The sequence below is a fragment of the Acanthopagrus latus genome, chromosome 23 (assembly GCF_904848185.1).
Source record: "Acanthopagrus latus isolate v.2019 chromosome 23, fAcaLat1.1, whole genome shotgun sequence".
In the NCBI taxonomy this organism is placed as follows: Eukaryota; Metazoa; Chordata; class Actinopteri; order Spariformes; family Sparidae; genus Acanthopagrus; species Acanthopagrus latus.
Genome location: NC_051061.1, coordinates 5,848,683 through 5,965,079, shown reverse-complemented (window position 1 = coordinate 5,965,079; position 116,397 = coordinate 5,848,683). Strand labels below are relative to the sequence as shown.

General features: G+C 42.4%; 7 protein-coding genes and 2 long non-coding RNA genes across 16 annotated transcripts; 8 read left to right on the top strand and 1 right to left on the bottom strand.

Annotated features, from left to right (window-relative positions):
• The first annotated feature begins 21,122 nt into the window (after positions 1 to 21,122).
• Positions 21,123 to 24,004, top strand: LOC119013264 (matrix Gla protein). The gene is made up of 5 exons (XM_037087601.1): positions 21,123 to 21,240; positions 22,597 to 22,664; positions 22,780 to 22,809; positions 23,023 to 23,128; positions 23,433 to 24,004. The coding sequence occupies exons 2-5, from the start codon at positions 22,604 to 22,606 to the stop codon at positions 23,587 to 23,589; spliced, it is 354 nt and encodes a 117-aa protein (XP_036943496.1). The 5' UTR covers positions 21,123 to 21,240; positions 22,597 to 22,603; the 3' UTR covers positions 23,590 to 24,004.
• Positions 24,005 to 27,207: 3,203 nt separating this feature from the next.
• Positions 27,208 to 29,731, top strand: LOC119014307 (bone gamma-carboxyglutamate (gla) protein). Its single transcript, XM_037089344.1, has 4 exons — positions 27,208 to 27,825; positions 28,032 to 28,079; positions 29,031 to 29,115; positions 29,354 to 29,731. The coding sequence occupies exons 1-4, from the start codon at positions 27,768 to 27,770 to the stop codon at positions 29,454 to 29,456; spliced, it is 294 nt and encodes a 97-aa protein (XP_036945239.1). The 5' UTR covers positions 27,208 to 27,767; the 3' UTR covers positions 29,457 to 29,731.
• A 2,326-nt stretch (positions 29,732 to 32,057) lies between these two features.
• LOC119014188 (pleckstrin homology domain-containing family F member 2-like) lies at positions 32,058 to 34,195 on the top strand. The gene is made up of 2 exons (XM_037089145.1): positions 32,058 to 33,027; positions 33,199 to 34,195. Exons 1-2 carry the CDS (start codon positions 32,784 to 32,786, stop codon positions 33,789 to 33,791), a joined length of 837 nt encoding a protein of 278 aa, XP_036945040.1. The 5' UTR covers positions 32,058 to 32,783; the 3' UTR covers positions 33,792 to 34,195.
• Positions 34,196 to 37,565: 3,370 nt separating this feature from the next.
• LOC119014126 lies at positions 37,566 to 41,909 on the bottom strand. The gene is made up of 2 exons (XR_005072886.1): positions 41,763 to 41,909; positions 37,566 to 38,000 (listed from the first exon to the last, which is right to left on the bottom strand). It is a non-coding gene; the product is annotated as an uncharacterized LOC119014126 (long non-coding RNA).
• LOC119014127 lies at positions 39,129 to 44,152 on the top strand. Its single transcript, XR_005072887.1, has 2 exons — positions 39,129 to 39,458; positions 43,431 to 44,152. It is a non-coding gene; the product is annotated as an uncharacterized LOC119014127 (long non-coding RNA).
• A 714-nt stretch (positions 44,153 to 44,866) lies between these two features.
• LOC119014543 (WW domain-binding protein 11) lies at positions 44,867 to 50,579 on the top strand. Its single transcript, XM_037089832.1, has 12 exons — positions 44,867 to 45,055; positions 45,534 to 45,620; positions 45,748 to 45,779; positions 45,876 to 45,969; positions 46,235 to 46,431; positions 46,586 to 46,719; positions 46,823 to 46,989; positions 47,111 to 47,347; positions 47,668 to 47,793; positions 47,893 to 48,174; positions 48,309 to 48,494; positions 49,380 to 50,579. Exons 2-12 carry the CDS (start codon positions 45,557 to 45,559, stop codon positions 50,072 to 50,074), a joined length of 2,214 nt encoding a protein of 737 aa, XP_036945727.1. The 5' UTR covers positions 44,867 to 45,055; positions 45,534 to 45,556; the 3' UTR covers positions 50,075 to 50,579.
• A 1,395-nt stretch (positions 50,580 to 51,974) lies between these two features.
• On the top strand, positions 51,975 to 57,522 carry ddx47 (DEAD (Asp-Glu-Ala-Asp) box polypeptide 47). Its single transcript, XM_037090290.1, has 12 exons — positions 51,975 to 52,153; positions 52,375 to 52,468; positions 53,307 to 53,495; positions 53,580 to 53,651; positions 54,447 to 54,565; positions 54,744 to 54,815; positions 54,915 to 55,031; positions 55,153 to 55,299; positions 56,038 to 56,175; positions 56,265 to 56,335; positions 56,515 to 56,644; positions 57,145 to 57,522. The coding sequence occupies exons 1-12, from the start codon at positions 52,025 to 52,027 to the stop codon at positions 57,328 to 57,330; spliced, it is 1,464 nt and encodes a 487-aa protein (XP_036946185.1). The 5' UTR covers positions 51,975 to 52,024; the 3' UTR covers positions 57,331 to 57,522.
• Positions 57,523 to 58,148: 626 nt separating this feature from the next.
• Positions 58,149 to 110,692, top strand: LOC119014808 (myosin-10-like). Of its 4 annotated transcripts, XM_037090284.1 has the most exons (43): positions 58,149 to 58,358; positions 59,958 to 60,336; positions 67,062 to 67,218; positions 84,888 to 84,915; positions 87,136 to 87,238; positions 88,124 to 88,153; positions 90,506 to 90,598; positions 92,059 to 92,122; positions 92,701 to 92,799; positions 93,259 to 93,402; positions 93,557 to 93,652; positions 94,302 to 94,420; positions 94,738 to 94,890; positions 95,009 to 95,182; positions 95,263 to 95,436; positions 97,117 to 97,231; positions 97,797 to 97,859; positions 99,636 to 99,829; positions 100,184 to 100,305; positions 100,470 to 100,539; positions 100,708 to 100,868; positions 101,010 to 101,118; positions 101,241 to 101,372; positions 101,456 to 101,662; positions 101,758 to 101,895; positions 102,103 to 102,226; positions 102,368 to 102,539; positions 103,950 to 104,162; positions 104,244 to 104,388; positions 104,493 to 104,699; positions 105,074 to 105,178; positions 105,262 to 105,414; positions 105,505 to 105,753; positions 105,964 to 106,176; positions 106,262 to 106,474; positions 106,564 to 106,725; positions 106,808 to 106,936; positions 107,075 to 107,163; positions 107,714 to 107,837; positions 108,031 to 108,239; positions 108,387 to 108,495; positions 108,717 to 108,889; positions 109,195 to 110,692. In XM_037090284.1, the coding sequence occupies exons 2-43, from the start codon at positions 59,992 to 59,994 to the stop codon at positions 109,349 to 109,351; spliced, it is 6,036 nt and encodes a 2,011-aa protein (XP_036946179.1). In that variant the 5' UTR covers positions 58,149 to 58,358; positions 59,958 to 59,991; the 3' UTR covers positions 109,352 to 110,692. The 4 variants fall into 4 exon arrangements, with proteins under 4 accessions (XP_036946179.1, XP_036946180.1, XP_036946182.1 ...); XM_037090285.1 differs by lacking the exon at positions 88,124 to 88,153; XM_037090287.1 differs by lacking the exons at positions 58,149 to 58,358; positions 97,797 to 97,859 and having other exon boundaries at positions 59,992 to 60,336; positions 109,195 to 109,351.
• Positions 110,693 to 112,199: 1,507 nt separating this feature from the next.
• LOC119014811 (serotonin N-acetyltransferase-like) lies at positions 112,200 to 115,052 on the top strand. 5 transcript variants are annotated; one of them, XM_037090296.1, is made up of 4 exons: positions 112,200 to 112,299; positions 113,159 to 113,409; positions 113,776 to 113,930; positions 114,035 to 115,052. In XM_037090296.1, exons 2-4 carry the CDS (start codon positions 113,253 to 113,255, stop codon positions 114,395 to 114,397), a joined length of 675 nt encoding a protein of 224 aa, XP_036946191.1. In that variant the 5' UTR covers positions 112,200 to 112,299; positions 113,159 to 113,252; the 3' UTR covers positions 114,398 to 115,052. The 5 variants fall into 5 exon arrangements, with proteins under 5 accessions (XP_036946191.1, XP_036946187.1, XP_036946189.1 ...); XM_037090292.1 differs by lacking the exon at positions 112,200 to 112,299 and adding an exon at positions 112,352 to 112,451; XM_037090294.1 differs by lacking the exon at positions 112,200 to 112,299 and adding an exon at positions 112,503 to 112,585.
• Positions 115,053 to 116,397: the final 1,345 nt, after the last annotated feature.

Below are 116,397 nucleotides of genomic sequence, written 5' to 3'. Positions count from 1 at the left end.
GGACACATTCTTGTCTAAATACTTAAAGTTATCTTTTGAAATTTGACATTTAAAGACTTAAATACCTACTCACACAGACACAGGGAAAACGTAAACTCCACTCAGGCCTCAGTCGTCTCTCCTCTCATCACTTGTCTGGTTCTTTGCTTACCTTGCATTATATCCTGTAAAGGAGGGAAGTCCATTCCCTTCCCATGTGCCCCATTGACCTTATTTCTAAAATAATTTGCAGAGTAGTCAATAGTGAGAGACAATTTCACTTTTTGATGTCATGTAGGTGCCATGAATTACACCATGATGTCAAACACCAATTTAAAAGATCATTTTGCCAGTCAAGAAAGTCTAATGATGTAAAGAAAGTGTAATACCACAGTGAACTACATCATCTTGCTCCCATCATAGACATCCAAGTGTGTGAAAGGAGAGTAAGTCAGTCCTGTGAGCTGACCATGCAGTCGAATGTTAAACAAGATGACGTTTTGTTGTGTGTGTAGTCTTTCTTAAACTTCAACATCATATGTGTCAGTCATAGCACAATTCAAAAAGGATAAAAACAATTATTCCTAGTTGCTCTGTGATGCTGCACATCAGCTAAATGCTAATGTTAACATGAGAGCATTGTTCAGCGCCACCATATGTCCATCAACATTTGCTGATTAGGTAAAATGGCTGAAAAACTGTAGCAAAATTAGCAACTTGTTCAGCAAAATCTTGCATAATGTGGAAGCATAATGCTCATAATCACATCTCTATTTGCTGTAATTATAAAAGTTTTTAAATATCTATCCAGTCTATAGCGTTGGCAGTCATGTATTCTGTTCAACTGATTGATTGAAGTGAAAATGGAATCAGGGGTTAAGACTTAATTATTTACGGTTTCATGTAATGGTTTAGAATGTGGGTCAATGAGGGCTGCGCTTTGACCCGCTGAGGTTTTAAGGGCAGCCTGTTCGGGCAACATGGGCACCTGATCATATAAAGGAGGACAGGACGATGGCTTAACCTGTTTAACAGTTTGTAGGCTGGAGATAGGAAGGAGCTGGCCTCTTTTAATAAAGCAGTAAACTGGTATGGCTCAGCACAGGCTGGCAAACACCGTGAGCGTCAGACCTGTGTGATTAAGGTCATCACATCATAGATCTACTAACACTGAGCTGCGTTGAAACAGATCAGACCTCTGATTTGTTTTTTCACACATTTGGAGGAGCTGTGAAAGACAATGCAGACTGACACTGGGTCAAATCAGTCAGGGCGGTGTGTGTACATACTGTATGTGTGCTCATTCATGGGGAAATGTTGGGTCTCTGTGAATAAATGAATTGAAGACTATGGTGTCGACTTGCTCCACTAGAGTGGGATGAGATGACTTTCATTGTGAACTGGCGCCACACAGACAGAGGTTGATTGATATGTATGTTGTACTACTGTAATACGATGAACTACACTGAACTGTACAGCATTACCGTGCATTACTGCTGAAATCTCAGGGCTGTAGGTCAATATGTTAATCCCAAGTTGTCAACACCGCAACCTTCCACTCTCTGCTCACAACATGTTAATACCCAGGCTGATTAGATTAACAGTGGGCCTGGAAAAATAGCAGTGGGGCAGCGATTTGACGCAAGCAGTATATGTATATATTTACAGTGTACATTTTCAACTACGCAGGCAGGCATTTTACAGCCTGTCAGATTTCTGTAAACACTCGGCATGACTTCAACTGACAGATCTTCATTCATGCAGCTCATGAATTCCTGCGTGTTGTGTGTTCAGACGAAACCAGACTCTTTTTACATCCGAGCCCCTTCCCCCCCCAGCTAGAGGACCGCCACATACAGTGCAGGCATACATTACACATGACGCGTGGGATGTATGGAGGTTTGCTCCCCACCCTGCAAAAAGCTCAAAGAGACCATGATCGACTATTCTCAGCGCGTCGTGAACGGACCTCCTTTTTTTTTTTTCAATCAAAAAGGGTCTAGACAGGTCCGGACCACAGCCTCTGGTGTCATTTTGGACTCCAAATGTCCAAGATATATTTATATGTTTAAGTTCCAAGTCTTCTAGCTAAATATAGGAAAACGTGACCATGAGGACAAACAGTTTGACGCATTTATTTAAAGGTTGCATTAGGGCGCACCAAATGCATGAACACTCACTCATCACTCAGCCTTGAATCCACTCAGGGTGAAATATAAGCTTTGTATGGCTAAGTAATGCCACATCTACAGTGTGGTCTAAGCCTGTGGTTGCATTAGGATACAGGAAATGGTCTTAATAAAGATATTTCTACTAAATTATGGGTGGAAAGAGAACGTTCCACGGCAGAAATACAGCTACAGACACAGTTTGAGCTTTGAGAAGGAGCCCAACACAGATGAAAGATGGCATTGTCATAAGACACCAAGTAAGTGTATTATACTGTAGGAGTGATACAGGACCTTTTATTGGATGTTTTGATACTTCTAACATGAGGCTTTATTGGAATAATACAAACTCAAAAAATGTATCAGTTCAGTGACTGAGTGAACAAGCTGTCAATGTAAGATATCGATGTGTCTTATCTGTCTCCTATGTAGAACTCCCAACATGTCTGCCTCTTATGAACAGGGTCACAGAGCTCAGACTGTCTGGTGAGCTGCTGAATATGAGGTCAGGGCGACCAGTATTGGTCTTGACAGTTGTAGAGCGCGTTCAGAGATCAATGCACAGCAGATCACGTCCAGCCTACTCAAACACTCCTAATCCCATCCGAGCACTTGCTGACGCTGGGCACTGACGGCAGTATCGATGTCTGCGATCTGCTGCACACTCAGGCACCAAGTCAGTGGTACATTAGCCTACTTTGAGGCAACTATTTCCAGATGTTATCCATTAGCCTACCTTAAGCTAACGTTTTCGCAATTTTTCCACAAGGTTTTGAGCCATTTATCCATAGCCTACTTTTAGCTACACATGCTATCTATCTCTTAATATTTTAATAATTCGTCCTTTAAGCTAACTCTGCACTTTATACATTAGCCTTCTTTAAGCATGGCTGCTATTTTTATCCATGACTTACAGTTCACCATTAATCCATTTGTTTTTTAGCTAATATTTAAATCATTAATCCTTTACTTTTAGCTAACTATTTAAACTTTATACATTATTTTTTAGCTATTTATTTAAACTCCATTATGTTTAGCTAATATTTGAATCATTTATTTATTATCCTAGCCTATTTGAATTTTTTCAACCATTTAGTCATTTATCCATAGCCTACCATTAGTTACGTATTTCCATCAGTTATCCATTACTTTAAAGTCATTATTTCATTCTTTCATTACTTCTGGCTAACCATTTATCCATTAGCATATCTTTGGCTTACATGTGAATCATTTAGTCTATCCATTACTTTTAAGTAGAGTCCATTTTATGTATATCCACTTCTTTTAGCTAAAGTATTTCTCCCATTCATCCATTACTTTTCACTTACTGTTTGAGCTTCTCTGCCAGTCTTACAATAATGTGGGAAACTAGATGTGGACCCAGATGGACACACACGATTGGGAGGATTTCCAAGGAGGACACAAAAGCGAGCTTTATTTTAACCAGCAATGGGGGAGACACAGGAGGAGAGACCGGAGGGAACACGAGAGAACATCACCGAGAGACGAGCAGAGGCTGACGGATGATGGAACGAACTGACAGGGAGCGCAGGGAGAACAAAGACTACGTGCACACACACACACTAACGAGGGGATCAGGAACAGGTGAGGTGAGCGAGGAGGGAGAAGGACTGATGAGGTAACGAAGGGAAACACACAGAGAGGGAGAAACACACAGGAGAGACTGAAAGGCAAGGAGAGACACACAAGGGCGTGATATCAAAATAAATCAGGACACAACAAAACGCTGGATCATGACAGCCACCTTATTCATTTTCACATTCTTTTCAAATTGGTTGAACTACTTAAACAATTTTTCCATGTGCCTCCTGGTCACAGCACAGGTAGGCCCTGGGGTACAAGTAGCCCTGGTTGGGCACTGAGCTCAGTGACATGCTTGAGAAAACTTCAGACCAGTATGTCTGTGCACACTTCACAAACAGCTACATCATATATAGATCATACTCTTTCCTCTTGTGTCTTTTATGGTCAGTGTCTGCAACTTGTTGCTCCTTGTTTGCCAAAACCTCTGCTCTTTTGTCTCAAACAGTTTTTCACGGGTTCATTTGCACCCCCAAAAACATTTTTTGCTAAACAAGTTTAGGAGGATCCCTTAAGGATCTTCTATGAAACCCTGCAAGTACATCTGCATCATTATTATTCCTCCCTGTGTTGCCATTGTCCCTTATTCTGTTCTATATTTCATTTGTTATGGCCTTGACGTTGTGATCTTCCATTATTCTTCTTTATGCCGCTGTATCGTCGTTCTCCGGATATCTGACATCTCTTTTATGTCTCTTGGTTAAGAGCTCATTTGTAGCTGCTTTCCGATGTGCCACGCAAATATATTATTCATAAAGATATCAGTGTTGTTTTTGTTGTGAGTCAGATATTAAAAACCAAACATCTCTGCTTTGTATTTCACATCAGTCGTATAAGTACAAACTCAGCGAGCACTCACTGGCCTCTCCTCTCCCCCTCCGATTGAAATTCCCTGGCACGGCTTACAGAAATTCACTTCAAATGCAACTAATGATTTTCCTCATTCATGCAAACACATTATGCATTTCCATTTCCTATCTGCTCCGCTTCTTTGAGCTTTGAAGTGCAAAATCCCCTCAGTTTTAGCCTAAAACATTTACTTTCATGGCAGCTGGCAAATTTCTTTCATATATGGATTAGCCTGTAGTAAATATATTCCCTTTCATTCTATTTGATTAACAGGGCTTTTTTTCCCCATGAATGTTATATTTCCATTTAAAAGCATTCCGATTTCTTTGTATTGCTCTGCTGTTAATTAAGAATGTGCCACTTCTGCTGTTTACATAAGTCATCGCATCACACTGGTGACTTGTTGGCATGTTGACTTCATGTTCACTGACTTGTGACTACTTCTTCTAGCTTGTCTAACAAGATGATGAACATGATCAGCGTCACCTTCGTCAGAGGCCATTCTCAGGAAAGAGTTAATCCACTTAAATGTTTTCCTTCTGTTTTTTTTTTCTTTCTAGTTCACACTTCCTCATTTTTATTACAGCAATAAATGGGCAATTTGTCCTTTGCATTGTTGTTTGCAAAAACCTATTTCTGTGTTTGGTGTCTTTCCAGGGGTGCTGGGAATTTGCCTTGGTGTGCCAGTGTTATGTAAGACTTTTAAGAAGCCAGCGTACTGAACTAATTGGACACCAGGAAGGATTCTCTAAAGGGCAAATCGACCTAAATCTCATTGCGCAGGCGTTTGACGCCATGAGGCGTTTCTCGAAAACATTTTCAAGAACTCTTTAGGTCTTGTGTTCCTCCGTAGTAGAGGACAGACGCTTAAGGGAGACGCATTTTTTTGTATTCCTTGTATGGATCGTTTCTTTCAGCATATTATTTATCTGGTTATTTCCTTAAATCAGCAGTCGCTAAGATTTTTGATTTACCAGATTAAAAAAAAGAGACAAAATCATACATATAAAAAGAGCTAAAAGGAAATTGTTCTGTAAAAATCCACAGCAGAGGATTTCAGGGATTTCTGCTCTGAAGGGTCACATCAGAACACCACTGCCTCATCCATCCACCTATTGAAACATGTCATTTAAGATTTCTCACACTTCCATCCACATGTGGGAAAAAAAACAACAAAAAAAAAAACAATTTCCCCTTCTGACTCTCACTATGGGCCAGTGCACTGTAGGTGTGTGGTAGAGTGTTATTCTCTGATTGGCACTCCCCCGTGTCCTCTGATACTCCTCAGTGAGTCTTTAAAAAGAAAAAAAATAGGGATTGCAGTGCATGGATGCAGAACTTTTCACAGAAGAGTCCCAGCCATTAAATCCTGTTATTTTTTGCCTCGCAGACTGAGGCGAGCTGTGAGCTACATGCGCAGCAGCAAGTATGTGGGTGTGCAATTATTAATATGCCGTATTTCATCCAAGGCAGGAATGAAAACATTGTGCGAATGGAAAGGGAAGGAGGCAGTGGACAAGTCCTGCAGCCATTACAGCAGTGTCCGAATATAAAACAGGAGAATAAACATTTGGATTCGTGCCGCACGGTGTATGCCCAATGCTATTTGTTGAAAGCCGACCGCAGCTTTGAAGCTGTATGAATCGGAAATTGGAAGCAAGGACAAAATGAGAAATGGTTGATTCCACTGTTATTTTCTAAATGGGAAAACTTGTGTTTGTCCGGTTGTACAATGTTGCATCAAAATCCATCCACACAATGACTGTTTGTCACACAAACACTGTGTGTGTGGGCCTGACAGGAAGGATGATTGGTTTCAATATGAAGGGAAAGAAAAGGAGAGAATATCATTGGCTGAAACTGAACACAGGAATATCACATAACCTTGAAGAAACATGGAGACGGGATGGAGAAAAGAGAAAATGAGTGCAGATGTGACTCTCTGGCTTTGATGTTAGATGAGTTAGATGAGTCAGTGATGGAGAAAAGGAAGGATGTGGTAAGTTTCCACTTTTAACAGGGAGAAGATTTTGCATTTAATCATGTGTTTCAAAATAAACAATAGAGAAAGTATAAGATAAGATTTTTATATGCCTTTTATTCATTATCGGGTTTATTATTATCATTAGTTAGTGGAACTACAATAAATTTATATGTAAATATGTAAACTAAGGTATTAGACTTAAAGGTCTTAAAGCAATAGTTCAACATTTTGGGAGCGGGGAGTTAGATACTATACCTTCCATTAAATATAAACAGTTAGCTTAGTTTAGCATAAATTCTGGAAACTTAAGCCTCACCAATACCTTGAGAGGTGCTATATGTAGGAATTAGCCACCTGTTTAATTCATTCCTTAATTCATACCAGAGTAATCACTTACTGCCAACAACTGTAGTTGCCATTAGCTAGTTATCTCAGTTAGCGTTAATGAAATGATGGCATTTACAATGCTTCCACAAGAGCTTTGGACCGGACTGAGGCTAGCTGATTAGCATACTTACTTCAGTAGGTCTCTGCAAAACTAGCAAACTAGTGATAAACAGCTTATATCTTATTTGTTAAATCAAAAACGTTTTTATTTAGCTGGGCATGCAGACTACAAGGTGTTTATGTTGATCCATGTAATGCAAATCTAACATTCACAAATGCGCGGCAGTGCCATCATACCCCTATCTGGTGTTTAATAAATGGGCTGTAGAGGTGCTGGAGGGTGGCCACTGGTCAATGCTTTTACGAGCTTCTTGTCTGACTTCAGTCCAGTAGAAAGAATAAACCAAACACTGAGGAGAAAAAGATTTGCTGGTGCACAGGGGGCAGAAAAACAAACCTTTTCATAGTTTTTTTGGCCACATCAACTTTCAAACACACGATCTGAAACACAGTTTACAACAGCATGACATTGAGGAGTGAGGAGTCTCTCTGAGGAGACAATCAGGCCGGCTGGGGGGATATAAACAGAAAGTCTCGGAAAGTTCCGGGAAAGACAGACTAACGTAGAGGACAGAAAGAGGCTTACCCTCCTCTTAATTTGGAGATGAAATAATACACAGAGCAGAGAGGAAGGGCTGATTGTTGGAGGTGTGGACTGATTATCACGCAGGCTTGATAAATATAATTACATGGATGTTCCCGTTGTCTTCCTCCTACTTCCCAGCCTACTGCATATTTTGCATGAATTTAACGCACCTGCCCTCACTCATGACTTGAATTTGAATTGATTAGTCCCTGAGCAGACTGTAACTTCGCTGCAGTGAGACACATAAAGATCCAGTTAATGCTTGTGGTGTGGGAACCAAACGGAGACACATTTTCTCGCTCAGAAATGAGAGCGATAATCACACAGACTCAGGAATAAACTTGACCTGACAGGGGAAGCGTTTGGTGTTTCATCCTCCTGAAAAGAGAAAAACTCTCCCTTCACACTTTGGGATGCCCACGTAGTGATAGTAGTTGAGCCAAGAGCTCGGAGTGGGTGTAGAAAGACCGAGAGCACAGGAGACCGAAACAGTGAAAGTGATGTACAGTGGATCTGAAAAGAGAGACGCTGCTGGATTGGGTGAGACTGAGAGAGGAACCGGAGCTGTAATCTGGGCTTTAAGGCTTTCACTGGCATTAAGGGTGGACGGTTATTAGATTGGAGCGGTGAGCGTTTTCTCCTCAGAGGGGAGAGACTAATTGGATATCACCAAATCAGAGAGGCTGACGTTGTCATGACACAGGACGAGATGGCGGAGGTGGATGATGCTCACACGGGCTCTGATGCAGTGGAAACAGCGTTAATGGCAATTAACTGATGATGCTGAGGCAAGCCGGAGACAGAAATACACACTAACAGACACGCAAACACACGTAAATCACAAGTGCGTTACACATTCAGCATGCTTGCATGTTAACATATACCTAAGAAAGGAAGGAAGGAAGGAAGAAAGGAAGGAAGGAATAAATAGCAGGAACATTTCAGGGTTTCATGTATATCTTTGTGTTGGCACACGTCAAAAGAATGACTCCATTTCCCGTAATTATCACTGGCTCTGTATCACACAGATCTCAGGCAGAAGAGCCTCGCCGCCTGCAGCTCAGTGCTGCAAACAAGTATGAGGCAACCAAAGGTGGGAGCAAAAGTGCAAAACAGGTAGAGGATGTATAATGAGTGTCGGGCTGCAGAAAAGAGCAATAAAAGATTAGAGAAAGAGGGTTGAATGGAGGAGAAATGAGGAAGCAAAAGGTTATTCAGTGTAGCAAGTGCTCGGAGGCATCCCTGAGAGGCTTCGCACATGATAAAACACGGTCCCGCTGAGGGGAAATTAGTCCTTTGAGTTGATGCGATGTGATTCTACACTCTGCAGTGTCACGCGGTCGTGTCTTGGTCTTATATCGCTCGCACTGTGACTGGAGCTTTCCTGCATCTCCGCTCGCTTTAATTTTACATTGTGCTCAGGTTTCCTGTGATTTTTCTCTTCGCCCGCAGACCTGATAAATGCTGCATTCATTTCCTGGATGGAAATGAAAGGGAGTGAGACATGAAAGAGGGAAAGAGCTTCTTTTTGACTCTTCTTTCATATTTCAACAAGGACATATTTACTGTATAAATAAGAAGACTGGGGGGGATGAATGGCCTGTTTGATTACTGACCTTTCAATGTCATATTAACAATAAATGTACTAATAAGGTACTCGTGCTTTATTGCTATACACATCACGCTGCTTTTAACAGGAACATCTGTTTTACAGAAATAGCATTTTGTTCAAGGACACACATATTTCATTGCACGGAGTCTCTCCTCTCTCTGTGTCTGTCTCACACACAAATACACTGCAACAAACACATGTTTGGATGGCTTACAGTGCCTGTTTATGCAACATAACATGATATATGACTAATGAACAAGATGAATGCTTATTTATTTGTTTATGTCTTCCGTCGTAGCCCCCCATAAATTCACAATCTGCCCAGCTTCATTATTTAGCACCATGTGTTTACCAGGCAGGAGACGCCCTTGGCTAGCTTAACATCCCATTTCCAGCCCACAGTGTAGTAATGTACTCATTAATACTTAACAAAGTCTATAACAATGTGATGCTGCCATCGCCGCTTACAGGCAGTCATTAAACAGCAGGAGGCTGAGGAGCTCACATTATAGATCTTATATGTTATGAGTTTTGAGCTAGGAGATAATAAAACCGACAACACGCTGAGCATTTTAAATTACAAAACAAACCCTGTGACCTTGACTCAACAAAAAGTAGTTGCGTCTGCCAACCAAATTCACCCCAATATTTGTTTTTGTTGAGTTTCTCCCTTCATATTCCAGTTGCACAGCATCCAAAGGATATGATAATATATTAAAATAAAATAGGAATAGTGAATCAGCTTGCTGAGAAAATAGAACTTGCATCCCCGTCCCGCTTTGTTTTGTTTATCAGGATCCCCATTAGCCAACACCATTACAGCTGGGCTCCCTGGGGTCCAGCACACAAATCACATTTTTCTGTAATTGTGTGCATAGTGTGTTATAGCATTTAGTCTAATATCTGTATAGGCAAGTTTAAATGTGGATCAGAAAGACAGAAAATAACTACAACACGAACAACTATAGAGCCACAAAACAACAACAAAAAGAGGCCACCGACTATAGAGAGACACAAAATAACTGCAAAGAGACACAAAACAACTATACAGCAACAAAAAGAAGAAAAATTACTACAAAGACACTCAAACAACTATAGAGCCACAAAACAACAACAAAAAGAGGCAAAATAACTGTAAAGAGATACGAAATACCTACAAAGAGACGCATACTTGCTGCAAAGCCACAAAATGAAAACTTTAAAGAGACACAAAATATCTACAGTGACACAGAGAATCATCACAGACAACAGAACGGAAAACTGGCTGCAAAGAAAGGCAAAATGACAATGAAGAGAAACGGAACAGCTACTCCCCAAATAGACGACAGACGTTGTTCGTTTTTTGTGTCTATTTCAGTCGTGCTGCTTTATGACCGAGCAGCAGTTTAATATCTGTGCTCGGGGGCCCATTGTCTCATGATCTGTCCATGGTTTCGCTAAAAACGTTGTCGAATCTGCTCCTGCACACTCCCCACAGAGTCCTGTTGGCTTGTCACACTTACAAACACAGCTCCGGAAACTTGATATTGAAACTGTTTAATATGCCCTCAGTTGTATGATTGTATAGTTCGTTGAATGGCTCAGAAACAGCTCTGCTACAGTGAAACTCTACACTGGACACCGCGGTGAACTGCGGCATCCTCCTCTGCACCTGAATCCCAGCTGTAGGCGCGCACAGCCAAGGTGGAAGCTTCACTTTAGTAACCTCACCCACTCACACTGTTTCACTGTGCAGACACACGGCAGCAAAGAGAGGTGGTGTCAGGACCAGGTCTTGGACCAGGGAGGACGAAGAGGAGGAAGAGGCAAAGAGAGAAAAAACAGCGAGGAGGAGGAGGACGACGACGGACGAAGGGGAATGAAGAAGAGGTGCTACAGTGAATGTTCAGACGGTGCTGGGAGAGAGGAGAGATTAGGGAATAGCACGTTCCACCCTTCCCCAGCTACCACTGTCAGGGCTAATATCTCATTACCAGTCTTAGCTGGCAGCTCTCAGGCAGTCAGGGAGAGGTCAGGAAAGCTCCAGAGAGACAGACGAACAGTGAGGCTCTCATTGAGCTTAATAGCATAACAGTGCTGAGACATGGAAAGACTCTGGGGAACGGTCTCAAAAGAGGATCCAGGAGGAGACGCTTTCATGTTGCTAATTGCGGGTACGAAGGTAGATGTAACACTCGCACGAGGACTACATATTCATACGTTGTTTGGAAACGAGCAGAGAAGCCAAGAGTTAGTCAAAAAGGAAGAGTCCTCGTGCTCGTTTGTGTTTTGTCTGTTTTATTTTAGAGGGAATGCTTGGTATTTCATTTGCTTTGGCTGGAGAGGAGAACAGATATGGGGGCGGGGGGGGGGGGGGGTTTACTGGAAATGAAGCTTCCAGTGAAGAATTACACTGTTGGCAACAGATTTCAGACCACAAGCAGGAAAAAGAGACAAACAGATACACAGAGAAAACCAGAAAATGAAAATAAATGAGCAGTCCTCATCAAGAATGAACTCACTCCTCCTGGTTAACAGCTACAACCTCCAAATATGTCACATTTATTCTTATTTCTGAACATTATATGAGTACACGTGTTCCAAAAAAAGGTACCATTGCCACATGGTAATAGCCCTTTTCCACCTGCAGGGGGCAGATGAGTCTCACTCAGCAGGCTCAGCGCTGCAGCCATCTGCAGGAGAAAAGTTTGAGTTTTGGTTTGTAGGCAGCCTCTGTCTCTGAGAGGGTGAGAGAGGACAGATAACTGTGGTTTCACACAACTGTATATGTGACCACAGCTCAGCATCACACACACTTTGTGCATACCATGGTCACCTATGAATAAAAAAAGTGGGTTTTGTGGGTGGTGTTGTTAGTGTGGAACTCCCAGTCCTTCGCACAGTATCATGTGGGCTGTAGATGCTGTGGACGGGGGCTGTTCTGCTAATGATAACATTTATCTATAAATGCATACAGCACCTTTCATAACAGGGTTACAATGTGCTCAAAAAATAAACTAATAAAATCGATCACTATGCAGATGAATTCAAATGAAAACCCACAAAAAATGAAATACACACAGAGTGAAGTTAAAGGTGGACTTCGTAGTTTTCGGGAAGAAATTTTAATCAGGTGAAAAAGATCATCATCTGTGTTTATTTATGTTTTTAACTTTATCGGCTCACTCAAGACAGAAATATCAGTCTTTCTGCTTGCTGCTGCAGATGTTCCAAACTGAACACTGGATAAACTTACCAGCTGGTCTAAAGATATTCTATGAACCATTTGTGCTTTAAAATCTCTAAAAACTACCTGACTAAATGTAATGTGAATACAACTTCCAACCGCTAGTTTGGTCACAAACATTTCTGGTTGAGTCACATTATTAGCGGTGGCCGTTGTTTAACACATAAGACAACAACTCCTGCATTTGGCTTTCCAAAACGAAGAGCGCACAGCCATGTAGCAGCTTCATGAGGCTAAACTTGAGCTATACCCTTAAATTAGCATGCTCATGTGCTCTTAATGACATGGCTAGCTTGCTCATGTTGTGTACTATAAATATGCTACGTAGCATATTCCCGATCATGTTTATAACATGATCATGAACATGATAATAATCATTCTGGTTAGTTTTCATTACTATCCGAAGAAACAACCACGAGTTAGCTTAAAATGTATTAAAGGTGCAATTGTTGATTTGCATTCCAAGGTAATCAAATACCAATCTGTACCTTTTTATCGTCAATTACCACCGACCCAAAACATCTGTATTTGACGACCTCGGAATGAGACTCACCGATCAACCATCTTGACTGTGTTGTTGCACTTTTGAAGTTTTCTTGAAACCACAGACAAAGAAGGTTCTCTGGATAGTTAACTCTGAAAAAGTGTGTTTGATTAGAAGCCTAATTTTAAGGGTCTGGTGAGCAGACAAGTTCTGAAATGAAAACTTGGAATTTAAGGTTTGATCTTTAAACTGATAAAGTTTTTCATCTCATCTCCAAATTACAGGGAAGAAACTCAGGCTACTCAACTGTGGAAATCTTTCATAGCTCGTCCTGCCTCGGTCATTCAGGGATACGGCTCCTCCACAGTGGTCCTACCTTTTTTCTAGGAATGTGCTTCCCTAAAATAAAATGACAGCTGAGGGAATATGAGTCTGAATGGAGCTGAAGGGGTTGCTGGGTGCAGTCGCCCGGGCCCCGTGGCTCCCCGTCACTGAACCACTGGCTGCCTGCGTGTCACTAGTCGGTTGCAGACGATGTGTTGGGTCACTGCTTGGCCTGTTGTGTTTGTGGCTGCGTACATGTGATTACGCTGACCGCTTTTGACAACCACAAAGGCCGAGAAAAGATAAACGGCCGGGGAAGGGAAAGCCGGAGAAAATTTTTTTAAAAACCCCAGCAGATAACGAGATGGCCACAAACAAAAAGTGATGAGACGTTTTACTGTCAAGTCGATGGTGAGGGAGAAGGAGGGGGAGGAGGAAATGAACAAAAGTAAAGGTCAGCAATTGTGGGTGAAGTTTCAGACACAGGAAAGAAAAGGACTGAAAAAGAAAAGTTGGAGAGGTGCCACTTCACCTCCTAGGCACTGCCGAGGCACGAACTGCTTGGAGTGCTGTCTATGTGGCAGCCTTACTGCTCTGACGTCTCTCCACGACTGATACATATCTGTAGGGTATATGTGTGCATGTGTGTGTATTGTGGTTCCATATGTACAACAACATAATCAGAAGACTGACGCTCCCCAAGTCCGTCTTCTTCAGGTTCTCTGCTACAAACATCTGTCGCGAGGGGGCCCACTCTCAAAAACAGAACAAAAGATGGTGGGGGGGGGTTGTAAGAGTCACTGTTCATCTGTTTAGAGCCAGCTAGAGATTCTGGATTAGAGCAGGACCCTGGAAAATAAATGCCTGGAGACACTTTGGATTCTGCTCTGGCACGGAACTGTTTACTGACGGGAGGAGAGCTCGGAGATGACTTTTAACTTTAGGGATTTCAAAGTGTATTTATCTTCACTCCTGTTTATCAACCTGACTGCAGCAGCGATCCAGGGAGCTGAACTCTGTTTCAGTTATTAATCTTTTAGTGACTGCCGAATGGCGCTGAAGGGGAAATGTACTTTACTTTGTGAGCGTGACGTTACAGAGAGGAGAGAACGCATGAAACGCATCGTAACCTTGGGTGAACTTGTCGATTGCTCTTGGCTTGAACATTGCTGAAAACATCTGGGATGATGTAATTCTGATCTACTTTGTTGTCTAATATCCAGTAAATCCATCAAATTGGATGCAACAGTACTGCAACAGTTTCTGTTGCTTTTCATCGTACATAAGAAGACGTTTTTTGATCTAAAGTAGAAAAACGTCACATGAAGTCGGGTTAGTGCAAGTCAGCTACAGCAGCTCTTCAAGCTACTCTCTATTTGTTTAGTCTGAGAGGGACATTCACCAGGCACTTCTGCACCAATACACACCATTTAATTTTAAAACACATATTGTAGAGGAAAATAATGAGGGAAATCGACTCTTGTTAGCATGTGTGCTTAGCTCAGTCGCTAATAGGGTAAGAAGTTCACAGTTTATTGTAAAGGGACATTTGCACCTTTGATTTTGGTTAGGGGAACTGTCTGCAACCTATTCCTCTTTTATGGAGCCATTAATAAGGCAACAGAAGAGGTTAAATAAAAGTGTGTGAGTGAAACACAGCTAATAAGATATGATAGCCCTCTCCATTATCTCTGAATCTCCATTTCATCAAAGGTCAGCATTGGTATGTTCAATGGCACAGATATGCCAAGTTCACTCGAGCTGAACTAGAAAACTGTCAGCAAATCCACTAATTGCGGCAATTTCATTGGAATAGTTTGCAAAATGTCACTGTTTAAAATGCCGGTGTGTGCTGGCCTTTAAACTAAAGCTCCTGGAATAGCCATATCCATATATACAATACATCCATACAGTTCGCAGCCATATGTACCAGTTTAAATACTTCGGCTGTGCTAGTTCAGCTGTAAAGTTTAAGTTTAGAATCCCCAAAAAGAGACGATATCAAGTCCAAGACTCTGGGCTTTGTATAATTAGCAGGAGCACATGGCCAACAGGAGAGGACACAGAACAACAGTGGAGAGTGGCACAGCTTGGTTTTAACAAATGTAGTGATGCAGGTGGGTGATAAGGGAGATAGAAAAGGGAAAAGGAATAAGAGATTTCTTGCTAAAAAAAAAGGAAATTAGAAGGCAAAGAGCAACCTTGCATAACTCATTCTTATTCATAGATGAGCAGATTGTTGCAGTTACCGTATTTGCGGTCATGCATAACAATCATCGCGGGGATCTTGGTCGAGGAAATTCCTCCACAGCAGATTGCACGGAGCAGAGCAATCTGCCGTGCTTTAATACGTCGCCCTGCCTTTCATAAAGCCAGCCGCTGCCTGCGATCGCTTGTTTGTGCTGTCGCAGTGCATTTATGTGTGTATACGTGTGTGTTTGTGTGTGTGTGAGATTCCTGACAGGGGTGGGTGGGTGCTGGTCGCATGCCCTGAAGGTCAGTTTGTTAGAGTTGGCACCACAGACGAGCGGTGGGGGCACCAAGGTAAACGGCACATAAAACAAAAAAAAAATTGGATAGTGCTCTGATGAGAAATACAAGCAATAAACAATAAAGCAAGAAACACATGTACACACACACACACACACACACACACACACACACTTACTCTCTCACATGTGCAGCATCTCCTGAATGAACCCCAATTATCAACACACTGCTGACGTACTTAAATCATTTAATGTGTGTTTCAAATTTAACAGCTCACGCTGCGGCTTTGGTCAAGCACATCTTTCCTCACACACAAACCAAAAAAAACAACCAACTCTCCACTGAAGTTTGCATGTCTGCCAGCGTCTAGTGAGACCCATCACTGAAGATTAAACCCAGAATTATGCAGGACTCAACCTGATGCGATTCTCTTGTACCGAGGCGACGCTTTCCTAATTGGACTTCGATGTACTTATGCGATCTCTGTGTAATAACAGGTTGGCTGCAGCAGCGAGAGATTACAGGAGATGGAGGGAAGGAGGCGAGACACAATGCAGCTGTTTGTCTTCGACGGCGTTCAGCCAGCTGTCTCTCTTCCCTGCATCACCGCTCAGTTTGACAGTTTGAAGCTCTGTTTGTGTGAATGTGATGGGTTATTTGAACAGGATCGGGCTTGGAACCGTGAGTGGAGCATGATCCTCGCAGAGCTTTGAGGGAAGGCTAGTCTCGACGATAAGACCGAATAAATATTATGAATCGGTTGATTCCGCCAACTATATTTCTCCTCAGTCATGCAACGCCAGATATTACATTACATAAAATGATCACTAGCAGCTGGTCTTTATCACCAGCAGTGGTTAGCATCCAAACCTGCACTGCTTCACACTGCATGTACTATGGAAAAAAATATGGACTGTGGGCTGGTGAAGAGAAAGAGTTTTATTGAATACATCCAACATTTTGGGAAATGTGCCCAATGTGAGTTAAATATGAAGCTCTAGCTGGTTAGCTTAGCTCAGTTTATTATTCTGAACCCACAAAAGTCATAAAAATGACCCACTGGACCAACACAGTCCATTATTCCACAAAAAATGAAAATAAAAAGTCAGTTGCTCTGTTGTTACTAAAATACACACTCTGGTAACAGCAACTTTAATACGCAACTTAACTGTAAGCCCCATTTAAAACCGGCTGCGTAAATAAACAAGTGGACGGAGGGGCTGGTGATGCTACAGCGCCGACTCGGTACATAAAGCGGTGTCACGTTGTCCATTTAACGTGGTTACTGAAAGAAGCAGGTGGAGATAAGGATGAAAAACAATGAAGGCTGAAGATGTTCTCTAAATTAACTGATTCATGACTCATTTTAACCTGAACCTAACCAAATTAAACTGTTTCACAATGTGCTTATCATTGTTACCAATGATGTTGAAGGTCGCTGAAGTGACTTTGTCCTTTCCTGCACATCCAAACAGGGAAAGAAACTCAAGAGAAAGTGTGTATTTTTGGAGCGATGGGCTTTTGTTTTCAAGATAACAGGCTTTCAGGTCGATGGGACACAATAAAAGGGCTGTCGGGAAAATGGTAAGTCCCCAACATAGCAATCCTGGCTCTGTTCAAAGGTCCCATATCCATTCACCAGAGGGGATAGTCTTTTTTTTTTTATTTATTTTTTAAAGTAAAATATAAGATACCGCTTCCCTCACCACCTCAACAATGTTTGTACAATCCCTAACCAGCTGTCGGCTCCAGCTTTGTATTTACCTATAAACATGAAAAAGATATTGATCTTCGAAACTCCAGGACAGAAAGCACGAAGCAAAACGTCAAATCTACTCCCACAATGCATTAGTGTTCTGGGTTTCCTTTACAAAGCCGACTGCCTGAAACAAAGTTCAAATCGAAACCAAATCAAAATGCTTTGGTGACGACCTCTCCTGGCCTCCGTATTTTTTCAGCGGCGTGAGCGTGGAGGGTGGGTTGAGGGATGGTGGAGAGGTGATGGTCGGACTACTAATGGCTACATGATCCTCATTCAGCACATGCTCAGTCTGCCTGTGTTCCCCCAGATTATCAGATGACGAGGCCAAGGAGGGAAGCCGAGGCAAATAAGAACTGTCGAGAACAACTCCTCCTCGGCCTTTCATCTCATCTGACTTCCCGAAAATGAAAGATAACAAAAAAAAAAAGAAGGTAATCTTTTGAAATCGCGCATATGTAGATTTCAATCGACAACAAACACACAGGCATGAAGCTGCATGTGTCCTGCAGGTTGACGCTATTATACAACACCCATACAACACCAAATCTGTGTGAAGCTTCGGTTGGCGCGCACACGGCAGAATTCACAGCCGCAGGACAACAGGAGCATCAGAGGCTGAGAGGAGGAGGAGGACAGTCCTGAGTAATGTCTGTCCTTCATCCAGTCTGGCCGGAAAACACCCTCCGGCCCACAGATGGAGCGGCGAGGGGAGCAGCTTTTAGCATCACATGATGTTTTCTATCTGAGTCACTCACTCCCTCATGTGTCTGCTGTTTTGCACATAGAAATGTTTTAAAAAAGGTGAATCACAGCAATGGCCATTAAGAAAATAAGACCGAAATAGCGTGACTACTGTCTGAGCTTTTTTTCGGGGAGTTGTTGTTGGATCTGTGTTTGTCTGCGCTCTGTCCACCCTGACCGACAGCCGCAGAGCAGCCCGAGGTACACCTACTCAACCACTGGGGGGGAATACGAGCCTGCCCAGACAGGTTAAAGAATCTGTTTTTGCAGACATTATTGGGATAGTTTACACACCTGTGGCCATGCCCTATCCAAGCCTCAATTCATGCACTTTGCTTCATTTGTATTTTTCTTCTTATTAATTCTGTTTGCCAGATGCTCATTCTTTCCATGCATGTTTCTTGCAATCAGCCCGAACAGAGTCAGCCCGAACAGAGTCCGATCCAGGGAACTTTCCACTCAGCGTTCGTATCACGTCCATCTCTTCCTCCTACCTGCCTCCCTTGAATTGGCCCTTTATCGCCTCCTGCTCCTGTCGTGACCTTTCTCTTCAGTTTGAGCCCAGATGTACCCTGCAGGTGCGCTGTGGTTAGTCCACCACGCTCAGCTCCGCCAGGCGTTTCACATCCTGTTTTTCACCTCCCTCTGTTTTTCATTTCTCATTTATCTGGGCCTCTGGCACACTCCACTGCTCGCAAAAAAAAGATGTTTCTGGCCCACTTACGTGCATTCATTGCATTTCTCAAGAGAGAGATATTTTGTTACACCGCGAAAAGACATGGAGAGGCTGAGGGGGTGGCTGGTCAGAACAGGACATTAACTGCATAAGAAGAGGGAGTGAGAAGCACGGAGGTGAAGAGACGGGGAAGCCCATGAGGAGAACAGAAGAAATATAACTTAAAGGATGGGCAGAGAGAGGGCATAAATAAGAGAGAACTTTGGGAGGGGAAGGGTGAAAAAACAAAACAGCGTTTGACGGTTTGTTTCCATGCAATCACCCTCTCCATCATTCACCCACTCCCCTCGCCAGTCTCTAAGTTTAGATCCCAGCTGCTTAACTTAAGTGAAAAATCCCCGCCACCAGTGTAAACATCAGTAAAATCTAAAGGGAAAACAGCCCCCTTGTGTTGGTATCTGCCAGTGGAACTTGTGCATCGAATATCTGCGTTATAGAACCGAACCGCTGCTTAGTGGTCCCACAGTTAACAGCCTAATATGACCACATCACTGAATAAGTCTGCGGCTCCAGCGCCAAAAACATTAAGACGCCAACAACATGTGCTTTCTCTCTCTCTCTCTCTGACTCCAGCTGACTTCATCTCTCTGACTTCCCCTGTATCTGATCTGTCACCGGGTTTATCTCGATCGTTATGTCTGACTTTATGTTTATCTGTCTGTCTGAGTCCTGCTGATTTCTGGCAAAGCCTGTCTACCTATTCCGGTTTGTTTGCTGTTGGTGAGAGTCTGCTTTCACACAGCTATTCACAGAGTGTTTCGACGGAGCCAAATGTGATGCGGTGTTACGTAACTCAGATATACACCAGGGGGCTGCTGTTCTGAGCTACTACAGCATTGACTTTAATATACAGTTGGGGTTCTAAATGCTTTGTTTCAAGGTAGAATAACTTGCACCTCAGAAACTTTCACAAATGTAGGAGCTCTTAAAGGGATAGTTACTCCAAAACACAAAAATACAGATTTTCCCTTGTATCCATATTTTTTTATTCATTCAGATAGAGAGCTAGAACTAGATGGCACCCGAAAAAGTATTTCTTTTAAATTTATGTTTTATAATGAAATCATGACCCACTTACTTAATAATAATTATGATAATAATAATAAGATAATCCACACCAACACCCTCTAACCACATTGCCAATAAGAAGTTAGCATGCATCTACTCATGGAGGAGAGGCTTGATCTTGTGACCAATAACAACTGCCTCCGTTTGCTACCTTGCTTAGTTAGTTAGCTAGTTAGCTAGTTAGCTTAGTTAGTTAGAAAAATAAGACGCTAACATCAACGTTAACGAAGCCACTGCTAAGCTTCCGACACCACTATACAATAATCAATATGCAAGTTGTATAGTAAGTGTGACTTTGTGAGTCTCTGTTTTCAGCATCATGACGTTAAATGTCCCCGAAAACCTCTGTAGTCTCATTTAGCCACTTGTTAGCAACTGCCTTTATAAAGCTACGTAAACACGTTGGACTATAATGCATACGTGGGGCATCAACTGATGTGTTTCTTGACGTAGAGCAAAACATCAAAATCTTTTAAACCTGTGTTAACTGCAAACCTTACTTCAGAATATATCTGAAAACCCATTGAGTAATTCCTTTGACAGACCAGGGGACCGGAAGTGCAAAAACACCATTTATGGTCTGTGCAGTATGAGATCACCGCTTCCATTCATGAAAGTTAAAGGGATAGTCCCCCCTTTAAACAATGATCCGTGGAGTCTGTTCTCTGTAACAACAAACAAAATACCTAACCATGTATCTGCACATTTTTTTCCAAAACACATGAGGGCCAAAAGGTGGAGTCACTCCATGTTTTGTCTGTTTGCTGGATGGTCTTTTCATATTGCAAACAGCAGCGAATATTATCATGTACCTGCCACGAAGCAGGTTTGTCGTCCCCGTGCCAGCCTCCCCTCACCTCCCCTCTCTGTCTCTCTGTTTACCTCCCGCTTGTTTTTCGTCCGTTCCCTCTGTTATGCCTCGGTGAGGGCGTGGGAGTCGGGGGAGAGAGTGAGCTAATACCCTGGTCCGATTAAATGGTGGAAAAGAGGACTGATAGTATGAGGAGGGAGGAGATGAGGGCGAGGGCTGAGGGGAGGTGGTGGGTAGAAATGAAGGGGTGGGGGGAAGAGAGGTGAGTATATAAAAGCTTTGCTGTGAGGAATTAGGAAATATTCCTCGGGAGAGAATACAGACAGAGAGATACTTTTTCAAGACTTCTCACTCCATAATTTTCTTTTACGGTGAGTACATTAAAGCAGATAATCTCTTTAAACTAACAGCAGCTGAAATGTAGACGTAGTTTGCATCTTATGAACAAGCCAAACGAGTGGAAAACTGCTGATTTGATGCATTAGCTGATGCTCCAGAGATGAATTTTTGTCATTTTTTTAGTATAATGCTGCAGTGTTTAATCCTTACAGCACAATAGGCCTACAGTACTCGTCTGTGTGTTTAAAGAGTACTTCATATGTAACCTTGTCGAGCATCACGCCTGTGGCTTTTTCCAATGAGGTGGGCACTTTCTGCCTGCAAGGAACATGAGCCCACCAGGACCCCTGCTGAGAGTCAGACAGGCATAAACTTCATAGACACTTTTGTCAGCACCTCTCTCTCTCTCACACACACACACACACACGCACACACACACACACATCTAAAAGTCGTCGCCAGCCTTTGGAAGTTGCTTTTCTGAACCTCAGGCCTGAGGGCTTGCTGTTTCTGTGCCCAAGTCTGGGTTCCACTGAAGCCAAGATATGCCCGAGGGGATGATATTATGAGCTGTGTGTGTGTGTGTGTGTTTGTATTTAAGCATAGGCCAGTAAGATGTATGTGTATGTGCGTGTGTGTTTATGTATAATGAAAGCTGCTATTGATGGGGAAGCAGAGGGCTGCCGAAACAGAATCTCGTCCAAATCCCACAAACAGAACGCGGGAATGAAAGCTGTTCTGCAGTGCAGCCATGAAAACACAGCATGCACGTGTGTGTGTGTGTGTGTGTGTGTGCGTGTGTGTGGCGGGGCTCTAAACACATCTGGGACTGCTGTTTGTACAGGTGTCACACACCTTACTGTGGGCCACGTGCGTGTGATTGAGAGCAGATGTGCGTGTGCAGAGCCACCTTTACAGAATGCCTGTATCTTTATAATTACCACTTATCAACCTGCGTAAGTCTATGAGTTAGGCAGATATCCTCCTGTGCTACAAACTGAGCCTCCAGCTATTGAAAGGTGTTTGTGGACCGGCTCTGACTTTCATCCAGTGCACTGAAAATACCTTTAGACATTTAAATCAATACGTACATATATATGTTTATGAATATATATAACTTTGGCTTGTGTTTGTGCTCCCATCCTGCCAGAATGTACAGATGTATGTATACAGGACAGCTCATTATAGAGCAGTTCTGGCCTTCAGGCACAAAACCACAGGAAACATATTTAGAAAGTTTGCCACTTACAGCTTGTGGTTCTCTCCTGTTTGCCCATGGTTTCACAATCTCAGCCACTTTCCCTCTCTGTCTTCTTCTCTCATTTTTCTTCCTCTCTTAACTGCGTGCCGACATGACTCACTAAAGCACCTTTCTCCTGTTTTTCCAGCCCCAGGATGAGGAGCCTTCTTCAGTTTCTGGCACTCTTTGCTGCGGTCTCGGTCTGCATCTGCTATGGTATGGATCCTCCCCGACATCCTCACTCTTAGATCACCGCCATTATCCATTCATCACATGTAATATATCCGATTCGCACATTTATGATTAACCCGGTTCCATGTTTTTCCCGTAGAATCTCATGAAAGCACAGAATCCATTGAAGGTGATTAAAAGTTGTCTCTCGTTCATGGAAAAACATGCATGCACTCCTAACAAATATGACTCAGCTTCGGTCGATCATGCGTTTAATCCCTGTTTTACCCTCCGCTAACGTACCCCCACCCCTTGTTTCACCTGACTCGGATCAGTTGCATGATGAGCATGCCTGACGTGATTCAAATAAGGGCTCCTGTCTAGTAAAGTTTTGTGGTTCCAGATTTGTTTGTGCTCCCGAACCAAGCCAACTCATTCATCACGCCGCAGAGGGGCAACGTATACAGCCCACCCAGAGGGAATGGCCTCGACAATTACAACCTCATGAGGTGAAAGACACAGCCGCAGACGTGCACACACAGCACATTCCTTTATCTTGTCCTTATGTAAGACCACAGAAACAGGCAAGGAAGTGCACACTCAGGACGGAAGATAATTAAGACGAGACGTAATTAGACTATTAAACATCTGCATATGCTTCGAACACTCGCAGTGCCCGAAGCTGAGGGGAAATGCAGCGAAACAAAGACAAAAAGTCTGCGTTTGATTACATTTCTCTTCCTTGTCCTCACCATCCTCTAACTATCCCTGTCTGCCTGAATATCCGCCCTCCCCTCCACTCTCCTTCCCCAGGACGGTGAAGTCTCCAGCGGAGAGGCGTGCAGAGACCTGTGAGGACTACTCGCCCTGCCGCTTCTACGCCTATCACCACGGCTTCCAGAAGGCCTACCAGAGATACTTTGGCGCCCGAAATACACCTCAGAGACCAGCCGCGACTCGCCGATACTAGCCTCCAAGTATCCGTCGGTCGAATGCAGAGTTATCTGCAAATGAATGTGCCCACCTTCATTCCACATATTGCAACTTTTGTGTAATTTATGTAGTTGTTTCTGTGGCTTCTCCTGGATGTGAAAGCCCATGTTATAATCAAAGCAGCATCCAACGTGGCTCATATGTGGCTCATATGTTACAGCAGCCCGTCATTATAAACACGTATAACTTCTTGGCTCATCTCTTGTGTAATCTCAGGATAACCTTTATCCACTATTATCACACCTGCCCGGCATTTATCAGCTTGATGGGATGTTTTCCCCTCTATCCACTAGCGTTTTTTCACACTATCAGCCCGTTTATCCAGGCCAACAGCGCTGTCAGTGATTATTTCCATTGCTTTGATTTGAAAAAATAAATTTTCCTTAATTGGGTTTTGTCTTAATCCTGTTTATGCCATCTGTTTACCACATGGGTGTGTGAGAACATGTGGTATTCAGCGCCACTGCCAATTTCACACTTAAAGGCTAGACTGACGTGGTGTACCAGCTAGACAAATATGTAGTCCTTATTTGTTTTCGGGGGATTTAGACAAAGGCTTGTGAGTTTATATTGACGCATCAAAGCATAAGCAGCATTTTTCTACTTTATATAGCATTAGTCAGTGGTGAAATGCATCAAAGCACATACACACCATTTCTGTACTTAAGGAAAAAAAACAAACAGAGTTTCTAAAGAGGTGACTTTTTAGAAATACATGGTTCTCACTGGACAGCGATGCTACAAACATATGATGTTCTCACAGAAGAGAATGTATTACTGTCCATTAAACTACCCAGCAGTATGTTAAGTAGTTAAAATTAACCAGTGTTGTAAAAGAGTCATTCTTGAGTAAATGTACAGATATAGTTTTCAAACATTACTTTGGTAAAAGTGAAAGTCATCCATATGAAATGCACTTGAGTGCACATCTGATAGTAAATGTACACAAGTATCAAAAGTACACGTACAATTATACACATGTTTTCATATATTATTATCAATATCTGATTAGATATTCAGCATTGTATAAATTCTGAATCAGATTTCATTTTTTAAATAAATTCCTCTAAAAATGTTCTACTTTGATGCAGCGGACAATCTGCAGAGTAACTAGTAACGTTCAAATAAATATAATGGAGTAAAACGTATAATATTTGCCCTCAGATTCAAGTAGAATTCAAGTACAAAGTAGCTGCAGAAATTAGAAATACTTAAGTATTCAAAATTGGACTTACATACAACACTTACAGTGAATGTATTTAGTTACATTCTATAACTGAAATTGGCTCAACTTCAAACATTTACAACAGCAAAATGTAAAATACACATTCGTGCAGCAGTTATACAAATCCTAAAACAGGGAACCCTTTATTGCCCAGTGAGTACTTTTACTTTTGTTACTGATTACTGATACTGATTTTATATACACACTTTTACTTTAGAAAGGTGTAAAATGCAGGACTTTTACTTGGAGTGGAGTATTTAATAGACTTTAAAAAGGGACACAATACTAGTGTACTAAGTTACTAGGGGACAAACTAGTTACCAATGAGGAACTACCTGCTTGTAAACTGTTCGCCAATGATATACTCCAAAATCTGATTTTTATAGAGTTACTTGTGACTTGTTAAAAACGAGCGAGGAAAGATTTAGAAATGAAACCAAAAAGGAGACTTGTTCTCTCATGTGCACGTACTCATGAAGTAATCATTCAGACCTCAATAACCACTCAAGACTTTACTTGAAGGGAAACAGGTAATAGTATGATAATGTTGAGGTAATGAGGGACGACTTAGTATTTACTCAGTATTATGCATGACCACTTGGGATGCACACAAACCGTAACTAATATTTAAGTAATTAATAATGAATAAGTTGTTACTGGTTTTGTGCTGTTCACCAGCTGGTCAGAGTCACATCACATCACAGACCACTGATGAGGAAAGTGGACAGTGTGATCAATTCTCTGATATTCATGACTTAATTATGAACTAATGATTCATTAATATAGGATCTACAGGTCTGCTCTCCAGTTATTAATTATCATCTATGATAAAATCATCAATAGGAATGATCAGGGAAGTACTCGTTACTATTCACTAATTATCAGGTTGTTCTTGTTTTGTTTCCCACTCAGTTATTAATAACTTATCATTAACTAATCGTTATCTACTCGTCAAATAATGCTAACCAGCAGTTATTTCATTCCTCAAATATAAAGTAAGATATCTGTATACATCTTCCACCACTGCCGTTGGCTATGGTAACATAGTCCAGTGGTTGTCAGTGGATGATAAATGGTTTGGGAAAGTTTTTTGTTTTGTTTTGTTTTGTTTTGTTTTTATGTGTGATACTTTTTGAGACCCAGAGAGACTGAGGAGGAGATGTCTCTAAGGTGGAGCTGCTGACAACATTGGAAACAGCCTGAGGTAAACACACCTGTAAGCCAGACACACTGGTTTCAGAATGTCTTTTACTTTATAACTCTATCATCTGTGTTACATTTGAAATCTATATCTGCAAAACAACTAGGAATAATATTCGTCAAAAACATAGAGTAAAAAGTACAATATCTAATTCTGAAAAGTAATATGAAAATACCTCATCTCTGCACTTAAGTAGAATACTGAAGTGAGTGAATTGAGCTCTTATCCACCCCTGTCCTGTTGAGGGGTTAAACAAGAGCACTGATTACTGAAAGCACACAACTGCTGCTGATTTCAATATGTAGTCAAGAGCTGGTTTCCTCCAATGTGTGAAGGAATCTGAGCGATGCACCACACATCTGTGTGTCAGTGACCTTGCTGCTGCAGACAGTCACACAGAAAAGGACATGTCAGCACATTGTCGATGTCAGCATGGGCGGCACAGTGCTCATGTTGGATGCTTGTTTTCCTATGCAGCCACAAGGCCGCAAATGTGCACAATTAAAGTTGTCCTGAGGTTGAATCCTTGAAGTCTGTCCTTGAAATAAGACAAGGCACCAGCATTGACCCAGACGGTGAAATTACATACCATATAATACCATCAGGACCCGTCCAGAACCTAAATGTCCAGTCGGAAAAAGCAACATGAAGAGCAGGAGACATTTTCATGTCATAAATTAAACAAGACTAAAGGATGGGTTTAGGATATTTAACAGTACAGTTAAACTGTAATTTTGTATCAACATCTACCCCTTACTAATAAACCAAGCAAATAGGAAATGATTACGCAAACGCAGTTTTTAGTGGTGGGTTGTGTTTTAATTAAAATAAAATGACATGTTCCACTCTGCTCTGGTTGCTCTCCGCCACTTTATTGGCAAACCACCCACATGTTTTGGTAAAAATATCGTCCCACATTTCAAATTACCCTCCTACTAATCCTCAAACACTCTGGGTTTGTTTCTAAATGTTCCTTCCTTTATGAAGGAAATCACTGCGGCCTGCAATAAAGGAGAGAGGCCTCAGATTAGAATCATGTCACATGCTGTGGGGCGGCGGTTTTTCCCTTTCAGTTTGCACTACACGTTTTTCTCCCCCTCATATTCTTATTGACCTACAAGTAAAAAGTCTGCGGTTACGCTGTAAAACTCTGACCTCTCCAGGCTGCCAGCCGGCATTGCATTCCTCAGATTTTCGTCTCACTTTTTATTTGTATCACTTAAATCTCACAGGAAGTATTCTGGTGGTGTTTTGGGGTTGCACGCTCGTCTTTACACAAGATGTAGAGGACGGAACATGCAAGCAGTGACTCACAATCTGGTGTAAAATATTTTTCATTGAAACACATTCCAGTCTCTGATATTTGTGGCTGCGAGTCGCCCACATTTGTTGTCTCACCACCTGTGCTTTAAAACAAATGCCCTCCTTTTGGAAGCGCTCTGTGTTTGTGTGTGTTTGTGTGTGCCCACTGATGCAAACACACATATAAAATCAGTAGTTGCATACATGATGATGGAGGTGTGTATCTCTGCATCCATGTGGGAGTGTGATACATGATTCCTTAACCAATCAAATGCCCATGTCACAGTGAGGGCCACATCTATAAAGCGACTGTGTATTTATGTATATATATGTGTAAGAGAAAGAGAAAGAGAGGAGTGACAGAGCTGGAAGTCTCCGGTCCGACTTGTTGCTTGGTATAATACAGACGGTGAAGAAACGCTGAAAGATGAGGACTCTGGCCATCCTGGTTCTCTGCTCCCTGGCAGCCATCTGTCTGACTTCAGGTAGGAGCTGCAGGGTGTATACGGAAAGCTCTTTATTGAAATAGTCGTACACTTTTGTATGATTTGTTGCTTTGCATGCAAAGTTCAAAAGCTGCAACTACTACCTAAGATCCAGCGAAATGATTTTGATTTGTACCGACGTAAATAAAGTCAATAAGTTGCATCAAAAGGAAAAAAGAAATCATTATTCACATGTTTTCCCTCAGATGCCTCCACTGGCTCCCAGCCTGCCAGTGACAACCCTGCTGATGAGGGTAAGACCATGACCTTTGACTTTATCATCAGTGTTACATTAAAGGGGCACTGTGTAGTTTGTTAATTTTAATATTTACAATAATAATAAGTAATAATACAAACTCAGAAATATTTATTTTCTCCATAACTGAATAAACAAGCTGCTCTCCGGGGAAGAAAAGGCCCCCAGAACACTGTCTGAAGCTAGAAAGGTGGCAGGGTCCGCCACATGTAAATCAAGTAAAACAGTATGAAACCGTTTGTCCTTTAAAGTCAGATTGATCATCTAGTTTATTCAGTCACAAAAACTGTGGGTTTAAGTTTCGAATGAATCGAGGGCTCTCACAGTCGTCTGGTAGTACAGCACTAAAACAAAGTTCACTATCGTATTCTTTTGTCCAAAGATGTTGCCAAAGCCAAAAAAGGAAAGTTCGTGATCTTTAGATTCTACACACTTACCCAATATTTTTGTTCAAGACCAATTTGATTTGTTATAAATAATAAAGACTCTTATGCACACTGCAACATCTTGATTTCAGCTGATTTCCTTTTCATTACTGTAATTATTGACTTTACCTGAGTATCAGTATTTTTCTGATAGCTTTTTACTTGTATTCCCTTCATCTTAACACAAATAGCTGTACTCAGTTGTACATTTTCAAAACAGGCTCATTACTTTAGTTTTTTCATTGATCATCTTTATTTTGAGTCATTGCAGGCCGCCTTCCCAACAACACGCGACTGATTTTTAACAGTGCAGATGACGCACGGCAGATGTTACCAGATGAAACAACGCAAAGATTAAGTTAGTTTTGTACAGAAAATGGCCAATAGAAATGTCTGCCAGTTAGTTTTTGTGCCTCAGTGTGTACTTTTCCACCTCTGCTCATTAAAAGTGGAATTTTGTCAGACAGACATCTTGTGTGTTTCCACGATGAGGCAAAGTTGTGTTAAATGTGTATGATGTGCAGGTATGTTCGTGGAGAGGGACCAGGCCTCCGCAGTGGTGAGACAGAAGAGGGCGGCGGGACAGTTGTCCCTCACTCAGCTGGAGAGGTATTTTCAAATCCCCTTTGTATTCACATCGCTTACAAGAAGGAACACACAAGCACACACACACATATCTGATCAGACAGCGTGTACAGTGGAGTCCCCTGATGTCCTCATACTGTTGCTGGGTGATCTCTTGAGACAAACATTTGATTACACGCGACTTAAAGCGGTACCAAGTGGAATAACATGATTAACGCCTACCTCTCTGTGATCAACCCTCTCCCTCTCTCCGTCCACTCAGCCTGAGAGAAGTGTGTGAGCTCAACCTGGCTTGCGAGCACATGATGGACACTGAGGGAATCATCGCTGCCTACACGGCCTACTACGGACCAATCCCCTACTAGAAGCCAAACTACGACAGCTGATGGCTCATCGGCTATCTTTTTATTATCACTGTTATTAGAATTATTTCCTTCGAGCTCTTCTTTTTTCCTTTATAGCTAAGCCCAAAGCACATACAAATTAAGAAGTGAGTGATGTGGAGGTAGAGATGGAAGCAGACGTGTGCGTGGGGGAATAATATCTTCATGTGAATTTACTTTTCCACCCACTGTGATTCGATCATTTCTCCTGACCCGTAGAGTAGCGTGATGAAACTGAATAAAGACAAATGAACCTGTGCTGTGTGTTTGCTCATTCTGATCCCGAGTGACTGAGAGCAATATTTACTCTCTAACTTACTGCTTCGACGACTTGTGGCCACCAGGTGTCTCTGTTGTGACATCCAGCGATGTGATGTGAGGAGTCCTTCTGCAGCTGCAGTGAGTGTGTCATGCACACAGCTACGGGCTGACAAGACACCACAGTTCATACAGTTAATAGCCAATCCATAGAGCATTGAATACATTTTCAAACAATGCAGTTTTACAGTTAGTGCACAGTTTTCACTCTCCACAGCTCACGTAATCTGTTTCCCCCTCTGATTATTATACCACTTCTCAACCGTGAAGTTTACTGTAGAATCTTTGGCTTCCAGATGAAAATGATGTGTGATTCAGGGCGCACGTGTCTTTAATTTCCGTGTTTTCCAAAAGCTCATGTTTTTAACAGTCACATTTCTCTGCACCACTCACCAGTGGAGTCACGGTGCGGATTCAGAACGACTTGGGAATGTCAGTCTAGCTGATGTTCAAAGAAGTGATAGATTAGTCATAGCTGGATGTGTGTCACAGACATAGCTGGAGAGGGCCTTGTGAATAGCTGTGTGTAAAAATGAAATGAATGAAATATGGACCGAGCTTACTGGTCTGAAAAAAATGAAGCCAGCGCTGAAGTGTAGGGTAGTGCATCTCTTCCTTGCATGACGATTCGATATGCATCCAGACACAAGGGCTCCGATACCATTCGGGGATGATAGATTCTTAATGGGGGCCGATTCGGTGCGATTCAGTCTAATACAGCTCTTAGCATGGATGAAGAATAGAGAGACGTGTGGAAAAAAACATCTGTTCTGTTCCTCCTTTAATCAGAACTCCTGCCTGACAGAGTGTTCCTGGTTCATCAGTTACCGCATTTGTGTGGCATGTGGTAAATGTGGAGATGAGTTGTGCAGTGGCAGAAACTGTGGGGAAGAACCCAAGTGTTATCAAAGTGTTAACTGTGCATAGAGAAAGACAGGGTGAGAGAAGGCTGGGGAATGATGAAGCAGCGACAAAGGAAAAGAGTGCATATGTTTTTTGTACGGTGTAAGGGTTGGATTTTTCTTTCCTGACACTGTTTACTGACAAGTGTGTGACAGCAATCTTTACTGACAAGTGTGTGACAGCAAGGGTCTGCGCCCACTTGGCCCTGATGTTTACAGTGCTGTAAAGTATCCAGTCAAACAAGTCTATTACAAACTCAGATGAAGCTACTTCCTTGTCCCATGCCACTTTATCTTCGGTCTCTTTACCAGTGCTGACAGTACTGACAGATAACGGAGAAAAAGAAAAAAGAGATAAGATTAACATACTATAACAACTGTTAACAAAACACAAACTGATGAGACTAGTTACAGCTTGCAGCCTGTTGGCTTAGCTTAGCACACACAAATGCTGGACACAGGCGGAAACAGCAGGCGTAACTTTGCTGTTTCACTTGTAACCCCCAGTAAAACGGTGAATCGTAGTTCATGCCAGGTGAAAGTCAACAACATGGAGCCTCCACTGGTTTGCACATTTTAGTTTGCCACACATGTTAAATTAGTCCACTTTAGATGGGCTGGTTGGTTAATTTTTTCACGGAGCCGGGCTAGCAGTTCGCACCTGTTTCCAGTCCTTAAACCACTTCATCAGTTTCCGTAACTTAGACCAGATGAAACCCTAGACTGTGAACCATCACTTGTGTTCAGCCCACATTCCCCCTTTGGAGTTCCCCTTATATTTTGCCATGGGCATGTTTGCCAGACATTGTATAATACTCCCACTGGTGACCGGGAAATGATGATGACAAAAGGTATGCGGCTGTTTTCAGGCTGGTTTCACACTGTGCTTCTGCTCTGGTTAGGTTGACAAGAAAAAAAACACCAAAAACAAACAAACTGGTACTTTGGACCAAGCCATGATGTTTTTCTGACCCTAACCGTGTCAGAAAAACATCATGGCTTGGTCCAAAGTACCAGTTTTGGTTGCCATGAAAATGGCTGCAAATTTCTGCATTTCTCCTTGTATCCTTAAATAGCCTTTGATTTGGCCATTCGAAAAGTTAACTGCTTTGGATCCTGGCAATTGGCCATTATAACCCCACTGGTCCAGATGGAAGTTTGCTATTTCAAATACTTCCGGACTTGAACTTTGGTACTGACAGTCATGTCCCCTTCAGGATGGTTTGTTATAGCTTTGGCAATCGTCTGACTTTTCATGTTGACATGATCTTCCCATAAGCCTCAGCTGTAATTTAACGTTGTGTGCTAATTGCTAAGCCCTACCTGTAAGCATGATAAACATTCTCCCTGCTAAATATGAACATGTCATGTCTAGGTAGCATTGAGTTCAATGCCCTGCTATTAGTGGCTATTAGTACAGGTTCACAGCTGCTAGTCTAGATTTAGACTCTCATAGGAGTTTTTCATGAAAAGCAGTGTGCAAGACTCAAGTGAACTTCAAGCATCAAAAAGTTCTCATGAAGAGTAGCCTATTAGCGTTGTGCTGTTATATTTCTGGATAATTATTCATGAAAGTCATCATTTTAATATTATTTTTGATTGAGGTGATGCTTTATACACTGTTGGTTGTTTAATCTACAACCGTGTACTGTATAATACAAGTTGATCACATGCTTTGTAAGCAAATACATTTTCCAAAAATGCTCCTAGCAACTGTGTCTGTTAACAGAGACAAAAATGCAGGGTTTGCCTCTGAAATGTAGCACAGTAGTAGCATAAAGTAGTTGGCTATAAAAATGCAGATACTCAAGTTAAGCCCAAGTGTTTCAAAAAAGTACACAAGTAAGCTTTGCATAATTAGCTTCTCTGAATTTCCGAGAGGAACCTTGTATTTTGAAAACAAACCACAAAAAAATCTGAATGTGCTTCCCCATGCCTCTCCCTCTCTGCGACTTCTTGTATAACGTGTTTGTCATCAGTCTATATTTGGAAAGTTCCACTCTGCGTCATCGGACAAAAGGCCTTATAAAAATCCACTCCGCCTGCTGCAGATGGCACTTTGTTCAGGTATCAGTATCAGGTCACCGTCATGGACCTGTCAGCATTTAGCAAGGAGAACTATGAGCGGATCAAGGCAGTGGAGAGTTCGTTTGGCGCATCGGGGAGTCCTCTGTCCAAACCAGGTCGGATTTTGATAGGACGGGGCCGTCTGATGAAGCGGGGCCGTCGGAAGCCACAGCCGAAGGCTTTCTTCCTCTTCAACGATTTGCTGGTGTACGGCAGCATCATTGTGAACGGCCGCTGGCACAAAAAAATGAAGATCATCCCTTTAGGTGAGCAAGTCATATACCTAATTTCATACTTTCCTAAAATATGAGCCAACGTTATTGGAAAAGTTGCTTAAAGTTGCTGTTGTAGAAAAACACAGAAATGTGACTCATTGGACATGCCAGTGGAAGGGTTTTTGCATTGTTTTCATTATGCCATCCTTTCTGTCTTTTCAGAGGACATCCAGATGGAGGACATGGAGGACGGTATGGAAATGAAGAACCAATGGCTGATCCGTACACCATGCAAGTCCTTCTTCGTGTCTGCCGCCACAGTGGAGGAGAAGCAGGCCTGGATTGAGCACATCAAAGACAGCCGGTTGAGCCTGCTGCAGGGCGGCAGCCTCCGACCTAGCTCCAGCTTTGCTGTGACCTGGATCCCAGACCAAGCCGCCCATAAGTGCATGCGCTGCTTCAAAAACTTCACGCCCACCAAACGTCGACACCACTGCCGAAAATGTGGCTTTTTGGTGTGCCGTTCATGCTCCAAACACAGAGCGGTGATTGAGCACATCCATCCAACTAAGAAACTGAGGGTCTGCCGAATCTGCAACACTAACAACAAGATGGATGAAACGTCTCGTCTGAGGGGAGACAGCACTGGACTGGAAAGCTTAGAGGATGAACGTGTGGCAGCGTCGAGCGAAGAGGAGGAAGCAGAGGGGATAATTGAAGATTTCCACCGAAGCAACTGGCTGGACTCTCGCACAGGCACATGGGGAAACGAGCACATCTATGATTACCCAAGACCAATGCACCTGCAACCATAGAGAAACATGATCACATCAAGACTGCTGTACAGTACAACCGCTCCTCCACATGTGACCTTTCTCCCCTTTTTTATCTCCACCAGCGTATTATATGGACATAGATCTGGTGTTTTTTTTTTGTTGTTGTTGTAGTTTACTTAATGTTAACTATGAGTCATTAAACCACAGTTGATTGCTATTATGTTGTTAACAAAGAGTGTTGGAAATCACAACACAAAGCTGATCCAGTTAAATGCAATGAGCATGTTGGTAGTCTAGCGTGAACTGCTGTCATAACTGTTCTTTGTACACTGTGCACTTGGCAACAGAGTGAGTGTGTGTTGTTTTCACATGAGAAATATTTGTACTTTATATCTGTTATGTACATTTTGCTTGGAAATGATAAATGAACAGTAAAGCATTTGCAAAACATGTAAAGATTTTCTGCTGCAATAATTTGAGTCATGTTGGATAATAATCTTAATCATAATCATAAGCTTTATTCATGTAGCACCTTAAGGCACTGAGTTTTACAAAGTGATTCGACAAACTTAGGAGGACAATATTACTGACTAAACACTCAACAGTCAAGCCAAACACAAGGAAATCAGGGAAAATTAAAGAGGATCACAAGCAAGTAAAAAGTTTAAACAGGGTGAAGTCATAGGCTCAGATAAAACTTCCTTCATACATAAATAACATTTCTATTTTAAAATGTCCTTATTCAAAATTCAGCTGGTACCTTATATTGGCAATGCTTCCCAAAAACACTTGCATTATTATTATTATTATTAGTAGTAGTAGTAGTAGTAGTAGTAGTAGTAGTAGTAGTATTATATGACACTTTTCATTACAGTGGTGAATCAGGCCCCTTAGCAAGTAGCTAACAACTGAGCTCAAGATAAGCTTTACAACTGCAACCACATTTTCCCAGTTAGCTCTTGTTAGCTACAGAAACAACATTAAATTAATTAATTATCAACTTTAACTGCTGCTTTGATTAATGCAGTGTAAGGACTAACAAGGCTGTGGCCTGGATAACTAGCTAGCCTTGTTTGCTTGGTTTCTTAGCTAGCCTACTCAGCACCAAAGTGAAGAGACAGCGTTAACGACAGCAACTATCGGGTTAATTCAGAGGTGCCTTGGCAGAAATGTGATTCTAAACAGGTTCCTCAGACGAAGAAACAAAACTCTGTGAAGAGCAAAAACACAGAACACGGTTGCTGAAGCTAAAAGGAGGTTAACCAGCTAAATTGGGAATTAAATTGTTGAGCATGCTAGCTTAGTTAGCTGAAACGTGAGAGGGTGACAACTGTTGGTGACATTTTGAAATAAACGGTGTCAGTACGAACAATGACTTTGTGAAATTAAACTTGAAGTGTGATGTGTTCTCTTAAAAATGCCATAATGACATACATTTTTGGGAAGGGATGTTTTGAAATGAAACACTGAACAGTTTGGTGGTGAGGATGTAATTACAAGACTATGATGAGATGAGCACCGCAACACTGATGAGGTTCAACAATATAAATGAGTGAGGCACAGTGTGGACTGGTTTTAATGTGGTGTGTTGAGCGCGGCCTAAAACACCGCCTCACCTGAGTCCGTTGATGTAGTAAAAGACCAGCCAGAGAATTGAGGAAAAGAATAAGCATTTATTACACAGTCTGCAGAGAGTGGAGATCAGCTCAGTACAACAAAAGCATCAGAACAGATCTAACTCGTGTCTAGGGGTTTCAGTGTTATAAGCCTGTGTTTCGCTACGCCTACTGATGGGTATGTGTTGCTCGTATCTGTCACTAATTGGCTAATGATATGTGTGGTGGCCGCATGCACAGCGTGTGATCAACGCGAGGATTGGCTCTCCGTCCGAATGCATAGCCTGTGATGACTCCCATGTCTTGACGGGAACATCCTTGAGCATCTCCCCTATCTTATGTGTTTGCACAAATAGAGTTATTTTGTCACAGTATGTAGTTATGGCTGGCTCCCGTTATCTATCTGTGTCTGCCTGTGTGTGTGTGTGTAAAGTGTGACTATCTGTATGAGTCAGCCCGCACATGATCACATAGTTAAGCAAGTATAATAGTGTCCTGGCCCGTACGCACATCAGTAGTACCGTCTGTATATTCACAGGTGTGAAAATTATCCATTTAATACTACATTTGATTAATACAATATAATAAGTAAATAAATGCTTGTAAATAAATACAATCAAAATCATTCTGATGCACTCGGTGTATTCATATGTTGAAGGGAGGCCAGTATTTGACAGTATTATGTGATTCTCACACAGGGTTGAAAGGTCCCCTCTTTAAACAGTGACTGCCGGTATGCATTTTGGAGTGTGAGATGGAGCTGGCAGGTGTTTAGGTGACTTCTGTTGTCGGTGGCTTTGCCGGTAAAAAGAGCGAGGTGTGGACGTTTACCAGAGGAATGCTCCAGAGTTTCTGACAATTATGTCAGCATACCAAACTGGGGTTGCTCTGTCTTCCTTGATGCCTTTGTTAGGTCCTAATAATCCATAATGTCAAACATCATTCAACCAGCCTCAGTCACTGTTTCTACATTGGATTTCCAATCTGAATTTAAACATTTCATCAGAGGTTTAGCAAGCTTTTATAGAACATGGTTGAAACTGGACCGATGCCAGAACCTCTCCAGTGACACTTTTATATGACAGTAATGTCAAACCTGTTTGTCTGTTCTCACAAGGAACAAGGAAATGTGGCCTATTTTTCTGTTTTCCGTCTTTGTCTGGCTGATAATCCCACTTCTGTACAATGCATTATCACAAAGCTGCAGACTGGGCTGTTTTTCTAAGGTCATGAAAAGACGCCTTGCTGTAGATGAAACCACCCATCAGAGAAAGTAGTTAAAATTTGCTTAACCTTAAACATCTACAGCAGTAAAATGAATCATACGCACTGATGTAACAGTGATATTAATCCAAAAACCTGATCTATTGCAGCAAACACTGACAGGGACCAGTTTTCTACCTTACGAGTTCTTTTAGCTTTTGATATTTTGAGCAGTTTCTCTGTTGATGATCATATGCTTTACATACTTTTTTTTGAGTAAAGGATCTGAATGCGTATGAACTACATTATTTATTACTTATCAATCTAGGTGTTCAAGTGCTGGTTATTGGTGGGTTTCTTTAAGACATTCGTGCGTTTGGACAACTGGAGCACTCTCATTGATTCTGCAGACAGACAATATGAAAGCATTTGAGAGATGCAACTTTAGCTGCCACTGAAAATTCGATGCCGACATTCACTTCTCCACTCATTCTCACCTTGGACCGGAGGTACTTACAAGAGGTCACAGAGGGTGAACAACATGCTCTCAAATGACTTTAGTGCTGTGGAAAACAAGTCAATATAGTGACATCTGCTGACTTAAAAATGGTATGAGACACCACCAGCCAAGGTGTTGAAACGCTGCTTTGGGAATAGAAACTATAGTGTCCTGAAACAATTAACTAATGCTGGAGCTCATCACTAAATTCAATTTTTAAAAAAAAAAAAAACAACTTTATTTATCCCCGGGGGACAATTTGAACGCAGGTGAAGTAGTTCTACACGGAATGTAAAACAACTTCACCCATAGGCTGAAAGAGGCTCTGTGTAACCATTTTACATGTATCAGTCAAAACAGGGCGTTCACAAGAAACATACATTTGTCTTAACTGCATCGTTTCTTTCTGTATGAACAGACGCGTTGCTTACAGTGCCGTCTGCAATGATTTCTAATCATTTGATGAAAGATGCACACAAGTACACACACAAAATGTCACCTAAAGACGTCACACATTATTGCTTTATTTGTCAGAAGGAATTTTTTTCCAGTCAACAGAGTCCAGTCCAGAGATTCATTCATTTGATCACCTGACTTGCCATGTCTGAGGGTGAATCGCCAGTGTGCCCCAGCTCATGAAGCACAGACTTGCAAGCTGTCACATGTCAGAAATGGTGGCATGATGTCTGTAAACCGCTTTCGGCAGTTTATCCAGCCTGCAAGGAGTGTCGGCCAACCAGATCCTCTTTTGCACATCCTGCAGCAAAGGCGTGAGGCAAAGATGTCATATTGTCCACTGGCGCCAACAGGGAGACGCATCGAGGAGAGGGCATGTCCTGGCTGGATCTTGCCGTGGAACCCAGGCTACAGTCCTAGAGACCGGAGCTCTGTCCTCATCCCCACTTTCTACTGATGTTGGTGGAACAAAGACTGAATGAAAGGATAAAAAAGGGAAAAAGGAAAAGTTAGTGAGGTATTATTCTAATTGACATGTGTAAATATTCTTATCACAGACAGTGCTGAAAACAGGCTGTTTTTCTGAGCTCAGGAAACGTGTACTTTTCAGAGATACATGGTTCTCACAGCCTGACAGCAACAGTACAAACATTTGATGATCTTATAGGATACGATGCATTGCTGCAGCTTAAACTAGCCAACAGAGTGTCACAGAGTTCAAATGAGCTCAAATTAAATCATCTAAAGCAGTAAAACTGCAATGTACACATTTATACAACACTGACAGTCATCTTAAAACATCAGATACAACAAGGGAAAATCACTGACATGGAAAATGACCCATACAGAAAATGTTCCATACAGTCCATACGCACTTTATCTGTTTTTTCTGTTTTTCTTTCCTGCTACATGCCATCAAACTGTACAATAATAGTTATATAATCTGGTCATCTAATACAGTACATGCACACTTTATCTGTTTTTCTTATACCCACCGGTCCACTGCTGATTATTTATCTGTTTCACTACACCTTATATTTTATTTTATTTTTTGCACTATAATAACTACCTCTTTTTATACATTATCTATACTGTGTATATTTGTACATTGCTTCCTCTTCAGACTGCGGGAAAACCTGCAGTCTGGCACCCGCCTGTGGCGGAGAAGAGGCGGCTTGCTTCCTCTTCAGACTGCGGGAAAACCTGTAGTCTGGCACCCGCCTGTGGCGGAGAGGGGCGACATGTAGCCTCTTCAGACTGCAGAGGAGAGGGTCTAACACAGCACAGCCACAGCCTGGAGCGGCCTCTCAGAGCTTCTAGCTCCACGCTTGCAGGGCTAACTCGACCCCACCCGTTTCCGGTGGCTCGCACAGGCAAACTCTGCCTGAAGCCGAGGCCCTGCTTCATGTGACTTTTTTTTTTCATTTATTTTAATGGCAGTGATAAGATGGAGACGTGTGTGAAAACTGCACTTTTCTGAGAACCTTTCCTTCGTGAAAATTAAACATCAACACAGAACGTTCACAACATTAAGATTCTTTTTTTTTTCTTTCTTTCTTTCTTTTTTTTTTTTTTTTACATTTATTTGGGATTTTGGGTCATTTTACTGTAAAGGGTATATTCATGGTAAACATTACAGGTTCTGGAAATTGGATAATTTCTGTCTCAGATGAAGTTTTCAACAGCAGAAAGGCAACAACAATACAGGTTACAGCGAGATACTGACCCTGTAAGGAAGACAGAATATTTGCAAAAAAACAAAAACACAAAAACAGAAATAGATGCCACAGTGGCTGACCAGGATGAAAGGGAGAAAAGGTACAGGCAAAAGTATTGGAGAGAGGGCTAGCAGAGGTGCAGCGCGAGAAGGAAGAGACAAGCTGAGACACCACCACAAAGTCCTGAACCAGACCCTGAACCACAGACATCCAGGTTAGATTGGTGCATAGGTCCATGAGTTTATAAATTTTAACTATACAGTTAGTCTTAGGGAGATTGAGAAAAGTGTAGTTCTTTGATTGTTGTTTCTTAAATGTATACTCCATATTGTATGCATGTTTTTTTTTTTTAATACACATTTTAAACATTTTTTATAGTAACAATTTGGTCATATAGTCCTGTGATCTTGAACAGGCAATGTTCTCTTTTTGATCTAACCCCACTGTAACCCAAAATAAAAGCCTGTTTAGCTGTAAAGTTTTCAAATACAGAAGGAAACATGACTTAAAGTGAATCTGAAACTCATGTTGGCTCTTGCAATACCGTTTCAAGAACTCTGTCTTTGTTTGTAAAAAAATAAATAAATAAAAATGCATAGTTCACCTTTAATTATAGATACCCATTTCGTGAAAAAATATAACTTACTGTTAAGAACTGAGGAGTGTTCCTTTAAGTTAGGTGCCCACGCTCCAAGTAAGCTTAAAGATATGAATTGCAACAGGCTGCTGTAAATAGATGATGGAGATGTCAGCTGTCTCTGCCCAGCGAGGCAGACTCTTGAGTGTTCATGTCTCAACACACAAAGGTTTGAATTTGATTTTGAGCCCATACATTCTGACACCTAAGTGCTCTATATGCAGACCACAAATGAAATCAAGTGGGTAAGCAAGGATGTCATTGGACAGTGGCGTGTCATCAAACATGATGATGACATTTATCCCGGGACTATTGTCGAGGTCAATGAAACCCATTGAAAAGTCACACAGTGCACAGAGCGGAGAGAAATGGCTTCTTCTGGCCAATCCATGAGGACATGTTGCGGTACCTCCTTGATGGTCCTCAGAGTTAGAAAATATGGGCAGAAATTGCTAATGACTGAGTTGACATACCCAGGGTGTGAGGGAGTTAGTATGGTGAGGTTGTCAGTGGCTGTTTGACTGGTTAGTGGGTTAGGGTTACACTGATGAAATATGAATAATTCATTTAAATGTTGACCATGTGACATTTTTCTCATGTATTTTAATGGCAGTGATGAGATGGAGACCTGTGTCTGAAAACTGCAAACTTCTCTGAGGACTTTTCCTTGCTGAAAATTAAACATTCAACACAGGGCGTTCACAAGAAACATACATTTGTCTTATCTGCATCGTTTATTCCGTGCCGCCTATAAATGCACGATGAGCAGGCAGAACCAGGCTGCAAACACCGCTGTGGTGCTGTGAATGATTTGAATCATACAGACGTGGATTCAGATCTTGTTCAGCATGTTCACCAATCCAGCCAAGAGGCAAAAAACTCTTTTTTTCCCCAAACAAACTGTGTAAGTTGAGTAATGCTGTTGCATGTAGAAAGGGGCGCCGCCAGGGATTTTGGGCCCCATGAAAAGAAATCTATTTTTTGATGCTGTTTTATATAAAACTATGCATTTTAATAATATTTTTGACTATCATTCCCATATTTGTGAAACAACATGACAGTTACTTAGTGACTGCTCACTGTCTCCCTTGTAGTCCCGTATGCAGGTCTAATTTATCTCCACAACTGAAGACTCACAGGTGGTAGCTTTGGATTTGGGGTGTGAAAATACATATATGAGGCTATACGGTCATTGCTATTTAATCTTCTGATTTCCAGAAAATATAAACATTTCTTTGATTGTACTGAGATTTGTACTGAGTCCCACAGTCTGCATGTACCAGAAATGTTCTCCTCTGTTCCTACTGCAGAGCAGGAAAGTGAGAGTCCCAAACTACAGACCAAACATTCTATTGTAGTGATAGCTGAATTTGAATTATATTATATACACACATACATATTCTCTTTTTATTTCAGAACTGTTTTTAATACATGAAAATCATTCTAAAATAAAAATGGATTATAGGCTATTTTTGTTTTACAACTCTCTTTTAACCCTCTGAAAATGACATTACTGTCTTCTGAAGGCCGTCATGGGCTCAGTTTTTAAGATTTATTTAAGCCATAAGCATCATAGAAATCTTGAAATTGGAATGAATCCGCTGACACCAAACATGCCCTGCTAGCCTACTGGGAAAAGAGCTAAATATCACTCCAAATTTGAACTCTTTTTTTATGGCGAGGTCCACGACCTCAATGTGAAATGATGACTTTTAATAATAACTTTCAGTCAGCACTTACTGAGGGATGAGATGAGGATGAGGAACCTGCTGCTGTTGATACTGAGCTGGACTCATGGCTGTCTGACTGCCTTCAATCTTTACAACTGCTGACATTACCTTTAACTGTTCTTAAACTGTGCTAGCTGTGAACTGTGCTCACCTTTCTTCTGAAAGAAGTTGTCTTCCCGCTCCTTGGTTCCTGTCCCTTTCTGCCTTTTCCTTTCGTTTAGGGGTCCCTGATTTTGCTTTCTTGGGTAAAGACATGTTTTGATGAGCAGCAGCCGATCTGCTTGTTAAGTCTGTTTGGAGACACATCTTCTGCACCTGCAGCTGCAGGGGTGGACTAAACCACTATGTATTGTTAAGGGTTGAGACGGGCCTCAGACAGCCTCCACTATTTTTTCTATACAGAGTAAAGTTTCTCATCCGATTTCTTCTGCCAATTTTAAGTTAGTTATGACACTAATTACTTAGAAATAAAAAAAAAACAATTAAAACAACATTTTTTTTCAGGCCTTTCAAGGGCCCCCTCCTCCATTGGGGCCCTGGTAATCAGTCCCACTCTTCCCCCCAGTTAAACGCCCCTGATCCAGACTTTTTCCACAACAGATAAGTACTGTGATTTTCAGGCTGGTATCATTCAATTTGACCATTTAAAACAGGGGGAACGCATCCTGACAGCTTAGAATACTACTGTCAGATACTGTTCCCCCTCTCAACAGATAAGTACTGTGATTGAAAAAACTGACGCAAAGTAATGATGTCATTAACCCTCCTGCTGTCAGTGACCCTGTGCCATAATCATATGAGGTTTGTGGCAAAACTGTGTATCGCCACAAGATGGCACTTCGCCGCTTAGTTAGCAGATCTGCCACTGTCCTGCAGGGTCACTGTGACCCGGGGTGTGGGTGAAATAGGGTGAGGGTCACTGTGACCCTGGCAGTGACCCATTTCAATGGAATGTAAGAACGACAAAGAGGGTTAAAGACTAATGGACATATATCATATACATGTGGGCCATTCTAGAATTGAGGATACATTACAAGTATAGAAGAAAACTAAAAATAGGATTGATTTTTTTCATGGAACTTTTTGTAATCTTATAGAACACACTTCAAAGTTAACATGAAAAGAAGAAAAAAAAAATCCTTAAATGTGCCGTTCAATTCTGATGTTTTAAGATGACTGTCAGTGTTGTATAAATGTGTACATTGCAGTTTTACTGCTTTAGATGATTTAATTTGAGCTCATTTGAACTCTGTGACACTCTGTTGGCTAGTTTAAGCTGCAGCAATGCATCGTATCCTATAAGATCATCAATGTTTGTACTGTTGCTGTCAGGCTGTGAGAACCATGTATCTCTGAAAAGTACACGTTTCCTGAGCTCAGAAAAACAGCCTGTTTTCAGCATTGTGACTGTGCATGTTCCACATTTTAAATAGTCTTTTTAGCTTGACAAATAGGAGAGTTAGAACACTTCATCCTTGGCTTTATCATAAACCTTCACAAAAACACTTCTATAGCGATGTTTGTTTGACAAAGCAAGCAAGTTTGTCTGCACTGGAATCATGTACATCCATTGAGCCGTCTCCTGCAGTTACAATTCAGTCATCGAATGAATGCTTTATTTTGTCCGGTCGTCTTTCCATCCTTGTAGCCCTCGCCTCGCCTGCGGTGAACAGACCTCTGCTCCCTCTGGTTGAGCTGCAGTTTTTGGTGAAAGAGCTTGCTAGTCTCCAGCAAACTGAGAGGACTGTCTCAGCACCAGCACATGTCAATTAGAATAATACCTCACTAATCTTTCCCTTTTTCATCCTTTCATTCTCAGCTGGACTGTCTGCCATTGTTCCTTTACCAGCTCTCAGGCCAGTCTTTGTTCCACCAACATCAGTAGAAAGTGGGGATGAGGACAGAGCTCCGGTCTCTAGGACTGTAGCCTGGGTTCCACGGCAAGATCCAGCCAGGACATGCCCTCTCCTCGATGCGTCTCCCTGTTGGCGCCAGTGGACAATATGACATCTTTGCCTCACGCCTTTGCTGCAGGATGTGCAAAAGAGGATCTGGTTGGCCGACACTCCTCGCAGGCTGGATAAACTGCCGAAAGCGGTTTACAGACATTATTCCACCATTTCTGACATGTGACAGCTTGCAAGTCTGTGCTTCATGAGCTGGGGCACACTGGCGATTCACCCTCAGACATGGCAAATCAGGTGATCAAATGAATGAATCTCAAATATGAGTGAGCACATCTGGCAGACCTTTCCAGTGCACAAAACATCTGGGATGCTGAAGCTGGGGTTTACGGGAGGAAGACTTTAAGTGACCTTGTGAGGCAGGATGACACACCAGAGTCCTTTGGCGTCTCTGCCTCTGCTCACTACCTGACTGACTGTCTCACTGATGAGTACTGGCACCAAGAGCCGGCCATCACAATAGTATCTACGCCTGCAGCACGTTTGAACAGAGTACTTTGGTTGGTGATGTTGACTGGAAAAAAATGTGCCCCTTGCCACAATAATTCCTTCTAACAAATAAAGCAATAACGTGTGATGTTTTTAGGTGACATTTTGTGTGTGCACTCTTGCATCTTTCATCAAATGATTAGAAATCATTGCAGACGGCTGTGTTGAATGTTTAATTTTCACCACGGAAAGGTCCTCAGAGAAGTTTGCAGTTTTCAGACACAGATCTCCATATCATCACTGCCATTAAAATACATGAAAGAAAATGTCACATTTGTCCAATTCAAATTTCCTTCAGTGGTAAAGCTAACTTAAAATCTTTGCACCTGATGTCACACAATTGTTTTACAAGTTGTAGCAAGTTTCATTTAAAAAAGTGAGTAATAAATCTAAAATGTTTACATGGAGCCTCTTTTAGTTTAAGGGTGAAGTTGTTTTCAAAGTTTTGTAAATGTCATTTTATATGATTCTTGAAATGAGGATTGTCGTCCTGCTGTGGTCAGCCCTATTTCACCACTGTCCAGGCTGGAACTGGACTGGTAAGTTCTGTTCACAGTTCAAACTTTACCGTGTTGAGGGTCGTGAAGTGCGATGGTAGTTTCCCAATTTGACCACTAGAGGAAGAAGCACCTCGCGAGTATCAAGTTGGAAAAATAATTATAATATTAATTATAACATATAACACATTAAACGGTCCTAAACGCACAATCGGTGGAGATCTGTTATACCAATATTGTTTTATTCGTGCTATGGAAAAAAAGAAAGTAAAAATCCACTCGCTAGTCGCCTGACTTCTTTTGATGACGTCAAATGAGCCTCATCCGTTTTGGTCACTCGCGGCAGTAAACATGGCGACAGGCTAATGCAATCGTTCATTCAGACTGGATTGATATCTTTCTCAGAGTTGAAACAACACGTTTTCCTTTCGTTTTGGTGCCCACAGGTTCGACTGTAGGGCGTTCCGCTCTGCAACTTTTTCTTGAATAAAAAGGTACATTCGAGTTTTACCTCCTGCGCTTGTAACGCGGCCCTAGCTACTAGTGCAAGCTAACTAACCTGCTAGCTAATTTTCAAGTAAAATGCTGCATGAGTACATGAGATTTAGACACGTATGTCGTGGAATTTGGTCGTCTTTATTGTTTTGTATCTATCACAAAGCGACGTTTCGTGGTATACGTTGTTATTTTAGTTTGCGTTTATTGTGAACTTTATGCTAACGTGTTAGCTAACGGTACGTTAGCCGTCATCTTCAAAACGAGGCGTGCAGCATTTGTTCATCTAAATCAGCTGTCGTCTATTTTATCTCTCAACCATTAAAGACTGTTGTTGTCACTAGTGTATTTGAATGAGTCCTTTCAAGCTACCAGGGACACCGTGGAATTGATTATGATTTGCAAATATATGCTGAAGCTGTGTATGGATGATTTAATTTCATTTGTCATCATTTGTGGGATTTTAATAATTTCTAGGGTGAAGGAGACGAACCAGCACAATGGGGCGACGTTCAACCTCCTCCACCAAGAGTGGGAAGTTCATGAACCCCACCGACCAGGCCAGTAAGTATCGACCACAACCAAGCTGCTGGGTCCTGTGACACCCACCTGCTGGACAGCACTTTGTAGTAGCATTCTCCTGTTATCACAATAATAACTTATGTGTTACTGTTTTCTTCCTTCCCCGCAGGAAAGGAGGCCAGGAAGAGGGAGTTAAAAAAGGTACTCATGGTCTTATAACACTGTGCGTCATCTTCTTCAATACAACAGTAATTTTATTTTGTTAATCACACTTTCCTTTGTCAATACTTCTGCTAGAACAAGAAGCAGAGAATGATGGTGAGGGCGGCGGTGCTGAAGATGAAGGACCCCAGACAGATCATCAGAGACATGGAGAAGCTGGATGAGATGGGTGAGGGGGCTGAGTGTCTGTAACATTGTTGAAATGGCTTTGGTGCAGGTTAAAATGGGTCTGTGGCTGTCCAGTGTCTTTACTGTTCTGTATTTATGCTACTGCTAAATTAGGAAAAGTCCTTATGTTTGAAAAAGGTTAATATTTTCACAACATCAATGCATATTAACCTATTTTAATCATCACTTGCAGTTTTTTTTAAAAATCACTTTCTAACCCTAACCCTTTTCTAGAAACTAAAGCTTTTCTGTAACACCTTCGACAGAGTTTAACCCAGTCCAGCAGCCCCTGCTGAATGAGAAAGTGTTGAGGGACAAGAGGAAGAAGCTACGCGAGACGTTTGAGCGCATAGTCCGCCTGTACGAGAGAGAGAACCCCGACACTTACAAGGAGCTACGTAAACTGGAATTGGACTATGAGACCAAACGAGGGCAACTGGCTCTGTATTTTGATTCAGTCAAGGTGTGTCTGTGTGTATAATGATTAAGATGCATATCTATGTCTTTACATTTCTTCTACAGATTATATATATTATAGGTATATTTTAGTCAGAGGATGTTATTACTTTGTGGTAACTCTTGATTTACTTTCATGTCTGTAATGTCTACTTTTTCAGAATGCAGAGTCAGTGGAGGTTGACAGTATCCCTTTGCCAGATATGCCACATGCCCCCTCCAACATCCACATCCAGGACATCCCTCTACCAGGGGCGCAGCCTCCCTCCATACTAAAGAAGAGCACCGCATTTGGGTAGGTGTTTACCTGTTAAATGTATCAGCAGTTTAACTTGATGAATGATGCGACTTAGAATGACTTTGCCTTGGAAGTAATTCTGTTCTTGTGTATCACTCAGTAAAGGACCCCTGTCAGCATCCTCTGGACCGGTTTTGGCAACAGTGCCAGGTGTGCCGCGTTTACCTCCAGGGAAGAAGCCTCCTGGGCCCCCACCTGGACCCCCACCTCCACAGGTCCTGGCATTATACGGCATTCCTTCTCGACGAGCTTATGGCACAGATGCAGGTGATGCACAGACTGTTCCCTGTATGCTGATTTTCCATATAATGATAGTAGGACCTTGATTTTAGGATTATATTGCTGCTTACATTTTGTTTGTTGCCCTGACTCGTTCTTCCCTGAACAGAGCCCACCATTCCTGGTCTGGAAAAGGAGACCGCCATGGACTTGGGAAGAGATCGTGACAGTGGCAGTGACAGTGACAGAGATCGGGATGATGTGGATGATGACGAAAGCGACTCTGAAGAGGACAGTGAAGAAGAGAGAGATGAGGGCATGGATGGTGATCAGAGAATGAGTGTTGACAGGCAGGATGACGAGAGGGACAGAGATGAGGAGAGAGACAGAAGTGACAGGCATGCAGGTGAGTGTTTCAGAAGTGCTTCAGCAAATTTCTTTTAAATGTTTTTTTAAATGTATGTGCTCTTGGTTTCTGATCTTCTTGATTTTGTTTTCATAAATGTTAAATGTTTAGGTACATTAAAATTTTGGGGGGGATTATTACAGAAAATTGTGCTTTTTCGGAAAAAGCATCAAAGTTGGTTTATGCATGCAAAGTTGAGTTTTTCTGGTTTATAAGGAGGCACCCTCAGATGCAAAATGCAAATGTATACACATTAGTATATATGTTCTTACACCAATATGTTCTTCTGATGACAGTTTCATAATGTGTAACGTCTTCAGGTCGCAGCGTACGTTTCGCCGACATGACTCCAGAGGCACCGCGTGAAGGAAAGCGCAAGAAAAAGAGGCTGGTCAAGAGGACCAAGGCCATCACCCCTCTGCAGGCCATGATGTTAAGGATGGCAGGTACTGTAGTACACCAGTGTCTTTGCTACATACTTACTAAGCTGGTACAGCTTCATTTCTATTTCTGATGACATGATCTGTGTTTTTTTTTATTTACAGGTCAGTCTGTTCCTGAAGAGGAGGAAGAAGAAGAGGTAGAGGAGGAATACACAGATGAATCAGACAGCTCAGACGTCGAGGACAGGGGGCCACCAGGGGACAGCCAGCCCCACCTTATACCGAATCAGCGTCTGCCGCCACCTGCTGGGCCAGTGGGACAGCAAGGGCCGCCACACTTGCAAGGCCCACCGATGACTGGGCCTCCACCTCTGGGTCCACCCCCAGCTCCTCCAATGAGGCCACCTGGTCCACCCTCGGGCCCACCTCCCGGCCCACCACCAGGTTAGTTAATAGAATGTATTGTATGCTCCAAATCTTGACACTGCAATAAATCCCCGGTAAGTATTTTTTAAAGGTGTGTTTGTCATCCATATGACACTGTGCATTACTTAGATGTTATATCCATACATGTTCAGGTGCTCCTCCATTCTTGAGGCCTCCTGGTATGCCTGGAGGCATGAGGGGTCCAATGCCTCGACTTCTGCCTCCTGGACCTCCACCGGGTAGACCCCCAGGTCCTCCACCAGGCCCTCCTCCAGGCCTCCCACCAGGCCCACCACCACGAGGACCCCCTCCCAGATTACCGCCCCCAGCACCACCAGGTAGGCATGTGTGTGCATCCACATGTATGTAGCACATAAAATCAGAACTTAAACTGTATTTCGGTGAAACCAAACTAAAGCAGTAAATAAAGACTTTGAGGCCAGGTTCACACATACACAGGTAATTTTGAAAACAAGGTTTAAAAATAGAGAAACAATCTCTGTCTAGATGTGTGTTTTCGCACCATATTAGCAATAATCTATACTAATAAATCTATACTAACACACCTGAAAACACATATCACATGACTTATTCATGTACACAGGGCACGCACCTGCAGGTGTAAATGGGAAGCAGCAGATTGTTTGCTTGGTGGGTGATTGCTTAATTGCAGAAAATACCACAATTCTTTCCTTTACCTAGTCTTTACTTACTTGTTTACTTTTACCAGTAGTATATATTAATGGTACCAGGACTTGCACCTAGGCAATAGGTCATTTTTCCTCAAAACGGGACAAAATGAGATAGTGAACCATGACTTCCTTTCACAGAATCCTCCTCAATAATGCTGTTTTTTAATGACCAACACTATTTCACATATACCGGTGATGCTACATGACATGATAAGAAGAAGTCTGCAGGCATCATCATTTCCAAAAGTGTTTTTCACCATCCAGATGTAAACTGCTGAAAATTGCTTTTTTTATTGTCTTTACCCTGGGATGAATGCCCATTTTCAGCGACTAAAAAACCTTGCTAAGATGTCTATAAGAAGGATGTGATGCACAGAACAAATTACGTTTTTAAAATGTGCTAACAAGGCCGTACACATCATTAAATATAAATGTGTGTATAAACCTTCATTATATTTCAAATCTATTGAGCTCAAAGATGAATGTCTCACAAATTTCTCATCAAAATGCGTCTCTCGTGTCTTTTCTCAGGTATACCACCTCCCCCCCCAAGAGCCGGAGGGCCCCCGCGTCCACTCGCCCCACCACTGTCCCTCTTTCCTCCACCTCTCAACTCCAATGTGCTCAGTGCTCCTCCCAACATTGTCCAGCGCCAAAAAGGCGCAGGATCCAACCAGGATGGTCCACAGAGCAACATGCCTCCTCCAGCCATGCCCATGCCCATGCGACCTGGTGTCATGCAGATGCCTCCGCCCCCAGGGACAGCTGCCGCTGCCACAGGCCCAAATGCAGGCAACAACCCACCAGGCCACCACCACACAGCCACCATCGAAAAGCGAGCAAACATCACCTCTGTTGCAGCAGCTGGAGGCGGCCTGGCAGCAGGTGCCGGCTCTGGTGGTGCCACCATCTCTGCCAAACCTCAGATTATCAATCCAAAGGCGGAGGTCACCCGCTTCGTGCCCACAGCACTGAGGGTGCGCAGAGACAAGAGCGGAGCAATGCCCGGGGCAGCACCTGGGCCTCTGGAGAAAGCAGTGGGGGGAGCTGGAGGAAGGAGGGGTGATGAAGGTATGGGAGCTGGACAGGGGCAGAAACAGCAGGCGGCAGCTGCTCAGATGGGATTGGTCAACCCAGTCCAGATGGGTGCTGTGTCTCAGTCTAACATGAAGACTAAGGACCAGGTTTATGAAGCCTTTATGAGGGAGATGGAGGGACTCCTCTGAGACTCGAGAGGGAGCTGGGGGACGATAGGAGTGTATTTGTTTTGTGGGTTTTTTTTGTGCAGAGTTATAGAGGTAGCTTTCTTCAAGGCTGTCAGCAAGATGTCCTCAGTAACAAAGGAAAAACTGCTACACTCTCATCAAACTCATCTTCATCTGATCTGGACTTTTATTTGTCGTATCAAAGAGAATGTGAATTTGATGTACGTGAGAAATCAGATTCTATATAATTGGAAAAAAATGTTAGGTTCCTAAAGAACACTATTCTCTGCACTGGAAAAAAAAAAAAACGTGCTCTTTGTCTCCATTTTGTTCCGTCTTTTTTCTCCAGCCAGCTATTTGTGAATTTTCTTTTTTTGTATGATTTTATGACTGACTATTTTATCGGTTACCTGCTAAACCTGTATGACATAAAAATTTGAAGTGGTTAGTGTTTGTTAACCACTGACAAAATACATGTCTGAAAGTGTTTTCTGCAGCATAATAAACGCGTCATAAACTGTTTTCACCTCGTGTTTCAGTGTCATGTGATTAAGGAGATAATATAGGCGGGATTATTAATGTAGTATCATTCAGTCTCACGGCTGTTCAAAGTTCTGTTACAGAGAAAGACATTAAAATTGCATTTAAAATATAGGGAAAAACAACCAAAAAAGCAATTAAAAGTTAGAAATTTTCAATTCATTTTGGAGATTTTTTTTTTAACTTTTACTATACTACATTTATTTATAACTAGTTAGCAGTTACTTTGCAGATTGCAGGCTGCATCAAAGCTAATGTAGCTAATTAAATGTAAAAAAGAAAAAAAAAAAAAAAGATTCTGATAATCAGAAAAATGCTGAAAATAAACAGATCAGGTCAATAATCAGCTGATCAGTGTATATGTAAATAAATGTCTTGTACGTGACTTTCACTTTTAATTGTTAACACGATATCCTCTTTGAATGAGCTAACAGACTTAAGTTATTCAGAAATCTCATTCTACTTGTGAGAGGCATAGAAACAATAGGCTGCCTCACATTGCTCTGGGAACACCAAGTGAACTTGTCCAAGATGACCTGAGGTGTCTGGAATGCTTGTCATGGTGAAGTAAATCAGAGATGTATTTAGGACCAAGTTGACAGCCACCCTTTGCTTTGATTACTGTTTTGCACACTCTTGGCATTCTCTCATTGAGCTTCATGAGGTCGTCACCTGAAGTGCTTTTCCAGTAGTTTTTAAGGAGTTCCCAGAGATGCTGAGCACTTGTTGGCCCTTTTGCCTTCACTCTGCGGTCCATCTCATCCCAAACCATCTCCATTGGGTTTAGGTCAGGTGACTGTGGAGGCCAGGTCATCTGGTGCTGTACTCCATCACCCTCCTTCTTGGTCAAATAGCCCTTACACAGCCTGGAGGTGTGTTTGGGATCAGCAGAGGTGACTCTTGGTCCTCCTTTCCTGGGGCGTCCTCATGTGAGCCACTTTTGTCGTAGCACTTGATGGTTTTTGCAACTGCACTTGGGGACACGTTCAAAATTTTTGCAATTTTCCAGACTGACTGACCTTCAGTTGTTAAAGTAATGATGGATTGTCATTTCTCTTTACTTAGCTGATTGGTTCTTGCCATAATATGATTTCTAACAGTTGTCAAATAGGGCTGTCAGCTGTGTACCAACCTGACTTCTGCACAACACAACTGATGGTCTCAACCCCATTAAGAAGGCAAGAAATTCCACAAATGAACCCTGACACATCTGTGAAGTGAAAAACATTTCAGGTGACTAGATCATGAAGCTCACTGAGAGAAGGCCAAGGATTTGCAGCATTGTCAACAAAGCAAAGGCTATATACAAAAAAGTATGCGAGCGGGCAAACAGGGACACACTTAAAACATCAATTCCCGCCATCCATTGCGGCGCGAACCTCTTTCCGCATTTGCGCAGTGGGGCCCTGACGACACGTTGGGGCGAAAAGCATGGCGGACGTTGAGGAAAACGTGAAGCCAAACACAGATGAAACACTCGGCGGTTCGAGTAGCGATGATGATAACAGTCGGTCTGATGGCGGTGAAGTCGATGAGACAGTGAAGAGCTTCAAGGACCTGGTAGGTTCATCTCACAGTGAAGAGGAGACGCCATTTTAGCAACGTCAACAAGCAGCAGCATAGCAGTTTGAGCTAGCTGACCTAAGCTAGTTACGCCCGTGTGTTTATACCATGAAACATACCTCCAGTATGGCTGTGGTGAAATAACTGTTGTAATTTCGTTTTTAAGACATGATCAGCAGCTGACAGAGGTCTTTACCCGCTGTCTTTGTCGTTCACAGGGTGTCACTGAGGTCCTCTGTGAGGCTTGTGACCAGCTGGGATGGAAGAGTCCAACAAAAATTCAGATGGAAGCCATACCTGTAGCTCTGCAAGGTGAGTGATGTGGCCACAGTGGAGCAGCATGTCTCTGTCAGCTGAGTCCACCAGAGAAGGCTGCTGCTGCTACTTATGATGATGATGATGTCACTGTGTTTTTTTCTGTGCAGCCCATCAAATGTAACACAGGTACTCGATGAGTCCTGCATGCAAAACGTTACAGGAGTAAACACAGCTGAAGTGTCAGCCTTGTCCGCACTGCATCAGTACATTACATTATTATACTGTTATCACCAAGGCATTAAACATTTAAGCTGTACTGCAATGTTGTAGCTGGTTGCAGTGGACATAGTTCTACGTGTTATACGTGCATTATTTTTTTGGAACCGGCCCTCAAGGTCTACATCATTTGTGATCACAAATGTACTTGATACAGCGCACTATATATATATATATATATATATATATATATATATATATATATATATATATATATATATATATATATATATATATATATATATATATATCTCAGGTACATTTGTGATTATTTGATTAGCTTTTAGGTCTGCAAAATGTCAGAGAAGGAAAAAAAACAAAAACAATGTCGATCAGTAAATAAGTAGAGAAACGAGAAAATAGTAACCTTTTGCAATTGGCAATTGGAAAAACATGATTCAAACGGATTAATCAAATATTAATGTCATAGTCAGTTCAGCTCTACTGTATATCTGTATGAAACTTTTTGAAGTATGGAATTGGTACGTTAAAAATAATGGAAATACTCAAGTTGAGTGAGCTGATTACTTCAAATGATAATACAGCTAATTTTCCTCCTCAGCTCTGTACACATGACTTCGTTAACTTCTCTTTGTGCCTTCTTCTTGAACTACAGGCAAGGATGTTATCGGCCTGGCAGAGACTGGTTCAGGAAAGACGGGCGCCTTTGCTCTGCCCATCCTCCAGTCACTGCTGTCCTCACCCCAGAGGCTTCACACCCTCGTCCTCACCCCCACCAGGGAGTTGGCATTTCAGATCTCTGAGCAGTTTGAGGCCCTGGGCTCCAGCATTGGTGTTAAGTGCGGTACGTGTCCAATCAGATGGTTTACATAGATCAAGACGGCATTCTTTGGTTCTGCACCTGAAACTTGTGTCATTTCTGTTGCAGCTGTCATCGTCGGAGGAATCGATATGATGTCACAGTCTTTGGTGTTGGCTAAAAAACCACACATTGTTATTGGTAAGGCAATAATTGAAACTGTAGTGGGGATTTCATTTGATTTACATCAATGCTCAATTCATGGTCTTCTGCATGTGATGTATTTCAAATAATGACCAATATTCAAGTTACTCATGCTAAAATTGAAAGTCCCTATTTAATCTTACTAGCACCCAAAGCAAGCCAGAGTATTCATTTTGTATGTAAATAAACAGTGTTTGGTTATTTCTGGGAGAAGAAATACTTACATTTCCCTTTACAGCAAAAGTTAATAGACAAGTTTCTGGCCGATCATAAATTGTGCAGTGATGTGTGAAACTACAGCCATAATACCTCCCTTTACTTTGTTATAGGAAACATTAATGGTCCAATATTATTTTGATTGTCCAGTTCATATTTGTATATTGGGTGCCAACTAGGAGGTGTTTACATTCTTTAATCTAATTAAATTTAATCTGTTCTTCCTCTGTCTGATCGCTCCCTTTTAGTGCATGTGTCCTCCAGGCCCCAAATCACAGTCTGTTCCCATTGGTCAGCTCCCACAGGCCTGAGCAGGCATTTCCCACACTGACTACTTGTTTGAAGGCTCAGTTTTTGTATACAGGCTGTTTCTCTCTCAGTGGATCGAGCCTTTTAATACACAGTATTTATGTAGCACCTAGACCTGCGTTATAATCTAAGAGTACATGGAAATCTCATTTACAAGATGGGACATTTTAACGTCAATGAAGACTTCCGGTCATTTCAGTGTGCAGCAGTTTGAAAAGATAATCATTTTGGCATCAGTGTGATAAAGTGAATGTAATGTGTTTACAGCCACACCCGGTCGGTTGATAGACCACATGGAGAACACAAAGGGTTTCTCCCTCCGAGCTCTGAAGTACCTGGTCATGGATGAAGCAGACAGAATCCTCAACATGGACTTTGAGACTGAGGTAGGTAGTTAGAAACTCTTGTTTTCATTGCTTTCATTCAGTGCAACCTGTTCCCACTATATTTAGCTTAATTTTGTTCAATTATCTGTATTGAATAGAAGGAAACACTCCTTATTGAGTGGAAACATTCCTTATTTTTTACATTTGATCAAAAAGAAACTGAAATTTGTCTTTCCAGGTGGATAAAATCTTGAAGGTGATTCCCAGAGATAGGCGCACATTCTTGTTCTCGGCCACCATGACGAAAAAGGTAGACAGTAGTCCTGCTTTGTTCTGTGTCACTGGCTGCTGGTGCTGCAGGTACACCAGGTGGCAGAAGAGTACCAACAGTCTCTGATTTGTTCTACAGGTCCAGAAACTCCAGAGGGCAGCTCTGAAAGATCCTGTGAAGTGTGCGGTATCCACCAAATACTCTACAGTAGACAAACTGCAGCAATACTACATCTTTATACCATCAAAGTACAAGGTAGATCACACTGAAATGAGCATTCTCCTATCATGTTTTAATGTCTGGAAACAAATCCTCTAGATAAATAACGCTGATATTTCCGTAAAGCATATTTAAGGTTTTTGCCTGTTTCCTTCAGGACTGTTACCTGGTCTCCATCCTGAACGAGCTGGCAGGCAACTCATTTATAATTTTCTGCAGCACATGTAACAACGCCCAGCGGGTGGCGCTGTTGTTAAGGAACCTTGGCATCACTGCTATCCCTCTTCATGGCCAGATGACTCAGGTAGAGAACCTCTGAGGAACACATCCACACATACCCACACTCCCTGGAATCACTTGGCTCTAAGAGTCTCTTAGCTCAGTTTTGTTTTTCTCTGTTTACACATTTTTGATAAAACAGATTCTGGTTTTCTCTGCTGAACCACGCCATCATTTATAAGGCCTGTTAATAATTATGCAGAGCTGTCCACTGCATTTTCTGCAGCTTACAGTAAAAATCACACGTTCCAGAGTTGATGAAAAGACTAATGAAATGACAGAAAGTTAAGATATTTTGATATTTTTTAAAGAAAATGGCAAAATGTGCTGGTTTCAGTTACTAAGTTCTACTTATTGTCTTGTAAACAGAATATCTTTGGTTCTTGGATTGTTGATCACACCTTTTAGGATATTTTAAGATTTTACTGTGCACTTCGGGAAATACTGACAAGATTTTTTCCATCTTCAGTTTTCACTGTTTTCATGTCTTTTATTTCTCTCTTTTATAGTAAATATAAGATACTAAATAAAGTGCTATGGACACACTAGTGCAGCTAAACTACTCTGCATTGTTTTTCTTAATTTACTGTTATTATCATCACTACGTAATTCATGTGATGTTATTACGTACTTTAAATACATACACTCACATACTGAATGATGCTTTTTAGGAATAATTCCCATTAGTGCCCATTAACTTCTCTGCAGTGTCTGTTTTGCTGTCTTGTTATTCACTGTGGCTTCTCCTCCCTGCGTCGGTCAGAACAAACGTCTTGGAGCGCTGAACAAATTCAAGTCCAAGTCTCGTTCTGTGCTGCTGGCGACCGACGTGGCCTCCAGAGGACTGGACATTCCTCACGTCGACTGCGTCATCAACTACGACATCCCCACACACTCCAAGGTACGCCAGTGCTGGCGTTCACATTCCCGGTTATTTGATGATTGTTTGATTTGACTTTGATGCATCTTTGGATCTGTCTGCCCTCATAGGACTACATCCACAGAGTCGGACGAACAGCCAGAGCAGGACGGTCGGGGAAATCCATCACTTTTGTCACTCAGTAAGAACGTCCTCTCTGATGTCTTGAAACTTGATTGGATCCATTTTTTGGGGAATTATTCTGACTAATGTTAAACTTGGTGAGCTTGTCTGCCACCTTTATATGACGGGTTCTGTTTATGCTCTAAGTAAATAGGTGAAAATGAGTTGACTTTCACTTTTCACATTCTGTTTTCTCAGATATGACGTGGAGCTTTTCCAGCGAATCGAAACTCTGATTGGAAAGAAACTTCCCGCGTTCCCAACCCAGGAAGAGGAAGTGATGATGTTGGTGGAGAGGGTGAGCGAGGCCCAGAGATATGCCCGGCTGGTAAGTCATCTTTTCCGTCCAAATAACTGGACTATCCTCTCAGACAGACAAATCGAATCTTCTTCATTGTTAGAAATAGACTGATAGGACATATTGACAGATGAATACACACATAAATAAAACATGTTGTGGTTGAGAGTGATGAAAACCTAGTTGGCAAGTGAGCAGAAACATTTACAGCTGCTCTGTAGTCTAGTGGTGTGGCAGCTCTATACTTTTGTACAACTGGCTTATAACGTAATATTTAACGTTGGCCTTGCTACCAAGCAATATTTTGCTGCTGGCCTGTTATTATGAAGACACTACATCATGTCTTTTTATTATACTTAACAAAATTACTGTTATCGAAGAGGCTTCCTTGTGTCCTTCCTGTAAGTTCCTTGTAGCTGCTTTCCAGTGTTAGGAGAAAGAATGGATGTCATATCTGAATAGTTTACTTAAAAAAAAAAGCGACCCAGTTAACTCTGAATTGTTCAAACAAAATGTCTCGTCTTCCTCAGGAAATGAAGGAGCAGGGTGAGAAGAGGAAACGGCCCAGAGGAGGAGACGGAGACGAGGATGACACAGAACAAGCAAGCGGAGTGAGGAAGAAAGTGAAGGGTGGACCAGGAGGAGGAGGAAGAGGAGATGGAGGTCGAGGAGGGATGAAGAAGCGGGGTGGAGCAGCAAGGAGGGGAAGACGCTGAAGCCTCTGACACAAACAGACTGTACATACCCACAACATCATGATGCCTCTCTTGTTTATTCAGTGTCCAACTTGAGCATGTTTTCCTGTATTCAGTATGGAAGAAAACTAATTAATTATAGAAAACATACTTTTCCCCGCCCTTGTATGAGAGTTTTCCATTTGTAATAAAAAACACCCCAGTAAAACCCAAGGACTGTTTGTGTGTTGAGGGTAAAACGGTGCCGTTGTTGCTTTCAGACACGAGGGGGCGGTGTGTCCCGTCAACAGCATTTATAAGGAAAAAAACTACACATCCACATTTTTTTTTTATGTGTTAGTGTTTTTTTTATATTTACGCAATTCTATTAGAAAAAGAATGCGAGAAACCAAATGAATGTTTAGCAGTGATAATGCGAGTTGTTTTAGAAGTCATGTAGGCAAGCAACAATTGCAATGTGTTTGTTATTTTTCATGCATGTTATTGATTGGCAGCTAATTGGGGGGGTTGGTTCATTCCAGCCAATCACGGCGAGGGAAAGAGAGAGACCGCAAAGTGAGAGCCCAATTGTCTGTGGGCTGCATCCAGTGGGTGTGTGCACTGCATAGATATTTGGGGGATAGATTTTAAACGTGGATAATCACACCATAATGTCCTGTGAAAAGTGACGATGAATGTGTTTGTCCATGAGATAAAGCACATTACGACTGGCCTGAGCGCACTCAGCCCACATTACCGCCCAGGTGAATCCTCCCACGCGGTGTCACAGTGGGTGTATTGATGATCTGCATGGTCACTCTCTATGTGAGCGCACAGTCCATCGTAGGCGGGGAGCCGCAGCAGCAGCAGCAGCGGTCAAGTGTGCTCGGGTTTAGGAGGGGCTCCAGTGTAGAGGCAGCGCTCACTGTGCCTGTGCTGCATACCAAAGCCCAAATACATGCCTGCATTTCAATTGTGTGTGGTAGCTAGTCGCACACAGGGTCTCATCAGGGGGATATCGGAGCGCTCGGTGAACAGGATCTGACCGCTGCTTCGCTTACTGACACCAGGTGAGTTATTATCGTTGTTGTTGTTGTTGTTATTATTCACAACGAGGACACGGAGGAGAGGGACAGCATGGCGGGGAGGGGGGGAGCTGGACCACCGGTGTTGAGGATGGAGGATGGACGGTGCCTTGGAAACTTAGTTGGGCTGTTTGGTTATCGAGTTCAGAGACCACATTTTTTTTAAAAATTCTCAGGTAGGTCAACGTTTGCCTGACTTGCTGACCTGTTATTGAGGTGACGATGAAACAACATGAAACAAAGTGCTAAAGCTAGCCTCACGAGAACTATTTAATTCCAGCTAAACTAAACTTGATACCTTCCCTGAAGCAAGTTGTTTGGGGTTTTTTTTTTTGCTCATTCTCCTGGTAACATACATACTTTTGGCTGACATTAGCGGCCTTATTTATCATATCCTCTTATCGAAATGAGCTTAATTGGTTAGCATTTTACAGTTGCGCAGGTAAGTTAGCGCAGATATTAGCCTAATAATAGTAAACAGGACCCCCCACCTCCCTCCCCGGACTGTTTGTTGACTCTGTGCTTTCTGGGGACTTGCCAATGCACAGTCACCCTATCTGTTGTATAAGCGCCATCTGTACAGACAAGTGCGGGCTGTAGATATTATCAGGGCGCCCTGGTGCTGTGTTAACAGCGGGGTATTCCCTGACACGCCAGTAACGGGCCATTCACGACGTCCAGTCCGGTCCGTCGTGAGCGCGGAGCAGCCTACGCAGGATGCGCATCAGTGTCGTGCGGCTCCATTCAGCGGGAAGAAGAAGCGCACACCGTCAGACCCGCACCAGAACCTGGCTTTAAAATGTGGCCCGACTTTAAATTCGTGCGTCATGCTCCGAGCTGGTGTCATATGGTGTTCCCTGTGTATCACTCTGTTATACCACATATCAGGGGCAGAGCGATTATCAGCCGATTTTTCCAGTTATTGGTGATTTTTCCATCAGATTGCTGATAAGATAAACTACTACTTTGGCTCAAATGCAGCACCATCTCACAAAATGTCATGGCCAGGACAATATCTGATGTGTGACACGTGTCACAGATATAAACATTGAATAATCTGAACCACCAAAGCAATGAGTGGCTAGCTGTATCAAATAAATGTGGAGAGGAGATATAAAGTATAAAGGAGTAAATGAAAATTGTGCTTGAGAACCATACTTGAGTAAATTGTACTTTTTTCCCCCATCACTTGATGAGTATCGGTCCCAAATATCAGTTTTCACTGTCCTTGATTTCTAATCATTGGCATCGGCCCTGAAAAAGTCATATCAGTGGACCCCTACCACATAAGACTGCAGGAGATTTATTTTGTCCCTGTCTCCTATCATATGGAATGATCTGATATATTACGATTTGTCATATATGTATTACATATTTACAATTTCAAAAAAATGTAATAGCAAAAAATACAAATAATTATAAAGAGAAAGTACAGTATTCCTTTGTTGAGTTTGTACTGTACTGATCACAGACGGAGTGGTGGGCTGTTAAAGAGTTTTAGAAGACACATGACATGTTTGTGCTGTTCCTGATATTTTGTATCCCATATAAAATGTCTAAAGTACCACTCTCCATCTGTTCTAGGTGGCCACGTTGCTCTGGTAAACCTGCAGCTAAGATGTCTCATCGGAGTGGGCAAGAGGACCCAGAGCGGTACCTGTTCGTGGATCGGGCTGTGGTTTACAACCCAGCCACGCAGGCCGACTGGACGGCCAAAAAGCTAGTGTGGGTACCCTCAGAGCGCCATGGCTTTGAGGCGGCCAGCATCCGGGAGGAGCGCGGCGAGGAGGTGCTGGTGGAGCTGGCCGAGAACGGCAAGAAGGTTGTGATCAACAAGGACGACATCCAGAAGATGAACCCGCCCAAGTTCAGCAAGGTGGAAGACATGGCTGAGCTCACCTGCCTGAATGAGGCATCTGTGCTGCACAACCTGAAGGACCGCTACTACTCGGGACTCATATATGTGAGTGACTTCAACTAAGACCCTTCAAAGATTGTCTGTTTTTCTTACTGTGTATACTTTCCACAGTGGGGAATGATTAACCTTGAATCTCCAAGATCCCCTGGGTCTCGCAGCTGTAGATTGAATTTCACCCCAAGCTTTTATAATTGTGAAATTGTCTGCAGTGTTGTTGCTTGGTGCACACCAGTCTTAACTTTGAGCTGTCTTTTGCATTCTGATGTTGAAGTAAGATCAGATTCGTCAGCGTTTGTTTGGGAACAGAGAGGGGCACTGAGCTCTTTGCTGCTCTGAATGAATCCTGACCACACAGACACACAAATATTTGCACACAGTATGAGTGACAGGCCTCGCTGGTCTTTAAACATTGCCAGACTTTAACCGCCACTGAATCATCTCGCCTTGGTGCCTCTAGGTTATAGATTATTACCTCCCATCGTGGTTTCCCTCTCACCTCAGCTTCGAGGCAGGCCTCCTCCATAAACACGACTGGTTTCAGTTTGTTTGTCCTGCCCGGTGCTCCTACTGGCAGGCCCTTTTTGATCACAGAGATGGCTTGACCTCTCTCTCTCTCTCCTGCGGCAGACCTGCTGTGCTAAAATCAACAAATTTGGCCCAACATATAGGGTGCAGAGAAGGATTCTGTGACCTGAGGTTCATTCCGATTCATAAGACCAACATATTTGAAAGTAATAATACATTTGATTTATTAGAGTTATTTGTAAAAACTCCCTGAAAACAGCAATTGTTGCGTTGCCACTGTCCCCATAATCCAATTTGTCTACAGATGGAGCTGCTCTGTGATGTTCTACTTGTGATCTTGACCCATTTAGTGACATGTTTTCCAGGAATAGAATGTGGGTTGGTTATCACCTGAGAGACTGGCTCAGAGATTGCAGGGGCAGTTGTTGCACTGACAATTCATTCTCCCCATCACACATCATGATAAAACATCATCACTGGCTCTTGATGCTTCAGCAAAGGTGTTATTATCAATTTCCCATATGCTTCGAATTGACAAGTCTCCCTGTTCTCTCTTTTTTTCTCTCTCTCTCATACCATGGTGTCATGGTTTCTACTTCTTTGTGGTTGGCTTTGGAGCTTGTTAATTTGCCCCATGGCCAAGAGAAATTGAAAACATGTGTCTGGCTGTTTTGGTTTTCTATCAGGAAGAGAATTTTCCCGTTCAGTTCGCTCTTAGAAGAAGAAACCCCCAACATTTTCCAGTGTGTTTGACTTACCCCCCAAAGTTCAGCTACATCCACTGCAGACATAATATAATGCTCCCCCAGGCTGTGTCCTTGGTTGGGGTGGATGGAGGGGAGGACTTCCCTATCTGAGTCATAGATCTGCTAAAGTCTGCTGCTCAGTTATTTTTATGTAAATCGTTACCTTTTAACTGGTATGGTTTTACTGGGTATGCATACTGCAGTCTGTAGTTTACTTCACTTTCAGATATTCAAGTGGCTCCTCTGCCCTCAGTTACTTTGCGATTAGGCACATTTTTAAAATACACATGGGTAAACTGGATATTTTGAACCAAGAGCCAACAAAAAAATTATAACAAAAAGATATAACGCATTTCACAATACAATAATAATGCAGGTTCATTTTTATTTTTGACACAGTAGCCCCTTTGGCACCCAAAGTACATGGAAGTTTCAGCCAAGGAACTACTTTTTTAAGAAAATCAAAGGTTCCTTCATCTAGTTGTTTTCTGCTTCTCCACTGAGGTCTAAACACCCTCAAGGTTAGGGAAATTAGTCTATAATGTATGAAGAACAATGGCTGTTTTTACACACCATTTTTGCACTCTGCCATAAAACAGTGACTACAAACTGGACTTTGCTTCCGTCTGTAACTGGTGTGCAGCTTCAGATTTGAAAAAAATGGTAGCTGAAAGTAAATGCTGGGAGTGCTTGAACTATCAGAAATGTTTAGCGCCGCAAGCCAAACCCTCGAAGTTCTTGTATTTATGGAAAGTCAAGCATCGGAGCAGGGACTTTTTGGGGTATCATGTAATGTCCCAGGAACTTTAATTTAGATCTTGGTCCCTGTGGTGGAAAAGCACAAAGTTTCTTCATCAAAGGTTCCTCTGAAGGTTCCTCGTCCCTGGCTAACACTCACTAATTACCTCATCAACCACCTATAAACATACAGTAAAGTCATTACCAACAGAAATCCTTATTTTGCAGCTGAAATATCCATCCACGTCTTAGTAATATTGGCAAAAGTGTGATCATGTTCTCTCTCTTAGCCTGTTGTTTTTTCTGTGAATTGCGATGGCACACCTTTTGAAGCTATTTCTGCAGTTTTGGGCCTTTGTGTGGTAGCTATGATTGATTCCTCTCTCCCATGCCGGCTCCCTCTGTGGCCCTCTGCCCATCTGACGGCTCCATCCGTGCGAAGTCAGTCAGCGTGTTTAGCCAACTCATTTATTGTAGCAGCTTGCTATCTGTGAGTCAGAGGCTAGCCGCAGCACTACACACAAGGCTACACCACACTAGCGGGGCTACAAGCAGGCCTTTGTGTCGTTAGATAAGCCTCAGCTGTCAGAAAGCCTCAGCATTCTTCCATGGCAAAGAGATCGTCCGTCTGTCTGTCTCCCGCCGCCCACTTCAGCTCTGCTGCTGCCGCTCAGTGTCCGTCCTGTCTTCACCAACTCTTTCCCACACTCTCTCTCTCTCTCTCTCTCTGTGCCTCACTGCCCCTGGACAACAGTGACATGGACTCTGTCTGTGTTTCATCTCGATCTCACCTTATTCACTTTATGACATCTCGATTATTTCTGTTATAAGTGTTATTTGTGTGCAAACTGAACTTGCCCCATTTTCCTACTCAAATGTAGTTCTATTTTTTAATGCTGGGTCTGCTGCAGCGTAACAGGTAAAGCAGCACAAATGCAAATACGAGTGCACCGTCATGCTCCTTCTCATATCCCTCTGGCTTAAAGTCACGCGCAACCTTTGATGTCCGTTTGCTTTTTTCGTGTCACCATGATTTTGAAAAATGTAACCATGAATTTGTGAGTATGAGTTAAAAATAGACTACCACTGATTCATGCTGCATTGTTAACATACTGCGGTATAATGGCCACCCTGCTCTAGAATTCAGCAAGCAAGACTTTCCAACTTATTAAAGCTGCAGAAAAGCAGGTGTGCCATCGACGTTATTGGATACCAGGCATGTCAGTGTATTGATCATATTTCAAAAGCCCCGTCGGAAGTATTCACAAGCTTTGTTATGAAATCACTAGAGCGAAGCACTGTCAAGGGAATGGTCAAGGTCTCCTGTACTCCACACAGATCAATGGCACCAAGGCTGCCTCTGCACCCAGAGTGCCCTCTCCAGCCTCTACAGTGGAGAAGGGGCCTATCAAAGTACTGTAGGCACGCTGCCTCAGTGATCAGAGATGGCAGATGGGGTCGGCTGTTGTGTCTGCTGTTGGCTGTGTGTTGCTCAGCTGTTACTAGGCCACGGCATCCCCTCCCCTGGATCTGATTACACAGTGGAAATATCACCTTCTCTTTCCTGGACGGGGCCAGGCATGTCGGTTTGGCAGGCGGTGTTGAGTTAGCCGTATGTTCTGGGAGCTGGCAACAGCAGTAGTAAATGTTCTATATTCTGCGATGATCCTGCAGGATTTTTTTTACTGAGTGCAACAGCATGCATGCAAAAAGTGTGGCTTGCTTTTTGATTTTTTTTTTGTTTAATTGAACACAGAGATTGGTGGATAAAGAAAAGGACCACTGACTTTAACTGTGTATAAGTGCCAGACTCAAATTCAACGACAACGCATTTATTTTTAGAGATCAGATTGACTGACGCACCATTTCAGCTCTGTTCAAAGGAAGACACTGTCCAGTTTTAACCAAATAAAATATGCATATGAAGACATGACGCAGCAAATTCCAATGCCCACTTTAACCCTTCAGCTCCCTGGGTCTGTCCACCTACAGTCTGGGCATCTCTGTGCAGCCTCGCCAGCTGCCTCAGTGCAGAACCCTGTCGCAGAACTGAAGAGAACAGAACAGACCCCCTATTTATAGCAGCACCAGTTTTGAGATACGGGTGAATTAATTTTTCATTAGCCTCGAAAATGGAGAGTGGAGAGTTCAAATTTCAGCAGGCCCCTGTCTTTCTCCATCTCTGAGCTCTCTCCTCCCCTCAGGTTGGGACCAATTTACTGCAAGGCTGAGAACACGGTTCACTGTTTGTTACACCTCAGCTTCTCAGCTGGATTGGACCTAAGGGAGCCCCGTCAGCTGGATCAGTGCACCACTCTTCATTTCTGTCAGCCTCCCTTCTCTTTCCAACCCCTTTCTGCTTCTTATTTATTTTATATCAGCAGTACAGAGCATCAGTTGCTCAATGCTGCTGACTGTGGGTCCAAACTGAACAGTTACATAACGGCAGCAGTCTTCTGTCTGGGATCTGCTTTGTGAACCTATGGCTGCTGAGTCACTCACAGCATGGTGCCTCATTTGGCCTTGGTTGTAGTTTTAATTAAGTGACTTCACAATGATTGATACCTTGATATGAAAGACACATACATACATATGCACATAGATGCTATTTATTGACAGAAGGAGTAACAGAGGAGAAAAGCAGAATGAACAGTTCTTGAAACAATTACAGCTCTTTAAAACAGAGGCTTAGTCCTTTCTTACAGCCTCTGTAGAGAACTCAGGCTTTTTAATGATCTCCAGCTCCTGAACGTCATCTCGAAACATTAAGTTAAGGCAATTTTTTCTCTCCTATGCTCCTAGATTTTTTAAATTTTGTAATGCAACTACTGCCACACTGACGTTGAAGCCAGCAGGGAGCCAGCTGCCTCTGATCCCCAGGGCCTCCCTCTGACCAGATAGGCTTGAGTACTTTGTAGCATCCATTAAGCAGGTGTCTCATGTGACTGTCTTAGAACCCCACAATTCAATTGGATTCCAAATCAGAGGGCTACTAGTAGATTATATAATCATTTAGGATGCATCTCGATGCATTAAAACTTTTGATGTCTACACACTCTATTTTTTAAATACACCGTTTAAAATGTGTCATATTTGTAATGATCCATAAATAGAATAAACAGAATAATTGATTTCCATTATCCTCACTCACGCTCTGCCATCCTCACCAGAACTCTTAAGTAGCCTAATTGAAACCGAAATACAATGCACATGTTTACGTCCATTACAGGGATGCAATTTTATGCATTTTCTATGCAATATATAATAATATAATAATAATAATATATGCAATATGTTGGACTTTTTCCATCAGAGAAACTCTTTTAACCACTGACATGATATATGCTCAATATAAAATCAGAGTAAGCTTCATTAGAAGTTCAAAGAACAAATACATTTCAATTCAGTACATTCAATAACTGACCCAACAAAATCCTATATTGATGCTGCTAAATGGCTGAAATGTGATTAAAACATTTTGTATAGAATGTATTTTTAAATCAGATACATTTTGGTGTATTTGTGCCCATCTCTGATTGTCCATTAATACTTCTTCATCAGTTACATTCTTGACTTTGATTAATCGATTCATCATTAACATACCTAGTCTATTACGTTTCACCATCCAGTCGGTTCAGCCCGAATGAACGAACAGTCCAATTTTACAAAATTGTTTCAGGAGATCAGAATGTCAAGAATCGGGTTAAAGTCTTTTGATTATTGACTTTTCTGAATCAGTGTTATACAGGACCACAATGAGTTCAAGAAAGTATTTTTTTCCTCAATCTCTAACTACTATTTTAACTGTCTCACTGATGTCCAGTTTTAACTCTACGTTCTGTCATATTGTTATGACTCTCTTCCACTCTTAATGATTTAAGGTCCAGATATATATGTATATATTTGCATGTAACTGTTTATAAGTTATGTTCATGTTGTTACAAGTATGAACTGTATGTGGGTAGATAGTGAATGTAAGTAGAATTGGGCATTATCATGCCAGTGAAGTCATACTACTGGTTAGCTGTTTTGTCTCTATGTAGTCTACAGCAACATCTGCAGAATGAGAGACGACCATTGCCCCACCAGGGCCTCTCACTCACTCCTGGCTGCCTCGCTGGCTGGTCCTTTCAGCCTGCAGCATAGCTGAGAAGTGTTCATACCACACACACTCCTTGGGGAGAAATCTTCGGGCTAATTACACAGCCAAATGCAACACCATAACTTGGAAAGTAGGCTAAACGTTTGCAGCACAAGCTCCTTGCTGCAACATGAGCCTTAACAATGTTCATACACTCTTTTGTGTAGCGCTGTGTTTGATTTAAAGACATAGTAGCGCTCTCAGGGCATTTTGATGCTTCAGATGACACAACAGTCTGTTTAGTGTTTCATTTGCTCAGTCTACCCTGTGTCTATCACTGTGTTGCCTGCCAGCCACAATGATGTAAGCTCCTAAAAAGTGGGTAATGACAGCTCCTGCTACACTGACAGAACGCAGACCTGATGATTTAAAGCACTAGGACTTGACTGTTCCATTTTAATGTGAAGGACACTGATGTTTTAGATTTTCTCTCTTCAAATTCTGGCCAGTGAGAGTTTATCATGCCTGTTTCCTGCAGGATTTGAAAAAAACATCCATGGCTTTGTTAATATGTTTTAACATTTCTTGAAAATAAAGTGATCCTGATGTTGAGCCGAAGCTTCTCTTTGTTCCTTACTGTGTAATCATTTCCTGTGTTCATCTGTTTTGTATCTTTACAGACATACTCTGGCCTTTTCTGTGTGGTAATCAACCCCTACAAGAACCTGCCTATCTATTCAGAGAACATCATTGAGATGTACAGAGGGAAGAAGAGGCATGAGATGCCTCCGCACATCTATGCCATCTCTGAGTCAGCATACCGCTGCATGCTTCAAGGTATGACAGGCACTTGTTTTCCTTGAATCAACCTTTTAATTTTGTTGCTATTAAGCTCTTCATTGACAGTGTGTTGTGATGATTGTCCATTGTGTGATTTTTAATTTTTCAAGATGGCATTTACTTGAGTTGTTTCGTCATCTCCAGGGAGATACAAACATATTTTTTGTTTCTGTTGGAAAAATTGTGGATTCTGGCAGCATCCTATGCAGTAACGCCGGAAACTGTTGTTTTTTTATGCAAGTCTGTGCACATTTGGCAGGGAGTTTAGCTCACTTGGAGGCAGCCTGGGGTTTGGCTGCATAGCCCAGGAGATTAGTGTGTGAAGAAAGTGTGTGAAGTGTGTGAAAGGCCATAAGGTCAGAAGGAATGTGACGTCACTGATTATGTCTTAGAGGTTTGCTATCATAAGGGAGGGTCAAGTAGAAGACTAACTGCCTGGCAGATTTGTTACTGTGTCATGTCACTGAGTAGTTATTGCATGGCAATAAGAGGCTGTTCAGCGCCATCGTCAACACTGTAAACACCAGGCAAAGCATGCAGGAATGGACTGGTTTCTTTTTTAACTACTACAGCTTTTGTTCCATGCATGCAAGTTCAAATTCAGACACAATTTCAGTTCATAGTGATGATATTATTTTGGAATGAATTTGTGCTGCATCTAAACCATGTGTTTGCTTCCCAAAGGAAAAATATAATGCGGAGACACTTTTAAAAAGTTTTGTTTTTATTTTGAAATTCTGTGTTTGAGTGTTTCTGAATTACTCAACAGCCCAACTCAAAAGTTGATTCTTCCTCGTGGATTTCTGATGATATATTGTGTCGCTGTCTGTTTGGTTTCTATAGTGTCTCAGCACTCTCTCTGTTTAGAGGAAGCAAGTAGCGAGGGGCAGACAATTCTGAGCTCCTAATAGTGTTGGTGTTGAGAGGCTTGCCTGCTAGAACTGATGCCCTTTGACAAAGAGATATGTAGAGAGAGAGAGAGAGAGAGAGAGAGAGAGAGAGAGAGAGCAGGTTCAGCCAGCGTCAGTCTTCAGGTTGTCATTAACAGATCCTGTAGAGTTGTTTTCATCCTGCAAAGCTGCTTCATGCCGTGAGCTGCAGCTGTTGCATGCTCAAAATGTTAGCTTGTTTACAGTTTATATTTTAGGTGCATGTCAAAGATAGTCCAAATTGTTTGAATGGATAAAGTCTGTGTGTGTGTGCATTATCAAGATCTGAACATCTGAGGAAAGCTGAAAAAGTAGAAGAGCCACAAGAACAGGGACTGTGACCCACTTTGGGTCTGACTAATTGTTTTTGAATCTCTGATGTAGAAGAACCGCTGTGATAAGCAGAACCTTTATCAGAGTCTATCAGTGTTTAGACAGCCTCAGCCTCTCTGCTGTGTGCTATCAGTGTCAAACCATGAAACAACGGCATTACTTTCTCCCTTTTGGTTTTATATTTACAGGATCTGATTCTATAAAAAGCATGTTTGACAGGGTTTCCCATGCCTGTTATTTGTAATATTTGTCCCATCATACATTAGCCTTGATGGGACATTGTCGCTGATGTTCTGGTTGACCTCTGCAGCTGCAGCTGTAAAGCTCCAGGGTTTGTGTGTCTGACTGATGTGCTGGAGGCTCCCTGTCATTACACACCCTCAGGCTGTGCTCTGGGCTCTGGATCTCCACACAGCTGAGACTTTAACTGGAGCCCTGGGCTGAGCAGAGCCAGAATGTGGACCATTGATTTTTAATGTTTGGTTCTGGACCTTAAAGTGTGTATTATGTGAAGATTAGAGTTCCAAAGTCTTGGAGAACTGTATTTGTAGAGAAAAATATAGGGCTAATTTTTCCCAAACCTTCTTAAGTCACTCCATTCCTGTTGGCATCCCTTTTGTTGCACTAACCATATGTTCCACACACTAAATATAGCTTTATTCAGTACCACACACTCCACCCATACTATTATCACTATGCAAGATGTTTGTCTGGATATGGGACACCTCTGCTGTGCCACCATTCTCTACTCTTACCCCCTTTTCCCTGTCGGCGGTGTTCATTCTTTCGGACTGCTGTCCCTCACAAGCGAGGGGAGAGGCGGGGGCAAAGCAGCCCTTGGAATGAGGTCATCGCTGTCCCAGCTCTCCATACCATGCTGTGCTAAATTCTAAAAGCTGAGTCATCGTCAAGTTGTCACAGTCGTCCGAGCAGCCCGCTACCCTCTGCTGGGTGAGCAGGGGTGCGTCACCATGGATACCTGTGTGTATCTGTGTGTGCGACCAGAATAACCTTCCCCTGGGATGTCTGATAGAGGTGTCACTTGGTGAGAGTGACAGTATTTAAACTAGCAGCATTGAGGGGCTTTTTAAATGCAATCCACTGAATCTCCAGTCTGTTTCTATTTCCTGTTCTGGAGGAGGAAAAGCTGTGTCTTTTAATGCTCCAAAGCTATTTAGAATCTCCTACTGGTTTATAATTGCTTTCTTTCTTCTCTCAATGACTACCCCTTTCTTTGCTTTACTCACTAGTTTGTTCAGACTTCTTCTTTCTTTCTTTTTTTCCTTTATTTCAACCAGAATGTTCTGGCTTGGAAGACGCTGAAGAGGAAAATTCCCCACATCCTTGAAGGCATTTTGGTCGCCTTTCACTTAACATGAAAAATACAAACCGCAGCTCTGCTGGAAGCTCTGTGGTGGCTCAGTTTGCTTTGTTCCTTCCCTCTCCTGCTTTGATCAGGAAACACAGGAGGACAAGTGTGTGGAATGTCCACCTTCTCATCGCTCCTCCACGTCAGGGTGTAGCCAGGGTTGCCATGGTTAGGCCTCTGTTTAACTAACAACGCTGTGTCCCCATCATCTCTTATTTCACCCCTCAAACAGTCAGACCACAAAGTTTGTGCCACATATTCAGATTCCTAGAGACTGTGTGTATGCATTTGTGTTGTCTTTCATTTTTTTGCCTCTTGTCTGGCTAATGCTGCTTTTTCTCAGGAAGACAGATAGTAAGTAGACTTGCACCCAGGTGGCAACTGCATTATACAGTAGTGTTACTGCAGCTCAGCTTACCCAAGAAACCACAGGGCCTCACCAGGCAGGTCCTTATTCTCTGAAGTGAATGCCACAGATGGCTCCTCTGTACGTACACACTGTGGCAGTAGACTTCTCTTCAACAAAACATGAAAAACACTATGCATACATGCATGTGTGTACGTCACCATTAAATTGACAGACTATGGTTTGGACCTTGGCAAAGAGATATTGGAAAATTAAACATCACAGTGGGATTTCTTTAGATTACTGCCAGTCCTGCAACTCCACCCCATCGTCAAAGTTATGGCTGCTTCTTTCACATTGATGCAAAAGTTGTACAACTCCAAAAATGTCAACCGCACACATGGCACTGAATGGTAAAACATGTTCAGAAATGGCGGAACAAAACCCTACCTGTTTCAGGTGATTTTATTTCTCACAGGAGGCTGCGAATAGGAGAATCTTCTGATCTGTTGCTGCTTATGTACTCTACGTTTCATGCAGGTGTTTGTTAGAGGTGTGAGAAAGATGAATGGCAAGTTTTCCACATGGTAGGTCTACATTCTGTCATAGCTCGCACACCTGTCACACAAATAATACCAGGTGAAAATGAGGTCTTGAAGAACTTACGGAAGTTGCAAAAAAACTGGAAAGAGGCTGGAAAACAGTGCACTTACTCAAGTGAAAAAGTGGGTTGAACTACCTAGAAACAACATTGCTTCCCAACTACCAAGTATGAGTGATACCTAGAGCCACTGGCTGCACATCAGCTGCTCTTTGGCAAAAGGTAAAACTAAACTCATCCTCTACACTCCACCACATATATCCTCAAATAGTATAAATGCCACAAAAGGGAGAGTGACATTGTAGTCACAATCATTCTGCCCCACATGAACTACAGATCCTCCAGACATGACCTGTCTCTTATCCAGCAGCACAGAGGGGGATATAGGAAGTGAAACAACATTCAGAGAAGTGGAAAATGTCTTGGAACTCAGAGGCGAGAGGGAGGGCCAAGCTGGGAGAGAGACAGGGGGAGAGACAAGGGTTCGTTGAAGGCCTTAATATTGAAGGGGGATAGTGGGGGAAAGGGCTGAGTGAGGATAAAAGAAGGCAGACCCCTACAGACACGATGCAGGATTGGTAGTGGAGATTTAAGCATAAAGAGGAGAGAGAGCAGAGGAGGAAAGAAGGCAAAGAAAAGCAGAGAACGAGGGAGTCAGGAAAAAGCAAGAGGGGGCAGAGGGGACAGAGTTATGGGGGAAACAGAGCAGAGGGTACAGGGGAAAGGCAGAGGGGGCGGCCAGCATTGTGCCTCACAATGGGGGCTTTGTGCAGTCTGAAGGGGGCTGGGACCAGGGTGCAGTGTGTGTGTGTGTGTGTGTGAGAGAGTGTGAGGGTGCAGATAGGGAGGCCTGGAGCCACAGAGCTCTTCCCTAAGAAATGAGGCCTCTTGTTAGGGCAGCGAGGACTGGAGGGGAGGCCTGGTGAAGGGCACACCCAGGGCCTGAGTGACAAGACAGGTGTGTGTGTGTGTGTGTGTGTGTGTGTGTGTGTGTGTGTGCACATGCAGGGGTGAGCGTGCGTGCATTTGTGTGTGTGTGTGCGTGTGTCTGTGTGAGTGTGGGTGGGGGGGACTTTTTTCCCGGTTTTCAAAAAGACTGTCTGTACTCACTGCATGTTCAGGGGATGACTTTTAGACAAATGGGAAAGCCTGTTTAAACAGTATGTTTGCATGAGTGTACTGCAAATATTCTCTGTCTTACATGCACACACACACGCACACGCACGGACATACTACATCCAGATACATATGGGCAGATGAGTCTTAAAGGACAGACAGCTGTGGAGGTCATACAGATTAAAATCATATTTCTTGGGGATCATACAAATTTTCATATTTATTTTCCCTCCTGACCCTTCTTCTATCTAGCCTGGATAGGGTGATGACTGGGAGGGCTGTTTTGTGTCAGCTGTCATGTATATGTACAGCATTTACTGTTAAATGGAAAGGAGCCTGAATCTTTAATTCTCAGTCGACACATTTTTAAGACATTACATTGATTACACGTTGATGGATTGCAGAGACTTGGCAGAAATCACAGAATAAGTATGAATGTTAAGAAGACCATATCTATTTCATCCAGAGCTATTGCAGCAATTATTTAAGCATTGTATTTATTTCAGGACATAAATGTGAAATGGGTATTTTATGGTATTTCATGGGAATTTCCAAAGTCTAAAAAAATTATACAGGAATTCTGGGGAAAATGTAGTTAGGATAAGCCACAGTCCACCTGTATATAAGCCAGTCTTGTTGACTCTGCGTGTGTTTACACGTGTAGTGAATAGTCAACACTCTTCACTGCCGTGAAGCCAGGTCCTGACCCACAGTGGTCGGTGTGACTGTCAGAGACATTCATAGAACTGAGAGACGATGATTTAAGGCTTCTGTCATGTATTCCTCTCGTTCTTCTTGGTGTTGTCATGACAGACACATAGCATTGATACCAGAAGCCTGAATAGGACAGATAAGGTTACCTGACTGATGCTGGGACTGCCCTCTCTCTGACACCCACTGCAGGCCAGGGAGAGAAGCAGCTGGCTCACTGGTGCTGTGTGTCACCGTGTTTAATGTGCAACTGATGACACATTTGTATTTATTAACACATTCACAAAACTCAGCCACCTCTCAAAGAACATTTTTGAGGCAATTTGATGATGTTTCACCTCTTCCCAGCCCTGCTGCCTAGTTGTGTGACCCATTCTGTTTTAGAGCTGCCACAATGAAACAATTGATTACTTGTCAAATCATAAATTAATCATAAACTGCAATACTTTTATGATCAGTTTGAGTTTGAGTTTAATTTTTAATAAATTAAGTCAACATTCTATGATCCCAGCTCCTTTGATATTAATATTTTCTGGTTTCTTAACTCTTTTATGACAGTAAACTGTGTATCTCTGGGTTGTGTCCGAAACAAGACATTTGAGGATTACATTTTGGGCTTTAGAAAACACACATAAACATTTTTCTGACTTGTTCTGTCATTGGACAGACCAAACAACTAACTCAGTGAATCTAGAAAATTAACAACAGTTAATCAGTAAGTAAGTTACAGCCCTATTTCACTTGAATACGTGATATAAACATAACACTCATTGTAACATTTGATCCCTTTTTGATTGAGTTTATTTTATATTCTCTCTCTGACTCTATTAGATTCAGTTGTGCACGCCACACAGACTCACACTGATACAGTTGCCCCTGTGTGGCCGGACCCCTGCTCCCCCTTGTGTGTCTGGATTCCTGTGGGGCTACAGAGCTTAGCACTGCGATATTAGAGGTGCCAGCATAAACACACAGCACACGAAAACAGCCTTGTCCTGCTGGATTATGGCAGGCCTAGCCATCACAAAGAACCACTGTGGGCCAAACAAGCCACCCGACGGCTGCCATCTGCAATCGATTACCTTGCCAAAATACTCATATCTGCCGCAACTGCTTTCTCTCCCCTTTCATTGGCCTTAAGGCAACACCCAACAGCACAAGGCTAATTTTATACTCTTGGAAAGCGTGCTGTTGTGCGTCAACAAAACTGCTTATATGTAAGACTTGCAGTGCAAAGTGCTACTCAAGATATCCACTGTCTTAGTGGATAACCCCCGCCAAGAGAAGTGTGTAAAATGTATTGTTGGCCTTCGAGCAGCAGTAGTGATAATGTGTATTAGATTTCCATGGGACGCTTAAGAGGTAATCCATGTTGACAGTGTAAGACGTGGACAATAGATGGACATGATGAGGTGTGACAGCAGCAGGCGAGCTGGGAGCTTTCCATGATGCTTCATAGGAGCTGTTTCCAAACAGATGTGATGACAAAGTAGAAAAACAGAGTGGAGTTCTGCTACTCTCTCCTCGTGTAGTGCTTTCATTGCATTTTTACAGTAACACCTAAACTCTGCCAAAAGGAAGAGGTCTTCCTGCTGTTTTGGGCCACACATGGGCACGCTTTGTGGATCACAGCATATAAGACATGGTGCTGTAGTAAAATATTGCCTCTGCTCAAGTGTGGGAAGGGAGACAACGTAATTCGATTTGTGACAAAATACAGAATTTCAATTTGGATCACTGGCTGGAAAAGAAGAGCTGTGAGGAAATAAGATTAACATAGCCCACAGAGAAAGTAGTGGCATTGTAAAAGCATCATCACAAGATAAATCAAGCATAAAGCCTACAAATCATACTTTCCAGACACGAGAGAACCGAATTGGTTGATAAAGGACCCCAGCAAAAATCACATCAGTAACGTCACTGCAGTATTTTTTTATTGCATATTGTTCAGCTGTAAACAAAGTGGAATTCAGAATCACTCTGTTCAATATGCTTTTCTGTCATGTAACTTTGATACATTAGATAATGAGCATAAAATAGTGTTGATTTAGACTAGTTATTGGTTATGAGTTTATGACTGGAATGTAATTAGAATTTGCATAGCTAGGCTAACCAACAACAGTCTGAATCGTGACAGAGTATATTAAAAGCAGAGGACAGACTCCGCACCCTGTCACTATTGTGGGGAATGACAACATGAGTACGTCTCTGTGTTTTTGTGTTTGCTATTTTGAAGCTGTTGGTACTTTGTCTGGCATCATGACCGCTGTGCTCAGTGAACCAAAAGGCACAGTACACCTCACTGTTGCCATGTGTCACTCTTCCCCATGTACTACACTTTCACTTATGCATGCTGCTATTCGTCTAAAGCAGGCACAAGCTACAGGTAGTACAGCCTCTCAAGCTGCATGAAACTGTCTCACTCCCCCCCTCACCAGATGTTACAGTCCCACTCACTGACTCCCGACAGGGAATTTGAGTCATGGATACCAGTTCCATTGCGCTACTCATATGTTGTCTCTTTGCTTTGCTGCCATTTAGCTGGCACATATCTTAAGGCCAACAGACATAAAGTATGGTTATTGCAGGGGAATAGACATATTGGATTTCAAAGACTCTTCTTATTACTCCAAGAATGTTTTCCACGCCAGTCCAGCACCTCTCCATGAAAAACACGTGGAACCTGGTCCACCACACTCCTCTCTCTATCGCTTTCTCTTTAGTTTCGCTCTATCTGTCTTGATACCCCTCTTTTCCCCTCGCAAGATTTTTTCATTTCACCCCTGCGTCAGAAACATTTGAAAAATGTGCTTTGTGGGACTTGAAAAGGGAAAGACTCCAAAAGCCTGTCTGAATGCTCTCTGTGGAGCTCAGCTCAGACAGTATAACACAAGCCTTACGAGCCAAAAACAAGCCCACAGGACATGTGGTGGAGGAGCTGAGTGTAACAAGCAAGAGACTCTACCAGCCATATGTGTTCAACACTTTTCTTAAGTATACTGTTTAATCTATTACATTCCATTTCTCTTACCGAAGTTAGCCATCATCAACTCGCAATTTAAACTAAGTACTTGAAACAGAACATATTGAAACTAATAGGTTTTTTAATCGTCGTACGCTTGTGATAAAATTCTGTTTTGTCTCGTAACTCCTGTCCCCAGTCTTTTTTTGTCTGCGTACAATTAAGGGAATAGTTGAACATTTTCAAGGGAACAGAGATAATACTTGTGTCATGTACAACATGTGTGTAACATATCAGCTCAAGTATGGCTGTGCAGCCAGTTAGCACAAAGACTACCAGCACTTCTAGTGCTCAGTGATCAGCATGGTATCTGTTGTTTGTATTGTCCATAAACTCCAGTATGATGAAAAAAATTCACAAATTTACGAGGTGTTTCTGTTTCTCGGCCGGGAGCAGTTGCCATGCAACCAACTAAGGCCTCCAGGAAAGTTTCTGCAACCAGCCAAAAAATAGTCTAGGACATAACCCCCCTTAAATCCCCCACTGTCATGATCTGTCTTATCATATATTTAACAGACAAAAATGAAAGATATTGATTTTCTCCACTGACTCAAAAAGTGAATTACTGTATCAAAAGATTGTATAATCTCCAAAGCGTTTCCTTTGAAGTGGCCCCGAACCTAACCATCTAATGAAGACAGAGAGACACTGCTAACCCATGGAGCCCTCACTGTATATCAAATTAATGCATCTGTTTGCAAGTGCACCAGTATGTGTGTATGGACTTAATTTTCATGAAGATTCAAAGCCAGTGATGGCACAGACAAGATTCTTTAGTTGAGTCAGTTTTTCTTGGCTTCAAACAGAGTGAAGTGGGAGTGCTCAAGTGTTTTATTAGGATCAGGTGATGCAGTATTTGCTATGAAATCGCTGTGTTTCTGCAGTTTTTTTTCTCTTTTTACTACAAAACATTGCAAATTTTTTTTTTATTGCTATTAAGGCAGAGGATCTAATGGGTTACATTAAATGAACATTTTGCTACTAATAATTGTGTCCAGTACTGTTGTTGTTAAGCATTAATGAGCCATACATCACCACTGTAGTCTGTATGTAAACGCTAATCTCCCACCTCGCTGTAATCCTTTAGTTGTTATCAAAATGGAGGTTTACACTTTTAAACCAAAGCTGAGGAGTGTTGACCCGAATTAAACAGCTTAACATGCTTCAAGTGAGAGAACTCAAGGTGTAAATGATGACAATAGCTTCCTCTCCGCCTTTGCATGTGTGTGTCTTTAATGTCTCTCTACCCTCACACACTCACTCAGGTGCTCCCTCACACACTGCTGTCATTTCCGCAAGGGTGGTGACATTCACTAACCCACGATGACAATCTATTTCTGTCTGTGATCTCAGCTGCCAACTGTAATCACTATCTGGACACTGAATCAGAAGTACCGAAACACACTTAGGATTTCATCTGCAAGTATGTCAGCGGGCGACATGATGGTATTTATAGCTTCTTCTGACTCCCATTTGCCATTGTGAACTTTCCCTCTGCTATCATTATTTTCCCTTGACCATTCCCCTATCTGGCCCCTTCCCACCACACCCTTTTTGCCTCTTCTCACCAGCCTGTGAAGTATTCGCTTGTGCCAGATGCGCAGGGGAACATCCTGTGACTGGCAGTGGGATCAAGTACGATCTCCACCCGTTTGTTCATTTGCTGATGGCGTAAAAATGACGCGACCCCCCTGTATAGTCTGCTTCTGACCTATCAGACTGATTTGCGGCTCATGAGGAAACAAACATGGTAATAACCATAAAAACAGACATACCCCAATTAACTTGCCCCTTAATATCACCTCTGTTGCACCATCAGCTTGCTGAAAACAACGCCTGCTCCACACCCAAGAGGCCCCAGTGCTTGTAGGGAGGGAAACCATGGGCATCAGAATTCCAGGACACACACACACACACACACACACACACACACACACACACACACACACACACACACACACACAGATTGGTACAAGCAAATGGCCAGTCAGCTCAGGGGGGCTGTCTGCCCTTCTGTTCGTAGGCTCATGAATGCCTATGAATGCCTCACTGGCAGCTGGTTCAACAGCATTACAGTGAATAAAGCAGCAGTTGAGCTGTTAAGTCACTCAGTGGTTACAACCATGTGCTGTATGTACAGACATTGTACTGAATCAAAAGAGCATGATCTGTGAACCAAAATGTTAGTTTGTTTTCCTCAGCTGATATCATGAATTATTTAAACTGCTGACTTTGGTACAAGTTGCTACAGATGTCATTTCTGTACTTATTAGAGGATCATGTGACTGCTGTAATGAGAGATTTTACAACTCTTTTATTTGTCATCTTTTAGCCTTACATGTAAAACATGCTCTGTGGTGGTAAAAGATGTGGAAGTTGAGTAAGCAGGGTGGCGTTATCGAAGATGCTATTGAGGTGTGTTATGAGAAATGTTAGTGCCATCTTTTGCATCTTAGCATAAAACAAAACAAAAGTGCTTACTAAGTGTTGTGTCGGGAGGGCCTGGTAGAGCAGGGGCCATAGCCGGTGCTCAGCTGATGAGGGCCGGCTAGCTCCGGAGGAGAGAGTCAGGGTCAGAGCCCAACCTTCTGGAGTAGTACACAGTCATAGTCACATCAGATTCTGCTCTGACCCAGAGGATTTATCCTCACTAGAACTCAGAGATTACTATTAAACTTTTGGGATTAAAAAGTGGATTTATCCTCACTACTGTTAATCAACCTGACTGAAGCAACAATCCACAGAGGTGACCTACAGTGTCAGGTGTTTATATTCTGTAATGTCGCCTATTAGTTTTATTCACATTAAACTTTAACAGACTCCCTTCCTCACGCTATACCAGATAGCGACAGGCTACCAAGTGAAATGCATTGTCATCTTAAATAAACTTGGAAAATTGTAAGGAAACAACTCAATAAAATATACAACAAAGGTTTAGTTGATTATGGACATTTTAATGCAGGCTTCTTAAAAATCATTAGCAATACAAAAGCAGGACGCCTTCACATTGAGACTTGTTTTAATTGCTTTACCCTAAAGATGTCCTCCAAGTTTGTAAATTGGTCATTCATAGACGCCAAGTACTGTATGTCCAAATTAAATGTATCCTGTGATCATTCAGGGTAACTTACTGTCTGCTTGTAGCCAGGTTTCTCCTTTGCTCTGTTCCACACAGTAGATGACATGAGTGTGATGACATCAGTATAACCTTAATCACTTTCTGAGGATTTATATTGCTTCAAAGTATGTTTATCTCATCAAAACTTCAGTTGGAGGATGTAGCCTATAACTCAACTTCAGCTCTCTACTTAATGGTGTTTAATTTGTGTCATCATTATTGTCCGGAAGCTTGGAAGTGACAGTTAAACACTGCAGGTACCCGCAGACCAGGACACTTCCCAGATCACGCTGACTGTTTGCTACTTCCACTGTCTGGGAATGTGAATGAGCTCTGTCTCACTGATACACACACACACAGACACACACACACACACACACACACACACACACACACACACACACTTAAGGCTTTGTTCCTATGGTTTTAAGAAGCTATGGACTGTGTTCTGTCTTTGCTTTAGGCCTTTATGAGTAAGCAGGCTGCCATTTTTATATTACTTCTGCACTAATACAATCACCATATTCTGCTGGGACGGGGGAGCTGTGTGTGCACGACTGTGTGTGTTTGTGTGCAGATCTCACCACATTTAAAAGCACTTTATGAGAGAGCAGCTCACTGGCAATCACTCAGGATTTCTTACGTGTGTGAAGTGGTTCCCATGGCACTAGAAGTTTCACTGTGTGCAGTTGCATTTTACGACTCCTTTTATGAAGCAAATTGTGAGAGCTTGCGCTGTGGTGTGGAAAAAATGTGTTACATCCAGTTTGCAAAGACCCTCAAAAGGTTGAAAATCACATTTTCAAGCCAACTTCCATTTTTGCTGTTGTAGCTGCTTGTTCCTAATCAGTAAGTTATGTGATATTGCTCCTTTAATTGGCAAGAAAACTGGTATCATTTCTTACTGTAAGTTAACTCTGCCAGTGTTTTCACAGGATTAATGAGAATACGTGAATTCAGTCGTGGATTGTTTGACAGCTAACTGATTCACATGCGCAGAGCTACAATTAAAGCAGTTCGCAATAATTTGGGGGGCAATTTGTGGGTTCGACTTTTTTTCTCAAGCTGCATTGAACTGGAGCCACATCGCTGAGGACCATTGACAAATGGACATAATTATGATCCTCGTGCTAAGAATGTGCGTGAACACCAAGGTTTGGTTTGAGCGCTGTGTGTGGAGAATGTTTTAGGTGGTCATGGTCAGGAGTCCTCCAAACTTTCCTGTTTGGAGCTGAGATGAGAAGTTTTGTTCCGCACTCATACGCTTGCTCATTAAAAACAGACAGACAAAACAATATAAGTAATATGAAACATAAGTTTCAAAGGCATACCGTAGCGATACAAGACCACCACACATTGTTTCCATTGAACAAAAATAGTGTGTAATGCTGGCCCATTTTGCGATTTTGGATAGCCTGCCATCATTCCACAAGCACCAGTGGCCAGACATCTAACACAACAGCGTCATTTATTAGTTTTTTAGTCCTTTCCTCTGCTCAGAAGACCTTGTTCGGTCCCTATTCTTCTTTTAGTTTGCTGTTAACTACTGCTTGGCTCTTTTTTAAATCTCCTGTTTGCAGGTCGCACAACATCGTAAAAACACCCTTGTTTTAATTGTGCCATTTTGGTAGCTCATTCTTTTATGAATCGATTCGGCATTGTTACTACAGCCGCTGCTGAGGCAGGGTCTTTGTACCTTTAACACAGTGCAGTGGTGAGGAATAACAGTGTAACATATCCACCTTGAACAGGTTGTGTTAAAGGGGCTATAGATTATTCAACATGTTTCCCCACCTTCCTGTATATTGTCCTAATCTCTTGGCCTTTCTTGTGTTTTATGTAGTAAGAACAAGGAGCTCCATATAAGGAACAGTTTACAGTAGATTACATTTATGGGTGTGAAAACAGAACAATAAACAGAGTTACAGGCGTACTGAGGCTGCATAAGGTTGAATGAGGTCGATAATAAGGGGTTATGATAACGATTGGGGCTTTTGTTGAGACGGAGGGAGAGGGGGGAACGCTCTGGAATGTGAGGAATGAGGGTTTGTTTAATCCTTGTGGGGGATAAATTATTAGCAGCAAAGGGAACCCTGCTGTGCAAGACAGGCCCGTCTCCTACCTACCATGGGAGTCTGAAGTGAGATCATGTGTATCGGTTTTCGTGCACACGAGACAGACACCGCACAGTTGTTTAAATTGATTGAAATGATAGGTGAAATTTACATCAACTACAGGAAATTGGTGTCACTGCGGAGCTGGAAATGACTGCTACACCAGTTGAAAGTGTTGTTTTAGCAGAACTGCTTGCTCTCAATCTCAAACATGGAGTAGAGGTGAAGCATTTCACCCTTCAGTGAACCGTGCTGTGACGCTGCTCCAATACTGATTGGCCTGAAAGCTGCCTTTTCCTGTGCTGTCATTTAGATTCACATTTAGCTCGTATCCAAACAGAGACTGAACTGTGGCCTAACCTTAAAGTTGATGAATGAATGGGCCAACTTAATTTCCATGTCTCGTTAACATTACCTAAATGACTGGCTGTGAGTTGTTGTGGTGGAAATAACAGAGCAGCTAAAACTTCTGATGAGGTGTTCAAATTAAAAACATCTGTTGATGTGGAAAAGTGATTTTGTCGTCAGTACTCTTTAGTGGTGTGAGTAATCTGGCTTTGCACCATTCATGGGCTGAAAAGGGGAAATGAGAGCAACAGAGGGAAAGAGGAAACACAAAGGGGGTAAAGATTTAGTGAGGCAGTAATGAGCTACTGGAAGGGAAGAGCACATGCAGTTTGATTGGTCCACCTACGCCAAGCCAGCATGGCATCCTGGGTAAATATGACCCAGCAGTTAGTTGCCGCGGTGATTGAGGAAGCAGCAGCTGCCAAGGTGGGAGCACGGACCAGATGGATGCACGCACACACCCACTGAAACAGCACAGGCCAAGTTAGACAATTCAAAGGGAATTTTCGGAAAAAGAACTGCAAAAGACGTAAAGGTTTAAAAATTAAAGTCTAAACAAAGAACACATCTTTATAATTACCAGGCTATCAAAGTTGAAATGATCTGAAAATCGACTCAGAACAATTACATTATTCAAGAATCTGTGCGCTCTACTTGATAAGTCAGTATGTGTTTGATGGAAGAGAACACTTTTACAAAACTTGCCACTGGTTCTGGTGAGTGGAGTCAGTATCGACTTTATGTTGTCTGACTTTACAGAACAATAAAATCTTAAAGTAGGTGGTAGATTAAAGATGTGATTGTCTGTTGTGCAGAAAGCCCCGGGAGGCTCAATATGAGGTTGATGAAAGATATAAAAAGGGAATCAGAAGTAAGCTGGATAAATAATAGATGTCTGATGGGCAGCAAATGAAGTGAGTGTGGCTCTGATGGATGTTCAAAGGTGTGTGTGTGTGTGTGTGTGTGTGTGTGTGTGTGTGTGTGTGTGTGTGTGTGTGTGTGTTTGCTGACCCTTTATCTTGATCAATCTTTTGTGAGATTCCTTTGAATGGCAAAGGGATTGAGTCTGAGTACGTGTTATTTATCCACATACACTCCCAAACATCCCAACCACTTTTCCATAGATCCATCTGTTTTTTCATCAGTGATCAGATCAGTCAGTGAGGATCAGCCAAGGTCACCTCATCTCCCACACTGACCAGAGATTTTGTTTATAATGATACACAGGAACATATAGAAATGTCTTATAGAGATATGGCACATTTTTCGGAATTTCCTTTTCTTTTGTTGCTCAGTTTTTGTCCATAGAGCCACTGTATCTGTTAGTGCTCATGCTGCTACAATTCCAGGCAAATGACTGCTGCCACTGCTGCCAGAGGGAAAAAACATTGTTCTTGTACACCAGAGGGAACGCTTATCTGTAACATGGTGTTTATTAAGGCACCAGAACAACAGTTGAGGTAATGGTATGGGCATTTTTGCAGTTGTGGGCAACTGTTGGACTCTTTGGAGGACCAAAGAGTCTGACAATTGTATCTGTAGATACAAAAGATTACAAGCAAGTGCTAATTTCATAGACATGAGGTCACACATGCACACTGGTTCTTCCTTTAATCATGCAAAGCTGTTCAGTGAGTGTGTATTTGGTTTTCATAGTCACGATAGCTTACACAGTGTTGCGTGCCTCAGTTCAGGGAGGCTGGAGATGTGATGTCTTGTGAAAATCAACGTTAGGTGCATCTGATTAGCGTCAGGTTTATGTAGATGTGGCTGTGAAACACGCACAGGAAGAGTAATCAAACTTTGACCCATGTCTCGAAGGCTACCTCATCATCGAGGGAGAGTGGGCCAGTTGAAGTGAGCAGCTCGTTCATCATTCCCACTGTCACAGTAACGTCCAACACAAGTGTGCATACATTTGCTGGCGCGTTCATTATTTTTATGATGAGAAAAAGCAGACTCTTGCTGGAAAGGGAAAAGAGCACCACTCTCAATGACGTGACATCTCCAGGTGCAAACACACACAGACACACACACACATACACACGTAGAGCCAAAATCCTTTGTCACCTGAGGGAGGTTTACGTTTTAGTGCAAGAACAAAAGGTCATACTTTGGTGAAAGATAACACCTTAAAGACTGTCTTAACTGTCTGCGAAAACTGACACACAACAGGCTGTGGGTGAATAGGTTATAAGAGGCAATTAACCCCAAAGTGGGTGGCTAATATTATCCATTAGAGGATCTGACTAATTATGGTCTTAAGCTGCACTGGCTAAAGAGAACAGCATCAGAGAATTTAGAACTATTCCTTTAGCAATGCAGCTCACAGATGTGTGAGATGGGAGTGTGTACGGGTGGCCCCATTCCTTTCACTTTTATTAAGTTTAGGAATTTGAAGTTGTTCCCAAATTTGTCTTTCTCAGGAAATGAAAAATCTCCTTACTTCCTGCAAGAACTGAGGGGCAGCGGGAGGACTCACAGTGTGACTAGCAAACCATGTATTACTTTACAATCATAATCAACCTTCTGTTGTCTCTGTTCCTCAATAAAGTCTTATGTGGGACCTGAAAGACCTGAATTTCATCTCAACATAAGGAGTTTGTTTTGGACACACAACCGTTTGCTCACCTAAGATGTTTTAGCCTCTGGCCTGTGTTTTCGACCCACAAGACCAGGTCATTTCAGCTATGTCATCTATCCACTGAAGGTTGCTGTGAGGTCAGGGTTCATTTTCCACACAGTACACAAGTAGACAGTTTTGGGATTTGGAGTCATGCCTGTAGGTTTCACACTGAGCAGCCACTACACTGCATGTGGTCTTTATCAGACAACTCTTGATATACGGAAGAACTGGGTTTAGTGAACAGTTTTGAATGTTTGTAGTTGTGGTTGGTTTCAGAATATGTGTTGATGATAAAAATAATAAAGCAGGTAGTTTCAACACAATACCATGAAATTAAATGTTGTATGATAATTAATAGTGTTAGTGCATTAAAACCTGCTACATTTAGCTCATCCATCTATATATCAGAGGAGCGTTCACAAGTGGGTATAATAAATTAGGGCAGTGCTCTGATGGTGACAGTTTCTGTTGGCTGATAACTAGTCGGTTCCCTCTTGGTTCTGATCTTTGTAGTATTTCTCAGCGCACCGCAGAGCCTTCAAAGTTGAGGGGTCACACACTTCAGTGAGCATAGCTAATCCTGTCATCTGGTCCTTGGTCTGAATTCCTCTGTGATGAAAGGTGTTAGAGCTTTGGTTACCAGTCTGGGTGTCAGTTTATTGCCATTACACAGCGTGGCACTGCAGGGCAGTCTGCATGAAGGAGGCTGAGGAATGGGCTGTTGGCTGTAAAATGTGCTCTTGACACACACACACACACACACACACACACACACGCTGGATTAATCAGAATCAGAATCAGAAAAATCAGAATCAGGATTAATGTGACTTTGGTGTCCATGGAGCAATATTTCAGTGTTTCCTGTTATTCTCTGAAGCATTCGATGTCGATTATGTTCACTTTACCACACTGTCTGATCTCTGGTTAAATTGCATTGCATTTGACCACATAAGGTAGTTTAAATGAAGGGTCATACCAAGGAAACGATAAAATGATGCTGACTGTGTTTTTTTGTCTTTTCTTTTTTCAACAGATCGTGAGGACCAATCAATCCTTTGCACGTAAGTACTGCAACTCTTCACTCTCTTATTAATCCTCCCCGTTTCCTCTGCTCTCCTGAGGTCATTTCTCTGCTGGTTCTGTTCATAAAGCAGCTTGATGGGCTGAAACACGAAACTGTGTAAAGATGATGATTATATTATATAGCTGCGAATTTATAGGGTTGTTTCATATGAAGGCAAGCTCTTTATGGCTTGTTTATATACACCATACAGTAAGGAAGAGGAAAATAAGCATAGTAATTGTATTGTGTCACATACAATGAGAGTAATTTATATGGATCATCACTTTTGAAGTGCTTGGTTGTTTTGTCGCTGTGAAGTACTGTAACCCTGAGTCAGTTGGCCAGCTCCCATCATCCTGCTGTTTTATTTTAAGACTGGTTTCAAATAGCTTTTTTTGCGGACGCAGGGTTGTGCAGCAGCTCTACCCAGTACTAAGGGAGTTATGAGTGTGGTTTGGTGCCCTGCCTTCATCCTCTTTGGCAGAGAGTAATTAAGTGCCACACTCTTTCAGTGTGGCTTGAGTTTACGCTGCCAGTGACTGGGCAGGAGTGGTTGCATAATCCATCCTAAATTCTCAAAACAACACCCCCTGTTGGTGACAGAGGTGACATATAAGCCGTGCTACCCCAAGATACCCATACCTGAGATGTATTGATTTTAGTATAAAAGACATCAGTTGGAAGTGTGCAATATTATTAATTGAATAAGAAATTGAGAAAGGCTTTTGCTGATCCACCAGCATACAGTAAAGGATCTTCAAAAGTATTCATAGGCCCATAAAAAAAGAATTAAAGACGTCACAGTATGAGGAAAAACAGACCCTCTCATTTCAATTTCCCAAAACAATCTGAACATAATGCTGAAAGTCAGAAAGAGGGAATTTTCAGACCTTGGGGTAAATACAGCTTCAAATGCAAGTCCTCCCTCCAAAGAAAATGAACTCTGGAGAAAACACTGATTTTGAAAAAAATCACAGGTTACCTCACTGTGTTGTGCAGGCCAACTCACAACCTGTGTTTATACAGGTCGGACTCTATTTAGTCTGCATAAACTTTGCAACAACCACTTTTAATCCAGTTAAAATGCCACAGCCCTATTTAGCATAGTGTAGAATTATAGAGGGTCTTGTGTTGTTATGTGGTTCAACTGTGATGTGTTATGAATAACATTAACAACAGTACTTTACTCAAATATGGTACTTATATGAATGATCCACACTTAATCTGTATAAAGTGTATTCAGAGGGTGAAGGAAGTCACTGCAGTCAGCTGTCACTGCCCAGGTCACACATGTCTATATGATGAACATCATACATAAACATCATAACATAAGGAACATAAGTTCAGGGAGCAGCTCGTGACACTGAGATCTTGTAAAATCTCACACTTGAGATTTAAAGATAAAATCAGATGGTTAGTTCCATGAGATGTATTACTCCTGTAAAGCTATGAAGACATCAAGCCAAACTGGCGTGTGTAACTCTATGACCTATATTGCAATGCTATGTATCCTGTGTTCGACAACTCGCCCACTGAATTCTAGTGCAACGGCTAAAACTACAGTTCTCTATGTGTATTGGAGCTAATAGTCAGCTAGACTAAAGCCACCGGTATGTAGCTCTATGTAGTGTTGCTGGCCTGGTTTCGGTTTTGGCTTTGGGTTTCTGGGCTCTGGGTCCTGACTGTGGGATGGGCTGCTTGTACACAGCTATCATTAGAGATGGCCCAAAAAGCCTGGAAACTTTGGAGACTGGCCCACCAAACCACAGGGTTCTCCAGTAAAACAGACTGACCGACGAACGGATGGATTTAGAAAACAGCAACAGATGAGCCTGACGGTCGTCCACGCTCTCCCTCTCCTCTCTTTTTTCATCTGTTCTTTCCTCTGGATACATCCATTCACTTGTGACCACCATAATGATGAGCTATAGTTCTTTCGGTTACGCTTTTACAGTGTTTTGTCTGTACATGGCTAAACCGTGGACAACTTACACATCACTTCCTGTAGTGTGGCTATGCCTCGAAACTAAAAGCCTGTAATTCATGAAAGCAAACAAAGGGTGTTGTAATTATTTGTTTCAAGAGATACGAGAGGGCGGAAACTAACATGAAAATAAAGTCTGTTTATTTCCTCTCAAACATTCTTAAGTCATTCACACTTTTGCTCCCTCCGGCTGCCCATGTTTATCCTCATGCTTTCTATCCCATATGATTTCAGAGGTGAATCAGGCGCTGGCAAGACCGAGAACACGAAGAAGGTCATCCAGTACCTGGCCCACGTTGCCTCCTCACACAAAGGACGCAAAGACCACAACATTCCTGTGAGAGCCCCACTGCCTACAGTTTTCCTCTCCTCTGCTCTGCTCTCAAAGACGTCACATTTGAACTCTCATTGCCGGCGGTCCATCATGTCACCTATTAGATTAAAAACTGAATGCCCACGTTGGCATAGTTCAATATTTTTGGAAACATGCTTTTTAAAAAATGTTCTAGCAGATAACTAACACTGGACAGTTTAGAAGACTGATTGCACTCTAGTATCGATCTGATGGACATAAGACCGGTAGCTGATTAGATTAGCTTAGCAAAAAGACTGCAAGTGGTGAGACTGGCTCTGACCAGCAGAACAAAAAAACACCTACCAACACTCATAAAGCTCAGTAATTAACACTTCATAACGTTATTTTTTATTCCTTACATGCAAGTAATTTTAGACCAATACCAGGAATACTTGGCAGATAAACTCCACAGAACAGCAAATTCTCATTTTTACACTTTGTCTTTTGCATGGATTGAGTAGACACAATATAATGTGTTAATTAGTGAGCCTTAAAGGTTCTCCCTGTTTCTAGACATTATGCTAAGATAAGATAAACTACAGATATGAGAGTGCTCTCAGTCATCTTATGTGTCTCCACCAGAAAGCATGTTTCCCAAAATGTCAAACCATTCAATCAATGACTTGTATTGTTATTATGTTCTAGTTCAAATTGAAGTTGCATAGTTATATTCAGCTGATAACCAGTTGTGTATTAATCCACAGCTAACCTAATAGATTTTAATATAGCTGGACTCCTGCTTCATGTCATCCAGTGCCATTCTGCCAGAGTGTCCCCGATGCCGGGCTAAGTGTGTACTGGTGTTCTGTATCCTGTGGCTTGCGCTTCGGGTTTTAACACTTACATTTGTTTATCCATAACAAACAGCCCGAATCTCCCAAAGCATTCAAGCTCCAGGCAAGTGTTTCTCCCGCTTTCTCAAAAAGAGTGTGTGGTCCGTTTTGATGTTTTGTGTGTGGAGTGCATGCCCCCATCTCTCAATCTCTGCCGCTTCCATAATGATGTTGACGGAATAATCTAAGCTTCTCTTTTTATGAGGTATTTGTTTGTGCTGGCTCAGTCTTCTCACATTATTATTTGAAGCCCAGTGAATCTGTCATTAAGCCCACAGGCTCATGATACTAAAACTCTGTGTTTTATCAGATGGTTCAGATTTATTAGAACAGTTAGGAATCGAGACGTCGATTAGAAACACATGTGAGTGAAATGCCAAAAAGTACAGGTCAAACCTGTCACTTAAAAGTGTTCATCGTCAGGCATTAACTGACTCTGGACAACCTGTCTGTGTAGGTTCATCTGCCCTCTGTTTCTGAGGTTTACATGGTGTGTAGGATGAGCACACATACTGTGAATCAGACCACAGCCACACTAAACATCTCCCCTCGAATGTTTTGCTCTAATATTCATCTTTAATATTTCATTAACGTAAATATGTGATACATGCCCAGGTGTAAAATGAAGATGCAAAGGACAGTGAAACATAATGATAGTTGATTGAATCATTCATGTATTCATGCATGTTTTCCATTGGTAATGCCCTCTAGATGCATGTGTGTATTTGGAAAAGCATTTCAGTTAATAATTCATTGGCCTATTCTTTAGTGATAATAATATTCCAGTAACCAACTGTGTGGCTCTCGCAGCCCCGTCAATAACTGAACTCAAGGGATGCTTTAATGAGAGTGTTGTAGCCTCACCTGGATTTTTAGATTTGAATCAATACTGTTTTGTCCCAAAAGTAACACAAATGAGACTCTGCTGACACGGTCCTGAATTTCCTCCCCAACTCCATCATCTCTCTCTCTCTCATGCGCTATAAAACTTGATATGCTCTGGCTCACCTCTACTCTGCTTGATTTACCCAGTAGCTATTTTTCTTTCTCCCCCAAACCAATACCTGATGTCTCCGTGTCCTCGGTAAATCCAATAGAAGCTGAGTCTTAACTGAAACCTTTAACCTGCAGCTCTGTGCACACACGATCCGGGTGAATGCCTGTTTGACATGCTGCGTTTCAGTAGCTGAGAGTGAGGAGCTGTAACCCACGGCCTCTGTGCTCCCCAGCCAGAGTACACCATTCGCGCTGACCTCCTTAATGCTGCTTCCCTTCTGCGTTGCATTACGGCTGCCTCTAAGCGCAGGCCAGAGGAATGTAGAACCAGGGATCGAGGGAGAGCGACGATACGGTGAAGGAAAGAGCGTTGGAAGGGGGTGAAAAGGGGGGGTGGAGATGAAGACGTGGGGAAGAGGGAAAGCAGACCAGAAGGGGCCAGATTTAATATTTCTCTCAGAGAGAAAAAAAGATGGATTAGAACCTCTGTTTCGTCTAAAGTTATACAGGGGTGTATGTGCTGGGTTTTGTAATATTCAGAGCATGAAACATCTTTCCTCTCTCTGTTTTGATCTTTCCTTGCTCTGTCTCTTCTACAGGCCGAACTATTTGAATTCTCTCTCTCTCTGCTTCTGTCAGTGTCTCGCCTCTCGCTTCCTGTATAACGACACATCTTTACGGCCATAGATTTGCCTTGATCGCCATTTCTGTCTGGCTTACAGCATCGGGCAGCGAGTCAGAGCTCACGCAAACCTTACACTGTTTCCCCCCGGGCAGTCAGAGTCCAGAGGAGTATCTGGAGTCAGATCAAGGCAGGATCTGATCTGCTGTAGGGACTATTTCTGTGCCGTCAGTGCCCTGGATAGAGTGTCATGAATAGAGGAACTGGAGGTTTCAGGGTCCTTAGGGGAATGTCCCAACCACCCGTAAACCCAGGTTTCAAGATTTGAAAAGAAGCCATCATTACCATCATCACAGCCATAGGAATGTGCAGGCCGGAAGAAGGCTCTCCCACCTCGAGCCAAAGTAATCACACACTATAGGGCATATGTCGAAGCACATTCGCTATATTGCCTTTGTGGTTTCACGAGTTCCGTCGAACTATTTGCTTGTCTTGGCACGTTGCCTTGTCGAGTTCCCCTGACAAAAATTACATTGTACTGCAATAGGCTAAAGTAATAGCCAACAGAGCCATGATGAACTGCTGACTGTCTGAAAGATCGGTTTCGCATTTTACCTTTGCTACATTTTTTTCTCACGCTGCTCTGTTGGGAACAATTGATTTAGCCTCATCAGCTTTTGTTTTGGCAGATACAAATAAAAATTGAATGAATAGTGGTAAAAGATTGTTATCTGGTACCAGTCGTTAGAAGTATTTTACAGCTAGCATGCTTCTTAACTTCTCTGTCTCTCTCCACAGGGTGAGTTGGAACGCCAGCTCCTGCAAGCCAACCCCATCCTCGAATCTTTTGGCAATGCCAAGACAGTGAAAAATGACAACTCATCCCGCTTTGTGAGTCACAGTTCCTGTTTAAATGATCATTCTCTTGATTTAAACCTACTGAGAGTGTGCTGAAAGGAAGCAGATTTACGTAAGCTTCAAATGAACCATGAGTGCAGTTTGCATTTGCCTTAACAGATATGTGCAAAGAAGTGAACACATGTTAAAGACCCTTAAAGGGAGATGTTTTTCCTCACTCTAGGTCTTAAATATAATCAGTCTATGGAAGGATTGGCATGGTTATCTATATAAAAGAGGTTATCAGATATATTATCAGGAGTTTCCCCATAGCTCTCATGTTTTAACTTTGAAATCTTCTTTTACCCATATTTTAACTTGAACTAACCTGATTTGCTATTATTTATTTAGGATGAATAACAAACTGCTAAATAGTATGCTAAAAGTCTCATGTCTTTGTGGTATATATGAAGTCACAGTCAACAACTTAGCTAGCTAGTTAGCTTCAACCAAGGGAATAACAGCAGAAAAAAATCCACCTACCGGCACCTCTCAGCTCACTGATTCACACAGGACTTTAGAAAGTTGCTGCTTACCACCAAGAGTTAGTCTGGTACGTACCTCCCTGTAAAACTAAAGTACCTCATTTTACGTAGGGTTTTGTACAGCTAGGCATAGATAGAGCATCTCAGTTACTGAGAAGTATAGGTGCTGGATTTTGTTACCTGTTGACGGAGCTAGGCTAACTGTTTGTAGTTTTTATGCTAAGCTAAGAAAACCAGCTGCTTGCTGTAGCTTCATTATTATGGTACTGGAATGAGAGTAGAATTTGTCTATACATATTCTATACATATTTCCCAAAATGTCTCCAAGTCTTTAATAAATGTTAAAGGATTGGAATTTTAAAGTTGATAACCTAACTTTAGCGTATTTAAGTATTTAAGAGTACATTTTTGGAAAATTGTTGGTTTATTTGTTTTTTTATGAGCCTTTTTTCTCTTATAATTTCCTAAAAAATCTTGCATTATAAAGTGGTCTGGTTCTGCTCTTTTAATAGTTTGTTGTCTCTGATCTTGTAATGGTGCGTTACAGGAATCACAACAATTCTTGCTCTAAGCATTTTAAATTGCTGTGTGACTAAGTAAACCATGTGGCCGAGATTAACCGCCATGGTGTTCAGACCTCATGAATCACCGGCTGCCTCAGAGGAGAAGTGATGAAGAGCGGTCGACAGATGGGCACACACTTACAAACACACATTCACTGTCAGGAAACCACAGACATGCCGGAGATTCTTTCTGACCTGGTAACCTGGCTTTTCCTAATATAGGCATTCTGTACTCACTACACTGTGTCTCTGTCAGTCCACAAAGTGGTATTTAAGATATGAAGGAGAAGAAATAATGACACATACAGTACAGTACATGCAGATCTGTGCTTTTTAACAAACCTGTGGAGTTTCAGCAAGTTCAACAACTGTTTTTCAACATAAATATGTGTTTTGTTTCCTGCAGGGGAAGTTCATCAGAGTCAACTTTGACGTGACAGGCTACATTGTTGGGGCCAATATTGAAACTTGTATCCTCATCACTGGGACAGGCTGAGGGAGCAAGAGGTCAAAGGATTGTTTCAACAAAGCTAACGGACAGAGTACACAGTGAGTTTAGAGCTAAGGGCAGCGGTCAGGCTACACGACTCACCAAGGCTTATGCTTAACCACAAGAATTCCAATTCTGAATATTCCCTAGACAAAGCCTTAGGGGCCTTAGCTCTGAAGAAACCATGTTTTTATTGTTATTCCTTCAATTTTTACTAAGTTTATTTATGCCTGGTGAGGAAAATCATGAATATTTCTTTGTTGTAGCACTTGTAGACAGAGTATGGTTCCCCAGCGATTTCTATTTGGATTTATTAATTGTTTACTTGAACTTGAATTCTTGTATTAAAATAGTTGGTATGATTCCTGAAAACACTGAGCAGAAAGTGCTTGCACGCAAACTGCAGGTCATAGGGTATATGGCTAAACTGTTCTGTTCCTCATCAGCAGAAATTTGTTTTTTTTTAAATAATATTTACTGTAATAATTACAGTGACAATACCAGTTTCCTGATGCCCATGCTTTAATTACCTGGTCAGTCCTTAACCTTTGCTCTCAGACCTTCTGGAGAAGTCGAGGGCCATTAGACAGGCCAAAGATGAGAGGACCTTCCACATATTCTACCGCCTGCTGGCAGGGGCTGGAGAGCATCTTCGAAGTGAGTGTCTGACAACCGCCATAAGAACTGAAGTATGAGAACAATGATGGTGAGGTCGTTTGTGACAATTTGCTTCAGGCGAGCAGTAGAGCTAAAGAAAGCTGGTTTGAATTAGCACCAGCCAGCTAATCTTTTTCTCTCGTTAAGTTTTAATTAAGCTTGTTAGTACATTGTTTCATGGTGAGGCAGAATGTGCACAGGCATTTCAGTGGACACTTAGAGCATATTTCTCTTGTGAAATAGTGGATTTGAAAAGCCACTGGATCTCTTCCCCGCTTATCCACTTTCTTCCTGAGTCTAGACTGAAAATAGATGCAAATCTAACACAGACCATCCAACAGTTACTTCAGTTTTTTACTTTTAAGGGCAAAATCCACACGCAGCATAGTCATAATACACTTTAAGAGTGATACTCTGAAAAGAGAACTTAAAAGATCTTTCTTTCCTGTCCTTCTCCAGCGGACCTGCTCCTCGAAGGCTTTAACAGCTACCGTTTCCTGTCAAATGGTAACATTCCTATCCCTGGCCAGCAGGACAAGGATAATTTCCAGGAGACATTGGATGCCATGCACATCATGAGCTTTACGCATGACGAGATTGTCTGTGAGTTGTACAGTACTTCCAGATGTGCCCTGAAACAGTGTATTCTTATTCTCCTTCTAGTTCTGTAATTAAATCCCTTTGTGTCCACTCTTACTTTGCCATTACCTAATTTCCTACCCTGGAGATCAATGAAGTGTTATCTTGTCCTTGCCAGGCATGTTGAAGGTGGTGTCTGCAGTGCTGCAGTTCGGCAACATTGTCTTTAAGAAAGAGAGAAACACTGACCAGGCCTCCATGCCTGAGAACACAGGTAAACACACAGCGTCCAGTTAAAGTTAAACACATCCACGCTAGCGTCATTCATGATTCATTGGTTTGAAAAAATTAGGTGACCATGTCGCCTCAGCCAGCATCACAACAGTTGCTGGAAAACAGATGGTCATTTCCAAATATATACATACTAATTCTCATTCAGTGTGAGCTCATGTTATAATATTGGAATGTAATCTTGTGATGATGTCAGCACCAGCAGGTGCTCCAACAGTCTGGACGATGCAGTACTCACATGCTTCTCTGTATAATACAGAAATACTGTAATGAGTGCATGAGTGAAGGAATGTAGCCCTGTTTTGTCTGTTGTACTGGAGTGAAAACAAATAAATATACAGATCTTAGACTGACTTAAACAAAACCTGACCCATTGTTGGGTTTTAGCCCTGCCATAATATGTAGAATTTGGCTACAGTCATATATCCTGGGTTATTAGGAAAAGGAGTAAGGCAGTGTTACTTTAGGTCTATTTTATCTGATTTGTCATTTACTTATCTGAACCTAGCATAAATCTTGAATCGAATGCTGAAGATGGTAAAACACACAATTCTCATTCCCCATATATGTGAAACAGTGTGCACTCTGCATTTTTACCAATCAATATATTTCCTTTGTCCTCGCACTCCCAGCGGCGCAGAAGCTCTGCCACCTGCTTGGAATGAACGTTATGGAGTTCACTAGAGCGATCCTCACCCCGAGGATCAAAGTGGGACGAGACTATGTACAGAAGGCACAGACCAAAGAGCAGGTAACGTTTCATCTGGCTTTAACATTGAGGACTAAGTTTGCCTCCAATGATCATATATTATTTTGATGTCTGTGCTAACTTCTTTTTGTCTATAGTGAACTTTTGCAATCTCATGTGTCATAGACGTCCTTCTAATGTTTTTTCCTGACTGTAGCCCATGGTCTGACGTCATACCATGATAAATCACTCCAAACTATAACAGAGCCACAAAGTTTATATTCTTATTTTTTTCTCTCATGGCTCAGCGGGCTATGTATTATTTATGGTGTTTTTCAAAGTTACTCTTCATGGTCCTGTGCTCTTTATTTTATCCTCAGGCTGACTTTGCTGTTGAAGCTCTGGCCAAGGCAACATATGAGCGACTGTTCCGCTGGCTGGTCCACCGCATCAACAAGGCTCTGGACAGGACCAAACGCCAGGGGGCGTCTTTCATCGGCATCCTGGATATCGCTGGCTTTGAGATCTTTGAGGTGCTTTGATAAGCAAGATGTTGTGGTTTTGTTCTTTTGCACATGGATTTAACAGAATCATAAAGTTAGCAACAATAAAACATGTCATGGGTTCTAACAGTCCTCTGCCTCCTTTCAGCTGAACTCATTTGAGCAGTTATGCATAAACTACACCAACGAGAAGCTGCAGCAGCTTTTCAACCACACCATGTTCATCCTGGAGCAGGAGGAGTACCAGAGGGAGGGCATCGAGTGGAGCTTCATCGATTTCGGCCTGGACCTGCAGCCTTGCATCGACCTCATTGAGAGGCCGGTCAGTGTTCTCCATCTGTGTTAATGACTCTGTGGGTCTGCTTTACATACATTTGTATCAAACGACTTCTGTTTCCTCAGAATAATCCGCCTGGCATCCTCGCGCTGCTGGATGAGGAGTGCTGGTTTCCTAAGGCCACAGACAAGACCTTTATCGACAAGGTGCTCCAGGAGCAGGGCACACACACTAAGTTTCAGAAGCCACGTCAGCTCAAGGACAAAGCCGACTTCTGCATCATTCACTACGCAGGGCGGGTATGTATTTCAGCCCATTAAGGTTTCCTGCATTCTGACTGCTCTCTGGGGAATGGTGGTTGGTTGGACCTACTACTCAATAAGAATGCTGCTGCTCTTAGAGGACAGCTCTTAAGAACTACAAAAAAGACAGAAAAACATCCATCATGTCCCCTTTATTGTCTCAGATTTATCCGCATGTGTTTACCTCATGCAACAACTCTGTTTCTGACCTGTTTTGAAGTTTTTCGAGGAGGCGCAGACTTTGCTCCTCCAAGGCGCCGTTTACCAGGTCATTGCCTGAGAACAATAGCCCAGTTGTCGGACTGCTGCCGTAGGAAGCCCACATCTGGTTCACATTGGTGTGAGATTTAGTCTTCGGTGCCTGGCGGTTACATAACAGAGGTTTTTAACTTTCACCTTTGTGTGGTGGTCTGCCATCTGTAGAGAGAAAACGATACTCCAAAGCATTCCAGAGAGGATGATTGTCAGCCGCAGCTTGAAAGCCGATATTGTCCCCTGAGTGATAGTTTCATTAGATTTACCTGTCTCCTTTTCCTCTCCTGCACATGTGTATATGAACACAATGTCTAAACATCAGTCCTGGATGGGAGCCTTACCACGATAAACGGGTGAAAACCTCAGATTCATCCACAATTTGATCCTGGAGCCAGCAATAAATTTGAACTTCATTAAATAAATCCAGCTCAACAGAGTGATACTGAAGAGGAGAACAAGTGCTAACACAGTGAGTTTGCTTTTCCAGGATTCTGATGAGACCCATCTGGAGGTCTTACATTCCTCATCTCAGGTTGCCGACCGTGTCAGATACTTATTATGTTCGGATCCAATCCAATGCTTTTCATTGTGTGTTAGACGTTCGGAAAACACATATAAGTACAAATCAACATCATGTTACAGAAACTAATTCCATCAACACAGTATGGTGCAGTAAGAACTAACTGTGCTGGCAGTCAGTTACAAAGAGGTTATGTAAAGACTTTTTTGGCTCCCTGTTCAAGGCTTGATGCCTCTGTGCTGTGACAGATAATAATTTAAAGAGAGTTTTCTGGTGATTTTTATCTATAAAGTCTTTGTTTTAAACTTAGTGCAAGTACCAGATAGGTAAGGTACAACCCAACAGTGATGCTTATGTCAGTATTGTGTGCCATTGTTTGGTAAACTATCTGCCGCCTATCATGCATTGAGCTGAACATCTGGTGCTGCCTGTGAGATAAAACAACTTGGTGGTACTTGGAAACACTACTAGAGCTGTCAGTTAACTGAGTCAGCATACTTTGCAGGCAGGTGAAGCAACAGACGAGAGTTCATTTATCAGATACTGGAAGCCAATCGTCTCAAAGTGTATTTTCAAAGTATTTCTTTCTTTTACGTTGTTGACACTGGGATATAACAGTAACGAAGGGATCACGATCAGATGGCTACAGTGAGGTTCATGAGTGAAATCTGATTTGATGCAGGGTTGTTTTTTTGTTTTTGCTGGTGGGATACCAAACCTTGCATAACCAATTTATAACAGAGGTCCGTGGTTGTTATTGGTATAAACTGTACAAGACACCTTAACCTGCCTAGAACTATTTTCATTTTTGTAATTTATTCATCATTCGACATGTTTACAAGTCTACTACTTTTGTTGTCTAGCCAGTAAAGTAAATCTGAGGAATGACTGTATTTCTTCAGGTGGATTATAAAGCTGATGAATGGCTGATGAAGAACATGGATCCCCTGAATGACAACGTGGCCACGCTGCTGCACCAGTCGACTGACAAGTTTGTGGCTGAGCTCTGGAAGGACGGTGAGTGTCCCAAGATTTTCTTTTGCCTCATAGGAGCTCATCAAGCTTTGAATGGTACAAAAGAATATTGTTGTACGATTTAATCTGATGTATAAATAAACCTGCAGCTATCCTTATCAGTCCAGAACCATGTGACACAGCAAACCTGTTGTGGAGTGAGCAAAGGAGACACAGAAAGAAAAGCATTCAAAATCAGTTTTGATATTTCAGTCAGATCAGAACCACAGCCTTTGGATTCATTATTTTGATTTAACATTTGTATATTTATTAAATCACACAGAGTTCAGATGGAAACTAACATGGTTATATAACACTTGGTGGTCTACTCTCTCACCTCATTAATACTCAGCTATGATAACCCAACACTAGCTTTGAACAGTGTACAGTGAATTAACTGATACGTCACTCTTCAGTCCTCTTTGTAACAGCTAATTAATGCTTGTGAAAGTTTTGTATGTGTGTGGGTGTATGAATGACGGGTGTATGTGTCTGCATGCCAACTTTTTTCTCTCTCTCTCTCTCACTCTCCTGTCTTCTTTTTCTGTCCGTGTCTCTGTTGCTGTAGACATACAGACGTTTCAGAGAGCCTCTTTCTATGACAATGTGTCTGGGCTCCATGAAGCTCCAGGTGAATCATAGTAACACTTAACCTTTGTGTACCACTGGCTTCTCCTCATCCTCTGCACTGGAGGGATCACTGGTTCCCTGTCCTGTCCCGTGATGGCTGCAGTGTGCGCCCCTGTAAAAGCTCCCCTCTGGCTTTGCATGGCTGTAATCCAGGTGTAAAACCTTTGATACCAAAACATTTCATTCTGCCATGAATGCTGGAGGCATATTTACCTTCAGACTTACTGCCACAATAATTATTCCAACATCTTTTGGGTTAAAAGATAAGCCAGGTAAGGCATTTCTTTTGTAATTGTGTAAAAAATAAAGCTTTGTGTACAAAGTTAATTCACTCATCAGAAAACAAATCAATACAGTTTTTTTTTATCAAAAGGCTGATGTGGACAGGAAATATTGTAATTCAACTTTTACATGGTCAGGTGGAGGGATTTTAATACTGCTTTGTACTTTTTTGTTAACTAAAAGTGTTACAATAAGGAAATGTGCTTAGAGAAAGTGTTGCTAAAAAGGGCACATTCTGGGGATATTTAGTTCATGCAAAGCTACACTGATAAATTGTCCACTGACACAGTTGCATAAAGAAAAATATCTCGGTGACAGTACAATAACTTTTTTGCATTCAACAGACTTAAACCGGTGCATGAGTTTCAGAGCTAAGATGAAAAGAAATAGCAGTGCCCAGATTAATTTTTAGGAATAAGTGGATGCAGAATTGCATTTAAGTTTCTGTCCAGCGTTGGTCTAAAAAACATGGAACAGCTGAGGAAACTGCATGCCAGACATCTGATCCAGCTCTGTATCATTAATCTTTTTTGTTAAAAGACAGATGAGCTGAGAGACGTTTGTGTTGCTGAACTGTCATGCAAATGTGAATGGGGTCATGTCCTTGATTTGAGCACAGGTTCACTTATAAACAGGTGGAGGTAACTCACCTAGATATACTGCAATGGGCCGCAAAGATGGGGATGAAGAAGACTGCAAGCTAGTAAATATGGATGTACATAATGAAAGATATAAAATATTAAATAGATCTTTTAATGCATTTAAAGTTTTTTAGAACTTAAGGACAATGTGTTTTGTTGAGTAACTGAATGTAAACATAACTGTTGTATGTTAACAAAGCATAGGGCTCCTTTAAGTGTATTTCTCTTTGCTTGTATTGGATAGTTGACAGAAGAGTGCCAGGACAAATTAACACTAAGGGATGAAGTGACAAATGTTTACTGGACCACAAAGATGCTCCTGAAGCAGGAAGTTTAATTTAAATGCATATTTGTGCCTAACAAGAATGCGATAAATCAAACCAATAATTTATGCAAATTGCTTTTCTGATAATATAAAACGACCTGAAAACCTCCCTCTTTTATCCTCAGGCAGATCCTGCTTTAAAACCACTTTTGAATGAAGGATTGTATTAGTATTAGTCATTAGTAGGCTGGCCGAGGGAAACCAGCTCTGCGTGTTTTGTTGCCTGTAATATCAAACCAGCTGATGGTCTCTGGTCACAGCTGGTGTGACATCATGTCTGTCTTCATGCTTTTTCAAAAAATTAGAAAAGAGTAAATCCTGCTCAGTTGAACCTTTATTGGCAACAGATAAAATTGGATTAAAACACCAAGGAAAGGTTAAAAGTCATTTTGTGGCTTTTCTCTTTTCTAAATTCATGTCAAAAGCACTTTTCTTTGGAGAGCTCTACATTTATCAGTAAATGAGTGACCTTTCCTTACATTAATATAGTCCTCTTTCTCTTTGTCTTCATCTCAATCTTCATCACCAGTGGATCGAATCGTGGGTCTGGATCAGGTTGCGGGCATGAACGAGACAGCGTTTGGTGCCGCCTACAAGACCAAGAAGGGCATGTTCCGCACTGTGGGACAGCTGTACAAGGAGCAATTATCTAAGCTCATGGCCACACTGAGGAACACTAATCCCAACTTTGTCCGCTGCATCATCCCCAACCACGAGAAGAGGGTGAGTTTTAAAATGCTCATACCTACCCTCTGTACCAGCTGGTCTGAGATCTGCTCCACTAAATCTGTTGACCTAACAAAGTTTGAGTTTTGGTTTCAAAGACACCATCTAGTTCAAATATATCCTGGGGTCAGGTTTAGAAGAGATCCAATTGTACTGTATGGACTGACCACAAATAAGCGAGAATCACTAATATATTAAAAAGGACAGATACATTCCATCTTTGGTCACAGGTCTTAAATACATCTTAATTAAAATTCATTTCATTTATTTATGCTGGACCTTTACCCATACATGTCCTCTTCATACAAGTCCTCTTCATCATCTATGTCTTTCTTCTCCCTCCGCCCCTAGGCTGGTAAACTGGACCCCCACCTGGTTCTGGATCAGCTGAGGTGTAATGGTGTGCTGGAGGGGATCCGTATCTGCAGACAGGGCTTCCCCAACCGTATCGTCTTCCAGGAGTTCAGACAGAGGTAACTGAAGCTAGTATGGTGTAAAACAACATGAATTTTATCAAACAAAAGCACATTATTTCCATAAGTAGATAAACATAGTTGTCAGAAGTAGATAAATATTTCAGAGATGGTGAAAATTTTTTTTTAATAAGTCAGAACATCTGTCTCTTCTCCTTGTCCAGGTATGAGATCCTAACTCCTAACGCCATCCCCAAGGGCTTCATGGATGGCAAGCAGGCCTGTGAGAGAATGGTAAGGACAAATGAAATAATCTCGCCTGCTGCCTCAGAGTCTAATGATGAGACAGTGGCATGAAATTATTAAAATGTGATCAACAATAGTCTAAATAAGGTTTTACAATGCTGTTTTATCTCCCTTTCTCTCCCTGTACCCTTCAATGTGTCTCTCTGTCTTTGGTAGATTCAAGCTCTGGAGCTGGATGGCAACCTATTCCGTATCGGCCAGAGTAAGATCTTCTTCAGAGCGGGAGTCCTGGCCCACTTGGAGGAAGAGAGGGATCTGAAGATCACTGACATTATCATTTACTTCCAGGCCGTCTGTCGGGGATACCTTGCACGCAAGTAAGGGTTTCACTCCTGCTGCTGTCTGCATTTGAGATCTACTGAAATTGAGTCTTTTACATGTATTTGATCACAGAAAATTAGATTCTGCCGTTGTTCTACTCAGACTTTTACCCTCTTCTTCTCGCTGTAATGCTTCAGGGCCTTTGCTAAGAAGCAGCAGCAGCTGAGTGCTCTGAAGGTTCTCCAGAGGAACTGCGCTGCCTACTTGAAGTTGCGTCACTGGCAATGGTGGCGACTCTTCACCAAGGTGTGTGCTTGCTTTTATGTCATAAAGGCAACAGACCCTGTGTGTTTGCCTCTAGAGGTCACTGATCACCATGTAACTGGTGAGATTTATCAGTGGAGATAATTATCCATCTCTACCTGCAGGTGAAGCCCCTGCTGCAGGTGACCAGGCAAGAGGAGGAGATGCAGGCAAAAGATGAGGAGCTGGTCAAGGTGAAGGAGAAGCAGACCAAAGTGGAGGGAGAGCTGGTTGAGATGGAGAGGAAACACCAGCAGGTCAGCAACGATCTAAAATCTGAAGACATTATATTTTTTTTTTCAGATGCGTCATTTGAGGTTTTAATGGTATGTATCTGTAGTTGATGGAGGAGAAGAACATCCTAGCAGAGCAGCTCCAAGCCGAGACCGAGCTGTTTGCAGAGGCTGAGGAGATGAGAGCTCGCCTGGCTTCCAAAAAGCAAGAACTGGAGGAGATCCTTCATGACCTGGAGTCCCGGCTGGAGGAGGAAGAAGAGAGGAGCCAAGGCCTGCAGAATGAGAAGAAGAAGATGCAGTCCCACATCCAGGTGTGTCCGCCAAAATATTTCCAAGTAGAATTACTTAAATTCCCAAAACATGTAAATTATGTTTGCCTGTATGATTGAATTGTGTGTGTGCCTAGGACCTGGAGGAACAGTTGGATGAAGAGGAGGCTGGCAGGCAGAAGCTGCAGCTGGAGAAAGTGACAGCTGAGGCCAAAATGAAAAAATTTGAAGAAGACATTTTGCTGCTAGAGGACCAGAACTCCAAGTTGCTAAAGGTGAGAGCGAGAAGAAGGCTCTGACGGTCTGCACTCAAGCTAAGTGTTACGGATAGACAGAGGGAGAAAGAGAGTCTTTAAGAAGCTTTTCTCCTTTACTGCACAGTGTAATGATATACAGCCGAAAAGGTTGAGATGATTCAAATATGTAGATGCTGGGTTGAGACACTAGCTGTGCTCTTACCTGTCTGTATCTCGCTCCTTTAGGAAAAGAAGCTGGTGGACGACCGAATCAACGAGATGACCTCGCTGTTAGCCGAAGAGGAAGAAAAGGCCAAGAACCTGAGCAAGGTCAAGAACAAGCAGGAGATGATGTTGGTCGAACTGGAGGGTAAAGGACTCATGAAACACAGAATACACAGAACAATAAAGTGGACAAGTGCTTTGTACAATTGTTTGAATCAGTATATGATGAAAATATGTTTCTTCTTCTTCTCCTCGTGTTAAACTATTGTGGCATCTTTTAATTTAGAGAGACTGAAGAAGGAGGAGAAGACCCGTCAGGAGCTGGAGAAGGCGAAGAGGAAGCTGGACGGGGAGACGTCTGACCTCACGGATCAGATAAGCGAGCTGCAGACCCAGATAGAGGAGATGAAAGGTCAGATGGCCAAGAAGGAAGATGAGCAGCAGATGATGCAGGCGAGGTAGGAGAAACCGGGACCACCGCAGAGAGGAGTGGTGACACCACAGCTCAGTGCCTGTTAAAGCAGATCACCATCAACATACTCCCACATAACTTTGAATGAGCTAAATATGGATGATTGAAGCTTTGATATGGAGCCAGTGAGGTTCTGCTTCATGATGTGAGTCAGTCTGAGCTAAGTGTTACATAGCTGTACAGAGCGGTCATCAAACTAAACACTGTAAGATACACACACGCCTGCCATTTTATTGAACTGGTCACACTCCAGACAGGTGGACAGCTGTGATCTTATCTCGTAAAAAAAAGAAACAAAAATAGCCTTTGAGCTTTTACTAATTGTTGTGCTTCCCTCTGACATGCTGCCTGTATCTCCTCACTGATTCTCACTGCATTGGAATGTGTTTGCGCTGACCGTATCATTGGTGCACATGTTATATGTGTGGTATTAATCTGCCTTTACAGCACACAACTGCTTTAAGAGTGCGTGTCAGAGGATAACAGCCTGAATCAGCTGCTCTGTGAAACAGCGACTATGCTGCCACCCAGAGTTCAGTCAGGAACATTAAATGCATACTTCATTTTTTTTTCTTTTTTTTTTTTTAGTAAAACACAAAAGATAGAATAATTCAGAACCACAAAATGCCATGATAAACTATGATTAATTGGGTATTTCCAGCGGTGCAATGTAACTCAATACTGTAAATCAAGTACCATAATTAAACGCAATCTTGAGGTAAATATACTTTACTTGAGAATTTCCAGTAACTCCACCATATTCTTTAGGCAAATATTGAACTTTTTACTCCACTACCTTTGTTGAATAACTTTAGTTACTGCCTACTTAACAGATCTTTTTCTCTAAATATAAATCAACAAATAAATATTGATATTGTATTAATTTTAGGCTACCCAGCAGAATATAAAATAATCAAAATTGGCTCCACCTTTAACAACTGCACCATTAAAGTGATATAAACATTAATGCATCAGTACTAAGCAGTTATTATTCAAATTATCTAAATTATAGATAAGATAAGATAAGATAATACTATATAATCTGAAATGATTGTTCATAAAATGAATAAAAGTTATGTTTATCTTTGGTATATTATTAGTATATTTTGACTGTATTACCTTTGGACTTGTAACATATTTTTACGCATTAGTATTGATGTTTTTACTTAATTATGTCTTCCACCACTGGGTTTGTCAACATATGTAAAATGAACGAGTAGCTAAGTCAAATAATTGTTCAAACACTAACAAAATAACTCAGCTACACCTTATTTCAGTGTATTATTATAAGTAATTTATGTTCTTCCACTATTGTACCATCACAGTCAATATTGTCAATATTGTGTCCACTTCTCACTTGAGGTTTATCAACATTATTAATTGTTCTCATTAACAGGGGTGAAGACGAGGTTAGCCAGAAGAACAACGCTCTCAAACAGGTGAGAGAGCTGCAGGCTCAGCTGTCGGAGCTGCAGGAGGACCTTGAGTCAGAGAAACTGGCCAGGAACAAGGCTGAGAAACTCAAGAGGGACTTGAGTGAAGAGCTGGAGGCCCTGAAGACAGAACTGGAGGACACCCTTGATACAACCGCTGCCCAGCAGGAACTTAGGTACTGATCTCTTCATTTTAGAGATATATCATAGATAGGGGGGGCATTTACTTGAAAATATTCTTTTTGTTAACTTTGTAGGACCAAGCGTGAACAGGAGGTTGCCGAGCTTAAAAAGACCATTGAGGAGGAGACTAAAAACCACGAAGCTCAGATCCAGGAGATAAGACAGAGGCATGCCACTTCTTTGGAAGAGCTTTCTGAACAGCTGGAGCAGGCCAAGAGGGTAACACACCGCTCCACTGTCCAATATCACAGGATCAGCTAATCCATCAAAAAGCATCATCATTTCATCGCCTGACCACACTCATTTTTGTTGATTATGTCTAGTTCAAGGCCAACCTGGAGAAGACCAAGCAGAGCCAGGAGAGTGCCAACAAGGAGCTGACCAGCGAGGTGAAGGCCCTGCAGCAGGGGAAGACTGAGTCTGAACACAAGAGGAAGAAACTGGAGGCCCAGCTGCAGGAGGTCATGGCCAGGGTCACCGAGGGAGACAGGGCCAAGTCAGAACTGGCCGACCGCACACACAAGCTGCAGGTGAACATATGATTTGATACACTGGAAGCCGTCAAACTTTTTGTTTTTGTGATAAATATATTCAGAAATAGCTTGGTGTAGATTGGATGTTGTTGTTTTTGTTTATTGGATGGATATGGATTTTGAAGATGAAACTCACAACTATGATGGAAAATAAGATACTTAACGATTAACTCCAGTCTTCATGTAAAAAGATTCGGGAGACACTTAAATGCATCGTGCAGATGACTTTGTACAGTTGCAGATGGGTTAGAACCACATGTCATTGTAAGATTTGGACGTTGGATAAGATCAAATTAAAGATGTGATGTGTTTGACAAATACATTTACTCTGGGTCGATAACTTGGTGTGACTCTGGTGTATCTCTATGCAGACTGAGTTGGACAATGTGTCAGCCATACTGGAAGACGCAGAGAGGAAGGGTATCAAGATGACCAAAGATGTTGCTGGACTGGAAAGTCAGCTACAGGACACACAGGTCGTTATTGTACCTTTAATCATCAACCCACAGTTACTGCATCCTTTCTTTTAAACTAACTGGAAATATTCATTGTCATGTAGGAGCTGCTCCAAGAGGAGACACGTCAGAAACTAAACCTCAGCAGTCGTATACGCCAGCTGGAGGAGGAGAAGAACACTCTGCAGGAGCAGCAGGAGGAGGACGAGGAGGCGCGCAAGAATCTGGAGAAACAGATATTGACCCTGCAGGCTCAGGTAGAACAGGTGGCCTCTGGTGTAGAAAAACATTGTTTAGATACTATTTTCCTTGACTTTTATTCAGATTTATGTTTTGTTTGTTTGTAGCTGTCAGAGAGCAAGAAGAAGCTGGAGGATGACAGTGGAGTAATAGATGGCTTGGAAGAGGTGAAGAAGAAGCTTCAGAAGGACCTGGAGCTGACCGGCCAGCGTCTGGAAGAGAAGACCATCGGCTTTGAAAAGATGGAGAAGACAAAGACCCGTCTGCAGCAGGAGCTGGATGATATAACTGTAGACTTGGATCACCAGAGGCAGATCGTCTCCAACCTGGAGAAGAAGCAGAAGAAGTTCGACCAGGTGAGATCGCACTTTACCAGGAATATTCTGCTGGTTTTTGAAGACACTGGAAAACAACTTTGGAATGACTTTGCAAGTTTGTCAAATATTTATTTATAAGTTGTCCAACTTAATGATCAAGTTTTACAGTTTCGATAGGTCTCAGGATTTTTCACAAATAACATTTTCAGAAGCTCCTGATCCACAATGTGATGCCTTCCTCCTGTGTAGATGCTGGCTGAGGAGAAGAGCATCTCGGCTCGTTATGCTGAGGAGCGCGACCGTGCCGAAGCTGAGGCCAGAGAGAAGGAGACCAAAGCTCTGTCCATGACCAGAGCTCTGGATGAGGCGCTGGAGGCCAAAGAGGAGCTAGAGAGGGTCAACAAGCAGCTTCGTGCTGAAATGGAAGATCTGATGAGCTCTAAGGATGACGTCGGCAAGAATGTGAGTGTTAAGACTGATAAAGCACAAATTATTTTCTGTTAGAGTTCAGGAGTCAATCATCCTTTATTTATCTCCACCCTGTCAGGTCCATGAGCTGGAGAAGTCAAAGCGTACTCTGGAACAGCAGCTGGAGGAGATGAAGACTCAGCTGGAGGAGCTGGAGGACGAGCTGCAGGCTACAGAGGATGCCAAGCTGCGTCTGGAGGTCAACATGCAGGCCATGAAGGCCCAGTATGAGAGAGACCTTCAGGGCCGGGACGACCAGAACGATGAAAAGAAGAGAGCGCTGGTCAAGCAGGTGCAGAATAACACCTAACAGTACACCTTACACTGTTACAACAACAATGTGCTCCCACAAAACTAACAACTTGTCTGGCTTCCCGTCAGGTGCGAGAGATGGAGGCAGAGTTGGAGGATGAGAGGAAGCAGAGAGCTTTGGCTGTAGCTGCTAAAAAGAAGCTGGAGATGGATTTGAAGGATATAGAGGGTCACATAGAGGGAGCCAACAAGGCTCGAGACGAGGCCATCAAGCAGCTGCGCAAGTTACAGGTACGGATTCAGTACTTCAGTTTGAATTAGTTATATTTACTACACTGAGCAACCTTTCTGAGCAATATGTTTCCTCCTTCAGGCCCAAATGAAGGACTACCAGCGGGAGTTGGAAGACGCCCGAGCTTCTAGAGATGACATTTTCGCCATATCCAAGGAGAATGAGAAGAAACTGAAGAGCCTGGAGGCTGAGATCGTGCAGCTTCATGAGGTACAGGATGTCTCTTTTGTTGCATGGTTACAATGTGCGCAGTTTGGATTGGAGGGTATTCGTTTTCATGTTTTTTTAGATTTATGTATCAGCTGTATTATCATGAGAATTTACGATTTACTCTTCATCTTTCCGCAGGACCTGGCGGCGTCTGAGAGGGGCCGGCGCCACGCTGAACAGGAACGGGACGAGCTGCAAGACGAAATCTCAAACAGCACCTCTGGAAAGTGAGTTAGCCTCACAGATTGAACACAGATCTGTCGAGAAATGCATCTTCTGAACATGCTTATGGAGCAGCAAACAGATGTAACATTATCTTTCGGACTCAGCGTTTTTGTACTGTTTTTGCAGCAAACCTAAGCTATTTTATTCTGCTTTGTTAAGCAAATTTTATGTCAATTTTTCATCCTCATGATGAGGCAGGTAAATAAAGTGAATAAAAAACATAATGATAACCAGCAAAAAAAATCAGATATGACAAATAAGCCTGTATTAGTCAAAAGTGCCCTCAAGCTTATTGTTGTGAAATAAAATAAAGGCAATAAGTCATCATAATTTTTCTTTAACATTCACTTCCTGGGCTCTTGATGAACATTTTAAAGACATTGACTGTGTTTTAGGGTTAATAGCAACATTTTTATAAATATTATGTCAAAAACTTGCTCCAGAGGAAATCCTCAGCACATGGAGTGAAGTAAAGAGATTGTGTTAGTTGGGTCTTTGTCAACACAGACGTGATGAATGTCGTCACAATTTGAACTGTTTCCCTTGTGCCAGGTCTGCTCTGATGGATGAGAAGAGGAGGCTGGAGGCTCGCATCGCTCAGCTGGAGGAGGAGCTGGAGGAGGAGCAGGGCAACATGGAGCTGCTCAACGACCGCTTCAGAAAGACAACTATGCAGGTGTGGTGTGATATTTGATTAGTACTGTGAGACGGTTCATCGTAGAGCTTTATTCATCCCTTTTTGCTCAAGACTAAGAATTCTCAATTAACCCGTGCAAACTGATAAATGATGACATTATTAGCAGACACGCACAATGCAGATCATCACTCCTCCTCCGTCCATTACCTCCTTCCCTCCATCTGTCCCTCAGGTGGACACTCTGACTACAGAGTTGAGTGCGGAGCGCAGCACAGGCCAGAAGAGCGAGAACGCTCGCCAGCAGCTGGAGCGTCAAAACAAGGAGCTGCGGGCCAAGCTGGGCGAGCTGGAGGGTTCTGTGAAGAGCAGGTTCAAGGCCTCCATCGCTGCCCTGGAGGCCAAGATAGCACAGCTGGAGGAACAGCTGGAGCAGGAGGCCAAGTGAGAATTCAATACACTTCTCCTCGCATTAACTAATGAACAGTTGAATGAAAAAATAGAAACCGTGCTCAGATCTGGGATCAAGGTTGAGCTTTAGACGATTAAATCCTGCTTTGTATGTTTAACCTTCGCTGATGTCTGTTAAAGGGAGCGAGCAGCAGCCAACAAGATTACGAGAAGGACCGAGAAGAAGCTGAAAGAAATTTGCATGCAAGTGGAGGATGAGCGCCGCCATGCTGACCAGTTTAAAGAACAGGTATGTCTGACACTGTTGACACTAACACTCAGTTAGTGTTCGGCCTCACATTAGTTCTAATTTGTTCCAGTCGTCCAGCATTATATCTTACACAGACCTCCTCCACCCTCCTACAGTTCACATCAGAGAACTGCCCTGCTGACTTTTAAGCACACATTCTATTTCTTTGTAATGTATTTATTTGTCCTTTTTTGTGTGTGTGTGTGTGTGTGTGTGTGCAGGTGGAGAAGGCTAACTCTCGTATGAAGCAGCTGAAGCGTCAGCTGGAGGAGGCCGAGGAGGAGTCCACGAGGGCCAACGCCTCACGCAGGAAACTGCAGAGGGAGCTGGATGACGCCACCGAGGCCAGCGAGGGTCTGAGCCGCGAGGTTCACACACTGAAGAACCGCCTCAGGTATGACGTAGAAAGAGAATGCATCCACAATCTGACATTCACAATTTATCTTTTCATTTTATATTTATCGTAAATTTCTATTTTAGCCTAAAAGCACTAAAAATATCACTCCTTATCGCTGGGGAGAGTTTTCAAAGATATAGCTCCTTACAATGAGCAGATCAATGAGCCCAATCTCCTTTGAAGATATGTTGGCTTGATCAGTGGCCGGCCGCGAGAAGTTATGAATCGTTTCCGTCTCTAGGTTTTGCTGCTCTTCTGCCTTTGTCTCTGATCAAATACCTCTACCACTCTTCCTCCTGCAGGCGTGGCGGCCCCATCAGCTTCTCCTCCAGCCGCTCAGGCAGACGTCAGCTTCAGGTGTCGGAGGGAACTTCTCTGGACCTGCTGTCCGACGATGAGCTGGAGAACAAGATCACAGACAACAATGCCAATGAGACACCAGCGCCTCAGCCGGAGTAGAAGAGAGGAAGCCTTAACTTTTCGCTCCCAGCTACAACAAGAAATACTTAGACCCTCCCAGCTTGAATAGGGACCCTCTTCTTCCCTCTAGCTCATGTCTGGATAGATCTGTTCTCTCCAAACACACACGCAGCGTGATCTGAATCCCAGCATATTCTTGTCCTTACTTCTGAACCCTTAACCCTAGCATACACCAGCAGTTGGAACCCCAACGCTCCCCTCTCCCTCCTCAAGGTTGTAAGAAGCACTACTCTGCCTTACCCCCTCCTTGTCAGGCTGCAGGGCTGTTTAATTGCAACTTCCGTCATCATTGAGCATAAAAGACTCAGTAACATGAACAGGAGATGAGCTGTATGGCAGATAGGAGTGCTTTTCTTTAAAAATCGCACATAAATTGCACATGTTGAAAAATCCCCTTAATCCAGTCATGCACACATTAGAAAGAAACTCAGTTGGACCAGTATTTAGCTGTTTAAAATGCCTCCAATTGCAATATTTGAAAGGAGCAGATCACGATGAGAGAAAAAGAGCCTCTGACTATATTTTTTCATCAGTCTACAGTATACAGTTTGTCCATCATATGACTCAGTTTAGTTATATAAGTAGTAACTGTAACTAAATAGTATTTTTCCAATCCTATGCGAGGATTGTTTGCTTGCATACGAATATAGAAATGTGACTGTAAGCTGCCTTGTTGCCTCAGTGCTACGACACGTTGCTCTTTTGACAGTATTGGTTTGACAGTAGGTCAGTGTTGACTTGTAATTATACAGTGCGAGGGCTGAAAGCGGCAATCACATGCATGTCCTGTTGCTTCTTCTTCTTCTTCTACTTCTTCTTCTTCTTCTTCTTCTTCTTCTGTGCCTTTTCCTTGCTCCCAAATCTCCAAACCCATTTATGCCACATATACTGTTCATATATTGAACCATGCCTATTTTCATGAAGGTATTTTCATAAAATATTCATACATTTGCATATGTAATAAGATCTTAGTAGGAAACTGATATTCTTTGATCTGTATGTTCTGCTACAGCTTCTCTGTTACCGCGATGATTGATACGTCAGACTGTGTGGGGTACTTTGTAGATGGGTGCTATGACTTTTCTTATGGATAACTTTTATACTTTTTGAGTTATTAAGATTTAAAAACAATCCAATAGACATCGACTGTATTTATATCTCTGCTATTGTACACACAGTGCAAACTCCATTCGTGTCTCAAAATGCTCAGTGTTGCACATCTATCAACTGTACCGATGCTCATTATCATGACATGTACAGTTTATGAGCTATTAGGAGCTATATAATACAATAAAGTCTATGGAGCCCAATCCACTCAAACTGTTCTCATAAGTCGCCTGTTTACATTCAGAATTCAGTGTCTGGGATATATTCAGTGAGCCTTACCCCTCCATGTCAGGCTGCAGGGCTGTTGAGTTGCAACTTCCATCATCAGTTAGCATAAAGGACTCAGTAACATGAACAGGAGATGAGCTGGATCACAGATAGGAGTGCTTTTCTTTAAAGCACACACATAAATTGCACATGATGTAAACTAAGAAGTCTCTTAATCCAGTCATGCACACATTAGAAAGTTCAATCCAGTGAGAGCACCTGTGTGTGGCTGATCATTATCCTCAGTTGGACCAGTATTAAATGCCTCCAAATGCTAAAGTAATAGCATTGCAATATTTGAAAGGAGCAGATCAAGATGAGAGAGAAAAATTTTCATCAGTCTACAGTATACAGTCTGTCCATCATATGACTCAGTTTAGTTATATAAGTAGTATATGTAACTAGATAGTATTTTTTCCAATCCTATGCGAGAATTGTTTGCTTGCATTCGGATATAGAAATGTGACTGTAAGCTGCCTTGTTGCCTCAGTGCTACAAGGCAGCTCACAGTCACAGTCAGCTAGTCCACAATGATGCCATTTAGATTTTATGAGTTTATGAGTTATGAGTCACATTCATAATGTCATCCAATTTCAGCTTTGGCAAGAAAATATTGTCAATCATCATGACAGCAATCGCACGCATTTTCTTTTCAAACATTGTGCATTTTGACCCAAAATGGCTGGGGACTGAAGGTTTCATGATGTGCCTCAGAGATGGGTCTACACACCACCAGGACCTCCAAAGCATCAGGAGAACGTTTGGCAAGAAATGTGTCTTTATATCCCTGGGTGCTTGTTCCCCTCGCCTGCACCTCCTGATGTCACCCTGATGACCTGCAGAGTGACTGGATTTCATCTGATGAGAAATGCATCACTGTGCTTGGAGTGTCAACCATTAGTGTTTGGGGAATGGTGTGAACTGAGATTAGTCTAAGGTTAGGGTTAGGCTGTACACAAGGAATGAGGTCAATATAAAGTCCAAGCAAGGATAGCTGTGTAAACTAGTGTGTGTGTGTGTGTGTGTGTGTGTGTGTGTGTGTGTGTGTGTGTGTGTGTGTGTGTGTGTGTGTGTGTGTGTGTGTGTGTGTGTCTGAGAGAGAGATTAAAGGCAAACTAAAATAGACAATAAGTCCAAATAATTAAATACCAGTGGTGTAAAGTAACAACGTATGTTTTTAGAAGTACTGCACTGCTATCCATTTCATACTACTTTGTACATCACTTTAGATAGAAGTATTGTAGTTTTTCTTCCACTATATTTATGTATACAATTAGTAGTTCAAGATTAAAGGAGCACCATGTAATTTTGGTGAACTCAAAATTGTTGTATTAACAAATTATGATAATACAACCTCAGAAATCTTTTCAAAACTGAATAAACAAGCTTCTTAGAGCAAAGTGTGATACAAAATAACACTGCTAAAGCTGGTACCCATGGCTAGAATGTAGAATGTAAACTCGGTACTTAACTGAATGACGTAAACATTATAACATATCAGTTGTAGTTTATCGGGTACACTTTGCAAATAAATCTCGTGTGCTTTCACTCAGGTAAGGTTTTAAATGCACGACTTTTACTTGGAATACAGTATCTATACAATGACGCCATCTTCCATCGTTGATGCAGACCAAACAATCACTGTAATCTTCCGGTGCTGGATCACAAACGGTGTGACTGTTTGTTGGTGGAAACAAACAGCGAGGTGAGAGCGTTCACTCTGTCAGAGAGGAGATAAGGGGCCTCTAATGCGCAGAGTTGTGGAAACAACTCCCGTAATCCTTCATCATGTGACTCATAGTAATAATCACTTGATAATGAAGAGAGACGTCTGTGGTGGTGAGACAGAGGCAGAGGAGCAGAGCTGGTCAGACAACAGAGCCTCCCTCACACACACACGCACACACACACACACACACACACACACCTCAGCATCCACAGGTAAGTGTCACTGCAGCTTTGTTAGTGTGTTGGAAAACTGACAACAGTGTGTGTTCAGTGTTCAGCCTGTGGGCTTTTTATTCACTTTATTGGTGAGGAATCAACATAATTCTATAAGCTTGTGCCACTTATTGGTTGTTATGCCTTGAAATGTAAATCATCATGAATATTTAGTGGCACTTCTCTCAGTCAAACGCAACTTTTATAGACCGCTGCTGTCACAAGCCTGCTATCAATGGGCAGGAGGTGGTGCCTCACAGCAAATCGTTTATTATTATCAACTGTCAATTCTTTTTAGAGACAAAAACCAATGGATGCAGTTAATTGCACGGTTGATCTTAATGGACCTGCACTGTTCTGACCTTCTGTCATTCACTGACATCATACATTCAAATGCAAATGATCTGGTGAATCACAGCCGGCGGAGCTGTCCTATAAAGCGGGGCACAAACTGTCCGCTTGTCCTCGCAGGGCCCAGGGGTGATCCTGCCGAGCGGGAGAGGAGACAGGAGACAAGACCCGACGATTTTTGGTGGGCGACAGAGAGAGAGAGTTTCAAAATCATATGATGTCAGTGGTTGGCGCGCAGCCTTTCATCAAACCAATGCAGCCAGCACCTTCTGTTTCGCCTGGTATCCAGAGGAGACACACACTGCCCGCCAGCGAGGTCCGGCCGCTCAACACGCAGGATGCCATAAGCGTCTTTGAGATCGAGCGTGAAGGTAAGTGACCCTTCTTATCACACAGTCGTATGCTGAAGCAGAAGTCCGTTCTGCTGGAGGACAAACCCGCTCTCAAGTGTCGCTAAGTGAAAAGACGCGTTACGCAGATAGAGGGCTGTGCGTAAAACCATTTCTGGCATCGACGGATCTAATTATCTTTTTTAGTATTTAACGCAGCCTCTAGTCAGATATAATTTTTCTTTACACCTTAGAGAAGCAGTGTTAAATCAATACATCTATATTAAACACCCATCTCAAGGTGTGCTGAGCAGTTTGTGCCGAATTTGGTGTGCGTAAAAGTAGTGCCAAACTACTTTTGCGCACGTCCACCTCACACTTTCCCCCCTCTCTCTGTGTCTCTCTCAGCTTTTATCTCAGTGTCAGGTGAGTGTCCCCTCCACCTGGATGAGGTGCGTCACTTCCTCACGCTGTGTCCAGAGCTGTCCATGGGCTGGTTCGAGGAGGGCCGGCTGGTGGCTTTTATCATCGGCTCTCTGTGGGACCAGGACAGACTCACCACAGTAAGGCACCTTGTACCTTTCCATCTCATCGCTAACTTCCGCCAAAATAAATACATAAATGTGCGTGTGGTCAGTAATTCTGATCTCCAACCCCTCTGCTCCAGGACGCGCTGACTCTCCACAAGCCCCGCGGCTCCACCGTCCACATCCACGTCCTCGCTGTCCACCGCACCTTCAGGCAGCAGGGCAAAGGTCCCATCCTGATGTGGCGCTACCTGCAGTACCTCCGCTGCCTGCCCAATGTGCGCCGAGCGGTGCTGATGTGCGAGGACTTCCTCATCCCCTTCTACCGCAAGTCCGGCTTCAAGGTGCTGGGCCGCTGCGCCATCACCGTGGCCAGCATGACCTTCACGGAGATGTGGTACCCCATCAGCGGCCACGCGTACATGAGGCGCAACAGTGAGGCGATCCGTTTCCCGCAGCATCCCCTGACCCTGCCGCTGACAAAGACCGACGAGCATGTATGACTGTCTGTGACGCGAGCTGCGCGCACAGGTTGGGTTTGATTTCAAATCAGTGTCGTGTCCTGTGGGACGTGTTGGGGTTTTTCTCTGTTCTGTTGGATTTTTGTTTCCTCTGATTTCCTCCTGAAACTCTGTGTGAAATCCTCTTTAAACAAGAATGTACTATACTGTAATGTGATGTATGATACTTTGTGTTACCAAGTTTATTTTCATGGTCTAGTTATTAGTGAGTTTAAACCGTTCCAACAGCTCTGTAGTCAGAGTTACTTGCTGTCGTGTTAGACACTTGGATGTGTTGCTTCCTGCTCAGCGCCGTCATGGACTTCCCACAACTATGGACTGACGTCAGCCTGCAGGCTTTAGCCGCTCAGCCGCAGCTCCTCCAGCTCTATTAGGGGGCTTTAGCTGTTGTAAACGTCGGAGGATTTAGAAAAGGGATCCACTCATCATTAAGTCTGCACATGCAATGACCCGACTTAGATTTTGGTGAGATAGGACTCTGTGTTGTAACGTGTTTGTGTCTGTTGCAGTATCGATTTCAATAAAATGTTTTCTACTGTTTTTTTTTTAAAGATGAAAAATGAATGTTTTTTGTTGGATTTGTCTTCCCCAAGTCGTTTTAACTTTCCCCCCTTGAACACCTCACTTTATTTGTCATGAGAGTGTGTTTGCTCCTACTAGTACCTGCAACTGTACCTCCTCTGGTCAGCCAGTGGGAAGCTTCATGCTCTTGAATGGAGCTTTAATCCATGACTTGACTCATGTGTAATCCACTAAGGTGCCAAGGACAACCTGGGCAACTAGTGGTCACTCCAAAAATGACCCAGATGTCCAGTTGGCATCAGCACAGCTTGAGCAGGACAAAGATGTTTAAAGTCTGATGCAAATTTAATCTCGCCATCAGCTCCTGCCTTGTGCCCGAAGCCAGACGGAAGAAGCCTTTGACGCAACGCTTTGTGTGGCCTTCTGGGTGTTAGTGGGAGTCTCCACTGAAACTCAGATTTAAGTTGACAGTGAAAAATGAACTCTTTGCCACGTCTTCACTACAGTTTATTGTACACCACTGACAACAGATGTGGAATTGTGGCATATGAACAACTGAAGTTATTAAAACAGATTAACTCAAACAAAATTATAATCAAACTTAACAAAAATATAGATATGATGTAGGTAATAGTGTAGTTAAATTATTATCAAAAGTTTAAAAAAGAACACGAGCTGTGGTGTCAACTGATGTTTTCTCTCAGGGATTGAAAGTCCCTCAGGTTGTGTCTTGTTTTGTGAACCTCGCTGGTCAGGTTATCCTTGGCGATGAAGAATGAAGGGACATTTTCTCCGACAGACAGGAGTCTGCAGACTGAAGATGGCTTGCAGCATGTTTGGACTCAAGCTGATGCGGCCAGCTGGCATCTTTGCACAGTTGGCTGTCTGAGATCTACTGGAGTTTATTTCCTCTGGCAGAGACCAACGAGGAAAATGTGGAACTAAATTAGTGTGTGCAATAAAGTTGCTTTACTTTGGTAAACGTGTATTCCTGTAGTATTGTGAAGAGCTGGTCAGCGCCTGGTTAATTATCATGATCTTACTTTGCCCTGATGTTTATTTGCGTTCTCTACAGTATAATAATAAACACTGTACAATATTGCTGTATACTGAAAGATATGATTTAAAAAATAATACATATAAAATACACATTAATACATGTCATGACATTGTCGGCAACCACTTAATCCCTTTTATGGGATTGCAGGGGTTTTTTGCTAGAGCCAATCCCAGGGCGAAGGCAGGGTACACCCTGTCGCCATCTCATCGCAGGGCCCTCACTGATGGCAACTGCACATCAGAGGTGCAGGGGTTCAGTATTTTGCTCAAGGACACTTCGACATGCAGCTCAGCGGGGAGCCGGGATTTTAACCAGCAACCTTCCAACCACTAGCCGACCTGCTCTACCCGCTGAGCTACAGCCAGTGCATGAATGCTGGCTTTTATTCAACAAAGTTTCA

Excerpts from the sequence above, each read along its gene's own strand:
- LOC119014811 (XM_037090296.1), top strand. The coding sequence starts at position 113,253 with ATGATGTCAGTGGTTGGCGCGCAGCCTTTCATCAAACCAATGCAGCCA. Across the intron at positions 113,410-113,775 it reads CTTTGAGATCGAGCGTGAAG|CTTTTATCTCAGTGTCAGGT; the intron begins GTAAGTGACCCT and ends TGTCTCTCTCAG. Across the intron at positions 113,931-114,034 it reads ACCAGGACAGACTCACCACA|GACGCGCTGACTCTCCACAA; the intron begins GTAAGGCACCTT and ends CCTCTGCTCCAG.
- LOC119014188 (XM_037089145.1), top strand. The coding sequence starts at position 32,784 with ATGGACCTGTCAGCATTTAGCAAGGAGAACTATGAGCGGATCAAGGCA. Across the intron at positions 33,028-33,198 it reads AATGAAGATCATCCCTTTAG|AGGACATCCAGATGGAGGAC; the intron begins GTGAGCAAGTCA and ends CTGTCTTTTCAG.
- LOC119014808 (XM_037090284.1), top strand. The coding sequence starts at position 59,992 with ATGTCTCATCGGAGTGGGCAAGAGGACCCAGAGCGGTACCTGTTCGTG. Across the intron at positions 101,119-101,240 it reads GGTGGCGACTCTTCACCAAG|GTGAAGCCCCTGCTGCAGGT; the intron begins GTGTGTGCTTGC and ends CTCTACCTGCAG. Across the intron at positions 101,373-101,455 it reads TGGAGAGGAAACACCAGCAG|TTGATGGAGGAGAAGAACAT; the intron begins GTCAGCAACGAT and ends ATGTATCTGTAG.
- LOC119013264 (XM_037087601.1), top strand. The coding sequence starts at position 22,604 with ATGAGGAGCCTTCTTCAGTTTCTGGCACTCTTTGCTGCGGTCTCGGTC. Across the intron at positions 22,810-23,022 it reads AAGCACAGAATCCATTGAAG|ATTTGTTTGTGCTCCCGAAC; the intron begins GTGATTAAAAGT and ends TTGTGGTTCCAG. Across the intron at positions 23,129-23,432 it reads GACAATTACAACCTCATGAG|GACGGTGAAGTCTCCAGCGG; the intron begins GTGAAAGACACA and ends CTCCTTCCCCAG.
- LOC119014307 (XM_037089344.1), top strand. The coding sequence starts at position 27,768 with ATGAGGACTCTGGCCATCCTGGTTCTCTGCTCCCTGGCAGCCATCTGT. Across the intron at positions 28,080-29,030 it reads TGACAACCCTGCTGATGAGG|GTATGTTCGTGGAGAGGGAC; the intron begins GTAAGACCATGA and ends TATGATGTGCAG. Across the intron at positions 29,116-29,353 it reads TCCCTCACTCAGCTGGAGAG|CCTGAGAGAAGTGTGTGAGC; the intron begins GTATTTTCAAAT and ends CCGTCCACTCAG.
- LOC119014543 (XM_037089832.1), top strand. The coding sequence starts at position 45,557 with ATGGGGCGACGTTCAACCTCCTCCACCAAGAGTGGGAAGTTCATGAAC. Across the intron at positions 47,348-47,667 it reads CAGAAGTGACAGGCATGCAG|GTCGCAGCGTACGTTTCGCC; the intron begins GTGAGTGTTTCA and ends TAACGTCTTCAG. Across the intron at positions 48,175-48,308 it reads ACCTCCCGGCCCACCACCAG|GTGCTCCTCCATTCTTGAGG; the intron begins GTTAGTTAATAG and ends ATACATGTTCAG.
- ddx47 (XM_037090290.1), top strand. The coding sequence starts at position 52,025 with ATGGCGGACGTTGAGGAAAACGTGAAGCCAAACACAGATGAAACACTC. Across the intron at positions 52,469-53,306 it reads CATACCTGTAGCTCTGCAAG|GCAAGGATGTTATCGGCCTG; the intron begins GTGAGTGATGTG and ends CTTGAACTACAG. Across the intron at positions 53,496-53,579 it reads CAGCATTGGTGTTAAGTGCG|CTGTCATCGTCGGAGGAATC; the intron begins GTACGTGTCCAA and ends TTTCTGTTGCAG.